Source organism: Taudactylus pleione, unplaced genomic scaffold, assembly GCF_031769625.1.
Source record: "Taudactylus pleione unplaced genomic scaffold, aTauple2 ptg000060l, whole genome shotgun sequence".
Classification (NCBI taxonomy): Eukaryota; Metazoa; Chordata; class Amphibia; order Anura; family Myobatrachidae; genus Taudactylus; species Taudactylus pleione.
Window position 1 is genome coordinate 150068 of NW_028284462.1, and position 134665 is coordinate 284732.

General features: G+C 48.9%; 1 protein-coding gene across 1 annotated transcript; it reads right to left on the reverse strand.

The window, feature by feature from the left end:
• Positions 1-54833: 54833 nt before the first annotated feature.
• On the reverse strand, positions 54834-117195 carry LOC148535141 (cholecystokinin receptor-like). Its single transcript, XM_088464491.1, has 4 exons — positions 116916-117195; positions 114589-114853; positions 61707-61834; positions 54834-56302 (listed from the first exon to the last, which is right to left on the reverse strand). Exons 1-4 carry the CDS (start codon positions 117193-117195, stop codon positions 55779-55781), a joined length of 1197 nt encoding a protein of 398 aa, XP_088320617.1. The 3' UTR covers positions 54834-55778.
• Between the last annotated feature and the right edge of the window lie 17470 nt (positions 117196-134665).

A 134665-nucleotide genomic window follows, 5' to 3' on the forward strand; every position in this document is an offset into this window, starting at 1 on the left:
CTGTGCGAATGTCTGCTAACACCGCAGGAGCCGGGAGATGTACTGAGACATAACGGTCCTCGTGGTCTGCGCTGTGCGAATGTCTGCTAACACCGCAGGAGCCGGGAGATGTACTGAGACATAACGGTCCTCGTGGTCAGCGCTGTGCGAATGTCTGCTAACGCCGCAGGAGCCGAGAGATGTACTGAGATGTAACGGTCCTCGTGGCCTGCGCTGTGCGAATGTCTGCTAATGCCGCAGGAGCCGGGATATGTACTGAGACGTAACGGTCCTCGTGGTCTGCGCTGTGCGAATGTCTGCTAACGCCGCAGGAGCCTGGAGATGTACTGAGATGTAACGATCCTCGTGGTCTGCGCTGTGCTATTGTCTGCTAACACCGCAGTAGCCGGGAGATGTACTGAGACATAATGGTCCTCGTGGTCTGCGCTGTGCGAATGTCTGCTAACACCGCAGGAGCCGGGAGATGTACTGAGACATAACGGTCCTCGTGGTCTGCGCTGTGCGAATGTCTGCTAACACCGCAGGAGCCGGGAGATGTACTGAGACATAACGGTCCTCGTGGTCTGCGCTGTGCGAATGTCTGCTAACGCCGCAGGAGCCGAGAGATGTACTGAGATGTAACGGTCCTCGTGGCCTGCGCTGTGCGAATGTCTGCTAATGCCGCAGGAGCCGGGATATGTACTGAGACGTAACGGTCCTCGTGGTCTGCGCTGTGCGAATGTCTGCTAACGCCGCAGGAGCCTGGAGATGTACTGAGATGTAACGATCCTCGTGGTCTGCGCTGTGCTATTGTCTGCTAACACCGCAGGAGCCGGGAGATGTACTAAGACATAACAGTCCTCGTGGTCTGCGCTGTGCGAATGTCTGCTAACGCCGCAGGAGCCGGGAGATGTACTGAGACGTAACGGTCCTCGTGTTCTGCGCTGTGCGAATGTCTGCTAATGCCGCAGGAGCCGGGATATGTACTTAGACGTAAGGGTCCTCGTGGTCTGCGCTGTGCGAATGTCTGCTAACACCGCAGGAGCCGGGAGATGTACTGAGATGTAACAGTCCTCGTGGTCTGCGCTGTGCGAATGTCTGCTAACGCCGCAGGAGCCGGGAGATGTACTGAGACGTAACGGTCCTTGTGGTCTGCACTATGCGAATGTCTGCTAACGCCGGAGGAGCTGGGAGATGTACTTAGACGTAAGGGTCCTCGTGGTCTGCGTTGTGCGAATGTCTGCTAACGCCGGAGGAGCCGGGAGATGTACTGAGACGTAACGGTCCTTCTGGTCTGCACTATGAGAATGTCTGCTAACGCCGCAGGAGCCGGGAGATGTACTGAGACGTAATGGTCCTCGTGGTCTTCGCTGTGCGAATGTCTGCTAATGCTGCAGGAGCCGGGAGATGTACTGAGACGTAACGGTCCTCGTGTTCTGCGCTGTGCGACTGTCTGCTAATGCCGCAGGAGCCGGGATATGTACTTAGACGTAAGGGTCCTCGTGGTCTGCGCTGTGCGAATGTCTGCTAACACCGCAGGAGCCGGGAGATGTACTGAGATGTAACGGTCCTCGTGGTCTGCGCTGTGCGAATGTCTGCTAACGCCGCAGGAGCCGGGAGATGTACTGAGACGTAACGGTCCTTGTGGTCTGCACTATGCGAATGTCTGCTAACGCCGGAGGAGCTGGGAGATGTACTTAGACGTAAGGGTCCTCGTGGTCTGCGTTGTGCGAATGTCTGCTAACGCCGGAGGAGCTGGGAGATGTACATAGACGTAAGGGTCCTCGTGGTCTGCGCTGTGCGAATGTCTGCTAACACCGCAGGAGCCGGGAGATGTACTGAGACGTAACAGTCCTCGTGGTCTGCGCTGTGCGAATGTCTGCTAACGTCGCAGGAGCCGAGAGATGTACTGAGACGTAACGGTCCTCATGGTCTGCGCTGTGCGAATGTCTGCTAACGCTGCAGGAACCGGGAGATGTACTGAGATGTAATGGTCCTCGTGGTCTGCGCTGTGCGAATGTCTGCTAACGCTGCAGGAGCCGGGAGATGTACTGAGATGTAACGGTCCTCGTGGTCTGCGCTGTGCGAATGTCTGCTAACGCCGCAGGAGCCGGGAGATGTACTGAGACGTAATAGTCCTTCTGGTCTGCACTATGCGAATGTCTGCTAACGCCGCAGGAGCTGGGAGATGTACTGAGACGTAATGGTCCTCGTGGTCTGCGCTGTGTGAATGTCTGCTAACGCCGCAGGAGCCGGGAGATGTACTGAGACGTAATGGTCCTCGTGGTCTGTGCTGTGCGAATGTCTGCTAACGCCGCAGGAGCCGGGAGATGTACTGAGACGTAACGGTCCTCGTGGTCTGCACTGTGCGAATGTCTGCTAACACCGCAGGAGACGGGAGATGTACTGAGACGTAATGGTCCTTGTGGTCTGCACAGTGCGAATGTCTGCTAACGCTGCAGGAGCCGGGAGATGTATTGAGACGTAACAATCCTCGTGGTCTGCACTGTGCGAATGTCTGCTAACGCCGCAGGAGCCGGGAGATGTACTGAGACATAACGGTCCTCGTGGTCTGCACAGTGCGAAAACCTGCTAACGCCGCAGGAGCCGGGAGATGTACTGAGACGTAACGTTCCTCGTGGTCTGCGCTGTGCGAATGTCTGCTAACGCCGCAGGAGCCGGGAGATGTACTGAGACATAATGGTCCTCGTGGTCTGCGCTGTGCGAATGTCTGCTAACGCTGCTGCAGCCGGGAGATGTACTGAGACGTAACAATCCTCGTGGTCTGCGCCGTGCGAATGTCTGCTAACACCGCAGGAGCCGGGAGATGTACTGAGACGTAACGGTCTTCGTGGTCTGCGCTGTGCGAATGTCTGCTAACACCGCAGGAGCCGGGAGATGTACTGAGACGTAACGGTCCTCGTGGTCTGCGCTGTGCGAATATCTGCTAACACCGCAGGAGCCGGGAGATGTACTGAGACGTAATGGTCCTCGTGGTCTGCGTTGTGCATATGTCTGCTAACGCCGCAGGAGCCGGGAGATGTACTGAGAAGTAACGGTCCTCGTGGTCTGCGCTGTGCGAATGTCTGCTAACGCCGCAGGAGCCTGGAGATGTACTGAGATGTAACGGTCCTCGTGGTCTGCGCTGTGCGAATGTCTGCTAACGCTGCAGGAGCCGGGAGATGTACTGAGATGTAACGGTCCTCGTGGTCTGCGCTGTGCGAATGTCTGCTAACGCCGCAGGAGCCGGGAGATGTACTGAGACGTAACGGTCCTTCTGGTCTGCACTATGCGAATGTCTGCTAACACCGCAGGAGCCGGGAGATGTACTGAGACGTAATGGTCCTCGTGGTCTGCGCTGTGCGAATGTCTGCTAACGCCGCAGGAGCCGGGAGATGTACTGAGACGTAACGGTCCTCGTGGTCTGCGCTGTGCGAATGTCTGCTAACACCGCAGGAGCCGGGAGATGTACTGAGACGTAACGGTCCTTGTGGTCTGCACAGTGCGAATGTCTGCTAACGCTGCAGGAGCCGGGAGATGTATTGAGACGTAACAATCCTCGTGGTCTGCACTGTGCGAATGTCTGCTAACGCCGCAGGAGCCGGGAGATGTACTGAGACATAACGGTCCTCGTGGTCTGCACAGTGCGAAAACCTGCTAACGCCGCAGGAGCCGGGAGATGTACTGAGACGTAACGTTCCTCGTGGTCTGCGCTGTGCGAATGTCTGCTAACGCCGCAGGAGCCGGGAGATGTACTGAGACATAATGGTCCTCGTGGTCTGCGCTGTGCGAATGTCTGCTAACGCTGCTGGAGCCGGGAGATGTACTGAGACGTAACAATCCTCGTGGTCTGCGCCGTGCGAATGTCTGCTAACACCGCAGGAGCCGGGAGATGTACTGAGACGTAACGGTCTTCGTGGTCTGCGCTGTGCGAATGTCTGCTAACACCGCAGGAGCCGGGAGATGTACTGAGACGTAACGGTCCTCGTGGTCTGCGCTGTGCGAATGTCTGCTAACACCGCAGGAGCCGGGAGATGTACTGAGACGTAATGGTCCTCGTGGTCTGCGTTGTGCATATGTCTGCTAACGCCGCAGGAGCCAGGAGATGTACTGAGAAGTAACGGTCCTCGTGGTCTGCGCTGTGCGAATGTCTGCTAACGCCGCAGGAGCCTGGAGATGTACTGAGATGTAACGATCCTCGTGGTCTGCGCTGTGCTATTGTCTGCTAACACCGCAGGAGCCGGGAGATGTACTAAGACATAACAGTCCTCGTGGTCTGCGCTGTGCGAATGTCTGCTAACGCCACAGGAGCCGGGAGATGTACTGAGACGTAACGGTCCTCGTGTTCTGCGCTGTGCGAATGTCTGCTAATGCCGCAGGAGCCGGGATATGTACTTAGACGTAAGGGTCCTCGTGGTCTGCGCTGTGCGAATGTCTGCTAACACCGCAGGAGCCGGGAGATGTACTGAGATGTAACAGTCCTCGTGGTCTGCGCTGTGCGAATGTCTGCTAACGCCGCAGGAGCCGGGAGATGTACTGAGACGTAACGGTCCTTGTGGTCTGCACTATGCGAATGTCTGCTAACGCCGGAGGAGCTGGGAGATGTACTTAGACGTAAGGGTCCTCGTGGTCTGCGTTGTGCGAATGTCTGCTAACGCCGGAGGAGCCGGGAGATGTACTGAGACGTAACGGTCCTTCTGATCTGCACTATGAGAATGTCTGCTAACGCCGCAGGAGCCGGGAGATGTACTGAGACGTAATGGTCCTCGTGGTCTTCGCTGTGCGAATGTCTGCTAATGCTGCAGGAGCCGGGAGATGTACTGAGACGTAACGGTCCTCGTGTTCTGCGCTGTGCGACTGTCTGCTAATGCCGCAGGAGCCGGGATATGTACTTAGACGTAAGGGTCCTCGTGGTCTGCGCTGTGCGAATGTCTGCTAACACCGCAGGAGCCGGGAGATGTACTGAGATGTAACGGTCCTCGTGGTCTGCGCTGTGCGAATGTCTGCTAACGCCGCAGGAGCCGGGAGATGTACTGAGACGTAACGGTCCTTGTGGTCTGCACTATGCGAATGTCTGCTAACGCCGGAGGAGCTGGGAGATGTACTTAGACGTAAGGGTCCTCGTAGTCTGCGTTGTGCGAATGTCTGCTAACGCCGGAGGAGCTGGGAGATGTACATAGACGTAAGGGTCCTCGTGGTCTGCGCTGTGCGAATGTCTGCTAACACCGCAGGAGCCGGGAGATGTACTGAGACGTAACAGTCCTCGTGGTCTGCGCTGTGCGAATGTCTGCTAACGTCGCAGGAGCCGAGAGATGTACTGAGACGTAACGGTCCTCATGGTCTGCGCTGTGCGAATGTCTGCTAACGCTGCAGGAACCGGGAGATGTACTGAGATGTAATGGTCCTCGTGGTCTGCGCTGTGCGAATGTCTGCTAACGCTGCAGGAGCCGGGAGATGTACTGAGATGTAACGGTCCTCGTGGTCTGCGCTGTGCGAATGTCTGCTAACGCCGCAGGAGCCGGGAGATGTACTGAGACGTAACGGTCCTTCTGGTCTGCACTATGCGAATGTCTGCTAACGCCGCAGGAGCCGGGAGATGTACTGAGACGTAATGGTCCTCGTGGTCTGCGCTGTGTGAATGTCTGCTAACGCCGCAGGAGCCGGGAGATGTACTGAGACGTAATGGTCCTCGTGGTCTGTGCTGTGCGAATGTCTGCTAACGCCGCAGGAGCCGGGAGATGTACTGAGACGTAACGGTCCTCGTGGTCTGCGCTGTGCGAATGTCTGCTAACACCGCAGGAGCCGGGAGATGTACTGAGACGTAATGGTCCTTGTGGTCTGCACAGTGCGAATGTCTGCTAACGCTGCAGGAGCCGGGAGATGTATTGAGACGTAACAATCCTCGTGGTCTGCACTGTGCGAATGTCTGCTAACGCCGCAGGAGCCGGGAGATGTACTGAGACATAACGGTCCTCGTGGTCTGCACAGTGCGAAAACCTGCTAACGCCGCAGGAGCCGGGAGATGTACTGAGACGTAACGTTCCTCGTGGTCTGCGCTGTGCGAATGTCTGCTAACGCCGCAGGAGCCGGGAGATGTACTGAGACATAATGGTCCTCGTGGTCTGCGCTGTGCGAATGTCTGCTAACGCTGCTGGAGCCGGGAGATGTACTGAGACGTAACAATCCTCGTGGTCTGCACTGTGCGAATGTCTGCTAACACCAAAGGAGCCGGGAGATGTACTGAGACGTAACGGTCCTCGTGGTCTGCGCTGTGCGAATTTCTGCTAACGCCGCAGGAGCCGGGAGATGTACTGAGACGTAATGGTCCTCCTGGTCTGCGCTGTGCGAATGTCTGCTAACGCCGCAGGAGCCGGGAGATGTACTGAGACGTAATGGTCCTCCTGGTCTGCACTGTGCGAATATCTGCTAACGCCGCAGGAGCCGGGAGATGTACTGAGACGTAATGGTCCTCGTGGTCTGCACTGTGCGAATATCTGCTAACGCCGCAGGATCCGGGATATGTACTGAGACGTAATGGTCCTCATGGTCTGCGCTGTGCGAATGTCTGCTAACGCCGCAGGAGACGGGAGATGTACTGAGACGTAACGGTCCTCGTGGTCTGCGCTGTGCGAATGTCTGCTAACGCCGCAGGAGCGGGGAGATGTACTGAGACATAATGGTCCTCGTGGTCTGCGCTCTGCGAATGTCTGCTAACGCCGCAAGAGCTGGGAGATGTACTGAGATGTAACAGTCCTCGTGGTCTGCGCAGTGCGAATGTCTGCTAACGGCGCAGGAGCCGGGAGATGTACTGAGACGTAACGGTCCTCGTGGTCTGCGCTGTGCGAATGTCTGCTAACACCGAAGGAGCCGGGAGATGTATTGAGACGTAACGGTCCTCGTGGTCTGCGCTGTGCGAATGTCTGCTAACGCCGCAGGAGCCGGGAGATGTACTGAGACGTAACCGTCCTCGTGGTCTGCGCTGTGCGAATGTCTGCTAATGCCGCAGGAGCTGGGAGATGTACTGAGATGTAACGGTCCTCGTGGTCTGCGCTGTGCGAATGTCTGCTAACGCCGCAGGAGCCGGGAGATGTACTGAGACGTAATGGTCCTCGTGGTCTGCGCTGTGCGAATGTCTGCTAACGCTGCTGGAGCCGGGAGATGTACTGAGACATAACGGTCCTCGTGGTCTGCGCTGTGCGAATGTCTGCTAACACCGCAGGAGCCGGGAGATGTACTGAGACGTAATGGTCTTCGTGGTCTGCGCTGTGCGAATGTCTGCTAACGCCGCAGGAGCCGGGAGATGTACTGAGACGTAATGGTCCTCGTGGTCTGCGCTGTGCGAATGTCTGCTAACGCTGCTGGAGCCGGGAGATGTACTGAGACATAACGGTCCTCGTGGTCTGCGCTGTGCGAATGTCTGCTAACACCGCAGGAGCCGGGAGATGTACTGAGACGCAATGGTCTTCGTGGTCTGCGCTGTGCGAATGTCTGCTAACGCTGCAGAAGCCGGGATATGTACTGAGAAGTAACGGTCCTCGTGGTCTGCGCTGTGCGAATATCTGCTAACGCTGCAGGAGCCGGGAGATGTACTGAGACGTAACGGTCCTCGTGGTCTGCACTATGCGAATGTCTGCTAACGCCGCAGGAGCCGGGAGATGTACTGAGACATAAAAGTCCTCGTGGTCTGCGCCGTGCGAATGTCTGCTAACGCCGCAGGAGCCGGGAGATGTACTGAGACGTAACGGTCTTCGTGGTCTGCGCTGTGCGAATGTCTGCTAACTCCGCAGGAGCCGGGAGATGTACTGAGATGTAACGGTCCTCGTGGTCTGCGCTATGCGAATGTCTGCTAACGCCGCAGGAGCCGGCATATGTACTGAGACGTAACGGTCCTCGTGGTCTGCGCTGTGCGAATGTCTGCTAACGCCGCAGGAGCCGTGAGATGTACTGAGACGTAACGGTCCACGTGGTCTGCGCTGTGCGAATGTCTGCTAACGCTGCTGGAGCCGGGAGATGTACTGAGACATAACGGTCCTCGTGGTCTGCGCTGTGCGAATGTCTGCTAACACCGCAGGAGCCGGGAGATGTACTGAGACGTAACGGTCTTCGTGGTCTGCGCTGTGCGAATGTCTGCTAACTCCGCAGGAGCCGGGAGATGTACTGAGATGTAACGGTCCTCGTGGTCTGCGCTATGCGAATGTCTGCTAACGCCGCAGGAGCCGGCATATGTACTGAGACGTAACGGTCCTCGTGGTCTGCGCTGTGCGAATGTCTGCTAACGCCGCAGGAGCCGTGAGATGTACTGAGACGTAACGGTCCACGTGGTCTGCGCTGTGCGAATGTCTGCTAACACCGCAGGAGCCGGGAGATGTACTGAGACATAATGGTCCTCGTGGTCTGCGCTCTGCGATTGTCTGCTAGCGCCGCAGGAGCTGGGAGATGTACTGAGACATAACAGTCCCCGTGGTCTGCGCTGTGCGAATGTCTGCTAACACAGCAGGAGCCGAGAGATGTACTGAGACGTAATTGTCCTCGTGGTCTGCGCTGTGCGAATGTCTGCTAACGCCGCAGGAGCCGGGAGATGTACTGAGACATAACATTACTCGTGGTCTGCGCTGTGCGAATGTCTGCTAACGCCGCAGGAGCCGGGAAATGTACTGAGACATAACATTACTCGTGGTCTGCGCTGTGCGAATGTCTGCTAACGCTGCAGGATCCGGGCGATGTACTTAGACGTAACTGTCATCGTGGTCTGCGCTGTGCGAATGTCTGCTAACGCTGCAGGAACCGGGAGATGTACTGAGATGTAATGGTCCTCGTGGTCTGCGCTGTGCGAATGTCTCCTAACGCCACAGGAGCCGGGAAATCTACTGAGATGTAACGTTACTCGTGGTCTGCGCTGTGCGAATGTCTGCTAACGGCACAGGAGCAAGAAATGTACTGAGATGTAACGTTACTCGTGGTCTGCGCTGTGCGAATGTCTGCTAACACCGCAGGAGCCGGGAGATGTACTGAGATGTAATGGTCCTCGTGGTCTCCGCTGTGCGAATGTCTGCAAATGCCGCAGGAGCCGGGAGATGTACTGAGATGTAATGGTCCTCGTGGTCTGCGCTGTGCGAATGTCTGCTAACGCCACAGGAGCAAGAAATGTACTGAGATGTAACGTTACTCGTGGTCTGCGCTGTGCGAATGTCTGCTAACACCGCAGGAGCCGGGAGATGTACTGAGATGTAATGGTCCTCGTGGTCTCCGCTGTGCGAATGTCTGCAAATGCCGCAGGAGCTGGGAGATGTACTGAGATGTAACGTTACTCGTGGTCTGCGCTGTACGAATGTCTGCTAACGCTGCAGGATCCGGGAGATGTACTAAGACGTAACAGTCCTCGTGGTCTGCGCTGTGCGAATGTCTGCTAACGCCGCAGGAGCCGGGAGATGTACTGAGACGTAATGGTCCTCGTGGTCTGCGCTGTGTGAATGTCTGCTAACGCCGCAGGAGCCGGGAGATGTACTGAGACATAACGGTCCTCGTGGTCTGCGCTGTGCGAATGTCTGCTAACGCCGCAGGAGCCGGGAGATGTACTGAGACGTAATGGTCCTCGTGGTCTGCGCTGTGTGAATGTCTGCTAACGCCGCAGGAGCCGGGAGATGTACTGAGACGTAACGGTCCTCGTGGTCTGCGCTGTGCGAATGTCTGCTAACACCGCAGGAGCCGCGAGATGTACTGAGACATAACGGTCCTCGTGGTCTGCGCAGTGCGAATGTCTGCTAACACCGCAGGAACCGCGAGATGTACTGAGAAGTAATTGTCCTCGTGGTCTCCGCTGTGCGAATGTCTGCTAACGCCGCAGGAGCCGGGAGATGTACTGAGACGTAACGGTCCTCATGGTCTGCGCTGTGCGAATGTCTGCTAAAGCCGCAGGAGCCGGGAGATGTACTGAGACGTAACAGTCCTCGTGGTCTGCGCTGTGCGAATGTCTGCTAACGCCGCAGGAGCCGGGAGATGTACTTAGACGTAACAGTCCTCGTGGTCTGCGCTGGGCGAATGTCTGCTAACGCCGCAGGAGCTGGGAGATGTACTGAGATGTAATGGTCCTCGTGGTCTGCGCTGTGCGAATGTCTGCTAACGCCGCAGGAGCTGAGATATGTACTGAGACGTAACGGTCCTCGTGGTCTGCGCTGTGCGAATGTCTGCTAACGCCACAGGAGCTGGGATATGTACTGAGACGTAATGGTCCTTGTCGTCTGCGCTGTGCGAATGTCTGCTAATGCCGCAGGAGCCGGGAGATGTACTTAGACGTAACGGTCCTCGTGGTCTGCGCTGTGCGAATGTCTGCTAACACCGCAGGAGCCGGGAGATGTACTGAGACGTAACAGTCCTCATGGTCTGCGCTGTGCGAATGTCTGATAACACCGCAGGAGGCGGGAGATGTACTGAGACGTAACGGTCCTCCTGGTCTGCGCTGTGCGAATGTCTGCTAACACCGCAGGAGCCGGGAGATGTACTGAGACGTAATGGTCCTCGTGGCCTGCGCTGTGCGAATGTCTGCTAACGCCGCAGGAGCCGGGAGATGTACTGAGACGTAACGGTACTCGTGGTCTGCGCTGTGCGAATGTCTGCTAACGCCGCAGGAGCCGAGAGATGTACTGAGACGTAATTGTCCTCGTGGTCTCCGCTGTGCGAATGTCTGCTAACGCCACAGGAGCCGGGAGATGTACTGAGACGTAACGGTCCTCGTGGTCTGCGCTATGCGAATGTCTGCTAACGCCACAGGAGCCGGGAGATGTACTGAGATGTAACGGTCCTCGTGGTCTGCGCTGTGCGAATGTCTGCTAACACCGCAGGAGCCGGTAGATGTACTGAGACGTAATGGTCCTCGTGGTCTGCGCCGTGCGAATGTCTGCTAACACCGCAGGAGCCGGGAGATGTACTGAGACGTAACGGTCTTCGTGGTCTGCGCTGTGCGAATGTCTGCTAACGCCGCAGGAGCCTGGAAATGTACTGAGATGTAACGTTACTCGTGGTCTGCGCTGTGCGAATGTCTGCTAACGCCGCAGGAGCCGGGAGATGTACTGAGATGTAACGGTCCTCGTGGTCTGCGCTATGCGAATGTCTGCTAACGCCACAGGAGCCGGGAGATGTACTGAGACGTAACGGTCCTCGTGGTCTGCGCTGTGCGAATGTCTGCTAACACCGCAGGAGCCGGGAGATGTACTGAGACGTAATGGTCCTCGTGGTCTGCGCCGTGCGAATGTCTGCTAACACCGCAGGAGACGGGAGATGTACTGAGACGTAACGGTCTTCGTGGTCTGCGCTGTGCGAATGTCTGCTAACACCGCAGGAGCCGGGAGATGTACTAAGACGTAACGGTCCTCGTGGTCTGCGCTGTGCGAATGTCTGCTAACACCGCAGGAGCCGGGAGATGTACTGAGACGTAATGGTCCTCGTGGTCTGCGTTGTGCATATGTCTGCTAACGCCGCAGGAGCCGGGAGATGTACTGAGAAGTAACGGTCCTCGTGGTCTGCGCTGTGCGAATGTCTGCTAACACCGCAGGAGCCGGGAGATGTACTGAGATGTAACGGTCCTCGTGGTCTGCGCTGTGCGAATGTCTGCTAACACCGCAGTAGCCGGGAGATGTACTGAGATGTAACGGTCCTCGTGGTCTGCGTTGTGCGAATGTCTGCTAACACCGCAGTAGCCGGGAGATGTACTGAGATGTAACGGTCCTCGTGGTCTGCGCTGTGCGAATGTCTGCTAACGCCGCAGTAGCCGGGAGATGTACTGAGAAGTAACGGTCCTCGTGGTCTGCGCTGTGCGAATGTCTGCTAACACCGCAGGAGCCGGGAGATGTACTGAGACGTAACGGTTCTTGTGGTCTGCGCTGTGCGAATGTCTGCTAACACCGCAGTAGCCGGGAGATGTACTGAGACATAATGGTCCTCGTGGTCTGCGCTGTGCCAATGTCTGCTAACACCGCAGGAGCCGGGAGATGTACTGAGACATAACGGTCCTCGTGGTCTGCGCTGTGCGAATGTCTGCTAACACCGCAGGAGCCGGGAGATGTACTGAGACATAACGGTCCTCGTGGTCTGCGCTGTGCGAATGTCTGCTAACGCCGCAGGATCCGGGAGATGTACTGAGATGTAACGGTCCTCGTGGCCTGCGCTGTGCGAATGTCTGCTAATGCCGCAGGAGCCGGGATATGTACTGAGACGTAACGGTCCTCGTGGTCTGCGCTGTGCGAATGTCTGCTAACGCCGCAGGAGCCTGGAGATGTACTGAGATGTAACGATCCTCGTGGTCTGCGCTGTGCTATTGTCTGCTAACACCGCAGGAGCCGGGAGATGTACTAAGACATAACAGTCCTCGTGGTCTGCGCTGTGCGAATGTCTGCTAACGCCGCAGGAGCCGGGAGATGTACTGAGACGTAACGGTCCTCGTGTTCTGCGCTGTGCGAATGTCTGCTAATGCCGCAGGAGCCGGGATATGTACTTAGACGTAAGGGTCCTCGTGGTCTGCGCTGTGCGAATGTCTGCTAACACCGCAGGAGCCGGGAGATGTACTGAGATGTAACAGTCCTCGTGGTCTGCGCTGTGCGAATGTCTGCTAACGCCGCAGGAGCCGGGAGATGTACTGAGACGTAACGGTCCTTGTGGTCTGCACTATGCGAATGTCTGCTAACGCCGGAGGAGCTGGGAGGTGTACTTAGACGTAAGGGTCCTCGTGGTCTGCGTTGTGCGAATGTCTGCTAACACCGCAGGAGCCGGGAGATGTACTTAGACGAAAGGGTCCTCGTGGTCTACGTTGTGCGAATGTCTGCTAACGCCGCAGGAGCTGGGAGATGTACTGAGACGTAACGGTCTTTCTGGTCTGCACTATGCGAATGTCTGCTAACGCCGCAGGAGCCGGGAGATGTACTGAGACGTAATGGTCCTCGTGGTCTGCGCTGTGCGAATGTCTGCTAACGCTGCAGGAGTCGGGAGATGTACTGAGACGAAACGGTCCTCGTGGTCTGCGCTGTGCGAATGTCTGCTAACACCACAGGAGCCGGGAGATGTACTGAGACGTAACAGTCCTCGTGGACTGCGCTGTGCGAATGTCTGCTAACGCCGCAGGAGCCGGGAGATGTACTGAGACGTAACGGTCCTTGTGGTCTGCACTATGCGAATGTCTGCTAACGCCGCAGGAGCCGGGATATGTACTTAGACGTAAGGGTCCTCGTGGTCTGCGCTGTGCGAATGTCTGCTAACACCGCAGGAGCCGGGAGATGTACTTAGACGAAAGGGTCCTCGTGGTCTACGTTGTGCGAATGTCTGCTAACGCCGCAGGAGCTGGGAGATGTACTTAGACGTAAGGGTCCTCGTGGTCTGCGCTGTGCGAATGTCTGCTAACACCGCAGGAGCCGAGAGATGTACTGAGACGTAACGGTCCTCGTGGTCTGCGCTGAGCGAATGTCTGCTCACGCCGCAGGAGCCGGGAGATGTACTGCGACGTAACGGTCCTCGTGTTCTGCGCTGTGCGACTGTCTGCTAATGCCGCTGGAGCCGGGATATGTACTTAGACGTAAGGGTCCTCGTGGTCTGCGCTGTGCGAATGTCTGCTAACACCGCAGGAGCCGGGAGATGTACTGAGATGTAACAGTCCTCGTGGTCTGCGCTGTGCGAATGTCTGCTAACGCCGCAGGAGCCGGGAGATGTACTGAGACGTAACGGTCCTTGTGGTCTGCACTATGCGAATGTCTGCTAACGCCGGAGGAGCCGGGAGATGTACATAGACGTAAGGGTCCTCGTGGTCTGCGCTGTGTGAATGTCTGCTAACACCGCAGGAGCCGGGAGATGTACTGAGACGTAACGGTCCTCATGGTCTGCGCTGTGCGAAAGTCTGCTAACGCTGCAGGAACCGGGAGATGTACTGAGACGTAACGGTCCATCTGGTCTGCACTATGCGAATGTCTGCTAACGCCGCAGGAGCCGGGAGATGTACTGAAACGTAATGGTCCTCGTGGTCTGCGCTGTGTGAATGTCTGCTAACGCCGCAGGAGCCGGGAGATGTACTGAGACGTAATGGTCCTCGTGGTCTGTGCTGTGCGAATGTCTGCTAACGCCGCAGGAGCCGGGAGATGTACTGAGACGTAACGGTCCTCGTGGTCTGCGCTGTGCGAATGTCTGCTAACGCCGCAGGAGCCGGGAGATGTACTGAGACATAACGGTCCTCGTGGTCTGCACTGTGCGAAAATCTGCTAACGCCGCAGGAGCCGGGAGATGTACTGAGACGTAACGTTCCTCGTGGTCTGCGCTGTTAGAATGTCTGCTAACGCCGCAGGAGACGGGAGATGTACTGAGACATAATGGTCCTCGTGGTCTGCACTGTACGAATATCTGCTAACGCCGCAGGAGCCGGGAGATGTACTGAGACGTAATGGTCCTCGTGGTCTGCACTGTGCGAATATCTGCTAACGCCGCAGGATCCGGGAGATGTACTGAGACGTAATGGTCCTCATGGTCTGCGCTGTGCGAATGTCTGCTAACGCCGCAGGAGACGGGAGATGTACTGAGACGTAACGGTCCTCGTGGTCTGCGCTGTGCGAATGTCTGCTAACGCCGCAGGAGCGGGGAGATGTACTGAGACATAATGGTCCTCGTGGTCTGCGCTCTGCGAATGTCTGCTAACGCCGCAAGAGCTGGGAGATGTACTGAGATGTAACAGTCCTCGTGGTCTGCGCAGTGCGAATGTCTGCTAACGGCGCAGGAGCCGGGAGATGTACTGAGACGTAACGGTCCTCGTGGTCTGCGCTGTGCGAATGTCTGCTAACACCGAAGGAGCCGGGAGATGTATTGAGACGTAACGGTCCTCGTGGTCTGCGCTGTGCGAATGTCTGCTAACGCCGCAGGAGCCGGGAGATGTACTGAGACGTAACCGTCCTCGTGGTCTGCGCTGTGCGAATGTCTGCTAATGCCGCAGGAGCTGGGAGATGTACTGAGATGTAACGGTCCTCGTGGTCTGCGCTGTGAGATTGTCTGCTAACGCCGCAGGAGCCGGGAGATGTACTGAGACGTAATGGTCCTCGTGGTCTGCGCTGTGCGAATGTCTGCTAACGCTGCTGGAGCCGGGAGATGTACTGAGACATAACGGTCCTCGTGGTCTGCGCTGTGCGAATGTCTGCTAACACCGCAGGAGCCGGGAGATGTACTGAGACGTAATGGTCTTCGTGGTCTGCGCTGTGCGAATGTCTGCTAATGCTGCAGAAGCCGGGATATGTACTGAGAAGTAATGGTCCTCGTGGTCTGCGCTGTGCGAATATCTGCTAACGCTGCAGGAGCCGGGAGATGTACTGAGACGTAACGGTCCTCGTGGTCTGCACTATGCAAATGTCTGCTAACGCCGCAGGAGCCGGGAGATGTACTGAGACATAAAAGTCCTCGTGGTCTGCGCCGTACGAATGTCTGCTAACGCCGCAGGAGCCGGGAGATGTACTGAGACGTAACGGTCTTCGTGGTCTGCGCTGTGCGAATGTCTGCTAACTCCGCAGGAGCCGGGAGATGTACTGAGATGTAACGGTCCTCGTGGTCTGCGCTATGCGAATGTCTGCTAACGCAGCAGGAGCCGGGATGTGTACTGAGATGTAACGGTCCTCGTGGTCTGCGCTGTGCGAATGTCTGCTAACGCCGCAGGAGTCGGGAGATGTACTGAGACGTAACGGTCCACGTGGTCTGCGCTGTGCGAATGTCTGCTAACACCGCAGGAGCCGGGAGATGTACTGAGACATAATGGTCCTCGTGGTCTGCGCTCTGCGATTGTCTGCTAGCGCCGCAGTAGCTGGGAGATGTACTGAGACATAACGGTCCTCGTGGTCTGCGCTGTGCGAATGTCTGCTAACACAGCAGGAGCCGAGAGATGTACTGAGACGTAATTGTCCTCGTGGTCTGCGCTGTGCGAATGTCTGCTAACGCCGCAGGAGCCGGGAGATGTACTGAGACATAACATTACTCGTGGTCTGCGCTGTGCGAATGTCTGCTAACGCCGCAGGAGCCGGGAAATGTACTGAGACATAACATTACTCGTGGTCTGCGCTGTGCGAATGTCTGCTAACGCTGCAGGATCCGGGCGATGTACTTAGACGTAACTGTCATCGTGGTCTGCGCTGTGCGAATGTCTGCTAACGCTGCAGGAACCGGGAGATGTACTGAGATGTAATGGTCCTCGTGGTCTGCGCTGTGCGAATGTCTGCTAACGCCACAGGAGCCGGGAAATGTACTGAGATGTAACGTTACTCGTGGTCTGCGCTGTGCGAATGTCTGCTAACGCCACAGGAGCAAGAAATGTACTGAGATGTAACGTTACTCGTGGTCTGCGCTGTGCGAATGTCTGCTAACACCGCAGGAGCCGGGAGATGTACTGAGATGTAATGGTCCTCGTTGTCTCCGCTGTGTGAATGTCTGCAAATGTCGCAGGAGCCGGGAGATGTACTGAGATGTAATGGTCCTCGTGGTCTGCGCTGTGCGAATGTCTGCTAATGCCGCAGGAGCTGGGAGATGTACTGAGATGTAACGTTACTCGTGGTCTGCGCTGTACGAATGTCTGCTAACGCTGCAGGATCCGGGAGATGTACTAAGACGTAACAGTCCTCGTGGTCTGCGCTGTGCGAATGTCTGCTAACGCCGCAGGAGCCGGGAGATGTACTGAGACGTAATGGTCCTCGTGGTCTGCGCTGTGTGAATGTCTGCTAACGCCGCAGGAGCCGGGAGATGTACTGAGACATAACGGTCCTCGTGGTCTGCGCTGTGCGAATGTCTGCTAACGCCGCAGGAGCCGGGAGATGTACTGAGACGTAATGGTCCTCGTGGTCTGCGCTGTGTGAATGTCTGCTAACGCCGCAGGAGCCGGGAGATGTACTGAGACGTAACGGTCCTCGTGGTCTGCGCTGTGCGAATGTCTGCTAACACCGCAGGAGCAGCGAGATGTACTGAGACATAACGGTCCTCGTGGTCTGCGCAGTGCGAATGTCTGCTAACACCGCAGGAGCCACGAGATGTACTGAGATGTAACGGTCCTCGTGGTCTGCGCTATGCGAATGTCTGCTAACGCCACAGGAGCCGGGAGATGTACTGAGACGTAACGGTCCTCGTGGTCTGCGCTGTGCGAATGTCTGCTAACACCGCAGGAGCCGGGAGATGTACTGAGACGTAATGGTCCTCGTGGTCTGCGCCGTGCGAATGTCTGCTAACACCGCAGGAGCCGGGAGATGTACTGAGACGTAACGGTCTTCGTGGTCTGCGCTGTGCGAATGTCTGCTAACACCGCAGGAGCCGGGAGATGTACTGAGACGTAACGGTCCTCATGGTCTGCGCTGTGCGAATGTCTGCTAACACCGCAGGAGCCGGGAGATGTACTGAGACGTAATGGTCCTCGTGGTCTGCGTTGTGCATATGTCTGCTAACGCCGCAGGAGCCGGGAGATGTACTGAGAAGTAACGGTCCTCGTGGTCTGCGCTGTGCGAATGTCTGCTAACACCGCAGGAGCCGGGAGATGTACTGAGATGTAACGGTCCTCGTGGTCTGCGCTGTGCGAATGTCTGCTAACACCGCAGTAGCCGGGAGATGTACTGAGATGTAACGGTCCTCGTGGTCTGCGTTGTGCGAATGTCTGCTAACACCGCAGTAGCCGGGAGATGTACTGAGATGTAACGGTCCTCGTGGTCTGCGCTGTGCGAATGTCTGCTAACGCCGCAGTAGCCGGGAGATGTACTGAGAAGTAACGGTCCTCGTGGTCTGCGCTGTGCGAATGTCTGCTAACACCGCAGGAGCCGGGAGATGTACTGAGACGTAACGGTTCTTGTGGTCTGCGCTGTGCGAATGTCTGCTAACACCGCAGTAGCCGGGAGATGTACTGAGACATAATGGTCCTCGTGGTCTGCGCTGTGCCAATGTCTGCTAACACCGCAGGAGCCGGGAGATGTACTGAGACATAACGGTCCTCGTGGTCTGCGCTGTGCGAATGTCTGCTAACACCGCAGGAGCCGGGAGATGTACTGAGACATAACGGTCCTCGTGGTCTGCGCTGTGCGAATGTCTGCTAACGCCTCAGGAGCCGGGAGATGTACTGAGATGAAACGGTCCTCGTGGCCTGCGCTGTGCGAATGTCTGCTAATGCCGCAGGAGCCGGGATATGTACTGAGACGTAACGGTCCTCGTGGTCTGCGCTGTGCGAATGTCTGCTAACGCCGCAGGAGCCTGGAGATGTACTGAGATGTAACGATCCTCGTGGTCTGCGCTGTGCTATTGTCCGCTAACACCGCAGGAGCCGGGAGATGTACTAAGACATAACAGTCCTCGTGGTCTGCGCTGTGCGAATGTCTGCTAACGCCGCAGGAGCCGGGAGATGTACTGAGACGTAACGGTCCTCGTGTTCTGCGCTTTTCGAATGTCTGCTAATGCCGCAGGAGCCGGGATATGTACTTAGACGTAAGGGTCCTCGTGGTCTGCGCTGTGCGAATGTCTGCTAACACCGCAGGAGCCGGGAGATGTACTGAGATGTAACAGTCCTCGTGGTCTGCGCTGTGCGAATGTCTGCTAACACCGCAGGAGCCGGGAGATGTACTGAGACGTAACGGTCCTTGTGGTCTGCACTATGCGAATGTCTGCTAACGCCGGAGGAGCTGGGAGATGTACTTAGACGTAAGGGTCCTCGTGGTCTGCGTTGTGCGAATGTCTGCTAACGCCGGAGGAGCTGGAAGATGTACATAGACGTAAGGGTCCTCGTGGTCTGCGCTGTGCGAATGTCTGCTAACACCGCAGGAGCCGGGAGATGTACTGAGACGTAATGGTCCTCGTGGTCTGCGCTGTGCGAATGTCTGCTAACACCGCAGGAGCCGGGAGATGTACTGAGACGTAACGGTCTTCGTGGTCTGCGCTGTGCGAATGTCTGCTAACACCGCAGGAGCCGGGAGATGTACTGAGACGTAACGGTCCTCGTGGTCTGCGCTGTGCGAATGTCTGCTAACACCGCAGGAGCCGGGAGATGTACTGAGACGTAATGGTCCTCGTGGTCTGCGTTGTGCATATGTCTGCTAACGCCGCAGGAGCCGGGAGATGTACTGAGAAGTAAGGGTCCTCGTGGTCTGCGCTGTGCGAATGTCTGCTAACACCGCAGGAGCCGGGAGATGTACTGAGATGTAACGGTCCTCGTGGTCTGCGCTGTGCGAATGTCTGCTAACACCGCAGTAGCCGGGAGATGTACTGAGATGTAACGGTCCTCGTGGTCTGCGTTGTGCGAATGTCTGCTAACACCGCAGTAGCCGGGAGATGTACTGAGATGTAACGGTCCTCGTGGTCTGCGCTGTGCGAATGTCTGCTAACACCGCAGGAGCCGGGAGATGTACTGAGACGTAACGGTTCTTGTGGTCTGCGCTGTGCGAATGTCTGCTAACACCGCAGTAGCCGGGAGATGTACTGAGACATAATGGTCCTCGTGGTCTGCGCTGTGCCAATGTCTGCTAACACCGCAGGAGCCGGGAGATGTACTGAGACATAACGGTCCTCGTGGTCTGCGCTGTGCGAATGTCTGCTAACACCGCAGGAGCCGGGAGATGTACTGAGACATAACGGTCCTCGTGGTCTGCGCTGTGCGAATGTCTGCTAACGCCTCAGGAGCCGGGAGATGTACTGAGATGTAACGGTCCTCGTGGCCTGCGCTGTGCGAATGTCTGCTAATGCCGCAGGAGCCGGGATATGTACTGAGATGTAACGGTCCTCGTGGTCTGCGCTGTGCGAATGTCTGCTAACGCCGCAGGAGCCTGGAGATGTACTGAGATGTAACGATCCTCGTGGTCTGCGCTGTGCTATTGTCCGCTAACACCGCAGGAGCCGGGAGATGTACTAAGACATAACAGTCCTCGTGGTCTGCGCTGTGCGAATGTCTGCTAACGCCGCAGGAGCCGGGAGATGTACTGAGACGTAACGGTCCTCGTGTTCTGCGCTGTGCGAATGTCTGCTAATGCCGCAGGAGCCGGGATATGTACTTAGACGTAAGGGTCCTCGTGGTCTGCGCTGTGCGAATGTCTGCTAACACCGCAGGAGCCGGGAGATGTACTGAGATGTAACAGTCCTCGTGGTCTGCGCTGTGCGAATGTCTGCTAACGCCGCAGGAGCCGGGAGATGTACTGAGACGTAACGGTCCTTGTGGTCTGCACTATGCGAATGTCTGCTAACGCCGGAGGAGCTGGGAGATGTACTTAGACGTAAGGGTCCTCGTGGTCTGCGTTGTGCGAATGTCTGCTAACGCCGGAGGAGCTGGAAGATGTACATAGACGTAAGGGTCCTCGTGGTCTGCGCTGTGCGAATGTCTGCTAACACCGCAGGAGCCGGGAGATGTACTGAGACGTAACGGTCCTTCTGGTCTGCACTATGCGAATGTCTGCTAACGCCGCAGGAGCCGGGAGATGTACTGAGACGTAATGGTCCTCGTGGTCTGCGCTGTGCGAATGTCTGCTAACGCTGCAGGAGTCGGGAGATGTACTGAGACGAAACGGTCCTCGTGGTCTGCGCTGTGCGAATGTCTGCTAACGCCGCAGGAGCCGGGAGATGTACTGAGACGTAACGGTCCTTGTGGTCTGCACTATGCGAATGTCTGCTAACGCCGCAGGAGCCGGGATATGTACTTAGACGTAAGGGTCCTCGTGGTCTGCGCTGTGCGAATGTCTGCTAACACCGCAGGAGCCGGGAGATGTACTTAGACGAAAGGGTCCTCGTGGTCTACGTTGTGCGAATGTCTGCTAACGCCGCAGGAGCTGGGAGATGTACTTAGACGTAAGGGTCCTCGTGGTCTGCGCTGTGCGAATGTCTGCTAACACCGCAGGAGCCGAGAGATGTACTGAGACGTAACGGTCCTCGTGGTCTGCGCTGAGCGAATGTCTGCTCACGCCGCAGGAGCCGGGAGATGTACTGAGACGTAACGGTCCTCATGTTCTGCGCTGTGCGACTGTCTGCTAATGCCGCTGGAGCCGGGATATGTACTTAGACGTAAGGGTCCTCGTGGTCTGCGCTGTGCGAATGTCTGCTAACACAGCAGGAGCCGGGAGATGTACTGAGATGTAACAGTCCTCGTGGTCTGCGCTGTGCGAATGTCTGCTAACGCCGCAGGAGCCGGGAGATGTACTGAGACGTAACGGTCCTTGTGGTCTGCACTATGCGAATGTCTGCTAACGCCGGAGGAGCCGGGAGATGTACATAGACGTAAGGGTCCTCGTGGTCTGCGCTGTGCGAATGTCTGCTAACACCGCAGGAGCCGGGAGATGTACTGAGACGTAACAGTCCTCGTGGTCTGCGCTGTGCGAATGTCTGCTAACGTCGCAGGAGCCGAGAGATGTACTGAGACGTAACGGTCCTCATGGTCTGCGCTGTGCGAATGTCTGCTAACGCTGCAGGAACCGGGAGATGTACTGAGACGTAACGGTCCATCTGGTCTGCACTATGCGAATGTCTGCTAACGCCGCAGGAGCCGGGAGATGTACTGAAACGTAATGGTCCTCGTGGTCTGCACTGTGCGAATGTCTGCTAACGCCGCAGGAGCCGGGAGATGTACTGAGACATAACGGTCCTCGTGGTCTGCACTGTGCGAAAATCTGCTAACGCCGCAGGAGCCGGGAGATGTACTGAGACGTAACGTTCCTCGTGGTCTGCGCTGTGCGAATGTCTGCTAACGCCGCAGGAGCCGGGAGATGTACTGAGACATAATGGTCCTCGTGGTCTGCGCTGTGCGAATGTCTGCTAACGCTGCTGGAGCCGGGAGATGTACTGAGACGTAACAATCCTCGTGGTCTGCACTGTGCGAATGTCTGCTAACACCGCAGGAGACGGGAGATGTACTGAGACGTAACGGTCCTCGTGGTCTGCGCTGTGCGAATTTCTGCTAACGCCGCAGGAGCCGGGAGATGTATTGAGACGTAATGGTCCTCCTGGTCTGCGCTGTGCGAATGTCTGCTAACGCCGCAGGAGCCGGGAGATGTACTGAGACGTAATGGTCCTCGTGGTCTGCACTGTGCGAATATCTGCTAACGCCGCAGGAGCCGGGAGATGTACTGAGACGTAATGGTCCTCGTGGTCTGCACTGTGCGAATATCTGCTAACGCCGCAGGATCCGGGAGATGTACTGAGACGTAATGGTCCTCATGGTCTGCGCTGTGCGAATGTCTGCTAACGCCGCAGGAGACGGGAGATGTACTGAGACGTAACGGTCCTCGTGGTCTGCGCTGTGCGAATGTCTGCTAACGCCGCAGGAGCGGGGAGATGTACTGAGACATAATGGTCCTCGTGGTCTGCGCTCTGCGAATGTCTGCTAACGCCGCAAGAGCTGGGAGATGTACTGAGATGTAACAGTCCTCGTGGTCTGCGCAGTGCGAATGTCTGCTAACGGCGCAGGAGCCGGGAGATGTACTGAGACGTAACGGTCCTCGTGGTCTGCGCTGTGCGAATGTCTGCTAACACCGAAGGAGCCGGGAGATGTATTGAGACGTAACGGTCCTCGTGGTCTGCGCTGTGCGAATGTCTGCTAACGCCGCAGGAGCCGGGAGATGTACTGAGACGTAACCGTCCTCGTGGTCTGCGCTGTGCGAATGTCTGCTAATGCCGCAGGAGCTGGGAGATGTACTGAGATGTAACGGTCCTCGTGGTCTGCGCTGTGAGATTGTCTGCTAACGCCGCAGGAGCCGGGAGATGTACTGAGACGTAATGGTCCTCGTGGTCTGCGCTGTGCGAATGTCTGCTAACGCTGCTGGAGCCGGGAGATGTACTGAGACATAACGGTCCTCGTGGTCTGCGCTGTGCGAATGTCTGCTAACACCGCAGGAGCCGGGAGATGTACTGAGACGTAATGGTCTTCGTGGTCTGCGCTGTGCGAATGTCTGCTAATGCTGCAGAAGCCGGGATATGTACTGAGAAGTAATGGTCCTCGTGGTCTGCGCTGTGCGAATATCTGCTAACGCTGCAGGAGCCGGGAGATGTACTGAGACGTAACGGTCCTCGTGGTCTGCACTATGCGAATGTCTGCTAACGCCGCAGGAGCCGGGAGATGTACTGAGACATAAAAGTCCTCGTGGTCTGCGCCGTGCGAATGTCTGCTAACGCCGCAGGAGCCGGGAGATGTACTGAGACGTAACCGTCCTCGTGGTCTGCGCTGTGCGAATGTCTGCTAATGCCGCAGGAGCTGGGAGATGTACTGAGATGTAACGGTCTTCGTGGTCTGCGCTGTGCGAATGTCTGCTAACTCCGCAGGAGCCGGGAGATGTACTGAGATGTAACGGTCCTCGTGGTCTGCGCTATGCGAATGTCTGCTAACGCCGCAGGAGCCGGGATATGTACTGAGACGTAACGGTCCTCGTGGTCTGCGCTGTGCGAATGTCTGCTAACGCCGCAGGAGCCGGGAGATGTACTGAGACGTAACGGTCCACGTGGTCTGCGCTGTGCGAATGTCTGCTAACACCGCAGGAGCCGGGAGATGTACTGAGACATAATGGTCCTCGTGGTCTGCGCTCTGCGATTGTCTGCTAGCGCCGCAGGAGCTGGGAGATGTACTGAGACATAACGGTCCTCGTGGTCTGCGCTGTGCGAATGTCTGCTAACACAGCAGGAGCCGAGAGATGTACTGAGACGTAATTGTCCTCGTGGTCTGCGCTGTGCGAATGTCTGCTAACGCCGCAGGAGCCGGGAGATGTACTGAGACATAACATTACTCGTGGTCTGCGCTGTGCGAATGTCTGCTAACGCTGCAGGATCCGGGCGATGTACTTAGACGTAACTGTCATCGTGGTCTGCGCTGTGCGAATGTCTGCTAACGCTGCAGGAACCGGGAGATGTACTGAGATGTAATGGTCCTTGTGGTCTGCGCTGTGCGAATGTCTGCTAACGCCACAGGAGCCGGGAAATGTACTGAGATGTAACGTTACCCGTGGTCTGCGCTGTGCGAATGTCTGCTAACGACACAGGAGCAAGAAATGTACTGAGATGTAACGTTACTCGTGGTCTGCGCTGTGCGAATGTCTGCTAACACCGCAGGAGCCAGGAGATGTACTGAGATGTAATGGTCCTCGTGGTCTCCGCTGTGCGAATGTCTGCAAATGCCGCAGGAGCCGGGAGATGTACTGAGATGTAATGGTCCTCGTGGTCTGCGCTGTGCGAATGTCTGCTAATGCCGCAGGAGCTGGGAGATGTACTGAGATGTAACGTTACTCGTGGTCTGCGCTGTACGAATGTCTGCTAACGCTGCAGGATCCGGGAGATGTACTAAGACGTAACAGTCCTCGTGGTCTGCGCTGTGCGAATGTCTGCTAACGCCGCAGGAGCCGGGAGATGTACTGAGACGTAATGGTCCTCGTGGTCTGCGCTGTGTGAATGTCTGCTAACGCCGCAGGAGCCGGGAGATGTACTGAGACATAACGGTCCTCGTGGTCTGCGCTGTGCGAATGTCTGCTAACGCCGCAGGAGCCGGGAGATGTACTGAGACGTAATGGTCCTCGTGGTCTGCGCTGTGTGAATGTCTGCTAACGCCGCAGGAGCCGGGAGATGTACTGAGGCGTAACGGTCCTCGTGGTCTGCGCTGTGCGAATGTCTGCTAACACCGCAGGAGCCGCGAGATGTACTGAGACATAACGGTCCTCGTGGTCTGCGCAGTGCGAATGTCTGCTAACACCGCAGGAGCCGCGAGATGTACTGAGAAGTAATTGTCCTCGTGGTCTCCGCTGTGCGAATGTCTGCTAACGCCGCAGGAGCCGGGAGATGTACTGAGACGTAACGGTCCTCATGGTCTGCGCTGTGCGAATGTCTGCTAACGCCGCAGGAGCCGGGAGATGTACTGAGACGTAACAGTCCTCGTGGTCTGCGCTGTGCGAATGTCTGCTAACGCTGCAGGAGCCGGGAGATGTACTTAGACGTAACAGTCCTCGTGGTCTGCGCTGTGCGAATGTCTGCTAACGCCGCAGGAGCTGAGATATGTACTGAGACGTAACGGTCCTCGTTGTCTGCGCTGTGCGAATGTCTGCTAACGCCACAGGAGCTGGGATATGTACTGAGACGTAATGGTCCTTGTCGTCTGCGCTGTGCGAATGTCTGCTAACGCCGCAGGAGCCGGGAGATGTACTTAGACGTAACGGTCCTCGTGGTCTGCGCTGTGCGAATGTCTGCTAACACCGCAGGAGCCGGGAGATGTACTGAGATGTAACAGTCCTCATGGTCTGCGCTGTGCGAATGTCTGCTAACGCCGCAGGAGCCGGGAGATGTACTTAGACGTAACAGTCCTCGTGGTCTGCGCTGTGCGAATGTCTGCTAACGCCGCAGGAGCTGAGATATGTACTGAGACGTAACGGTCCTCGTGGTCTGCGCTGTGCGAATGTCTGCTAACGCCACAGGAGCTGGGATATGTACTGAGACTTAATGGTCCTTGTCGTCTGCGCTGTGCGAATGTCTGCTAACGCCGCAGGAGCCGGGAGATGTACTTAGACGTAACGGTCCTCGTGGTCTGCGCTGTGCGAATGTCTGCTAACACCGCAGGAGCCGGGAGATGTACTGAGATGTAACAGTCCTCATGGTCTGCGCTGTGCGAATGTCTGATAACACCGCAGGAGGCGGGAGATGTACTGAGACGTAATGGTCCTCGAGGCCTGCGCTGTGCGAATGTCTGCTAACGCCGCAGGAGCCGGGAGATGTACTGAGACGTAACGGTACTCGTGGTCTGCGCTGTGCGAATGTCTGCTAACGCCGCAGGAGCCGAGAGATGTACTGAGACGTAATTGTCCTCGTGGTCTCCGCTGTGCGAATGTCTGCTAACGCCACAGGAGCCGGGAGATGTACTGAGACGTAACGGTCCTTGTGGTCTGCGCTATGCGAATGTCTGCTAACGCCACAGGAGCCGAGAGATGTACTGAGATATAACGGTCCTCGTGGTCTGCGCTGTCCGAATTTCTGCTAACACCGCAGGAGCCGGGAGATGTACTGAGACGTAACGGTCTTCGTGGTCTGCGCTGTGCGAATGTCTGCTAACGCCGCAGGAGCCGGGAAATGTACTGAGATGTAACGTTACTCGTGGTCTGCGCTGTGCAAATGTCTGCTAACGCCGCAGGAGCCGGGAGATATACTGAGATGTAACGGTCCTCGTGGTCTGCGCTGTGCGAATGTCTGCTAACACCGCAGGAGCCGGGAGATGTACTGAGACGTAATGGTCCTCGTGGTCTGCGCCGTGCGAATGTCTGCTAACACCGCAGGAGCTGGGAGATGTACTGAGACGTAACGGTCTTCGTGGTCTGCGCTGTGCGAATGTCTGCTAACACCGCAGGAGCCGGGAGATGTACTGAGACGTAACGGTCCTCGTGGTCTGCGCTGTGCGAATGTCTGCTAACGCTGCAGGATCCGGGAGATGTACTTAGACGTAACAGTCATCGTGGTCTGCGCTGTGCGAATGTCTGCTAACGCCGCAGGAGCCGGGAGATGTACTGAGACATAAAGGTCCTCGTGGTCTGCGCTATGCGAATGTCTCCTAACGCCACAGGAGCCGGGAGATGTACTGAGACATAAAGGTCCTCGTGGTCTGCGCTATGCGAATGTCTGCTAACGCCACAGGAGCCGGGAGATGTACTGAGATGTAACGGTCCTCGTGGTCTGCGCTATGCGAATGTCTGCTAACGCCACAGGAGCCGGGAGATGTACTGAGACGTAACGGTCCTCGTGGTCTGCGCTGTACGAATGTCTGCTAACACCGCAGGAGCCGGGAGATGTACTGAGACATAATGGTCCTCGTGGTCTGCGCCGTGCGAATGTCTGCTAACACCGCAGGAGCCGGGAGATGTACTGAGACGTAACGGTCCTCCTGGTCTGCGCTGTGCGAATGTCTGCTAACACCGCAGGAGCCGGGAGATGTACTGAGACGTAATGGTCCTCGTGGCCTGCGCTGTGCGAATGTCTGCTAACGCCGCAGGAGCCGGGAGATATACTGAGACGTAACGGTACTCGTGGTCTGCGCTGTGCGAATGTCTACTAACGCCGCAGGAGCCGAGAGATGTACTGAGACGTAATTGTCCTCGTGGTCTCCGCTGTGCGAATGTCTGCTAACGCCACAGGAGCCGGGAGATGTACTGAGACGTAACGGTCCTCGTGGTCTGCGCTATGCGAATGTCTGCTAACGCCACAGGAGCCGGGAGATGTACTGAGATATAACGGTCCTCGTGGTCTGCGCTGTCCGAATTTCTGCTAACACCGCAGGAGTCGGGAGATGTACTGAGACGTAATGGTCCTCGTGGTCTGCGCCGTGCGAATGTCTGCTAACACCGCAGGAGCCGGGAGATGTACTGAGACGTAATGGTCTTCGTGGTCTGCGCTGTGCGAATGTCTGCTAACGCCGCAGGAGCCGGGAAATGTACTGAGATGTAACGTTACTCGTGGTCTGCGCTGTGCAAATGTCTGCTAACGCCGCAGGAGCCGGGAGATGTACTGAGATGTAACGGTCCTCGTGGTCTGCGCTGTGCGAATGTCTGCTAACACCGCAGGAGCCGGGAGATGTACTGAGACGTAATGGTCCTCGTGGTCTGCGCCGTGCGAATGTCTGCTAACACCGCAGGAGCCGGGAGATGTACTGAGACGTAACGGTCCTCGTGGTCTGCGCTGTGCGAATGTCTGCTAACGCCGCAGGAGCCGGGAGATGTACTGAGACGTAACAGTCATCGTGGTCTGCGCTGTGCGAATGTCTGCTAACGCCACAGGAGCCGGGAGATGTACTGAGACATAACGGTCCTCATGGTCAGCGCTGTGCGAATGTCTGCTAACACTGCAGGAGCCGGGAGATGTACTGAGATGTAACGGTCCTCGTGGTCTGCGCTGTGCGAATGTCTGCTAACGCTGCAGGATCCGGGAGATGTACTTAGACGTAACAGTCATCGTGGTCTGCGCTGTGCGAATGTCTGCTAACGCCGCAGGAGCCGGGAGATGTACTGAGACATAAAGGTCCTCGTGGTCTGCGCTATGCGAATGTCTCCTAACGCCACAGGAGCCGGGAGATGTACTGAGACATAAAGGTCCTCGTGGTCTGCGCTATGCGAATGTCTGCTAACGCCACAGGAGCCGGGAGATGTACTGAGATGTAACGGTCCTCGTGGTCTGCGCTATGCGAATGTCTGCTAACGCCACAGGAGCCGGGAGATGTACTGAGACGTAACGGTCCTCGTGGTCTGCGCTGTACGAATGTCTGCTAACACCGCAGGAGCCGGGAGATGTACTGAGACGTAATGGTCCTCGTGGTCTGCGCCGTGCGAATGTCTGCTAACACCGCAGGAGCCGGGAGATGTACTGAGACGTAACGGTCTTCGTGGTCTGCGCTGTGCGAATGTCTGCTAACACCGCAGGAGCCGGGAGATGTACTGAGACGTAACGGTCCTCGTGGTCTGCGCTGTGCGAATGTCTGCTAACGCCGCAGGAGCCGGGAGATGTACTGAGACGTAACAGTCATCGTGGTCTGCGCTGTGCGAATGCCTGCTAACGCCACAGGAGCCGGGAGATGTACTGAGACATAACGGTCCTCATGGTCAGCACTGTGCGAAAGTCTGCTAACACTGCAGGAGCCGGGAGATGTACTGAGATGTAATGGTCCTCGTGGTCTGCGCTGTGCGAATGTCTGCTAACGCCGCAGGAGCCGGGAGATGTACTGAGACATAAAGGTCCTCGTGGTCTGCGCTATGCGAATGTCTGCTAACGCCGCAGGAGCCGGGAGATGTACTGAGATGTAATGGTCCTCATGGTCTGCGCTGTGCGAATGTCTGCTAACGCCGCAGGAGCCGGGAGATGTACTGAGACGTAACGGTCCTCGTGGTCTGCGCTGTGCGAATGTCTGCTAACGCCGCAGGAGCCGGGAAATGTACTGAAACGTAACGGTCCTCGTGGTCTGCGCTGTGCGAATGTCTGCTAACGCCACAGGAGCCGGGAAATGTACTGAGATGTAACGTTACTCGTGGTCTGTGCTGTGCGAATGTCTGCTAACACCACAGGAGCCGGGAGATGTACTGAGACGTAACAGTCATCGTGGTCTGCGCTGTGCGAATGTCTGCTAACGCTGCAGGAGCTGGGAGATGTACTGAGACGTAACGGTCCTCGTGGTCTGCGCTGTGCGAATGTCTGCTAACACCACAGGAGCCGGGAGATGTACTGAGACGTAATGGTCCTCGTGGTCTGCGCCGTGCGAATGTCTGCTAACACCGCAGGAGCCGGGAGATGTACTGAGACGTAACGGTCTTCGTGGTCTGCGCTGTGCGAATGTCTGCTAACACCGCAGGAGCCGGGAGATGTACTGAGACGTAACGGTCCTCGTGGTCTGCGCTGTGCGAATGTCTGCTAACGCCGCAGGAGCCGGGAGATGTACTGAGACGTAACAGTCATCGTGGTCTGCGCTGTGCGAATGCCTGCTAACGCCACAGGAGCCGGGAGATGTACTGAGACATAACGGTCCTCATGGTCAGCGCTGTGCGAAAGTCTGCTAACACTGCAGGAGCCGGGAGATGTACTGAGATGTAATGGTCCTCGTGGTCTGCGCTGTGCGAATGTCTGCTAACGCCGCAGGAGCCGGGAGATGTACTGAGACATAAAGGTCCTCGTGGTCTGCGCTATGCGAATGTCTGCTAACGCCGCAGGAGCCGGGAGATGTACTGAGATGTAATGGTCCTCATGGTCTGCGCTGTGCGAATGTCTGCTAACGCCGCAGGAGCCGGGAGATGTACTGAGACATAACATTACTCGTGGTCTGCGCTGTGCGAATGTCTGCTAACGCTGCAGGATCCGGGCGATGTACTTAGACGTAACTGTCATCGTGGTCTGCGCTGTGCGAATGTCTGCTAACGCTGCAGGAACCGGGAGATGTACTGAGATGTAATGGTCCTTGTGGTCTGCGCTGTGCGAATGTCTGCTAACGCCACAGGAGCCGGGAAATGTACTGAGATGTAACGTTACCCGTGGTCTGCGCTGTGCGAATGTCTGCTAACGACACAGGAGCAAGAAATGTACTGAGATGTAACGTTACTCGTGGTCTGCGCTGTGCGAATGTCTGCTAACACCGCAGGAGCCAGGAGATGTACTGAGATGTAATGGTCCTCGTGGTCTCCGCTGTGCGAATGTCTGCAAATGCCGCAGGAGCCGGGAGATGTACTGAGATGTAATGGTCCTCGTGGTCTGCGCTGTGCGAATGTCTGCTAATGCCGCAGGAGCTGGGAGATGTACTGAGATGTAACGTTACTCGTGGTCTGCGCTGTACGAATGTCTGCTAACGCTGCAGGATCCGGGAGATGTACTAAGACGTAACAGTCCTCGTGGTCTGCGCTGTGCGAATGTCTGCTAACGCCGCAGGAGCCGGGAGATGTACTGAGACGTAATGGTCCTCGTGGTCTGCGCTGTGTGAATGTCTGCTAACGCCGCAGGAACCGGGAGATGTACTGAGACATAACGGTCCTCGTGGTCTGCGCTGTGCGAATGTCTGCTAACGCCGCAGGAGCCGGGAGATGTACTGAGACGTAATGGTCCTCGTGGTCTGCGCTGTGTGAATGTCTGCTAACGCCGCAGGAGCCGGGAGATGTACTGAGGCGTAACGGTCCTCGTGGTCTGCGCTGTGCGAATGTCTGCTAACACCGCAGGAGCCGCGAGATGTACTGAGACATAACGGTCCTCGTGGTCTGCGCAGTGCGAATGTCTGCTAACACCGCAGGAGCCGCGAGATGTACTGAGAAGTAATTGTCCTCGTGGTCTCCGCTGTGCGAATGTCTGCTAACGCCGCAGGAGCCGGGAGATGTACTGAGACGTAACGGTCCTCATGGTCTGCGCTGTGCGAATGTCTGCTAACGCCGCAGGAGCCGGGAGATGTACTGAGACGTAACAGTCCTCGTGGTCTGCGCTGTGCGAATGTCTGCTAACGCTGCAGGAGCCGGGAGATGTACTTAGACGTAACAGTCCTCGTGGTCTGCGCTGTGCGAATGTCTGCTAACGCCGCAGGAGCTGAGATATGTACTGAGACGTAACGGTCCTCGTTGTCTGCGCTGTGCGAATGTCTGCTAACGCCACAGGAGCTGGGATATGTACTGAGACGTAATGGTCCTTGTCGTCTGCGCTGTGCGAATGTCTGCTAACGCCGCAGGAGCCGGGAGATGTACTTAGACGTAACGGTCCTCGTGGTCTGCGCTGTGCGAATGTCTGCTAACACCGCAGGAGCCGGGAGATGTACTGAGATGTAACAGTCCTCATGGTCTGCGCTGTGCGAATGTCTGCTAACGCCGCAGGAGCCGGGAGATGTACTTAGACGTAACAGTCCTCGTGGTCTGCGCTGTGCGAATGTCTGCTAACGCCGCAGGAGCTGAGATATGTACTGAGACGTAACGGTCCTCGTGGTCTGCGCTGTGCGAATGTCTGCTAACGCCACAGGAGCTGGGATATGTACTGAGACGTAATGGTCCTTGTCGTCTGCGCTGTGCGAATGTCTGCTAACGCCGCAGGAGCCGGGAGATGTACTTAGACGTAACGGTCCTCGTGGTCTGCGCTGTGCGAATGTCTGCTAACACCGCAGGAGCCGGGAGATGTACTGAGATGTAACAGTCCTCATGGTCTGCGCTGTGCGAATGTCTGATAACACCGCAGGAGGCGGGAGATGTACTGAGACGTAATGGTCCTCGAGGCCTGCGCTGTGCGAATGTCTGCTAACGCCGCAGGAGCCGGGAGATGTACTGAGACGTAACGGTACTCGTGGTCTGCGCTGTGCGAATGTCTGCTAACGCCGCAGGAGCCGAGAGATGTACTGAGACGTAATTGTCCTCGTGGTCTCCGCTGTGCGAATGTCTGCTAACGCCACAGGAGCCGGGAGATGTACTGAGACGTAACGGTCCTTGTGGTCTGCGCTATGCGAATGTCTGCTAACGCCACAGGAGCCGAGAGATGTACTGAGATATAACGGTCCTCGTGGTCTGCGCTGTCCGAATTTCTGCTAACACCGCAGGAGCCGGGAGATGTACTGAGACGTAATGGTCCTCGTGGTCTGCGCCGTGCGAATGTCTGCTAACACCGCAGGAGCCGGGAGATGTACTGAGACGTAACGGTCTTCGTGGTCTGCGCTGTGCGAATGTCTGCTAACGCCGCAGGAGCCGGGAAATGTACTGAGATGTAACGTTACTCGTGGTCTGCGCTGTGCAAATGTCTGCTAACGCCGCAGGAGCCGGGAGATATACTGAGATGTAACGGTCCTCGTGGTCTGCGCTGTGCGAATGTCTGCTAACACCGCAGGAGCCGGGAGATGTACTGAGACGTAATGGTCCTCGTGGTCTGCGCCGTGCGAATGTCTGCTAACACCGCAGGAGCTGGGAGATGTACTGAGACGTAACGGTCTTCGTGGTCTGCGCTGTGCGAATGTCTGCTAACACCGCAGGAGCCGGGAGATGTACTGAGACGTAACGGTCCTCGTGGTCTGCGCTGTGCGAATGTCTGCTAACGCTGCAGGATCCGGGAGATGTACTTAGACGTAACAGTCATCGTGGTCTGCGCTGTGCGAATGTCTGCTAACGCCGCAGGAGCCGGGAGATGTACTGAGACATAAAGGTCCTCGTGGTCTGCGCTATGCGAATGTCTCCTAACGCCACAGGAGCCGGGAGATGTACTGAGACATAAAGGTCCTCGTGGTCTGCGCTATGCGAATGTCTGCTAACGCCACAGGAGCCGGGAGATGTACTGAGATGTAACGGTCCTCGTGGTCTGCGCTATGCGAATGTCTGCTAACGCCACAGGAGCCGGGAGATGTACTGAGACGTAACGGTCCTCGTGGTCTGCGCTGTACGAATGTCTGCTAACACCGCAGGAGCCGGGAGATGTACTGAGACATAATGGTCCTCGTGGTCTGCGCCGTGCGAATGTCTGCTAACACCGCAGGAGCCGGGAGATGTACTGAGACGTAACGGTCCTCCTGGTCTGCGCTGTGCGAATGTCTGCTAACACCGCAGGAGCCGGGAGATGTACTGAGACGTAATGGTCCTCGTGGCCTGCGCTGTGCGAATGTCTGCTAACGCCGCAGGAGCCGGGAGATATACTGAGACGTAACGGTACTCGTGGTCTGCGCTGTGCGAATGTCTGCTAACGCCGCAGGAGCCGAGAGATGTACTGAGATGTAATTGTCCTCGTGGTCTCCGCTGTGCGAATGTCTGCTAACGCCACAGGAGCCGGGAGATGTACTGAGACGTAACGGTCCTCGTGGTCTGCGCTATGCGAATGTCTGCTAACGCCACAGGAGCCGGGAGATGTACTGAGATATAACGGTCCTCGTGGTCTGCGCTGTCCGAATTTCTGCTAACACCGCAGGAGCCGGGAGATGTACTGAGACGTAATGGTCCTCGTGGTCTGCGCCGTGCGAATGTCTGCTAACACCGCAGGAGCCGGGAGATGTACTGAGACGTAATGGTCTTCGTGGTCTGCGCTGTGCGAATGTCTGCTAACGCCGCAGGAGCCGGGAAATGTACTGAGATGTAACGTTACTCGTGGTCTGCGCTGTGCAAATGTCTGCTAACGCCGCAGGAGCCGGGAGATGTACTGAGATGTAACGGTCCTCGTGGTCTGCGCTGTGCGAATGTCTGCTAACACCGCAGGAGCCGGGAGATGTACTGAGACGTAATGGTCCTCGTGGTCTGCGCCGTGCGAATGTCTGCTAACACCGCAGGAGCCGGGAGATGTACTGAGACGTAACGGTCTTCGTGGTCTGCGCTGTGCGAATGTCTGCTAACACCGCAGGAGCCGGGAGATGTACTGAGACGTAACGGTCCTCGTGGTCTGCGCTGTGCGAATGTCTGCTAACGCCGCAGGAGCCGGGAGATGTACTGAGACGTAACAGTCATCGTGGTCTGCGCTGTGCGAATGTCTGCTAACGCCACAGGAGCCGGGAGATGTACTGAGACATAACGGTCCTCATGGTCAGCGCTGTGCGAATGTCTGCTAACACTGCAGGAGCCGGGAGATGTACTGAGATGTAACGGTCCTCGTGGTCTGCGCTGTGCGAATGTCTGCTAACGCTGCAGGATCCGGGAGATGTACTTAGACGTAACAGTCATCGTGGTTTGCGCTGTGCGAATGTCTGCTAACGCCGCAGGAGCCGGGAGATGTACTGAGACATAAAGGTCCTCGTGGTCTGCGCTATGCGAATGTCTCCTAACGCCACAGGAGCCGGGAGATGTACTGAGACATAAAGGTCCTCGTGGTCTGCGCTATGCGAATGTCTGCTAACGCCACAGGAGCCGGGAGATGTACTGAGATGTAACGGTCCTCGTGGTCTGCGCTATGCGAATGTCTGCTAACGCCACAGGAGCCGGGAGATGTACTGAGACGTAACGGTCCTCGTGGTCTGCGCTGTACGAATGTCTGCTAACACCGCAGGAGCCGGGAGATGTACTGAGACGTAATGGTCCTCGTGGTCTGCGCCGTGCGAATGTCTGCTAACACCACAGGAGCCGGGAGATGTACTGAGACGTAACGGTCTTCGTGGTCTGCGCTGTGCGAATGTCTGCTAACACCGCAGGAGCCGGGAGATGTACTGAGACGTAACGGTCCTCGTGGTCTGCGCTGTGCGAATGTCTGCTAACGCCGCAGGAGCCGGGAGATGTACTGAGACGTAACAGTCATCGTGGTCTGCGCTGTGCGAATGCCTGCTAACGCCACAGGAGCCGGGAGATGTACTGAGACATAACGGTCCTCATGGTCAGCGCTGTGCGAAAGTCTGCTAACACTGCAGGAGCCGGGAGATGTACTGAGATGTAATGGTCCTCGTGGTCTGCGCTGTGCGAATGTCTGCTAACGCCGCAGGAGCCGGGAGATGTACTGAGACATAAAGGTCCTCGTGGTCTGCGCTATGCGAATGTCTGCTAACGCCGCAGGAGCCGGGAGATGTACTGAGATGTAATGGTCCTCATGGTCTGCGCTGTGTGAATGTCTGCTAACGCCGCAGGAGCCGGGAGATGTACTGAGACGTAACGGTCCTCGTGGTCTGCGCTGTGCGAATGTCTGCTAACGCCGCAGGAGCCGGGAAATGTACTGAAACGTAACGGTCCTCGTGGTCTGCGCTGTGCGAATGTCTGCTAACGCCACAGGAGCCGGGAAATGTACTGAGATGTAACGTTACTCGTGGTCTGTGCTGTGCGAATGTCTGCTAACACCACAGGAGCCGGGAGATGTACTGAGACGTAACAGTCATCGTGGTCTGCGCTGTGCGAATGTCTGCTAACGCTGCAGGAGCTGGGAGATGTACTGAGACGTAACGGTCCTCGTGGTCTGCGCTGTGCGAATGTCTGCTAACACCACAGGAGCCGGGAGATGTACTGAGACGTAATGGTCCTCGTGGTCTGCGCCGTGCGAATGTCTGCTAACACCGCAGGAGCCGGGAGATGTACTGAGACGTAACGGTCTTCGTGGTCTGCGCTGTGCGAATGTCTGCTAACACCGCAGGAGCCGGGAGATGTACTGAGACGTAACGGTCCTCGTGGTCTGCGCTGTGCGAATGTCTGCTAACGCCGCAGGAGCCGGGAGATGTACTGAGACGTAACAGTCATCGTGGTCTGCGCTGTGCGAATGCCTGCTAACGCCACAGGAGCCGGGAGATGTACTGAGACATAACGGTCCTCATGGTCAGCGCTGTGCGAAAGTCTGCTAACACTGCAGGAGCCGGGAGATGTACTGAGATGTAATGGTCCTCGTGGTCTGCGCTGTGCGAATGTCTGCTAACGCCGCAGGAGCCGGGAGATGTACTGAGACATAAAGGTCCTCGTGGTCTGCGCTATGCGAATGTCTGCTAACGCCGCAGGAGCCGGGAGATGTACTGAGATGTAATGGTCCTCATGGTCTGCGCTGTGCGAATGTCTGCTAACGCCGCAGGAGCCGGGAGATGTACTGAGACGTAACGGTCCTCGTGGTCTGCGCTGTGCGAATGTCTGCTAACGCCGCAGGAGCCGGGAAATGTACTGAAACGTAACGGTCCTCGTGGTCTGCGCTGTGCGAATGTCTGCTAACGCCACAGGAGCCGGGAAATGTACTGAGATGTAACGTTACTCGTGGTCTGTGCTGTGCGAATGTCTGCTAACACCACAGGAGCCGGGAGATGTACTGAGACGTAACAGTCATCGTGGTCTGCGCTGTGCGAATGTCTGCTAACGCTGCAGGAGCTGGGAGATGTACTGAGACGTAACGGTCCTCATGGTCTGCGCTGTGCGAAAGTCTGCTAACGCCGCAGGAGCTGGGAGATGTACTGAGACGTAACGGTCCTCGTGGTCTGCGCTGTGCGAATGTCTGCTAACACCACAGGAGCCGGGAGATGTACTGAGACGTAACGGTTCTCGTGGTCTGTGCTGTGCGAATGTCTGCTAACGCCACAGGAGCCGGGAGATGTACTGAGACGTAACGGTCCTCGTGGTCTGCGCTGTGCGAATGTCTGCTAACGCCGCAGGAGCCGGGAGATGTACTGAGACGTAACGGTCCTCGTGGTCTGCGCTGTGCGAATGTCTGCTAGCGCCGCAGGAGCCGGGAGATGTACTGAGACATAATGGTCCTCGTGGTCTGCGCTGTGCGAATGTCTGCTACCACCGCTGGAGCCGGGAGATGTACTGAGACGTAACGGTTCTCGTGGTCTGTGCTGTGCGAATGTCTGCTAACGCCGCAGGAGCCGGGAGATGTACTGAGACGTAACGGTCCTCGTGGTCTGCGCTGTGCGACTGTGACGCCTGCACAGTTTTCTGATAATCACTCTGTAACATGGGAAGAGCGCTCATCTCTGAATCAGGCCCTAAATGCGGATATTTGTCCGTATGTAGAGTCGGCTGCACCGACACCGTCCATCAGCTCCTGGAAGTAGCAGTCAGCATTAACCGTCAGCGTAGCCTACTGTACACGCCAACAGCCCATTGCCATCGTATTACACCTCTTCAGCTGCCGGCAATGATGAGACTAATAAGGGCCTGATTTAGACGTTGCTTTGTGTACAACTCTGACGGTGGGGGGACTGCGCATGCGCAGAATGGGTCCTGCATTGTCACACGCGGTGCCCCCTAAGCATACTTACCATCTCTCCTGGGACTGCCAGGAGCCTCCCGAAAATCGGGTGCAGCTCCCAGCACTCCGCAAGAGTAGACAAGTCTCCCAGAATAGCTGTACCCCCATGCCTCTCCCAACGCCCGGGAGCTGGACGTCTATGATGCAATCACGCCGGCACACCACCGCACCGTCCACAGGCCCCCTCACACTTCTGCTGCAGCGACCGGAGGCGGCTGCCTGAATGTTGGTAAGAATGCTTCTAGGCTGCAGCCATGTGGTAGCGAGGACTTGGTGGCGCTGGGCAGCATTCCTGAATACGTGGCATGTTGCTGAGGACAGGGTCTGTGTCTTCCCATGCAGATTTCCTGGCCCTGGCAATGGGAGTTTCCTCTGAAAGCTCAGACTCACTCAGATGGTCGCTGGGTGCACCATGGTGATACAACGCAACATACTCGGACGCAGCAGCGGATCACAGAAGCCGGCAGGAGGCGCCTATTTACACAAGACGCCTCCTGTGGAATTAGCGTACGTTAGCTCGGCCGCTGCGTCCACAGCGATGGTAACAGCGTACAAATCTGAATCAGGCCGTGAGTTCTGTATCGCCTGTACCCGCTCATAGAGGCCTACACCCAGCTACAAAGCGCACATGCAACTATCACCCCCAAACATGACAATGTCTGACTTATTCAGCAGCAGAATGTGGCTGTAACCTCGCACGCTGATTATTGGGCTTCTCCCTCGGTGCTGGGTGAGCTAATATCCCCAGCACAGACATCCAGCGTGTGTAACAGGAGCCCCTCTCACAAGGTCACAGCACACGGGATACAGCCAGACACTGCGACGTGGGCGGTATAGAGGCGCGGGGGCCCTCAGAGTAGGCAGCAGGTCGCAGGGTTTAATCTGTGCGCTGACTGAAGAACAAGGACAACCTGGGGCAGCGACAAGGTCTCCTCAGCCTGATATGGATTCATCTGGACAGATACAGAACAGGAACACAATGTCACTATTATACCTGCTCAGCCTCTGCCGGTTACCGGGAACACAATGTCAGTATTATACCTGCTCAGCCTCTGCCGGTTACCGGGAACACAATGTCACTATTATACCTGCTCAGCCTCTGCCGGTTACCGGGAACACAATGTCAGTATTATACCTGCTCAGCCTCTGCCGGTTACCGGGAACACAATGTCAGTATTATACCTGCTCAGCCTCTGCCGGTTACCGGGAACACAATGTCAGTGATATACCTGCTCAGCCTCTGCCAGTTACCGGGAACACAATGTCAGTATTATACCTGCTCATCCCTCTGCCGGTACCGGGAACACAATGTCAGTATTATACCTGCTCAGCCTCTGCCAGTTACCGGGAACACAATGTCAGTATTATACCTGCTCAGCCTCTGCCGGTTACCGGGAACACAATGTCAGTTTTATACCTGCTGAGCGTCTGCCAGTTACCGGGAACACAATGTCAGTATTATACCTGCTCAGCCTCTGCCGGTTACCGGGAGCACAATGTCAGTTTTATACCTGCTGAGCGTCTGCCGGTTACCGGGAACACAATGTCAGTATTATACCTGCTCAGCCTCTGCCGGTTACCGGGAACACAATGTCAGTATTATACCTGCTCAGCCTCTGCCGGTTACCGGGAACACAATGTCAGTGTTATACCTGCTCAGCCTCTGCCGGTTACCGGGAACACAATGTCAGTATTATACCTGCTCAGCCTCTGCCGGTTACTGGGAACACAGTGTCAGTATTATACCTGCTCATCCCTCTGCCTGTTACTGGGAACACAATGTCAGTATTATACCTGCTCAGCCTCTGCCGGTTACCGGGAACACAATGTCAGTATTATACCTGCTCAGCCTCTGCCGGTTACCGGGAACACAATGTCAGTATTATACCTGCTCAGCCTCTGCCGGTTACCGGGAACACAATGTCAGTTTTATACCTGCTCAGCCTCTGCCAGTTACCGGGAGCACAATGTCAGTTTTATACCTGCTCAGCCTCTGCAAGTTACCGGGAGCACAATGTCAGTTTTATACCTGCTGAGCGTCTGCCGGTTACCGGGAACACAATGTCAGTATTATACCTGCTCAGCCTCTGCCGGTTACCGGGAACACAATGTCAGTATTATACCTGCTCAGCCTCTGCCGGTTACTGGGAACACAGTGTCAGTATTATACCTGCTCATCCCTCTGCCTGTTACTGGGAACACAATGTCAGTATTATACCTGCTCAGCCTCTGCCGGTTACCGGGAACACAATGTCAGTATTATACCTGCTCAGCCTCTGCCGGTTACCGGGAACACAATGTCAGTATTATACCTGCTCAGCCTCTGCCGGTTACCGGGAACACAATGTCAGTTTTATACCTGCTCAGCCTCTGCCAGTTACCGGGAGCACAATGTCAGTTTTATACCTGCTCAGCCTCTGCAAGTTACCGGGAGCACAATGTCAGTTTTATACCTGCTGAGCGTCTGCCGGTTACCGGGAACACAATGTCAGTATTATACCTGCTCAGCCTCTGCCGGTTACCGGGAACACAATGTCAGTATTATACCTGCTCAGCCTCTGCCGGTTACCGGGAACACAATGTCAGTATTATACCTGCTCAGCCTCTGCCTGTTACTGGGAACACAATGTCAGTATTATACCTGCTCAGCCTCTGCCGGTTACTGGGAACACAATGTCAGTATTATACCTGCTCATCCCTCTGCCTGTTACTGGGAACACAATGTCAGTATTATACCTGCTCAGCCTCTGCCGGGTACCGGGGACACAATGTCAGTATTATACCTGCTCAGCCTCTGCCTGTTACCGGGAACACAATGTCAGTATTATACCTGCTCAGCCTCTGCCGGTTACCGGGAACACAATGTCAGTATTATACCTGCTCAGCCTCTGCCGGTTACCGGGAACACAATGTCAGTGTTATACCTGCTCAGCCTCTGCCGGTTACCGGGAACACAATGTCAGTATTATACCTGCTCTGCCGGTTACCGGGAACACAATGTCAGTATTATACCTGCTCAGCCTCTGCCGGTTACCGGGAACACAATGTAAGTATTATACCTGCTCATCCCTCTGCCGGTTACCGGGAACACAATGTCAGTATTATACCTGCTCATCCCTCTGCTGGTTACCGGGAACACAATGTCAGTATTATACCTGCTCATCCCTCTGCCGGTACCGGGAACACAATGTCAGTTTTATACCTGCTCATCCCTCTGCCGGTACCGGGAACACAATGTCAGTATTATACCTGCTCAGCCTCTGCCGGTTACCGGGAACACAATGTCAGTTTTATACCTGCTCATCCTTCTGCCGGTACCGGGAACACAATGTCAGTATTATACCTGCTCAGCCTCTGCCGGTTACCGGGAACACAATGTCAGTATTATACCTGCTCATCCCTCTGCCGGTTACCGGGAACACAATGTCAGTATTATACCTGCTCATCCCTCTGCCGGTCCCGGGAACACAATGTCAGTATTATACCTGCTCATCCCTCTGCCGGTACCGGGAACACAATGTCAGTATTACACCTGCTCAGCCTCTGCCGGTTACCGGGAACACAATGTCAGTATTATACCTGCTCATCCCTCTGCCGGTTACCGGGAACACAATGTCAGTATTATACCTGCTCAGCCTCTGCCGGTTACCGGGAACACAATGTCAGTATTATACCTGCTCAGCCTCTGCCGGTACCGGGAACACAATGTCAGTATTATACCTGCTCAGCCTCTGCCGGTTACCGGGAACACAATGTCAGTATTATACCTGCTCATCCCTCTGCCTGTTACCGGGAACACAATGTCAGTATTATACCTGCTCATCCCTCTGCTGGTTACCGGGAACACAATGTCAGTATTATACCTGCTCATCCCTCTGCCGGTTACCGGGAACACAATGTCAGTATTATACCGACTCATCCCTCTGCCGGTTACCGGGAACACAATGTCAGTATTATACCTGCTCATCCCTCTGCCGGTACCGGGAACACAATGTCAGTATTATACCTGCTCATCCCTCTGCCGGTACCGGGAACACAATGTCAGTATTATACCTGCTCATCCCTCTGCCGGTACCGGGAACACAATGTCAGTATTATACCTGCTCAGCCTCTGCCGGTTACCGGGAACACAATGTCAGTATTATACCTGCTCAGCCTCTGCCGGTTACCGGGAACACAATGTCAGTGTTATACCTGCTCATCCCTCTGCTGGTTACCGGGAACACAATGTCAGTATTATACCTGCTCATCCCTCTGCCGGTACCGGGAACACAATGTCAGTATTATACCTGCTAATCCCTCTGCCGGTACCGGGAACACAATGTCAGTATTATACCTGCTAATCCCTCTGCCGGTTACCGGGAACACAATGTCAGTATTATACCTGCTCATCCCTCTGCCGGTTACCGGGAACACAATGTCAGTATTATACCTGCTCATCCCTCTGCCGGTTACCGGGAACACAATGTCAGTATTATACCTGCTCATCCCTCTGCCGGTTACCGGGAACACAATGTCAGTATTACACCTGCTCATCCCTCTGCCGGTCCCGGGAACACAATGTCAGTATTAGACCGTCTCAGCCTCTGCCGCTACCGGGAACACAATGTCAGTATTAGACCTGCTCAGCCTCTGCCGGTACCGGGAACACAATGTCAGTATTAGACCTGCTCAGCCTCTGCCGGTAACAGGAACACAATGTCAGTATTATACCTGCTCATCCCTCTGCCGGTACCGGGAACACAATGTCAGTATTATACCTGCTCATCCCTCTGCCGGTACCGGGAACACAATGTCAGTATTACACCTGCTCAGCCTCTGCCGGTTACCGGGAACACAATGTCAGTATTATACCTGCTCATCCCTCTGCCGGTTACCGGGAACACAATGTCAGTATTACACCTGCTCAGCCTCTGCCGGTTACCGGGAACACAATGTCAGTATTAGACCTGCTCAGCCTCTGCCGGTTACCGGGAACACAATGTCAGTATTACACCTGCTCAGCCTCTGTCGGTTACCGGAAACACAATGTCAGTATTATACCTGCTCATCCCTCTGCTGGTTACCGGGAACACAATGTCAGTATTATACCTGCTCATCCCTCTGCCGGTTACCGGGAACACAATGTCAGTATTATACCGACTCATCCCTCTGCCGGTTACCGGGAACACAATGTCAGTATTATACCTGCTCATCCCTCTGCCGGTACCGGGAACACAATGTCAGTATTATACCTGCTCATCCCTCTGCCGGTACCGGGAACACAATGTCAGTATTATACCTGCTCATCCCTCTGCCGGTACCGGGAACACAATGTCAGTATTATACCTGCTCAGCCTCTGCCGGTTACCGGGAACACAATGTCAGTATTATACCTGCTCAGCCTCTGCCGGTTACCGGGAACACAATGTCAGTGTTATACCTGCTCATCCCTCTGCTGGTTACCGGGAACACAATGTCAGTATTATACCTGCTCATCCCTCTGCCGGTACCGGGAACACAATGTCAGTATTATACCTGCTAATCCCTCTGCCGGTACCGAGAACACAATGTCAGTATTATACCTGCTAATCCCTCTGCCGGTTACCGGGAACACAATGTCAGTATTATACCTGCTCATCCCTCTGCCGGTTACCGGGAACACAATGTCAGTATTATACCTGCTCATCCCTCTGCCGGTTACCGGGAACACAATGTCAGTATTATACCTGCTCATCCCTCTGCCGGTTACCGGGAACACAATGTCAGTATTACACCTGCTCATCCCTCTGCCGGTCCCGGGAACACAATGTCAGTATTAGACCGGCTCAGCCTCTGCCGCTGCCGGGAACACAATGTCAGTATTAGACCTGCTCAGCCTCTGCCGGTACCGGGAACACAATGTCAGTATTAGACCTGCTCAGCCTCTGCCGGTAACAGGAACACAATGTCAGTATTATACCTGCTCATCCCTCTGCCGGTACCGGGAACACAATGTCAGTATTATACCTGCTCATCCCTCTGCCGGTACCGGGAACACAATGTCAGTATTACACCTGCTCAGCCTCTGCCGGTTACCGGGAACACAATGTCAGTATTATACCTGCTCATCCCTCTGCCGGTTACCGGGAACACAATGTCAGTATTACACCTGCTCAGCCTCTGCCGGTTACCGGGAACACAATGTCAGTATTAGACCTGCTCAGCCTCTGCCGGTTACCGGGAACACAATGTCAGTATTACACCTGCTCAGCCTCTGTCGGTTACCGGAAACACAATGTCAGTATTATACCTGCTCATCCCTCTGCCGGTACCGGGAACACAATGTCAGTATTATACCTGCTCAGCCTCTGCCGGTTACCGGGAACACAATGTCAGTATTACACCTGTTCAGCCTCTGCCGATTACCGGGAACACAATGTCAGTGTTATACCTGCTCATCCCTCTGCTGGTTACCGGGAACACAATGTCAGTATTATACCTGCTCATCCCTCTGCCGGTACCGGGAACACAATGTCAGTATTATACCTGCTCAACCCTCTGCCGGTACCGGGAACACAATGTCAGTATTATACCTGCTCAGCCTCTGCCGGTTACCGGGAACACAATGTCAGTATTATACCTGCTCATCCCTCTGCCGCTTACCGGGAACACAATGTCAGTATTATACCTGCTCATCCCTCTGCCGGTACCGGGAACACAATGTCAGTATTATACCTGCTCATCCCTCTGCCGGTACCGGGAACACAATGTCAGTATTATACCTGCTCAGCCTCTGCCGGTTACTGGGAACACAATGTCAGTATTATACCTGCTCATCCCTCTGCCGGTTACCGGGAACACAATGTCAGTATTATACCTGCACATCCCTCTGCCGGTTACCGGGAACACAATGTCAGTATTATACCTGCTCATCCCTCTGTCGGTTACCGGGAACACAATGTCAGTATTACACCTGCTCAGCCTCTGCCGGTCCCGGGAACACAATGTCAGTATTAGACCTGCTCAGCCTCTGCCGGTTACCGGGAACACAATGTCAGTGTTATACCTGCTCATCCCTCTGCTGGTTACCGGGAACACAATGTCAGTATTATACCTGCTCATCCCTCTGCCGGTACCGGGAACACAATGTCAGTATTATACCTGCTCATCCCTCTGCCGGTACCGGGAACACAATGTCAGTATTATACCTGCTCAGCCTCTGCCGGTTACCGGGAACACAATGTCAGTATTATACCTGCTCATCCCTCTGCCGGTTACCGGGAACACAATGTCAGTGTTATACCTGCTCAGCCTCTGCCGGTTACCGGGATCACAATGTCAGTATTATACCTGCTCATCCCTCTGCCGGTTACCGGGAACACAATGTCAGTATTACACCTGCTCAGCCTCTGCCGGTTACTGGGAACACAATGTCAGTGTTATACCTGCTCAGCCTCTGCCGGTTACCGGGATCACAATGTCAGTATGATACCTGCTCATCCCTCTGCCGGTTACTGGGAACACAATGTCAGTATTATACCTGCTCAGCCTCTGCCGGTTACCGGGAACACAATGTCAGTATTATACCTGCTCAGCCTCTGCCGGTTACCGGGAACACAATGTCAGTATTATTCCTGCTCAGCCTCTGCCGGTTACCGGGAACACAATGTCAGTATTATACCTGCTCAGCCTCTGCCGGTTACCGGGAACACAATGTCAGTATTATACCTGCTCATCCCTCTGCCGGTTACCGGGAATACAATGTCAGTATTATGCCTGCTCAGCCTCTGCCGGTTACCGGGAACACAATGTCAGTATTACACTTGCTCAGCCTCTGCCGGTTCCCGGGAACACAATGTCAGTATTATACCTGCTCAGCCTCTGCCGGTTACCGGGAACACAATGTCAGTATTATACCTGCTCAGCCTCTGCCGGATACCGGGAACACAATGTCAGTATTATACCTGCTCAGCCTCTGCCGGTTACCGGGAACACAATGTCAGTATTATACCTGCTCAGCCTCTGCCGGTTACCGGGAACACAATGTCAGTATTATACCTGCTCAGCCTCTGCCCGTTACCGGGAACACAATGTCAGTATTATACCAGCTCAGCCTCTGCCGGTTACTGGGAACACAATGTCAGTATTATACCTGCTCAGCCTCTACCGGTTACCGGGAAAACAATGTCAGTGTTATACCTGCTCAGCCTCTGCCGGTTACCGGGAACACAATGTCAGTATTATGCCTGCTCAGCCTCTGCCGGTTACCGGGAACACAATGTCAGTATTATACCTGCTCATCCCTCTGCCGGTTACTGGGAACACAATGTCAGTATTATACCTGCTCAGCCTCTGCCGGTTACTGGGAACACAATGTCAGTATTATACCTGCTCAGCCTCTGCCGGTTACCGGGAACACAATGTCAGTATTATACCTGCTCATCCCTCTGCCGGTTACCGGGAACACAATGTCAGTATTATACCTGCTCAGCCTCTGCCGGGTACCGGGAACACAATGTCAGTATTATACCTGCTCAGCCTCTGCCGGTTACCGGGAACACAATGTCAGTATTATATCTGCTCAGCCTCTGCCGGTTACTGGGAACACAATGTCAGTATTATACCTGCTCAGCCTCTGCCGGTTACCGGGAACACAATATCAGTATTATACCTGCTCAGCCTCTACCGGTTACTGGGAACACAATGTCAGTATTATACCTGCTCAGCCTCTGCCGGTTACCGGGAACACAATGTCAGTATTACACTTGCTCAGCCTCTGCCGGTTCCCGGGAACACAATGTCAGTATTATACCTGCTCAGCCTCTGCCGGTTACCGGGAACACAATGTCAGTATTATACCTGCTCAGCCTCTGCCGGATACCGGGAACACAATGTCAGTATTATACCTGCTCAGCCTCTGCCGGTTACCGGGAACACAATGTCAGTATTATACCTGCTCAGCCTCTGCCGGTTACTGGGAACACAATGTCAGTATTATACCTGCTCAGCCTCTGCCCGTTACCGGGAACACAATGTCAGTATTATACCAGCTCAGCCTCTGCCGGTTACTGGGAACACAATGTCAGTATTATACCTGCTCAGCCTCTACCGGTTACCGGGAAAACAATGTCAGTGTTATACCTGCTCAGCCTCTGCCGGTTACCGGGAACACAATGTCAGTATTATGCCTGCTCAGCCTCTGCCGGTTACCGGGAACACAATGTCAGTATTATACCTGCTCATCCCTCTGCCGGTTACTGGGAACACAATGTCAGTATTATACCTGCTCAGCCTCTGACGGTTACTGGGAACACAATGTCAGTATTATACCTGCTCAGCCTCTGCCGGTTACCGGGAACACAATGTCAGTATTATTCCTGCTCAGCCTCTGCCGGTTACCGGGAACACAATGTCAGTATTATACCTGCTCATCCCTCTGCCGGTTACCGGGAACACAATGTCAGTATTATACCTGCTCAGCCTCTGCCGGGTACCGGGAACCCAATGTCAGTATTATACCTGCTCAGCCTCTGCCGGTTACCGGGAACACAATGTCAGTATTATACCTGCTCAGCCTCTGCCGGTTACTGGGAACACAATGTCAGTATTATACCTGCTCAGCCTCTGCCGGTTACCGGGAACACAATATCAGTATTATACCTGCTCAGCCTCTACCGGTTACTGGGAACACAATGTCAGTATTATACCTGCTCAGCCTCTGCCGGTTACCGGGAACACAATGTCAGTGTTATACCTGCTCAGCCTTTGCCGGTTACCGGGAACACAATGTCAGTATTATACCTGCTCAGCCTCTGCCGGTTACCGGGAACACAATGTCAGTATTATACCTGCTCAGCCTCTGCCGGTTACCGGGGACACAATGTCAGTATTATACATGCTGAGCGTCTGCCAGTTACCGGTAACACAATGTCAGTATTATACCTGCTCAGCCTCTGACGGTTACCGGGAACACAATGTCAGTATTATTCCTGCTCAGCCTCTGCCGGTTACCGGGAACACAATGTCAGTATTATACCTGCTCAGCCTCTACCGGTTACTGGGAACACAATGTCAGTATTATACCTGCTCAGCCTCTGCCGGTTAACGGGAACACAATGTCACTATTATACCTGCTGAGCGTCTGCCGGTTACCGGGAACACAATGTCAGTATTATACCAGCTCAGCCTCTGCCGGTTACCGGGAACACAATGTCAGTATTTTACCAGCTCAGCCTCTGCCGGTTACTGGGAACACAATGTCAGTATTATACCTGCTCAGCCTCTACCGGTTACCGGGAAAACAATGTCAGTGTTATACCTGCTCAGCCTCTGCCGGTTACCGGGAACACAATGTCACTATTATACCTGCTGAGCGTCTGCCGGTTACCGGGAACACAATGTCAGTATTATACCAGCTCAGCCTCTGCCCGTTACCGGGAACACAATGTCAGTATTATACCAGCTCAGCCTCTGCCGGTACCGGGAACACAATGTCAGTATTATACCTGCTCAGCCTCTGCCGGTTACCGGGAACACAATGTCAGTATTATACCAGCTCAGCCTCTGCCGGTTACTGGGAACACAATGTCAGTATTATACCTGCTCATCCCTCTGCCGGTTACTGGGAACACAATGTCAGTATTATACCAGCTCAGCCTCTGCCCGTTACCGGGAACACAATGTCAGTATTATACCTGCTCAGCCTCTGCCGGTTACTGGGAACACAATGTCAGTATTATACCAGCTCAGCCTCTGCCGGTTACCGGGAACACAATGTCAGTATTATACCTGCTCAGCCTCTACCGGTTACCGGGAAAACAATGTCAGTGTTATACCTGCTCAGCCTCTGCCGGTTACCGGGAACACAATGTCACTATTATACCTGCTGAGCGTCTGCCGGTTACCGGGAACACAATGTCAGTATTATACCAGCTCAGCCTCTGCCCGTTACCGGGAAAACAAAGTCAGTGTTATACCTGCTCAGCCTCTGCCGGTTACCGGGAACACAATGTCAGTATTATACCAGCTCAGCCTCTGCCGGTTACTGGGAACACAATATCAGTATTATACCTGCTCAGCCTCTACCGGTTACCGGGAAAACAATGTCAGTGTTATACCTGCTCAGCCTCTGCCGGTTACCGGGAACACAATGTCAGTATTATGCCTGCTCAGCCTCTGCCGGTTACCGGGAACACAATGTCAGTATTATACCTGCTCATCCCTCTGCCGGTTACCGGGAAAACAATGTCAGTGTTATACCTGCTCAGCCTCTGCCGGTTACCGGGAACACAATGTCACTATTATACCTGCTCAGCCTCTGCCGGTTACCGGGAACACAATGTCAGTATTATACCTGCTCAGCCTCTGCCGGTTACTGGGAACACAATGTCAGTATTATACCTGCTCAGCCTCTGCCGGTTACCGGGAACACAATGTCAGTATTATACCTGCTCATCCCTCTGCCGGTTACCGGGAACACAATGTCAGTATTATACCTGCTCAGCCTCTGCCGGTTACCGGGAACACAATGTCAGTATTATACCTGCTCAGCCTCTGCCGGTTACTGGGAACACAATGTCAGTATTATACCTGCTCAGCCTCTGCCGGGTACCGGGAACACAATGTCAGTATTATACCTGCTCAGCCTCTGCCGGTTACCGGGAACACAATGTCAGTATTATACCTGCTCAGCCTCTACCGGTTACCGGGAGCACAATGTCAGTATTATACCTGCTCAGCCTCTGCCGGTTACCGGGAACACAATATCAGTATTATACCTGCTCAGCCTCTACCGGTTACTGGGAACACAATGTCAGTATTATACCTGCTCAGCCTCTGCCGGTTACCGGGAACACAATGTCAGTGTTATACCTGCTCAGCCTTTGCCGGTTACCGGGAACACAATGTCAGTATTATACCTGCTCAGCCTCTGCCGGTTACCGGGAACACAATGTCAGTATTATACCTGCTCAGCCTCTGCCGGTTACCGGGGACACAATGTCAGTATTATACATGCTGAGCGTCTGCCAGTTACCGGTAACACAATGTCAGTATTATACCTGCTCAGCCTCTGACGGTTACCGGGAAAACAATGTCAGTATTATTCCTGCTCAGCCTCTGCCGGTTACCGGGAACACAATGTCAGTATTATACCTGCTCAGCCTCTATCGGTTACTGGGAACACAATGTCAGTATTATACCTGCTCAGCCTCTGCCGGTTAACGGGAACACAATGTCACTATTATACCTGCTGAGCGTCTGCCGGTTACCGGGAACACAATGTCAGTATTATACCAGCTCAGCCTCTGCCCGTTACCGGGAGCACAATGTCAGTATTTTACCAGCTCAGCCTCTGCCGGTTACTGGGAACACAATGTCAGTATTATACCTGCTCAGCCTCTGCCGGGTACCGGGAACACAATGTCAGTATTTTACCAGCTCAGCCTCTGCCGGTTACTGGGAACACAATGTCAGTATTATACCTGCTCAGCCTCTGCCGGTTACAAGGAACACAATGTCACTATTATACCTGCTGAGCGTCTGCCGGTTACCGGGAACACAATGTCAGTATTATACCAGCTCAGCCTCTGCCCGTTACCGGGAACACAATGTCAGTATTATACCAGCTCAGCCTCTGCCGGTTAACGGGAACACAATGTCAGTATTATACCTGCTCAGCCTCTACCGGTTACCGGGAAAACAATGTCAGTGTTATACCTGCTCAGCCTCTGCCGGTTACCGGGAACACAATGTCACTATTATACCTGCTGAGCGTCTGCCGGTTACCGGGAACACAATGTCAGTATTATACCTGCTCAGCCTCTGCCGGTACCGGGAACACAATGTCAGTATTATACCAGCTCAGCCTCTGCCGGTTACTGGGAACACAATGTCAGTATTATACCTGCTCAGCCTCTACCGGTTACCGGGAAAACAATGTCAGTGTTATACCTGCTCAGCCTCTGCCGGTTACCGGGAACACAATGTCAGTATTATACCAGCTCAGCCTCTGCCGGTTACTGGGAACACAATGTCAGTATTATACCTGCTCAGCCTCTACCGGTTACCGGGAAAACAATGTCAGTGTTATACCTGCTCAGCCTCTGCCGGTTACCGGGAACACAATGTCAGTATTATACCTGCTCAGCCTCTGCCGGTTACGGGGAACACAATGTCAGTATTATACCTGCTCAGCCTCTACCAGTTACCGGGAAAACAATGTCAGTGTTACACCTGCTCAGCCTCTGCCGGGTACCGGGAACACAATGTCAGTATTATACCTGCTCAGCCTCTGTCGGGTACCGGGAACACAATGTCAGTATTATACCTGCTCAGCCTCTGCCGGGTACCGGGAACACAATGTCAGTATTATACCTGCTCAGCCTCTGCCGGTTACTGGGAACACAATGTCAGTATTAGACCAGCTCAGCCTCTGCCGGTTACTGGGAACACAATGTCAGTATTATACCTGCTCAGCCTCTGCCGGTTACCGGGAACACAATGTCAGTGTTATACCTGCTCAGCCTCTGCCGGTTTCTGGGAACACAATGTCAGTATTATACCTGCTCATCCCTCTGCCGGTTACCGGGAACACAATGTCAGTGTTATACCTGCTCAGCCTCTACCGGTTACCGGGAACACAATATCAGTATTATACCTGCTCAGCCTCTACCGGTTTCTGGGAACACAATGTCAGTATTATTCCTGCTCATCCCTCTGCTGGTTACCGGGAACACAATGTCAGTATTATACCTGCTCATCCCTCTGCCGGTTACCGGGAACACAATGTCAGTATTATACCTGCTCAGCCTCTGCCGGTTACCGGGAACACAATGTCAGTATTATACCTGCTCAGCCTCTGCCGGTTACCGGGAACACAATGTCAGTGTTATACCTGCTCAGCCTCTGCCGGTTACCGGGAACACAATGTCAGTATTATACCTGCTCAGCCTCTGCCGGTTACCGGGAACACAATGTCAGTGTTATACCTGCTCAGCCTCTGCCGGTTACCGGGAACACAATGTCAGTATTATACCTGCTCAGCCTCTGCCGGTTACCGGGGACACAATGTCAGTATTATACCTGCTCAGCCTCTGCCGGTTACTGGGAACACAATGTCAGTATTATACCTGCTCAGCCTCTGCCAGTTACCGGGTACACAATGTCAGTGTTATACCTGCTCAGCCTCTGCCGGTTTCTGGGAACACAATGTCAGTATTATACCTGCTCATCCCTCTGCCGGTTACCGGGAACACAATGTCAGTGTTATACCTGCTCAGCCTCTACCGGTTACCGGGAACACAATATCAGTATTATACCTGCTCAGCCTCTACCGGTTTCTGGGAACACAATGTCAGTATTATTCCTGCTCATCCCTCTGCTGGTTACCGGGAACACAATGTCAGTATTATACCTGCTCATCCCTCTGCCGGTTACCGGGAACACAATGTCAGTATTATACCTGCTCAGCCTCTGCCGGTTACCGGGAACACAATGTCAGTATTATACCTGCTCAGCCTCTGCCGGTTACCGGGAACACAATGTCAGTGTTATACCTGCTCAGCCTCTGCCGGTTACCGGGAACACAATGTCAGTATTATACCTGCTCAGCCTCTGCCGGTTACCGGGAACACAATGTCAGTGTTATACCTGCTCAGCCTCTGCCGGTTACCGGGAACACAATGTCAGTATTATACCTGCTCAGCCTCTGCCGGTTACCGGGGACACAATGTCAGTATTATACCTGCTCAGCCTCTGCCGGTTACTGGGAACACAATGTCAGTATTATACCTGCTCAGCCTCTGCCAGTTACCGGGTACACAATGTCAGTATTATACCTGCTCAGCCTCTACCGGTTACTGGGAACACAATGTCAGTATTATACCTGCTCAGCCTCTGCCGGTTACCGGGAAAACAATGTCAGTGTTATACCTGGAGAGGTTTCGGCAGTTGGATTTAAAGGGGAAATTACATTAATTACAAAACCAGGCGTGTTGATGATTTAATAGTACTGCCCCTTTAAATCCAGTGGCCGAAACAGCCAGGGGCACAGCGGCTTTATATAGAGCTGAATGGTAACCTCCCCCCATGGTCTGTTATAGGAGTCTGCTCCAGTATGAGGGGAGCAGTTCAGAGACTTCAGTGCCACAGGCTCTAATGGTCACCAGGAGAGGAGCTACGCTAAGTTATCTAACCCCAGAGAAAGCAGAGAAAAGACTATGTAAGCAAGTCACCAGCATGGTGGCACAGAGGCCAGCATTGCCTATCTTTGTGGAGTTTGCATGTTCTCCCCATGTTTGCCTGGGTTTCGCTTGGGTGCTCTCTAGGGGGCAGATGTACTAAAGCCCTGGAAAGTGATCAATTGGAGAGTGATAAAGTACCAACCAATCAGCTCCTGTCATCTTTCAAACACAGCCTGTAACAAGACAGTTAGGAGCTGAGTGGCTGGTAGTTTACACTTTCCAGAGCTTAATACATCTCCCCCTAGATATAACCCTAGGTATAATCCTAGATATAACCCTAAGTATATAACCCTAGATATAACCCTAGATATAACCCTAGATATAATCCTAGATATAACCCTAGATATAATCCCAGATATAACCCTAGATATAATCCCAGATATAACCCTAGATATAACCCTAGATATAACCCTAGATATAATCCCAGATATAACCCTAGATATAACCCTAGGTATAACCCTAGGTATAACACTAGATATAACCCTAGATATAACCCTAGGTATAACCCTAGATATAACCCTAGATATAACCCTAGATATAACCCTAGGTATAACCCTAGATATAACCCTAGATATAACCCTAGGTATAACCCTAGGTATAACCCTAGATATAACCCTAGATATAACCCTAGATATAACCCTAGGTATAACCCTAGATATAACCCTAGATATAACCCTAGGTATAATCCTAGATATAACCCTAGATATAACCCTAGATATACAGTAACCCTAGATATAACCCTAGATATAATGGGGGTTATTCATGAAAGTTTGGACAGAGATAAAGTGGAGAGAAACAGCCTGTGACATGGCAGTTAGGAGCTGATTGACTGGTACTTTATCTTCGTTCACTTTATCTCCACCCAAGGCTTAGTAAATTGAGTACCAACCAATCAACTCCTAACTGTAATTTTTCAAACACAGGGCGGGATGTGCTAAGCATCGCTTCCGCAATGCGATACATCCCCCGACTTCGCGTACATACTGCGGTTAATTACCGCGATATGTACAAAGGATTTTGCAAAGCACAGCTCTCCTGATAAGCGCCATCCTTTACGATGCTGCCGGGCAGAGGGACTTCCGGATTGAATACCCAGAAGGCCTGCTGCGCATGCGCAGAAGGACGCGGGCCCTGGAGGCTCATGGGAGGGATCCGATCGGATCCCTCCCAGCCCCGAGCGTCGCCATAAGAAGCCTATAGGCTTCTACTGGGTAACGCCACCTGAAGGTGGCGTTACCTAGGGAGGCAAAGCAGCAGAATGCATCGCACTCTGCTGCTTAGTACATCCCGCCCACAGCCTGTACAGTTAGGAGCAGATTGGTTGGTACTTTATCTGACAATTTTATCTTTCATAAATGCTCCTCAATGTGGTCAGCACAACGCGCCGTAATATGTAGGTGCTGCGCAACATGTAAGCGATATTAATAACAAATCAGCAGTATGTAACCCCACAACCTTCCCCCATCAGGTCACTGCTCTATACCGGAAATGTTTGGACGCTGGGCTACGTGGTGACTAAGCCCCGCCCACTCCTACATGGCTGACCTGTGGTCACTCATGGAGTTAATGGTCACTGCCCCTAACAAGACCCAGGTTCAGTACAGTCCCCTCCTGGCATACTCTGTGCTGCTGTTTACAGTTTAATAATCAGGTTACAGCCTCAACCTCTGCAAAACTGGTTAGAAATTGAAGAGCCGAAGATGAAGAACACCCGACATTTCCAGTCCAGGAATCAAAGCAAAGGGGAGTGGCTACATGAAGATGTGGGCTTGGCCTATTCCTCGTGGGTGTGTCTAGTTCTCATTAAGGGGTCTAATCATCATGTTAATTAATCGGGGGCTGGGCGGTCCCTGATAATTAATCATCCAACTCACTACGGGTAACAGCAGTGGATACAAATTCTGTTGTGGAGACAGCGGATCGGAAAACCATCTGTCCCCCACGACCCCCCTCACTGCTACCTCTGTAATAGGGAAACTTAGCACCGCTGAGTCTGAGGATGGCGAATGCTCCCGCTGGCAAGCGCCGAAAATATAGTATTATCGAAGCTTGATAAATGTAGGTCCCCATACTGGTGTATGGGGACAGTGGGCCAGATGGGGGTTGAAATCAGGAGATACTGTATCTGTGATATCTCCTGTGTTACCTATATGATCCTTCATCTCATCTGGTTCTGTAGAAATGATGTGATAATAAATAGACCCCTAAGTGCCAGAAAACTCTGGAAATATTCAAAGTTCATTCTCTCTAATATTAACCTTATACTGTAGCAATAACCAAGTAAATAATTATCCAGAATCATCTCTTGCTGTGTAATTCATTTCCATGAGCAAACTTTTTCTCTGCTGTGAGAAGCATTAGACTGTAAGCTCTGCAGGTCACCAGCACACACATCTAGATAGCTGGAAGTAAGAAGCACAGGCAGATTATAAGAGACCGCTCTGCAGATAGTGAGAGACCATAAAGAGTGAAGACATTTCTAGAGCTAAGCAGTCATGTATGTGAGGCCTCCTGCCCAGGACTCTGATATCAGGGGGATATTGTTAGTATAAAATATGAGCGTATTCAATGATAAATAATTCATTACGGCTAGTGAAATATTTATTGCTGAAGTTAGCGGGGAATAAGGAACAGCCCAGAACGCAGGTCTTATGATGCAGGCGCTCGGTGAACCAAACGCTTACCAACAAAACAGGACAAAGAGCCAACAATCCAAACACAAAACTGTATATACAACATCTAATAATAATACACAACTTATATACAAATGACAGCAGCACATGGACTCCAATTAGTCAGCGACTAGTTCCAGGCACGCCTGTCAGAATTGCACTGGTCGCCGGCATTTTACATCCTGTTGGATTGATCAAAAGTAAACAGTAAAAAGACGCAACAAAAAGATCGGAACGTGCAATAACAGGGGCAAAGTGCAGTTCAGTCAAGACACAGCTTTGTTTGTTCTATGGAAAGGGGTTTCATTGCCCTGATCTATCTATGGAACAGATCCCTACTTTTCCCAGGACAGTCCTGGTTTTTGCCTGTCTCTCAAAAAAAAAAAATCCACAATTTTTTTTACTTTCACATAATTCAAACTCCTTAAAGTTCTCCATAAATGTTGGGACTGCATTTGGCACTGAAGGAGGAGAGGGTGACGTTACATTACAGGGAAAGTGTTGGGCCACATCCGCCTTCAACGTCTATGGCTGTGTCTCCAGTTTCTAGATTACATTATGCTACATGGCGACATTGAGAGGCGATGGAGAAAGTGATGGATCCTTAGTGACTGTCGAGGACTGTGTGATGTCCCAGCAGGAACATAATGAGCATGTCACAGGGAGGGATATCACAGCTGCTCTGTAAGGCTTTCAGGGAACTCAAAATTAGGGGGCATTTTCCATGGTCCTGAAAGCAGATCCGTGTGCCCTAAACGTCAGTTATTCAGGTTACTTTGTGTGACGACATAAACCTGCTCATTGTCCCTGGAGTCTCCGTCCTGAGAGCAGGACCTCTTCATGATCAGAGTAACCCTCAGGGGGGACCTAAGCTGCTGACAGTAGTATAGCTGAATTTGGAGAGGGATGCTCCAGTGGCGCCTATATCCTCCTCAGGCTCGCGGAAACGCCGGCAAGGCTTGATGCAGACGGCAAAGGTTCCCAGGAAGGCTTTGCGGAAACGCTTGTTCATGAAGCAGTAGATAATGGGGTTGACGCAAGCAGACGTGTAAGACAGCAGGTGGATAAAGGAAATGGGGGCTCCTGATAACATGAAGGCGGACTGCTCATCGAAGGCTTTCCAGGTGTTGGCGACATAAATGGGCATCCAGCAGATGAAGAACATGGCCACGATGATGATGAGCATGCGGATGACGCGTTTCTTGGCCATGAGCTTGGTCTCTGAGTTGTTGATGCGTGCGCGGTCGATCTTGGTGCAGGCGCCGGGGGTCAGAGTAGACATCTCCATGGTGTTACGCCGTTTGTTGACTTGGATATAGCAGCCGTCGCCCTCGTCGCAGTTGGCGGAAGATGTCGCTGCGGTCACTCCGTTCCTATGAGCTGCAGGGGGCGAAGGAAGAAGGATGTTATTACTCGTCCAATTTACTTCTCATGCCGACAACGAGGTTATTATTACTGTCAGAGAGAGACCAGAGGATGGGGAGAGGCAGAAGGGGCAGCAGCCCTGGGTGCAGGATTCCTGGGAGACACAGATACAGCACCGAGGACGTACAATGCCTCCTGCTGCTCTGTAACCTGCTACAGACTGAGACCATGGGGGAGACACATATACAGCACCGAGGATGTCGTACAATGCCTCCTGCTACTGTGTAACCTGCTACAGACCGAGACCATGGGGGAGACACAAATACAGCACCGAGGATGTCGTACAATGCCTCCTGCTGCTCTGTAACCTGCTACAGACCGAGACCATGGGGGAGACACAGATACAGCACCGAGGACGTCGTACAATGCCTCCTGCTGCTCTGTAACCTGCTACAGACTGAGACCATGGGGGAGACACAGATACAGCACCGAGGACGTCGTACAATGCCTCCTGCTGCTCTGTAACCTGCTACAGACCGAGACCATGGGGGAGACACAAATACAGCACCGAGGACGTACAATGCCTCCTGCTACTCTGTAACCTGCTACAGACCGAGACCATGGGGGAGACACAAATACAGCACCGAGGACGTACAATGCCTCCTGCTGCTCTGTAATCTGCTACAGACCGAGACCATGGGGGAGACACAAATACAGCACCGAGTATGTCGTACAATGCCTCCTGCTGCTCCGTACCTGCTACAGACCGAGACCATGGGGGAGACACAGATACAGCACTGAGGACGTCGTACAATGCCTCCTGCTGCTCTGTAACCTGCTACAGACTGAGACCATGGGGGAGACACAGATACAGCACCGAGGACGTCGTACAATGCCTCCTGCTGCTCTGTAACATGCTACAGACCGAGACCATGGGGGAGACACAAATACAGCACCGAGGACGTACAATGCCTCCTGCTACTCTGTAACCTGCTACAGACCGAGACCATGGGGGAGACACAAATACAGCACCGAGGACGTACAATGCCTCCTGCTGCTCTGTAATCTGCTACAGACCGAGACCATGGGGGAGACACAAATACAGCACCGAGGACGTCGTACAATGCCTCCTGCTGCTCTGTAATCTGCTACAGACGGAGACCATGGGGGAGACACAAATACAGCACCGAGGACGTCGTACAATGCCTCCTGCTGCTCTGTAATCTGCTACAGACCGAGACCATGGGGGAGACACAAATACAGCACCGAGGACGTCGTACAATGCCTCCTGCTGCTCCGTAACCTGCTACAGACCGAGACCATGGGGGAGACACAAATACAGCACCGAGGACGTACAATGCCTCCTGCTGCTCTGTAACCTGCTACAGACTGAGACCATGGGGGAGACACAAATACAGCACCGAGGATGTCGTACAATGCCTCCTGCTGCTCTGTAACCTGCTACAGACCGAGACTATGGGGGAGACACAAATACAGCACCGAGGACGTACAATGCCTCCTGCTGCTCTGTAACCTGCTACAGACTGAGACCATGGGGGAGACACAAATACAGCACCGAGGACGTCGTACAATGCCTCCTGCTGCTCTGTAATCTGCTACAGACTGAGACCATGGGGTAGACACAGATACAGCACCGAGGACGTCGTACAATGCCTCCTGCTGCTCCGTAACCTGCTACAGACCGAGACCATGGGGGAGACACAAATACAGCACCGAGGACGTCGTACAATGCCTCCTGCTGCTCTGTAACCTGCTACAGACTGAGACCATGGGGGAGACACAAATACAGCACCGAGGATGTTGTACAATGCCTCCTGCTGCTCTGTAACCTGCTACACACCGAGACCATGGGGGAGACACAAATACAGCACCGAGGACGTACAATGCCTCCTGCTGCTCTGTAACCTGCTACAGACTGAGACCATGGGGAAGACACAAATACAGCACCGAGGACGTCGTACAATGCCTCCTGCTGCTCTGTAACCTGCTACAGACCGAGACCATGGGGGAGACACAAATACAGCACCGAGGACGTCGTACAATGCCTCCTGCTGCTCTGTAACCTGCTACAGACCAAGACCATGGGGGAGACACAAATACAGCACCGAGGACGTACAATGCCTCCTGCTGCTCTGTAACCTGCCACAGACTGAGACCATGGGGGAGACACAAATACAGCACCGAGGACATCGTACAATGCCTCCTGCTGCTCTGTAGTCTGCTACAGACTGAGACCATGGGGGAGACACAAATACAGCACCGAGGACGTACAATGCCTCCTGCTGCTCTGTAACCTGCTACAGACTGAGACCATGGGGGAGACACAAATACAGCACCGAGGACGTCGTACAATGCCTCCTGCTGCTCTGTAACCTGCTACAGACCGAGACCATGGGGGAGACACAAATACAGCACCGAGGATGTACAATGCCTCCTGCTGCTCTGTAATCTGCTACAGACTGAGACCATGGGGGAGACACAAATACAGCACCGAGGACGTACAATGCCTCCTGCTGCTCTGTAATCTGCTACAGACCGAGACCATGGGGGAGACGCAAATACAGCACCGAGGACATCGTACAATGCCTCCTGCTGCTCTGTAGTCTGCTACAGACTGAGACCATGGGGGAGACACAAATACAGCACCGAGGACGTACAATGCCTCCTGCTGCTCTGTAACCTGCTACAGACTGAGACCATGGGGGAGACACAAATACAGCACCGAGGACGTCGTACAATGCCTCCTGCTGCTCTGTAACCTGCTACAGACCGAGACCATGGGGGAGACACAAATACAGCACCGAGGATGTACAATGCCTCCTGCTGCTCTGTAATCTGCTACAGACTGAGACCATGGGGGAGACACAAATACAGCACCGAGGACGTACAATGCCTCCTGCTGCTCTGTAATCTGCTACAGACCGAGACCATGGGGGAGACACAAATACAGCACCGAGGACGTACAATGCCTCCTGCTGCTCTGTAACCTGCTACAGACCGAGACCATGGGGGAGACACAAATACAGCACCGAGGACGTCGTACAATGCCTCCTGCTGCTCTGTAACCTGCTACAGACCGAGACCATGGGGGAGACACAAATACAGCACCGAGGACGTCGTACAATGCCTCCTGCTGCTCTGTAACCTGCTACAGACCGAGACCATGGGGGAGACACAAATACAGCACCGAGGATGTACAATGCCTCCTGCTGCTCTGTAATCTGCTACAGACTGAGACCATGGGGGAGACACAAATACAGCACCGAGGACGTACAATGCCTCCTGCTGCTCTGTAATCTGCTACAGACTGAGACCATGGGGGAGACACAAATACAGCACCGAGGACGTACAATGCCTCCTGCTGCTCTGTAACCTGCTACAGACCGAGACCATGGGGGAGACACAAATACAGCACCGAGGACGTCGTACAATGCCTCCTGCTGCTCTGTAACCTGCTACAGACCGAGACTATGGGGGAGACACAACTCACACATACTGTATATATACGGGTGGGGTATGGGATTGCAGCGCTCAGCATCCTGGCAGGCAGAATCCTAAAGCCGGCATCCCGATAGGGTCAGGATACCGACACGTGTCGGTCAGTATCCTAACCTTACCCCGACCCCTTCCTCCCCGCACCCTATACCTAATCCTCATCCTTAGTGCCTGACTCCCCCACACATACACACACACCTCAATAATGTATATATATATATATATATATATAGCGTGGCAAAGAGCAGCGGCACTCAGAGACTTCCAAAAAGACTATATATACTGTACACATGTATTATATATTTCACATACTTGAGATGAGACTACAGTGAGTGAATCCTTATCCTGTTATTAATGTGCTTTCCCTAGTAAATTACAGATATACAGATATTTTGTTGCGTTTCTACATGTCCGATATCCGACTTATCCTCCATTTGGCCAAGAGCCGGAGTAAGAAACGTTCCATCAGGAGGGGAGCAGCCAGGGCTTTATCAGATAGGTAAATCAGGTTCATGCCTAGCACGAGGAGCCAGCATAGGGATCGTTCTATATTACATTATTATTATTTACCTTTTTATTTATCTGGGTCTTTACCAACAAAGAATAAAGGTGCCGGATATAGCACATTGGGTGCACACTTATATTATATTATATATTGTATATACATCACAATCTGTGTGGCCTCGTTAGTCACTGATGTGTATTCTGTATTCATATCTGTTGTACATGCAGCTATCACTAGCCATGTCACAGAGGAGGCAGGAGGCGGAGGTCACAGAGGAGGCAGGAGGCAGAGGTCACAGAGGAGGCAGGGGGAGGATGTCACAGAGGAGGCAGGAGGTGGAGGTCACAGAGGAGGCAGGAGGCGGAGGTCACAGAGGAGGCAGGAGGAGGAGGTCACAGAGGAGGCAGGGGGAGGAGGTCACAGAGGAGGCAGGAGAAGGTCACATAGGAGGCAGGAGGAGGATGTCACAGAGGAGGCAGGAGGAGGTCACAGAGGAGGCAGGGGGAGGAGGTCACAGAGGAGGCAGGAGAAGGTCACATAGGAGGCAGGAGGAGGATGTCACAGAGGAGGCAGGAGGAGGAGGTCACAGAGGAGGCAGGAGGAGGATGTCACAGAGGAGGCAGGAGGAGGAGGTTACAGAGGAGGCACGAGGAGGATGTCACAGAGGAGGCAGGAGGAGGAGGTCACAGAGGAGGCAGGAGGAGCAGGTCACAGAGGAGGCAGGAGGAGGATGTCACAGAGGAGGCAGGAGGAGGAGGTCACAGAGGAGGCAGGAGGAGGAGGTCACAGAGGAGGCAGGAGGAGGAGGTCACAGAGGAGTCAGGGGGAGGAGGTCACAGAGGAGGCAGGAGGAGGAGGTCACAGAGGAGGCAGGAGGAGGAGGCCACAGAGGAACCAGGAAGAGGAGGTCACAGAGGAGGCAGGGGGAGGATGTCACAGAGGAGGCAAGAGGAGGATGTCACAGAGGAGGCAGGAGGATGTCACAGAGGAGGCAGTAGGAGGAGGTCACAGAGGAGGCAGTAGGAGGAGGTCACAGAGGAGGCAGGAGGAGGAGGTCACAGAGGAAGCAGGAGGAGGAGGTCACAGAGGAGGCAGGAGGAGGAGGTCACAGAGGAGGCAGAGGGAGGAGGTCACAGAGGAGGCAGAGGGAGGAGGTCACAGAGGAGGCAGGGGGAGGAAGTCACAGAGGAGGCATCCAAGCTTCTTGTGTCATGTGCCGTGTGACTGGGGTTGCAATATTAGTCTAGAATAATACATCATTAAAAGGGGCCTGAAGAAACAAACTAAGGAAAGATTGTAAAAAAACAATAATCTTCTCACAGTAGCCACAGATTTATGTAAAAAAAAAAGAGAAAGACATCTTATTAGTAATCTGTAGTGTTACAGTAACCGAAATACCTTTTGCTTCTTTGTTTAAGTCCATCTCAAACTGAATCCCCCTGTACAGCTCATGGGAGATGAGTCCATAGGCCACAATCATCACCACCCCAGGGATGAAGAAGAGCATGGTGAGGAGGATGACGTACCTGGGCGCAGAAGACAAGATGGGCATGTTACACAGAGGTGCATCTATCACCAGGAGCCTCACATAAATACTCTGTGAAGCTGTTATCACTGCAGTGTCCCCATTGGCTGAAAAAGCTATAGATTCACACGCCTTGATAACAGAAAACAAAATGTACAAATAGGTTGTGGTGAGGTCACACAAATGCATACAACGCTGCATACTGTCTGATATCCACGTTCAGTCCCATGTACACAATCCTGCACCATCCCCAAACGCTGCATACTGTCTGATATCCACGTTCTGTCCCATGTACACAATCCAGCACCATCCCCAAACGCTGCATACTGTCTGATATCAACGTTCTGTCCCATGTGCACAATCCAGCACCATCCCCAAACGCTGCATACTGTCTGATATCAACGTTCTGTCCCATGTACACAGTTCTGCACCATCCCCAAACGCTGCATACTGTCTGATATCCACGTTCTGTCCCATGTACACAATCCTGCATCATCCCCAAACACTGCATACTGTCTGATATCCACGTTCTATCCCATGTACACAGTCCTGCACCATCCCCAAACGCTGCATACTGTCTGATATCCACGTTCTGTCCCATGTACACAATCCTGCATCATCCCCAAACGCTGCATACTGTCTGATATCCACGTTCTATCCCATGTACACAATCCAGCACCATCCCCAAACGCTGCATACTGTCTGATATCCACGTTCTGTCCCATGTACACAATCCTGCACCATCCCCAAACGCTGCATACTGTCTGATATCCACGTTCAGTCCCATGTACACAATCTAGCACCATCCCCAAACGCTGCATACTGTCTGATATCCACGTTCTGTCCCATGTACACAATCCTGCATCATCCCCAAACGCTGCATACTGTCTGATATCCACGTTCTGTCCCATGTACACAATCCTGCATCATCCCCAAATGCTGCATACTGTCTGATATCCACGTTCTGTCCCATGTACACAATCCTGCATCACCCCCAAACGCTGCATACTGTCTGATATCCATGTTCTGTCCCATGTGCACAATCCTGCACCATCCCCAAACACTGCATACTGTCTGATATCCACGTTCTGTCCCATATACACAATCCAGCACCATCCCCAAACGCTGCATACTGTCTGATATCCACGTTCTGTCCCATATACACAATCCAGCGCCATCCCCAAACGCTGCATACTGTCTGATATCCACGTTCTGTCCCATGTACACAACCCTGCACCATCCCCAAACGCTGCATACTGTCTGATATCCACGTTCAGTCCCATGTACACAGTCCTGCACCATCCCCAAACGCTGCATACTGTCTGATATCCACGTTCTGTCCCATGTACACAATCCTGCACCATCCCCAAACACTGCATACTGTCTGATATCCACGTTCTGTCCCATGTACACAATCCAGCATCATCCCCAAACGCTGCATACTGTCTGATATCCACGTTCTGTCCCATGTACACAATCCAGCATCATCCCCAAACGCTGCATACTGTCTGATATCCACGTTCTGTCCCATGTACACAATCCTGCATCATCCCCAAACGCTGCATACTGTCTGATATCCACGTTCAGTCCCATGTACACAATCCTGCATCATCCCCAAACGCTGCATACTGTCTGATATCCACGTTCTGTCCCATGTACACAATCCAGCACCATCCCCAAACCCTGCATACTGTCTGATATCCACGTTCTGTCCCATGTACACAATCCAGCACCATCCCCAAACGCTGCATACTGTCTGAAATCCACGTTCTGTCCCATGTACACAATCCAGCACCATCCCCAAACGCTGCATACTGTCTGATATCCACGTTCTGTCCCATGTACACAATCCTGCACCATCCCCAAACGCTGCATACTGTCTGATATCCACGTTCTGTCCCATGTACACAATCCAGCACCATCCCCAAACCCTGCATACTGTCTGATATCCACGTTCTGTCCCATGTACACAATCCAGCACCATCCCCAAACGCTGCATACTGTCTGATATCCACGTTCTGTCCCATGTACACAATCCAGCACCATCCCCAAACGCTGCATACTGTCTGATATCCACGTTCAGGTCTCGATTCAGACCTGCTCGTTCGAAGCGTTCGCACGCAGTGAAAATATGCAAATCCACGATCGCACGGCAAAGCAATAGCGCACCCACTATGTCTTGACCTGCGATCGCGGTGTGTATGTGGACGCCCACCAACCTGTCTTAAGACGCCCACTTTCCCACGTCATCTCCAGGACATGCATGCAACCATCGGTAACATCGAGTACCATCGAAAGCGAACGCAGCACTTGTGGTTGACTATACTCTACCGCAAGCACTGCGAGTGATTCAGTGTGTAAAACAACCAAGTGATGTGTACTATGACGCTGAGTCTTAATTATGCACGCCTCTGAAATAGCGTTAAGACGCTCATGCACGCTTGCGTTCGCACCACCACTCCCCCGTTACCATCGACCAACCCATCACTACCCATAAACGGCTTGACTTGTCACTCATTCTAGCGAGCTGTCTATGCGCAGATAACTAATGCTTCCCGATTGTATGGAGTAGTTCGTGCAATGCGATGCATACCATGCGCAGATTGCAAACATCGGCAAAGCTGCATTCGAACGTATACTAGCGAGCGGGTCTGAATTGAGCCCTCAGTCCCATGCACACAGTCCTGAATCAGCCCCAAATACTGCATAATGTCTGATATTCCGTACACAACCTCCCCGACACCCACCCAACAACCTCCCCGACACCCACCCAACAACCTCCCCGACACCCACCCAACAACCTCCCCGACACCCACACAACAAGCTCCCCGACTTCCACACAACAAGCTCCCCGACACCCATCCAACAACCTCCCCAACACCCAGCCAACAAGCTCCCCGACACCCACCCAACAACCTCCCCGAGACCCACCCAACAACCTCCCCGACACCCAGCCAACAACCTCCCCGACACCCAGCCAACAACCTCCCCGACACCCACCCAACAACCTCCCCGACACCCACCCAACAACCTCCCCGACACCCAGCCAACAAGCTCCCCGACACCCACCCAACAACCTCCCCGAGACCCACCCAACAACCTCCCCGACACCCACCCAACAACCTCCCCGACACCCACCCAACAACCTCCCCGAGACCCACCCAACAACCTCCCCGACACCCACCCAACAACCTCCCCGACACCCACCCAACAACCTCCCCGACACCCACCCAACAAGCTCCCCGACTTCCACCCAACAAGCTCCCCGACACCCACCCAACAAGCTCCCCGAGACCCACCCAACAACCTCCCCGACACCCAGCCAACAACCTCCCCGACACCCAGCCAACCTCCCCGACACCCAGCCAACAACCTCCCCGACACCCAGCCAACAAGCTCCCCGACACCCACCCAACAACCTCCCCGAGACCCACCCAACAACCTCCCCGACACCCACCCAACAAGCTCCCCGACTTCCACACAACAAGCTCCGCAACACCGACCCCACAAGCTCCGCGACACCCACCCCACACGCTGGACGACACCCACCCCACAAGCTCCCCGACACCCACCCAACAAGCTCCCTGACACCCAACCAACAAGCACCCTAACCACCCAACAAGCTCCGCGACACCCACCCCACACGCTCCGCGACACCCACCCCACAAGCTCCCCGACACCCACCCAACAAGCTCCCTGACACCCAACCAACAAGCACCCTGACAACCACCCAACAAGCTCCCCGACACTCACACAACAAGCTACCCGACACCCACAAAACAAGCTCCCGGACACCCACACAACCACCTCTTTAAAGGTAAAAAGACACTGGGCGCCCGCATTGTGTGGTGCAACTTGTAGCGCATGGAGGATAGATGTGTTTGGCATATCTGTATTCACAGAGAAGGTGCTTCCAAATTTAGTATTTGCTAAAACTAATATATTTTATGTTTGGACTTACCTAGGCAAACCGTACATACATATAACAATTATAGGCAAACCGTACATACAGTATAACAATTATAGGCAAACCGCACATACAGTATAACAATTATAGGCAAACCATACATACATACAGTATAACAATTATAGGCAAACCGTACATACAGTATAACAATTATAGGCAAACCATACATACAGTATAACAATTATAGGCAAACCGCACATACAGTATAACAATTAGAGGCAAACCGTACATACAGTATAACAAATATAGGCAAACCATACATACATACAGTATAACAATTATAGGCAAACCATACATACAGTATAACAATTATAGGCAAACCGCACATACAGTATGACAATTATAGGCAAACCGTACATACATATAACAATTATAGGCAAACCGCACATACAGTATAACTATTATATGCAAACCATACATACAGTATAACAATTATAGGCAAACCGCACATACAGTATAACAATTATAGGCAACCGTACATACAGTGTAACAATCATAGGCAAACCGTACATACAGTATAACAGGCAAACCGTACATACAGTATAACAATTATAGACAAACCGTACATACAGTATAACATTTACAGGCATACAGTATAACAGGCAAACCGTACATACAGTATAACAATTATAGGCAAACCGTACATATAATATTTATAGGCAAACCGTACATACTGTACAGTATAACAATTATAGGCAAATCATACATACAGTATAACAATTATAGGCAAACAGTACATACATATACCAATTATAGACAAAACGAACATACAGTATAACAATTATAGGGAAACCGTACATACAGTATAATAATTATAGGCAAACTGTACATACAGTATAACAATTATAGGCATACAGTATAAGAGGCAAACCGGACATACATATAACAATTATAGACAAAATGAACATACAGTATAACAATTAGGGGTGTGCACCGGCCACTTTTCGTGTTTTGTGTTTTGGTTTTGGATCTGGATCTTTCTTCGTGTTTTGGATCTGGATTGGTTTTGCCAAAACCACCCTTCCGTGTTTTGGGTTCTGGGTTTTGTGTTTTGGATCTGTATTTTTTTTTAAAAAAGCATAAAAACAGCTAAAATCACAGAATTTGTAGGTTTTTCTGCTCCTATGCTATTATTAACCTCAATAACCTTAATTTCCACTCATTTCCAGTCTATTCTGAACACCTCACACCTCACAATAGTGTTTTTATGTCCAAAAGGTTGCACCGAGGTAGCTGTATGACTATGCTAAGCGACACGAGTGGGCGGCACAAACACGTGACCCATCTAGGCGTGACACTGCAGTGGCAGACAGGATGGCAGTTAGAAAAACTAGGCCCCAAACTGTACATAATGCAAAGAAAAAAAAGAGGTGCAAGATGGAATTGTCCTTGGGCCCTCCCACCCACCCTTATGTTGTATAAACAGGACATGCACACTTTAACAAACCAATCATTTCAGCGCCAGGGTCTGCCACACGACTGTGGCTGAAATGATTGGTTCGTTTGGGCCCCCACAAAACAAGCTGGCAATTAATCTGTCCCTGCACAAACTGGCTCTACGGAGGCAAGATGTCATCCTCATCCTCCTCATCCACCGATTCCTCACCCTCTTCAGTGTGTACATCCTCATCCTCACAAAGTATTAACTCGTCCCCACTTGAATCCACCACCACAGGTCCCTCTGTACGTTCTGGAGGCTGGTCTCCCTGGAAGAGCTGATAATTCATTTTGATGAACATCATCTTCTCCACATTCTGTGGAAGCAACCTCCTACGCCTTTCGCTGACAAGGTTCCCGGCTGCACTAAACACTCTTTCGGAGTACACACTGGAGGGGGGGCAACTCAGGTAAAATAGAGCCAGTTTGTACAGGGGCCTCCAAATTGCCTCTTTTCCTGCCAGTACAGGTATGGACTGTCTGACATGCCTACTTGGATGCTGTCACCGATGTAATCCTCCACCATTCTGTCAATGGTGACAGTATCATATGCAGTGACAGTAGACATGTCAGAAATTGTTGCCAGGTCCTTCAGTCCGGACCAGATGTCCAAACTTGGTCCTGCCTACCCTGCATCACCGCCAGCGGGTTGCTTAGGATACCTAAGTTTTTTCCTGGCAGCCCCAGTTGCGGGAGAAAATGAAGAAGGAGCTGTTGACGTGTCACGTTCCGCTTCAGCTGACAGTGTGTTCACCAGCAGGTCTTTGCACCTCTGCAGGCTTGTGTCGGCGGGAAAGAGAGACACCACATAGGCTTTAAACCTAGGATCGAGCACGGTGGCCAAAATGTAGTGGTCTGATTTCAACAGATTGACCACCCTGGAATCCTGGCAAAGCGAATGAAGGGCTTCATCCACAAGTCCCACATGCCGAGCGGAATCGCTCTGTCTTAGCTCCTCCTTCACTTTCTCCAGCTGCTTCTGCAAAAGCCTGATGAGGGGAATGACCTGACTCAAGCTGGCAGTGTCTGAACTGACTTCACGTGTGGCAAGTTCGAAGGGCTGGAGAACCTTGCACAACACGGAAATCATTCTCCACTGCGCTTGAGTCAGGTGCATACCCCCTCCTTTGCCTATGTCATAGGTGGATGTATAGGCTTGTATGGCCTTTTGCTGCTCCTCCATCCTCTGAAGCATATAGAGGGTTGAGTTCCACCGCGTCACAACCTCTTGCTTCAGGTGATGGCGGGGCAGGTTCAAGAGTGTTTGCTGGCGCTCTAGTCTTCGGCACGCAGTCGCTGAATGGCGAAAGTGGCCAGAAATTTTTCGGGCCACCCAAAGCGTCTCCTGCACGCCCCTGTCGCTTTTCAGAAAATTCTGCACCACCAAGTTTATTGTGTGAGGAAAACATGGGACGTGCTGGAATTTGCCCAGATGTAATGCCCGCACAATATTGGTGGCATTGTCAGATATCACAAATCCCCAGGAGAGTCTAAGTGGGGTAAGCCACTGGGCGATGATTTCCCTCAGTTTCTCTAAGAGGTTGTCGGCGGTGTGCCTCTTACTGAAACCGGTGATACACAGCGTAGCCTGCTTTGGAACGAGCTGGCGTTTCTGAGATGCTGCTACTGGTGACGCTGCTGCTGTTGCTGCGTAAGGTGATACATCTACCCAGTGGGCTGTCACAGTCATATAGTCCTTAGTATGCCCTGTTCCACTTGTCCACATGTCCGTGGTTAAGTGGACATTGTGTACAACGGCATTTTTCAGGACACTGAGGACACTTTTTCTGACGTTTCTGTACAGTCTCGGTATCACCTGCCTAGTGAAGTGGAATCTAGACGGGATTTGGAACCGGGGACACACTACCTCCATCAATTGTCTAAATCCCACTGCACTAATGGCGGATACCGGACGCACGTCTAACACCAACATAGCAGTCAAGGCCTCAGTTATACGTTTTGCTTCAGGATGACTGCTGTCGTACTTCATCCTCCTCGCTAAGGACTGTTGGAGGGTCAATTGTTTAGTAAAAGTAGTGGTGTTCCTACTTCCTCTCTGGGATGATGAACGACTCCCAGCAGCAGCAGCAACAGCAGCAGCAGCAGCAGTAGGCGTAGCAATGCAGGATCCTCCGGAGGAATCCCGGATAGGAGAGTCAGTCATGCCAGTGACATGGCCTGCAGGACTACTTCCGATCCTGACTAAGGAGGAAATTGATGAGGAGGGAGTTGACGGTGTGGTTTGCAGGCGCTTGGATACAACAGGACAACGGGATTTAGGTGTCCCTGGACTGCTTACGGTCTTAGCCAAAGTTTCTGAACTTGACAGTAACTTTTTATGAACGCGCTGCAGGTGCCGTATAAGGGAGGATGTTCCTAGGTGGTTGACATCCCTACCCCTACTTATTTCACCTTTACATATGGTACATATGGCAAGACAGTTGTTGTCCGGATTTGGATAGAAATATTGCCAGACCAAAGAGGTGGAATGTTTGGTCTTCTGCCCAGGCATGACCGTGATGGGCTTTTTCATCCCACGGACAACAACTGTCTCCCCCGAAGCCTGATTTAAACAAACCACATCACCATCAGAATCCTCCTCGCCAACTTCCTCCTCAGCGCCAGCTACACCAGTATCCTCATCCTGTTGTACTTCAACAGTGACATCTTCAATTTGCATATCAGCAAGTGGACTGTGGGTGCTCCTTTCAGCACTTGCAGGGGGCGTGCAAATGGTGGAAAGAGCCACCTCTTCCCGTCCAGTGCTGGGAAGGTCAGGCATCGCAACCACCACCACACTTGGACTCTCCTTGGGGATTTGTGATATCTTCTTAGAAAGCACAGTTCTTCGCTGTGCTTTTGCCAGCTTAACTCTTTTGATTTTTTTAGTGGGAGGAGGGCTTCCATCGTCATGTGAAGCTGAACCACTAGTCATGAACATACTAGGGATCGACCTTAGCCGTTCCTTGCCACTCTGTGTCGTAAATGGCATATTGGCAAGTTTACGTTTCTCTTCAGCTGATTTAAATGTTTTTTTCAAGGTCATTTTCCTGAACTTTGTCATTTGGGATTGTATGTGCCCTCTATTATGACATTGGGCATCGGCCTTGGCAGACGACGTTGATGGCATGTTATCGTCTATGTCATGACTAGTGGCAGCAGCTTCAGCACTAGGAGGAAGTGGTTCTTGATCTTTCTCTATTTTATTTTTATCGGAGAAAGTTTGGTCCTCCATTTATGTTATATCGATTTGATATATACGTGCGGCTAAACACAGAAAATATTTTTTTATTTTTGCTGGAGAGTAGTGCACTTTGTGGGTTACACCAGCCTTTAAGAAATGAGCCAGCCGGCTCTTTACTTATGGAACACAGGCGCACGATTGGCGCTGCTCCTTTGTTGATGCACGTGCAGCCACAGTGCACACAAGTCACAAACACAGAAAATAATTTTTTTTTGGTTTGGACTGGAGTGTACTTTGGGGGTTACAGCACCCTTTAACGGTCAAGCCAGCTGGCCCTTTACTTATGACACAGGCGCACGCTTGGCACTACTTTGTTGATGCACGTGCGGCTACTGCGCACACAATTCACAAACACAGAAAATAATTTTTTTTTTGGTTTGGACTGGAGTGTACTTTGGGGGTTACAGCACCCTTTAACGGTCAAGCCAGCCGGCCCTTTACTTATGACACAGGCGCACGCTTGGCACTACTTTGTTGATGCACGTGCGGCTACTGCGCACACAATTCACAAACACAGAAAATAATATTTTTTTGGTTTGGACTGGAGTGTACTTTGGGGGTTACAGCACCCTTTAACGGTCAAGCCAGCCGGCCCTTTACTTATGACACAGGCGCATGCTTGGCAATACTTTGTTGATGCACGTGCGGCTACTGCGCACACAATTCACAAACACAGAAAATATATAATTTTTTTAGCACTTGGGGGGAGCACCCCTGATGGACAGAGCACCCCCTGGACAACACTACAGCACCCCTTTAGGACTGGGACACTGCACAGGACTTTGGAGTGGACACAGCCCCTATGGAGAACTGACTGCACAACACAGTCCAGCCAGCCCCTATGGACTTTGAAGTAGTGGACACAGCCCCTATTAACAACAGCAGCACAGCACAACACAGCCAGCCCCTATGGACTTTGAAGTAGTGGACAACAGCAGCACTACACTACACTACACTACACCGCCCTAACTCCCACCATTCCCTCTTCACTGTCCACAGCCGAGTGAGAAAATGGCGCCGACGCGGGTACCTTATATAGGATCCAAAACCCGCGAGACTCGGAAGGCGGGATGATGACGTTTTGCCTCGATTTCAGATCCGAGTCAGGCGGGAAAAGTCGAGCCTGACTCGGATCGGACTCGGATCGGGGGGCTCGGGGGGGTTCGGATTTCAGAATTCCGAACCCGCTCACCCCTAATAACAATTATAGGCAAACCATACATATAGTATAACAATTATAGGCAAACAGTACATACATATAACAATTATAGGCATACCTGCCTACTTTCTGGCTGCTCCTTCCGGGAGGAAGCAGCCAGATCGGCAGGACAAAAGGGGGGGGGGGGTGTCCGTGACAAGGGGGAGTGGCCGGGCTGGTGACAAACACTTACGGGCCGGGTGGGGGCGGAGCCACGTGATCGCGTCAGTTCGGCCCCGCCCCCGCTACACAATGCTGGTAATATCGGCATTGTAAAGCAGGGGTCGGGGCCAAAATAACGCGATTCGCGTCACCAGCCCCTTTTACTGCGGGGGTTGCAGGGGTTATTGTGGGGGGGGATAGGAGGGGAGGGCAGCAGCCGCGAGGATTGCCTGTCTTCCCGGGAGGTCGGAAGCGCCACCCGATTTTCGGGAGGCTCCCGACCAAGTTGGTAGGGTAGGCAAGTATGATTATAGGCAAACCGTACATACAGTATAACAATTATAGGCATACTGTACATACAATATTTATAGGCATACCATACATACAGTATAACAATTAGAGGCAAACCATATATACAGTATAACAATTAGAGGCAAACCGTACATACAATATTTATAGGCAAACCGTACATACAGTATAACAATTATAGGCAAACCGTACATACATATAACAATTATAAGCAAACCATACATACAGTATAACAATTATAGGCAAACCGTACATACATATAACAATTATAGACAAAACGAACATACAGAATAACAATTATAGGCAAACCATACATACAGTATAACAAATATAGGCAAACCGTACATACAATGTAACAATTATAGGCAAACCATACATACAGTATAACAATTATAGGCAAACCGTACATACATTATAATAGGCAAACCATACATACAGTATAACAATTATAGGCAAACCGAACATACATATAACAATTATAGGCAAACCATACATACAGTATAAAAATTATAGGCAAACCATACATACAGTATAACAATTATAGGCAAACCGTACATACATATAACAATTATAGGCAAACCATACATACAGTATAACAATTATACGGAAACCGTACATACAGTATAATAATTATAGGCAAACCGTACATACAGTATAACAATTACAGGCATACCGTACATACAGTATAATAATTATAGGCAAACCGTACATGCAGTATAACAATTACAGGCATACCGTACATACAGTATAACAATTATAGGCAAACCGTACATACATATAACAATTACAGTCAAACCATACATACAGTATAACAATTATAGGCAAACAATACATATAGTATAACAATTATAGGCATACAGTATAACAGGCAAACCGTACATACATATAACAATTACAGTCAAACCATACATACAGTATAACAATCATATGCAAACCGTACATACAGTATAACAATTATAGGCAAACCGTACATACATATAACAATTATAGGCATACAGTTTAACAGGTAAACTGTACATACATATAACAATTATAGGCATACAGTTTAACAGGCAAACCGTACATACATATAACAATTATAGGCATACAGTTTAACAGGTAAACTGTACATACATATAACAATCATAGGCAAACCGTACATACAGTATAACAATTATAGGCAAACCATACATACAGTATAACAATTATAGGCAAACCGCACATATAACAATTATAGGCAAACCGTACATACAGTATAAAAGTTATAGGCAAACCATACATACAGTATAACAATCATAGCAAACCGTACATACATATAACAATTATAGGCAATCCGTACATACATATAACAATTATAGGCAAACCCTACATACAGTATAACAATCATAGGCATACCGTACATACATATAACAATTATAGGCAAACCGTACATACAGTATAACAATTATAGGCAAACCATACATACAGTATAACAATTATAGGCAAACCGTACATACAATATAACAATCGTAGGCAAACCGTACATACAGTATAACAATTATAGGCAAACCATACATACAGTATAACAGGCAAACTGTACATACATATAACAATTATAGGCAAACCGTACATACAATATTTATAGGCAAACCATACATACATTATAACAATTATAGGCAAACCGTACATACATATAACAATTATAGGCAAACCGTACATACAATATTTATAGGCAAACCGTACATACATTATAACAATTATAGGCAAACCGTACATACATATAACAATTATAAGCAAACCATACATATAGTATAACAATTATAGGCAAACCATACATACAGTATAACAATCATATGCAAACCGTACATACAGTATAAGAATTATACGCAAACCATACATACAGTATAACAATTATAGGCAAACCATACATACAGTATAACAAATATAGGCAAACCGTACATACAATATAACAATTATAGGCAAACCATACATACAGTATAACAATTATAGGCAAACCGTACATACAGTACAACAATTATAGGCAAACCATACATACAGTATAACAATTGTAGGCAACCCGTACATACAGTATAACAATTATAGGCAAACCATACATACAGTATAACAATTATAGGCAAACCGTACATACAGTATAACAATTTTAGGCAAACCGTACATACAGTATAACAATTATAGGCAAACCGTACATACAGTATAACAATTATAGGCAAACCGTACATACAGTATAACAATTTTAGGCAAACCGTACATACAGTATAACAATTATAGGCAAACCATACATACAGTATATCAATTTTAGGCAAACCGTACATACAGTATAACAATTATAGGCAAACCATACATACAGTATAACAATTATAGTCAAACCATACATACAGTATAACAATCATAGGCAAACCGTACATACATATAACAATTATACGGAAACCATACATACAGTATAACAATTATACGGAAACCATACATACAGTAAAACAATTAAAGGCAAACCGTACATACAGTATAACAATTATAGGCAAACTAGTACATACATACAACAATTATAAGCAAACCATACATACAGTATAACAATTATAGGCAAACCGTACATACATATAACAATTATAGGCAAACCATACATACAGTATAACAATTATAGGCAAACCATACATACAATGTAACAATTATAGGCATACAGTATAACAGGCAAACCGTACATACATATAACAATTATAGTCAAACCATACATATAGTATAACAATTATAGGCAAACCATACATACAGTATAACAATCATAGGCAAACCATACATACAGTATAACAATTATACGGAAACCGTACATACAGTATAATAATTATAGGCAAACCGTACATACAGTATAACAATTACAGGCATACAGTATAACAGGCAAACCGTACATACATAACAATTATAGGCAAACCATACATACAGTATAACAATCATAGGCAAACCATACAGTATAACAATTATACGGAAACCGTACATACAATATAACAATTATAGGCAAACCGTACATACATATAACAATCATAGGCAAACCGTACATATAACAATTATAGGCAAACCATACATACAGTATAACAATCATAGCAAACCGTACATACATATAACAATTATAGTCAAACCGTACATACATATAACAATTATAGGCAAACCATACATACATATAACAATTATAGGCATACAGTTTAACAGGTAAACTGTACATACATATAACAATCATAGGCAAACCGTACATATAACAATTATAGGCAAACCATACATACAGTATAACAATCATAGGCAAACTGTACATACAGTATAACAATCATAGGCAAACCGTACATACATATAACAATTATAGGCATACAGTTTAACAGGTAAACTGTACATACATATAACAATCATAGGCAAACCGTACATATAACAATTATAGGCAAACCATACATACAGTATAACAATCATAGGCAAACTGTACATACAGTATAACAATCATAGGCAAACTGTACATACAGTATAACAATCATAGGCAAACCGTACATACAGTATAAAAATCATAGGCAAACCGTACATACATATAACAATTATAGGCAAACCGTACATACAATGCAACAATTATAGGCAAACCATGTATACAGTATAACAATTGTAGGCAAACCGTACATACAGTATAACTGGCAAACCGTACATACAATATTTATAGACAAACCATACATACAGTATAACAATTATAGGCAAACCGTACATACAATATAACAATTAGAGGCAAACCGTACACACAGTATAACAATTATAGGCAAACCATACATACAGTATAACAATTACAGGCAAACCGTACATACCATATTTATAGGCAAACCATACATACAGTATAACAATTATAGGCAAACCGTACATACAGTATAACAATTATAGGCAAACCGTACATACATATAACAACTATAGGCAAAACGAACATACAGTATAACAATTATAGGCAATCCATACATATAGTATAACAGGCTAACTGTACATACACTATTTATAGGCAAACCATACATACAGTATAACAATTATAGGCAAACCGCACATAACAATTATAGGCAAACCGTACATACAGTATACCAATTATAGGCAAACCGTACATACAGTATACCAATTATAGGCAAACCGTACATACAGTATAACAATCATAGGCAAACCGTACATACAGTATAACAATCATAGCAAACCGTACATACATATAACAATTATAGGCAAACCATACATACAGTATAACAATTATAGGCAAACCGTACATACGTATAACAATTATAGGCAAACCGTACATACGTATAACAATTATAGGCAAACCATGCATACAGTATAACAATTACAGGCAAACCGTATATACAGTATAACAATTATAGGCAAACCGTATATACAGTATAACAATTATAGGCAAACCGTATATACAGTATAACAATTATAGGCAAACCGTACATACAGTATAACAATTACAGGCAAACCGTATATACAATATAACAATTATAGGCAAACCATACATACAGTATAACAATCATAGGCAAACCGTACATACATATAACAATTATAGGCAAACCATACATACAGTATAACAATCATAGGCAAACCGCACATACAGTATAACAATTACAGGCAAACCGTATATACAGTATAACAATTATAGGCAAACCATACATACAGTATAACAATTATAGGCAAACCGTACATACAGTATAACAATTATAGGCAAACCGTAAATACAGTATAACAACTATAGGCAAACCGTACATACAGTATAACAATTATAGGCAAACCGTACATACATATAACAATTATAGGCAAACCATACATACAGTATAACAATCATAGGCAAACCGTACATACAGTATAACAATTACAGGCAAACCGTATATACAGTATAACAATTACAGGCAAACCGTACATACAGTATAACAATTATAGGCAAACCGTAAATACAGTATAACAACTATAGGCAAACCGTACATACAGTATAACAATTATAGGCAAACCGTACATACATATAACAATTATAGGCAAACCGTACATACATATAACAATTATAGGCAAAGTGAAATATCAGGACTAAATATGAATCAGAATCGGCAGGTCAGGAGTCCAATCTCACTGTTGCCAATTAAAATACAAAAACATTAGACACAGTGAAAGGCAGAAATGTGTGCGGGGGGTGTGACAATAAGGGATGTAACATCAATAAAAACAATATTTAAAAACAGCCAATTTAACCTGAATATAATATTTAGGTGGGATTACACTCTTCTGTAGCTCCTTAGAGTCCGTATATTATTAATGAACAGGATTATAACGAATCCGATAACAGGTCCGCTAGGTACACATCACGCATATATTTGAGGAGGGGGTTTAAGTCCCTTTTCAATTGAGTAGATGGATTGATCTGCTCTATTGATTGATGTTGTGCATACAGTAAATTCCTAAATATTTATAACACACGTGCATACATGAGTCCCTCCATGGCAAATCCACCTTACAGACAATAGTATAGAGGAGCATGTAAAAGAATAGTAGGCATGAAATATTTATACGTGGTATAATCAGCACATGATTATAATATATAGCACAGCTGCAGATTTAGGAATACTAAAAAAATATATATATATATACACGATATATGGATGTACTGTGTATGTGTGTATTGTGTATATGTGTATTGTGTATGTGTGTATAAGATCCCTGACATCCATACAATAAGCTCCCTGACACTGACACAATAAGCTCCCCCACATCCATTCAATAAGCTCCCCCACATCCATACAATAAGCTCCCTGACACTGACACAATAATCTCCACCACATCCATACAATAAGCTCCCTGACACTGACACAAAAAGCTCCCCCACATCCATACAATAAGCTCCTCCACATCCATACAATAAGCTCCCTGACACTGACACAATAAGCTCCACCACATCCATACAATAAGCTCCCTGACACTGACACAATAAGCACCCCCATATCCATACAATAAGCTCCCTGACACAATAAGCTCCCCCACATCCATACAATAAGCTCCCCCACATCCATACAATAAGCTCCATGACACAGACACAATAAGCTCCCCCACATCCATACAATAAGCTCCCTGACACTGACACAATAAGCACCCCCACATCCATACAATAAGCTCCCTGACACTGACACAATAAGCTCCCCCACATCCATACAATAAGCTCCCTGACACTGACACAATAAGCTCCCCCACATCCATACAATAAGCTCCCTGACACAATAATCTCCCCCACATTAATACAATAAGCTCCCTGACACTGACACAATAAGCTCCCCCACATCCATACAATAAGCTCCCTGACACTGACACAATAAGCTCCCCCATATCTATACAATAAGCTCCCCCATATCTGACACAATAAGCTCCCTCATACATATACAATAAGCTCCCTGTCAGTGACACAATAAGCTATCCCACATCCATACAATAAGCTCCTCCACATCCATACAATAAGCTCCCGGACACTGACACAATAAGCTATCCCACATCCATACAATAAGCTCCCTGACACAATAAGCTCCCCCACATCCATACAATAAGCTACATGACACCGACACAATAATATCCCCCACATCCATAGAAAAAGCTCCCCCACATCCATACAATAAGCTCCCTGACACTGACACAATAAGCTCCCCCACATCCATGCAATAAGCTCCCTCACACTGACACAATAAGCTCCCCCACATCCATACAATAAGCTCCCTGACACTGACACAATAAGCTCCCCCATATCTATACAATAAGCTCCCCCATATCTGACACAATAAACTCTCTCATATATATACAATAAGCTCCCTGTCAGTGACACAATAAGCTTCCCCACATCCATACAATAAGCTCCCTGACACTGACACAATAAGCTCCCCCACATCTATACAATAAGCTCCCCCATATCTGACACAATAAGCTCCCCCTTATCTCACACAATAAGCTCCCCAATATCTATACAATAAGATCCCCCATATCTGACACAATAAGCTCCCTCATATATATACAATAAGCTCACTGTCAGTGACACAATAAGCTCCCACACATCCATACAATAAGCTCCCTGACACTGACACAATAATCTCCCACACATCCATACAATAAGCTCCCTCACATCCATACAATAAGCTCCCCCACATCCGTACAATAAGCTCCCTGACACTGACACAATAAGCTCCCCCACATCCATACAATAAGCTCCCCCACATCCATACAATACGCTCCCCCACATCCATACAATAAACTCCTTGACTCTGACACAATAAGCTCCCCCACATCCATACAATAAGCTCCCTGACACTGACACAATAATCTCCCACACATCCATACAATACGCTCCCCCACATCCCTACAATAAACTCCTTGACACTGACACAATAAGCTCCCCCACATCCATACAATAAGCTCCCTGACACTGACACAATAAGCTCCCACACATCCATACAATAAGCTCCCCCATATCTGACACAATAAGCTCCCTGTCAGTGACACTGACACAATAAGCTCCCCCATATCTATACAATAAACTCCCTGACACTGACACAATAAGCTCCCCCACATCCGTACAATAAGCTCCCTGACACTGACACAATAAGCTCCCCCACATCCGTACAATAAGCTCCCTGACACTGACACAATAAGCTCCCCCACATCCATACAATAAGCTCCCTGACACTGACACAATAAGCTCCCCCATATCTATACAATAAGCTCCCCCATATCTGACACAATAAGCTCCCCCACATCCATACAATAAGCTCCCTGACACTGACACAATAAGCTCCCCCATATCTATACAATAAGCTCCCCCATATCTGACACAATAAGCTCCCCCACATCCACACAATAAGCTCCCTCATATATATACAATAAGCTCCCTGTCAGTGACACAATAAGCTCCCCCACATCCATACAATAAGCTCCCTGACACTGACACAATAAGCTCCCTCATATATATACAATAAGCTCCCTGTCAGTGACACAATAAGCTCCCCCACATCCATACAATAAGCTCCCTGACACTGACGCAATAAGCTTCCCCACATCCATACAATAAGCTCCCTGACACAATAAGCTCCCCCACATTCATACAATAAGCTCCCTCACATCCATACAATAAGCTCCCTGACACGGACACAATAAGCTCCCACACATCTATACAATAAGCTCCCTGACACTGACACAATAAGCTCCCCCACATCCATACAATAAGCTCCCTGACACTGACACAATAAGCTCCCCCATATCTATACAATAAGCTCCCCCACATCCATGCAATAAGCTCCCTGACACTGACACAATAAGCTCCCCCACATCCATACAATAAGCTCCCTGACACTGACACAATAAGCTCCCCCACATCCATACAATAAGCTCCCTGACACTGACACAATAATCTCCCCCACATCCATACAATAAGCTCCCTGACACAATAAGCTCCCCCACATCCACACAATAAGCTCCCCCACATCCATACAATAAGCTCCATGACACAGACACAATAAGCTCCCTCACATCCATACAATAAGCTACCTGACGCTAACACAATAAGCTCCCCCACATCCATACAATAAGCTCCCTGACACTGACACAATAAGCTTCCCCACATCCATACAATAAGCTCCCTGACACTGACACAATAAGCTCCCCCACATCCATACAATAAGCTCCCTGACACTGACACAATAAGATCCCCCACATCCATACAATAAGCTCCCTGACACGGACACAATAAGCTCCCCCACATCCATACAATAAGCTCCCTAACACTGACACAATATGCTCACCCACATCCAGACAATAAGCTCCCCCACATCCATACAATAAGCTCCCTAACACTGACACAATAAGCTCCCCCATATCTGACACAATAAGCTCCCCCACATCCATACAATAAGCTCCCTGGCACAATAAGCTCCCCCACATCCATACAATAAGCTCCCCCATATCTATACAATAAGCTCCCTGACACAGACACAATAAGCTCCCCCACATCCATACAATAAGCTCCCTGACACTGACACAATAAGCTCCACCATATCTGACACAATAAGCTCCCCCACATCCATACAATAAGCTCACTGACACTGACACAATAAGCTCCCCCACATCCATACAATAAGCTCCCTGACACTGACACAATAATCTCCCCCACATCCATATAATAAGCTCCCTGACACTGACACAATAAGCTCCCCAATATCTATACAATAAGATACCTGACACCGACATAATAATCTCCCCCACATCCATACAATAAGCTCCCTGACACTGACACAATAAGCTCCCCCACATCCATACAATAAGCTCCCTGACACTGACACAATAAGCTCCCACACATCCATACAATAAGCTCCCTGACACTGACACAATAAGCTCCCCCACATCTATACACTAAGCTCCTCTACATCGATACAATAAGCTCCCTGACACTGACACTATAAGCTCCCCGATATCTATACAATAAGCTCCCCCATATCTGACACAATAAGCTCAGTGACACTGACACAATAAGCTCCCTCATATATATACAATAAGCTCCCTGTCAGTGACACAATAAGCTCCCCCACATCCATACAATAAGCTCCCTGACACTGACACAATAAGCTCCCACATATCTATACAATAAGCTCCCCCATATCTGACACAATAAGCTCCCCCACATCCATACAATACGCTCCCCCACATCCATACAATAAACTCCTTGACTCTGACACAATAAGCTCCCCCACATCCATACAATAAGCTCCCTGACACTGACACAATAATCTCCCACACATCCATACAATACGCTCCCCCACATCCCTACAATAAACTCCTTGACACTGACACAATAAGCTCCCCCACATCCATACAATAAGCTCCCTGACACTGACACAATAAGCTCCCACACATCCATACAATAAGCTCCCTGACACTGACACAATAAGCTCCCCCATATCTATACAATAAACTCCCTGACACTGACACAATAAGCTCCCCCACATCCGTACAATAAGCTCCCTGACACTGACACAATAAGCTCCCCCACATCCGTACAATAAGCTCCCTGACACTGACACAATAAGCTCCCCCACATCCATACAATAAGCTCCCTGACACTGACACAATAAGCTCCCCCATATCTATACAATAAGCTCCCCCATATCTGACACAATAAGCTCCCCCACATCCATACAATAAGCTCCCTGACACTGACACAATAAGCTCCCCCATATCTATACAATAAGCTCCCCCATATCTGACACAATAAGCTCCCCCACATCCACACAATAAGCTCCCTCATATATATACAATAAGCTCCCTGTCAGTGACACAATAAGCTCCCCCACATCCATACAATAAGCTCCCTGACACTGACACAATAAGCTCCCTCATATATATACAATAAGCTCCCTGTCAGTGACACAATAAGCTCCCCCACATCCATACAATAAGCTCCCTGACACTGACGCAATAAGCTTCCCCACATCCATACAATAAGCTCCCTGACACAATAAGCTCCCCCACATTCATACAATAAGCTCCCTCACATCCATACAATAAGCTCCCTGACACGGACACAATAAGCTCCCACACATCTATACAATAAGCTCCCTGACACTGACACAATAAGCTCCCCCACATCCATACAATAAGCTCCCTGACACTGACACAATAAGCTCCCCCATATCTATACAATAAGCTCCCCCACATCCATGCAATAAGCTCCCTGACACTGACACAATAAGCTCCCCCACATCCATACAATAAGCTCCCTGACACTGACACAATAAGCTCCCCCACATCCATACAATAAGCTCCCTGACACTGACACAATAATCTCCCCCACATCCATACAATAAGCTCCCTGACACAATAAGCTCCCCCACATCCATACAATAAGCTCCCTGACACAATAAGCTCCCCCACATCCATACAATAAGCTCCCCCACATCCATACAATAAGCTCCCTCATATATATACAATAAGCTCCCTGTCAGTGACACAATAAGCTTCCCCACATCCATACAATAAACTCCCTGACACTGACACAATAAGCTTCCCCACATCCATACAATAAGCTCCCCCATATCTATACAATAAGCTCCCCCATATCTGACACAATAAGCTCCCCCATATCTGACACAATAAGCTCCCCCATATCTGACACAATAAGCTCCCCCATATCTATACAATAAGCTCCCCCATTTCTGACACAATAAGCTCCCTCATATATATACAATAAGCTCCCTGTCAGTGACACAATAAGCTTCCCCACATCCATACAATAAGCTCCCTGACACTGACACAATAAGCTCCCCCATATCTATACAATAAGCTCCCCCATATCTATACAATAAGCTCCCCCATATCTGACACAATAAGCTCCCCCATATCTGACACAATAAGCTCCCCCATATCTATACAATAAGCTCCCCCATATCTGACACAATAAGCTCCCCCATATATATACAATAAGCTCCCCCATATTTGACACAATAAGCTCCCCCACATCCATACAATTAGCTCCCTGACACTGACACAATAATCTCCCACACATCCATACAATAATCTCCCACACATACATACAATAAGCTCCCTCACATCCATACAATAAGCTCCCTGACACGGACACAATAAGCTCCCACACATCTATACAATAAGCTCCCTGACACTGACACAATAAGCTCCCCCACATCCATACAATAAGCTCCCTGACACTGACACAATAAGCTCCCTGACACTGACACAATAACTCCCCCACATCCGTACAATAAGCTCCCCCACATCCATACAATAAGCTCCCTGACACAGACACAATAAGCTCCCCCACATCCATACAATAAGCTCCCCCACATCCATACAATACGCTCCCTGACACTGACACAATAATCTCCCCCACATCCATACAATAAGCTCCCCCATATCTGACACAATAAACTCCCCCACATTCATACAATAAGCTCCCTGACACTGACACAATAAGCTCCCCCACATCCATACAATAAGCTCCCTGACACTGACACAATAAGCTCCCCGACATCCATACAATAAGCTCCCTGACACTGACACAATAATCTCCCCCACATTCATACAATAAGCTCCCTGACACTGACACAATAAGCTCCCCCACATCCATACAATAAGCTCTCTGACACTGACACAATAATCTCCCCCACATCCATACAATAAGCTCCCTGACACAATAAGCTCCCCCACATCCATACAATAAGCTCCCTAACACTGACACAATAATGTCCCCCACATCCATATAATAAGCTCCCTGACACTGACACAATAAGCTCCCCCACATCCATACAATAAGCTCCCCCACATCCATACAATAAGCTCCCTGACACTGACACAATAATCTCCCACACATCCATACAATAAGCTCCCTGACACTGAAACAATAAGCTCCCCCATATCTATACAATAAGCTCCCCCATATCTATACAATAAGCTCCCCCATATCTGACACAATAAGCTCCCCCATATCTGACACAATAAGCACCCCCATATCTATACAATAAGCTCCCCCATATCTGACACAATAAGCTCCCTCATATATATACAATAAGCTCACTGTCAGTGACACAATAAGCTCCCAAACATCCATACAATAAGCTCCCTGACACTGACACAATAAGCTCCCCCATATCTGACACAATAAGCTCCCTCATATATATACAATAAGCTCCCTGTCAGTGACACAATAAGCTTCCCCACATCCATACAATAAGCTCCCTGACACTGACACAATAAGGTCCCCCATATCTATACAATAAGCTCCCCCATATCTATACAATAAGCTCCCCCATATCTGACACAATAAGCTCCCCCATATCTGACACAATAAGCTCCCCCATATCTATACAATAAGCTCCCCCATATCTGACACAATAAGCTCCCTCATATATATACAATAAGCTCACTGTCAGTGACACAATAAGCTTCCCCCCATCCATACAATAAGCTCCCTGACACTGACACAATAAGCTCCCCCATATCTATACAATAAGCTCCCCCATATCTGACACAATAAGCTCCCTCATATATATACAATAAGCTCCCTGTCAGTGACACAATACGCTCCCCCACATCCATACAATAAGCTCCCTGACACTGACACAATAATCTCCCACACATCCATACAATAAGCTCCCTCACATCCATACAATAAGCTCCCTGACACTGACACAATAAGCTTCCCCACATCCATACAATAAGCTCCCTGACACTGACACAATAAGCTCCCCCACATCCATACAATAAGCTCCCTGACACTGACACAATAAGCTCCCCCACATCTGTACAATAAGCTCCCTGACACTGACACAATAAGCTCCCTCATATATATACAATAAGCTCCCTGACACTGACACAATAATCTCCCACACATCCATACAATAAACTCCCTGACACTGACACAATAATCTCCCACACATCCATACAATAAACTCCCTGACACTGACACAATAAGCTCCCCCATATCTGACACAATAAGCTCCCTGACACTGACACAATAAGCTCCCCCATATCTGACACAATAAGCTCCCTGACACTGACACAATAAGCTCCCCCACATCCATACAATAAGCTCCCTGACACTGACACAATAAGCTCCCACACATCCATACAATAAGCTCCCTGACACTGACACAATAAGCTCCCCCACATCTGTACAATAAGCTCCCTAACACTGACACAATAAGCTCCCCCACATCCATACAATAAGCTCCCTGACACTGACACAATAAGCTCCCCCATATCTATACAATAAGCTCCCCCATATCTGACACAATAAGCTCCCACACATCCATACAATAAGCTCCCTGACACTGACACAATAAGCTCCCCCACATCCGTACAATAAGCTCCCTGACACTGACACAATAAGCTCCCACACATCCATACAATAAGCTCCCTGACACAGACACAATAAGCTCCCCCACATCCATACAATAAGCTCCCTGACACTGACACAATAAGCTCCCCCATATCTACACAATAAGCTCCCCCATATCTGACACAATAAGCTCCCCCACATCCACACAATAAGCTCACTGACACTGACACAATAAGCTCCCTCATATATATACAATAAGCTCCCTGTCAGTGACACAATAAGCTTCCCCCCATCCATACAATAAGCTCTGTGACACTGACACAATAAGCTCCCACACATCGATACAATAAGCTTCCTGACACTGACACAATAAGCTCCCCCATATCTGACACAATAAGCTCCCTGACACTGACACAATAAGCTCCCACACATCCATACAATAAGCTCCTCCACATCCACACAATAAGCTCCCTGACACTGACACAATAAGCTCCCCCACATCCATACAATAAGCTCCTCCACATCCATACAATAAGCTCCCTGACACTGACACAATAAGCTCCCCCATATCTGACACAATAAGCTCCCTGACACTGACACAATAAGCTTCCCCACATCCACACAATAAGCTCCCTCACACTGACACAATAATCTCCCACACATCCATACAATAAGCTCCCTGACACTGACACAATAAGCTCCCCCACATCCATACAATAAGCTCCCTGACACTGACACAATAAGCTCCCCCACATCCATACAATAAGCTCCCTGACACTGACACAATAAGCTCCCCCACATCCATACAATACGCTCCCTGACACTGACACAATAATCTCCCCCACATCCATACAATAAGCTCCCCCATATCTGACACAATAAACTCCCCCACATTCATACAATAAGCTCCCTGACACTGACACAATAAGCTCCCCCATATCTATACAATAAGCTCGCCCATGTCTGACACAATAAGCTCCCTCATATATATACAATAAGCTCCCTGTCAGTGACACAATAAGCTCCCCCACATCCATACAATAAGCTCCCTGACACTGACACAATAATCTCCCACACATCCATACAATAAGCTCCCTGACACTGACACAATAAGCTCCCCCACATCTGTACAATAAGCTCCCTAACACTGACACAATAAGCTCCCCCACATCCATACAATAAGCTCCCTGACACTGACACAATAAGCTCCCCCACATCCATACAATAAGCTCCCTGACACTGACACAATAAGCTCCCCCATATCTATACAATAAGCTCCCCCATATCTGACACAATAAGCTCCCACACATCCATACAATAAGCTCCCTGACACTGACACAATAAGCTCCCCCACATCCGTACAATAAGCTCCCTAACACTGACACAATAAGCTCCCCCACATCCATACAATAAGCTCCCTGACACAGACACAATAAGCTCCCCCACATCCATACAATAAGCTCCCTGACACTGACACAATAAGCTCCCCCATATCTATACAATAAGCTCCCCCATATCTGACACAATAAGCTCCCTCACATCCACACAATAAGCTCACTGACACTGACACAATAAGCTCCCTCATATATATACAATAAGCTCCCTGTCAGTGACACAATAAGCTTCCCCCCATCCATACAATAAGCTCCGTGACACTGACACAATAAGCTCCCACACATCCATACAATAAGCTCCCTGACACTGACACAATAAGCTCCCCCATATCTGACACAATAAGCTCCCTGACACTGACACAATAAGCTCCCACACATCCATACAATAAGCTCCTCCACATCCACACAATAAGCTCCCTGACACTGACACAATAAGCTCCCCCACATCCATACAATAAGCTCCTCCACATCCATACAATAAGCTCCCTGACACCGACACAATAAGCTCCCCCATATCTGACACAATAAGCTCCCTGACACTGACACAATAAGCTCCCCCACATCCATACTATAAGCTCCTCCACATCCATACAATAAGCTCCCTGACACTGACACAATAAGCTCCCCCATATCTGACACAATAAGCTCCCTGACACTGACACAATAAGCTCCCCCATATCTGACACAATAAGCTCCCTGACACTGACACAATAAGCTCCCCCACATCCATACAATAAGCTCCTCCACATCCATACAATAAGCTCCCTGACACTGACACAATAAGCTCCCCCATATCTGACACAATAAGCTCCCTGACACTGACACAATAAGCTCCCCCATATCTGACACAATAAGCTCCCTGACACTGACACAATAAGCTCCCCCACATCCATACAATAAGCTCCTCCACATCCATACAATAAGCTCCCTGACACTGACACAATAAGCTCCCCCACATCCATACAATAAGCTCCTCCACATCCATACAATAAGCTCCCTGACACTGACACAATAAGCTCCCCCATATCTGACACAATATGCTCCCTGACACTGACACAATAAGCTTCCCCACATCCATACAATAAGCTCCCTGACACTGACACAATAATCTCCCACACATCCATACAATAATCTCCCTGACACTGACACAATAAGCTCCCACACATCCATACAATAAGCTCCCTGACACTGACACAATAAGCTCCCCCACATCTGTACAATAAGCTCCCTAACACTGACACAATAAGCTCCCCCACATCCATACAATAAGCTCCCTGACACTGACACAATAAGCTCCCCCACATCCATACAATAAGCTCCCTGACACTGACACAATAAGCTCCCCCATATCTATACAATAAGCTCCCCCATATCTGACACAATAAGTTCCCACACATCCATACAATAAGCTCCCTGACACAGACACAATAAGCTCCCCCACATCCGTACAATAAGCTCCCTAACACTGACACAATAAGCTCCCCCACATCCATACAATAAGCTCCCTGACACAGACACAATAAGCTCCCCCACATCCATACAATAAGCTCCCTGACACTGACACAATAAGCTCCCCCATATCTATACAATAAGCTCCCCCATATCTGACACAATAAGCTCCCCCACATCCACACAATAAGCTCACTGACACTGACACAATAAGCTCCCTCATATATATACAATAAGCTCCCTGTCAGTGACACAATAAGCTTCCCCCCATCCATACAATAAGCTCCGTGACACTGACACAATAAGCTCCCCCACATCCATACAATAAGCTCCGTGACACTGACACAATAAGCTTCCCCCCATCCATACAATAAGCTCCCTGACACTGACACAATAAGCTTCCCCCCATCCATACAATAAGCTCCCTGACACTGACACAATAAGCTCCCCCATATCTGACACAATAAGCTCCCCCACATCCACACAATAAGCTCACTGACACTGACACAATAAGCTCCCTCATATATATACAATAAGCTCCCTGTCAGTGACACAATAAGCTCCCCCCCATCCATACAATAAGCTCCGTGACACTGACACAATAAGCTCCCCCACATCCATACAATAAGCTCCGTGACACTGACACAATAAGCTTCCCCCCATCCATACAATAAGCTCCCTCACACTGACACAATAATCTCCCACACATCCATACAATAAGCTCCCTAACACTGACACAATAAGCTCCCCCACATCCATACAATAAGCTCCCTGACACTGACACAATAAGCTCCCCCACATCCATACAATAAGCTCCCTGACACTGACACAATAAGCTCCCCCATATCTATACAATAAGCTCCCCCATATCTGACACAATAAGCTCCCACACATCCATACAATAAGCTCCCTGACACTGACACAATAAGCTCCCCCACATCCGTACAATAAGCTCCCTAACACTGACACAATAAGCTCCCCCACATCCATACAATAAGCTCCCTGACACAGACACAATAAGCTCCCCCACATCCATACAATAAGCTCCCTGACACTGACACAATAAGCTCCCCCATATCTATACAATAAGCTCCCCCATATCTGACACAATAAGCTCCCCCACATCCACACAATAAGCTCACTGACACTGACACAATAAGCTCCCTCATATATATACAATAAGCTCCCTGTCAGTGACACAATAAGCTTCCCCCCATCCATACAATAAGCTCCGTGACACTGACACAATAAGCTTCCCCCCATCCATACAATAAGCTCCCTGACACTGACACAATAAGCTTCCCCCCATCCATACAATAAGCTCCCTGACACTGACACAATAAGCTCCCCCATATCTGACACAATAAGCTCCCCCACATCCACACAATAAGCTCACTGACACTGACACAATAAGCTCCCTCATATATATACAATAAGCTCCCTGTCAGTGACACAATAAGCTTCCCCCCATCCATACAATAAGCTCCGTGACACTGACACAATAAGCTCCCCCACATCCATACAATAAGCTCCGTGACACTGACACAATAAGCTTCCCCCCATCCATACAATAAGCTCCCTGACACTGACACAATAAGCTCCCCCATATCTGACACAATAAGCTCCCCCACATCCATACAATAAGCTCACTGACACTGACACAATAAGCTCCCTCATATATATACAATAAGCTCCCTGTCAGTGACACAATAAGCTCCCCCACATCCATACAATAAGCTCCGTGACACTGACACAATAAGCTCCCCCACATCCATACAATAAGCTCCCTGACACTGACACAATAAGCTCCCCCATATCTGACACAATAAGCTCCCCCATATCTGACACAATAAGCTCCCCCACATCCATACAATAAGCTCCGTGACACTGACACAATAAGCTTCCCCCCATCCATACAATAAGCTCCCTGACACTGACACAATAAGCTTCCCCCCATCCATACAATAAGCTCCCTGACACTGACACAATAAGCTCCCCCATATCTGACACAATAAGCTCCCCCACATCCACACAATAAGCTCACTGACACTGACACAATAAGCTCCCTCATATATATACAATAAGCTCCCTGTCAGTGACACAATAAGCTTCCCCCCATCCATACAATAAGCTCCCTGACACTGACACAATAAGCTCCCCCACATCCATACAATAAGCTCCGTGACACTGACACAATAAGCTTCCCCCCATCCATACAATAAGCTCACTGACACTGACACAATAAGTTCCCCCATATCTGACACAATAAGCTCCCCCACATCCACACAATAAGCTCACTGACACTGACACAATAAGCTCCCTCATATATATACAATAAGCTCCCTGTCAGTGACACAATAAGCTCCCCCACATCCATACAATAAGCTCCGTGACACTGACACAATAAGCTCCCCCACATCCATACAATAAGCTCCGTGACACTGACACAATAAGCTCCCCCACATCCATACAATAAGCTCCCTGACACTGACACAATAAGCTCCCCCATATCTGACACAATAAGCTCCCCCATATCTGACACAATAAGCTCCCCCACATCCACACAATAAGCTCACTGACACTGACACAATAAGCTCCCTCATATATACAATAAGCTCCCTGTCAGTGACACAATAAGCTTCCCCCCATCCATACAATAAGCTCCGTGACACTGACACAATAAGCTCCCCCACATCCATACAATAAGCTCCGTGACACTGACACAATAAGCTTCCCCCCATCCATACAATAAGCTCCCTGACACTGACACAATAAGCTCCCCCATATCTGACACAATAAGCTCCCCCACATCCACACAATAAGCTCACTGACACTGACACAATAAGCTCCCTCATATATATACAATAAGCTCCCTGTCAGTGACACAATAAGCTCCCCCACATCCATACAATAAGCTCCGTGACACTGACACAATAAGCTCCCCCACATCCATACAATAAGCTCCGTGACACTGACACAATAAGCTCCCCCACATCCATACAATAAGCTCCCTGACACTGACACAATAAGCTCCCCCATATCTGACACAATAAGCTCCCCCACATCCATACAATAAGCTCCCTGACACTGACACAATAAGCTCCCCCATATCTGACACAATAAGCTCCCCCATATCTGACACAATAAGCTCCCCCACATCCACACAATAAGCTCACTGACACTGACACAATAAGCTCCCTCATATATATACAATAAGCTCCCTGTCAGTGACACAATAAGCTTCCCCCCATCCATACAATAAGCTCCGTGACACTGACACAATAAGCTCCCCCACATCCATACAATAAGCTCCGTGACACTGACACAATAAGCTTCCCCCCATCCATACAATAAGCTCCCTGACACTGACACAATAAGCTCCCCCATATCTGACACAATAAGCTCCCTGACACTGACACAATAAGCTCCCCCACATCCACACAATAAGCTCACTGACACTGACACAATAAGCTCCCTCATATATATACAATAAGCTCCCTGTCAGTGACACAATAAGCTCCCCCACATCCATACAATAAGCTCCGTGACACTGACACAATAAGCTCCCCCACATCCATACAATAAGCTCCGTGACACTGACACAATAAGCTCCCCCACATCCATACAATAAGCTCCCTGACACTGACACAATAAGCTCCCCCATATCTGACACAATAAGCTCCCCCACATCCACACAATAAGCTCACTGACACTGACACAATAAGCTCCCTCATATATATACAATAAGCTCCCTGTCAGTGACACAATAAGCTCCCCCACATCCATACAATAAGCTCCGTGACACTGACACAATAAGCTCCCCCACATCCATACAATAAGCTCCGTGACACTGACACAATAATCTCCCACACATCCATACAATAAGCTCCGTGACACTGACACAATAATCTCCCACACATCCATACAATAAGCTCACTGACACTGACACAATAAGCTCCCTCATATATATACAATAAGCTCCCTGTCAGTGACACAATAAGCTCCCCCACATCCATACAATAAGCTCCGTGACACTGACACAATAAGCTCCCCCACATCCATACAATAAGCTCCGTGACACTGACACAATAATCTCCCACACATCCATACAATAAGCTCCGTGACACTGACACAATAATCTACCCCACATCCATACAATAAGCTCCCTGTCACTGACACAATAAGCTCCCCCATATCTGACACAATAAGCTCCCCCACATCCACACAATAAGCTCACTGACACTGACACAATAAGCTCCCTCATATATATACAATAAGCTCCCTGTCAGTGACACAATAAGCTCCCCCACATCCATACAATAAGCTCCGTGACACTGACACAATAAGCTCCCCCACATCCATACAATAAGCTCCGTGACACTGACACAATAAGCTCCCCCACATCCATACAATAAGCTCCCTGACACTGACACAATAAGCTCCCCCATATCTGACACAATAAGCTCCCCCACATCCACACAATAAGCTCCCTGACACTGACACAATAAGCTCCCTCATATATATACAATAAGCTCCCTGTCAGTGACACAATAAGCTCCCCCACATCCATACAATAAGCTCCGTGACACTGACACAATAAGCTCCCCCACATCCATACAATAAGCTCCGTGACACTGACACAATAATCTCCCCCACATCCATACAATAAGCTCCCTGTCACTGACACAATAAGCTCTCTGAGTGTGACATCCAACATCCATTTGATCCTAAAAGTAACACAACAGCAGTACTGTCACCTATATAGGGACAATTAGCAGCTACCATGTAGGCTATGGGGACGGTAGTGTGCTCCTTCTGCTGGACTTCTTCTCTCCCCTATCATTTCTATCTCCTGTCCTGAACAAGCTACTTCCCTGTACAATTCCTCCCTTACTTCTGCTCTTGATTCTGTTGCTCCAGCAATAACTACTCACCCTGGCAGATCCACACCACAACCCTGGCATTCCAAATGCACCAGATACCTACAAAAGTGTTCAAGAATTGCAGAGCGTCAGTGGAGAAAGTCACGCTCTAAGGCTGACTTCCTCCATTTCAAATTTATTCTCTCTTCCTACAGTGCTGCCCTGTCTCTCTCCAAACAAACATATTTCAAGAACCTCATCTACTCCCAGTCCTCAAACCCCCGTCGTCTCTTTGCAACTTTCAACTCCCTACTCTGCCCTTCCCCTCCTCGCATTCCCTCCTTGCTCTCTGCCCTCGACTTTGCCACCTACTTTAAATCTAAAATTGACTCCATACGTGAATACATCATATCCCATCAGACCCTCAGCATTCCTCCCCTTCCTTGCCCTTACCACCCCTCCCCTTCTGTCTCACCAACTCTGACATCCTTCTCCCCTGCTTCTGGAGAGGAAGTCATGGCCCTCATCCGGTCCTCCCCTCCTTCCACCTCCCCTCTTGAACCTATCCCTTCCCGTCTCCTCTCCCACCTGTCTCCTTCTGCCTGTTCCCATCTGGCTCACCTACTTAATCTCTCCCTATCATCTGGAACTGTTCCTTCTGCATTCAAACATGCTCTTGTCTCCCCCATTCTTAAAAAACCTACCCTTGATCCTAACATACTTTCCAACTATCGACCCATCTCTCTTCTCCCTTTTGGTTCCAAACTCCTTGAGCGTATTGTCTACAACCGCCTTACCACCTTCCTTTCCTCCCACTCCCTCCTTGACTCATTTCAATCTGGCTTCCGATCTCTCCACTACACTGAAACTGCCCTCACAAAAGTCAGCAACAACCTCCTTGCCACCAAATCCAAGGGCCACTACTCTCTGCTCATTCTCCTTGATCTCTCTGCTGCATTTGACACTGTAGACCACCCTCTCCTTCTGCAAATCCTTTACTCTCTCGGTTTACGTGGCACTGCCCTCTCCTGGCTGTCCTCCTACCTCTCTGATCGTTCCTTCTCTGTGTCCTCTCATGACTCCTCTTCCCCTCCACTTCCACCAACAGTAGGAGTTCCCAAGGTTCTGTTCTTGGACCTCTCCTTTTCTCCCTATATACATCCTCTTTAGGTGAACTCATTAACTCCTTTGACCTCCAATATCATCTCTATGCAGATGATACTCAAATTTACCTTTCCACCCCTGAGCTCTCCCCCTCGCTCCTTACCCATATCTCCAACTGTCTCTCTGCTGTCTCTTCGTGGCTGTCCCAGCGCTTCTTAAACTTAACATGTCTAAGACTGAGCTGATCATCTTCCCACCCTCTTCCACTACATCACTTCCCACAATTTCATTATCTATTGATGGCACAACTATCTCCTCTAGCCCCAAAGTGCGCTGTCTTGGAGTTATCCTAGACTCCTCCCTCTCTGTTAAACAGCACATTCAGCACTTCTCGCAGTCCTGCCGTTATCACCTAAAAAATATCTCCAGGATTAGACCCTTCCTCACCCAGGATGCCACTAAAACCCTCATCCACTCACTGGTCATATCCAGATTGGACTACTGTAACCTTCTCCTAGCTGGCCTCCCAGTCTCTCACCTCTCTCCACTACAATCGGTTCTCAATGCTGCTGCTCGGCTCATCTTCTTCTCCAGACGTTCTACATCTGATTCCCCTCTCCTTCAAGCCCTACACTGGCTCCCCTTCTCCTTCAGATGCCAATTCTAGGTTCTTACATTCGCCTACAAAGCCCTCACCAAATCCTCTCCCGCATACATTTCTGACCTTCTCTGCCCGTCCACTTTGCTCAACTAATGCACGCCGCCTCTCTTTCCAACTGATTACTTCCTCCCACTCCCGCATCCGAGATTTTGCCCGTGCTGCTCCCTACCTTTAGAATGCTCTCCCTCTCCCTATCAGACTCTCCACCTCTCTACAAATCTTCAAACGGGCTCTCAAGACCCACTACTTCATCAAGGCCTTTCAGCTCTCATCCTAAGCCACCTCATGTTCTTTCCTTCCTATCTTCCCCTTCTGTGTCACGCCTGTCTGTCTGCCCCTCCACTGAGAAAGTAAGCTCTCACGAGCAGGGACCTCTTCCCTCATGTGCTTCTCTTTACATTTTCTTCCACTCTCTACTCCCCATTAGGGCACCTAACACGGGACCGCCAATTCCCGGCAGCTTATTGTGAGTGCTTTAATCACTATTTCAGCAATGTATATAAGTTGTGTCCTTGTCCTGCACTGTAATGTACTGTAAGTTACATGTTTCTTGTTCGCCTATTAGTTATATGTACGATGTAAGGCGCTGCGGAACACTTGTGGCGCCATATAAATAAAGGATAATAATAATAATAGAGACAATTAGCTGCTACCATGTAGGCTATGGGGACAGTAGTGTGCTCCTTCTATAGCCGGTTATCTGCTGCCAATGTAACTATAGAGACAATTAGCAGCTACCATGTAAGCTATGTGGACGGTAGTGTGCTCCTTCTTATACACCAGTTACCTGCTGCCAATGTAACTATAGGGACAATTAGCTGCTACCATGTAGGCTATGGGGACGGTAGTGTGCTCCTTCTATAGCCGGTTATCTGCTGCCAATGTAACTATAGGCACAATTAGCAGATACCATGTAGGCTATGGGGACGGTAGTGTGCTCCTTCTATAGCCGGTTATCTACTGCCAATGTAACTATAGAGACAATTAGCAGCTACCATGTAGGCTGAGGGGACGGTAGTGTGCTCCTTCTTATACACTGGTTATCTGCTGCCAATGTAACTATAGGGACAATTAGCAGATACCATTTAGGCTATGGGGACGGTAGTGTGCTCCTTCTATAGCCGGTTATCTGCTGCCAATGTAACTATAGAGACAATTAGCAGATACCATGTAGGCTATGGGGACGGTAGTGTGCTCCTTCTATTGCCGGTTATCTGCTGCCAATGTAACTATAGAGACAATTAGCTGCTACCATGTAGGCTATGGGGACAGTAGTGTGCTCATTCTTATAGACCAGTTACCTGCTGCCAATGTAACTATAGGGACAATTAGCTGCTACCATGTAGGCTGAGGGGACGGTAGTGTGCTCCTTCTTATACACTGGTTATCTGCTGCCAATGTAACTATAGGGACAATTAGCAGATACCATGTAGGCTATGGGGACGGTAGTGTGCTCCTTCTATAGCCGGTTAATTGCTGCCAATGTAACTATAGAGACAATTAGCTACTACCATGTAGTCTCGGGGATGGTAGTGTGCTCCTTCTATAGCCAGTTATCTGCTGCCAATGTAACTATAGAGACAATTAGCTACCACCATGTAGTCTCGGGGATGGTAGTGTGCTCCTTCTATAGCCGGTTATCTGCTGCCAATGTAACTATAGGCACGATTAGCTGCTACCATGTAGGCTGTGGGGACGGTAGTGTGCTCCTTCTATAGCCGGTTATCTGCTGCCAATGTAACTATAGCACAATTAGCTGCTACCATGTAGGCTATGGGGACAGTAGTGTGCTCCTTCTATAGCCGGTTATCTGCTGCCAATGTAACTATAGGGACAATTAGCAGCTACCATGTAGGCTATGGGGACGGTAGTGTGCTCCTTCTATAGCCGGTTATCTGCTGCCAATGTAACTATAGGGACAATTAGCTGCTACCATGTAGGCTATGGGGACAGTAGTGTGCTCCTTCTATAGCCGGTTATCTGCTGCCAATGTAACTATAGAGACAATTAGCAGCTACCATGTAGGCTATGGGGACGGTAGTGTGCTCCTTCTTATACACTGGTTATCTGCTGCCAATGTAACTATAGGGACAATTATCTGCTACCATGTAGGCTATGGGGACGGTAGTGTGCTTCTTCTATAGCCACTATAGCCGGTTATCTGCTGCCAATGTAACTATAGGGACAATTAGCTGCTACCATGTAGGCTATGGGGACAGTAGTGTGCTCCTTCTATAGCCGGTTATCTGCTGCCAATGTAACTATAGGGACAATTATCTGCTACCATGTAGGCTATGGGGACGGTAGTGTGCTCCTTCTATAGCCGGTTATCTGCTGCCAATGTAACTATAGAGACAATTAGCTGCTACCATGTAGGCTATGGGGACAGTAGTGTGCTCCTTCTATAGCCGGTTATCTGCTGCCAATGTAACTATAGGGACAATTAGCTGCTACCATGTAGGCTATGGGGACGGTAGTGTGCTCCTTCTTATACACTGGTTATCTGCTGCCAATGTAACTATAGGGACAATTAGCTGCTACCATGTAGGCTATGGGGACGGTAGTGTGCTCCTTCTATAGCCGGTTATCTGCTGCCAATGTAACTATAGGGACAATTAGCTGCTACCATGTAGGCTCAGGGGGACGGTAGTGTGCTCCTTCTATAGCCGGTTATCTGCTGCCAATGTAACTATAGAGACAATTAGCAGCTACCATGTATGCTGAGGGGACGGTAGTGTGCTCCTTCTATGGCCGGTTATCTGCTGCCAATGTAACTATAGGGACAATTAGCTGCTACCATGTAGGCTATGGGGACGGTAGTGTGCTCCTTCTATAGCCGGTTATCTGCTGCCAATGTAACTATAGGCACAATTATCTGCTACCATGTAGGCTATGGGGACGATAGTGTGCTCCTTCTATAGCCAGTTATCTGCTGCCAATGTAACTATAGAGACAATTAGCTGCTACCATGTAGGCTATGGGGACGGTAGTGTGCTCCTTCTATACCCGGTTATCTGCTGCCAATGTAACTATAGGGACAATTAGCTGCTACCATGTAGACTATGGGGACGGTAGTGTGCTCCTTCTATAGCCGGTTATCTGCTGCCAATGTAACTATAGAGACAATTAGCAGATACCATGTAGGCTGAGGGGACGGTAGTGTGCTCCTTCTAATACACCGGTTATCTGCTGCCAATGTAACTATAGGGACAATTAGCAGCTACCATGTAGGCTATGGGGACGGTAGTGTGCTCCAACTATAGCCGGTTATCTGCTGCCAATGTAACTATAAGGACAATTAGCAGATACCATGTAGGTTATGGGGACGGTAGTGTGCTCCTTCTATAGCCGGTTATCTGCTGCCAATGTAACTATAGGGACAATTAGCAGATACCATGTAGGCTATGGGGACAGTAGTGTACTCCTTCTATACCCGGTTATCTGCTGCCAATGTAACTATAGAGACAATTAGCAGATACCATGTAGGCTGAGGGGACGGTAGTGTGCTCCTTCTATAGCCGGTTATCTGCTGCCAATGTAACTATAGGGACAATTAGCAGCTACCATGTAGGCTGAGGGGACGGTAGTGTGCTCCTTCTATAGCCGGTTATCTGCTGCCAATGTAACTATAGGCACAATTAGCTGCTACCATGTAGGCTATCGGGACGGTAGTGTGCTCCTTCTATACCCGGTTATCTGCTGCCAATGTAACTATAGGGACAATTAGCAGTTACCATGTAGGCTATGGGGACGGTAGTGTGCTCCTTCTATAGCCGGTTATCTGCTGCCAATGTAACTATAGAGACAATTAGCAGCTACCATGTAGACTATGGGGACGGTAGTGTGCTCCTTCTATAGCCGGTTATCTGCTGCCAATGTAACTATAGAGACAATTAGCAGCTACCATGTAGGCTATGGGGATGGTAGTGTGCTCTTCTATAGCCGGTTATCTGCTGCCAATGTAACTATAGGGACAATTAGCTGCTACCATGTAGGCTATGGGGACAGTAGTGTGCTCCTTCTATAGCCGGTTATCTGCTGCCAATGTAACTATAGGCACAATTAGCAGATACCATGTAGGCTATGGGGACGTTAGTGTGCTCCTTCTATAGGCGGTTATCTGCTGCCAATGTAACTATAGAGACAATTAGCTGCTACCATGTAGGCTGAGGGGACGGTAGTGTGCTCCTTCTTATTCACTGGTTATCTGCTGCCAATGTAACTATAGGGACAATTAGCTGCTACCATGTAGACTATGGGGACGGTAGTGTGCTCCTTCTATAGCCGGTTATCTGCTGCCAATGTAACTATAGAGACAATTAGCAGATACCATGTAGGCTGAGGGGACGGTAGTGTGCTCCTTCTAATACACCGGTTATCTGCTGCCAATGTAACTATAGGGACAATTAGCAGCTACCATGTAGGCTATGGGGACGGTAGTGTGCTCCAACTATAGCCGTTTATCTGCTGCCAATGTAACTATAAGGACAATTAGCAGATACCATGTAGGTTATGGGGACGGTAGTGTGCTCCTTCTATAGCCGGTTATCTGCTGCCAATGTAACTATAGGGACAATTAGCAGATACCATGTAGGCTATGGGGACAGTAGTGTACTCCTTCTATAGCCGGTTATCTGCTGCCAATGTAACTATAGAGACAATTAGCAGATACCATGTAGGCTGAGGGGACGGTAGTGTGCTCCTTCTATAGCCGGTTATCTGCTGCCAATGTAACTATAGGGACAATTAGCAGCTACCATGTAGGCTGAGGGGACGGTAGTGTGCTCCTTCTATAGCCGGTTATCTGCTGCCAATGTAACTATAGGCACAATTAGCTGCTACCATGTAGGCTATCGGGACGGTAGTGTGCTCCTTCTATACCCGGTTATCTGCTGCCAATGTAACTATAGGGACAATTAGCAGTTACCATGTAGGCTATGGGGACGGTAGTGTGCTCCTTCTATAGCCGGTTATCTGCTGCCAATGTAACTAAAGAGACAATTAGCAGCTACCATGTAGACTATGGGGACGGTAGTGTGCTCCTTCTATAGCCGGTTATCTGCTGCCAATGTAACTATAGGCACAATTAGCAGATACCATGTAGGCTATGGGGACGGTAGTGTGCTCCTTCTATAGCCGGTTATCTGCTGCCAATGTAACTATAGAGACAATTAGCTGCTACCATGTAGGCTATGGGGACGGTAGTGTGCTCCTTCTTATACACTGGTTATCTGCTGCCAATGTAACTATAGGGACAATTAGCAGATACCATTTAGGCTATGGGGACGGTAGTGTGCTCCTTCTATAGCCGGTTATCTGCTGCCAATGTAACTATAGAGACAATTAGCAGATACCATGTAGGCTATGGGGACGGTAGTGTGCTCCTTCTATAGCCGGTTATCTGCTGCCAATGTAACTATAGAGACAATTAGCAGCTACCATGTAGGCTATGGGGACAGTAGTGTGCTCCTTCTATAGCCGGTTATCTACTGCCAATGTAACTATAGAGACAATTAGCAGCTACCATGTAGGCTGAGGGGACGGTAGTGTGCTCCTTCTTATTCACTGGTTATCTGCTGCCAATGTAACTATAGGGACAATTAGCAGCTACCATGTAGGCTATGGGGACGGTAGTGTGCTCCAACTATAGCCGTTTATCTGCTGCCAATGTAACTATAAGGACAATTAGCAGATACCATGTAGGTTATGGGGACGGTAGTGTGCTCCTTCTATAGCCGGTTATCTGCTGCCAATGTAACTATAGGGACAATTAGCTGCTACCATGTAGACTATGGGGACGGTAGTGTGCTCCTTCTATAGCCGGTTATCTGCTGCCAATGTAACTATAGAGACAATTAGCAGATACCATGTAGGCTGAGGGGACGGTAGTGTGCTCCTTCTAATACACCGGTTATCTGCTGCCAATGTAACTATAGGGACAATTAGCAGCTACCATGTAGGCTATGGGGACGGTAGTGTGCTCCAACTATAGCCGTTTATCTGCTGCCAATGTAACTATAAGGACAATTAGCAGATACCATGTAGGTTATGGGGACGGTAGTGTGCTCCTTCTATAGCCGGTTATCTGCTGCCAATGTAACTATAGGGACAATTAGCAGATACCATGTAGGCTATGGGGACAGTAGTGTACTCCTTCTATAGCCGGTTATCTGCTGCCAATGTAACTATAGAGACAATTAGCAGATACCATGTAGGCTGAGGGGACGGTAGTGTGCTCCTTCTATAGCCGGTTATCTGCTGCCAATGTAACTATAGGGACAATTAGCAGCTACCATGTAGGCTGAGGGGACGGTAGTGTGCTCCTTCTATAGCCGGTTATCTGCTGCCAATGTAACTATAGGCACAATTAGCTGCTACCATGTAGGCTATCGGGACGGTAGTGTGCTCCTTCTATACCCGGTTATCTGCTGCCAATGTAACTATAGGGACAATTAGCAGTTACCATGTAGGCTATGGGGACGGTAGTGTGCTCCTTCTATAGCCGGTTATCTGCTGCCAATGTAACTATAGAGACAATTAGCAGCTACCATGTAGACTATGGGGACGGTAGTGTGCTCCTTCTATAGCCGGTTATCTGCTGCCAATGTAACTATAGGCACAATTAGCAGATACCATGTAGGCTATGGGGACGGTAGTGTGCTCCTTCTATAGCCGGTTATCTGCTGCCAATGTAACTATAGAGACAATTAGCTGCTACCATGTAGGCAATGGGGACGGTAGTGTGCTCCTTCTTATACACTGGTTATCTGCTGCCAATGTAACTATAGGGACAATTAGCAGATACCATTTAGGCTATGGGGACGGTAGTGTGCTCCTTCTATAGCCGGTTATCTGCTGCCAATGTAACTATAGAGACAATTAGCAGATACCATGTAGGCTATGGGGACGGTAGTGTGCTCCTTCTATAGCCGGTTATCTGCTGCCAATGTAACTATAGAGACAATTAGCAGCTACCATGTAGGCTATGGGGACAGTAGTGTGCTCCTTCTATAGCCGGTTATCTACTGCCAATGTAACTATAGAGACAATTAGCAGCTACCATGTAGGCTGAGGGGACGGTAGTGTGCTCCTTCTTATACACTGGTTATCTGCTGCCAATGTAACTATAGGGACAATTAGCTGCTACCATGTAGGCTATGGGGATGGTAGTGTGCTCCTTCTATAGCCGGTTAATTGCTGCCAATGTAACTATAGAGACAATTAGCTACCACCATGTAGTCTCGGGGATGGTAGTGTGCTCCTTTTATAGCCAGTTATCTGCTGCCAATGTAACTATAGAGACAATTAGCTACCACCATGTAGGCTGTGGGGACGGTAGTGTGCTCCTTCTATAGCCGGTTATCTGCTGCCAATGTAACTATAGAGACAATTAGCAGCTACCATGTAGGCTATGGGGACGGTAGTGTGCTCCTTCTATAGCCGGTTATCTGCTGCCAATGTAACTATAGAGACAATTAGCTACCACCATGTAGGCTGTGGGGACGGTAGTGTGCTCCTTCTATAGCCGGTTATCTGCTGCCAATGTAACTATAGAGACAATTAGCAGCTACCATGTAGGCTATGGGGACGGTAGTGTGCTCCTTCTATAGCCGGTTATCTGCTGCCAATGTAACTATAGGCACAATTAGCTGCTACCATGTAGGCTATGGGGACAGTAGTGTGCTCCTTCTATAGCCGGTTATCTGCTGCCAATGTAACTATAGAGACAATTAGCTGCTACCATGTAGGCTATGGGGACAGTAGTGTGCTCCTTCTATAGCCGGTTATCTGCTGCCAATGTAACTATAGGGACAATTAGCTGCTACCATGTAGGCTATGGGGACAGTAGTGTGCTCCTTCTATAGCCGGTTATCTGCTGCCAATGTAACTATAGAGACAATTAGCAGCTACCATGTAGGCTATGGGGACGGTAGTGTGCTCCTTCTTATACACTGGTTATCTGCTGCCAATGTAACTATAGGGACAATTATCTGCTACCATGTAGGCTATGGGGACGATAGTGTGCTCCTTCTATAGCCGGTTATCTGCTGCCAATGTAACTATAGAGACAATTAACAGATACCATGTAGGCTGAGGGGACGGTAGTGTGCTCCTTCTAATACACCGGTTATCTGCTGCCAATGTAACTATAGGGACAATTAGCAGCTACCATGTAGGCTATGGGGACGGTAGTGTGCTCCAACTATAGCCGGTTATCTGCTGCCAATGTAACTATAAGGACAATTAGCAGATACCATGTAGGCTATCGGGACGGTAGTGTGCTCCTTCAATAGCCGGTTATCTGCTGCCAATGTAACTATAGGGACAATTAGCAGATACCATGTAAGCTATGGGGACAGTAGTGTACTCCTTCTATAGCCGGTTATCTGCTGCCAATGTAACTATAGAGACAATTAGCAGATACCATGTAGGCTGAGGGGACGGTAGTGTGCTCCTTCTATAGCCAGTTATCTGCTGCCAATGTAACTATAGGGACAATTAGCAGCTACCATGTAGGCTGAGGGGACGGTAGTGTGCTCCTTCTATAGCCGGTTATCTGCTGCCAATGTATCTATAGGCACAATTAGCTGCTACCATATAGGCTATCGGGACGGTAGTGTGCTCCTTCTATACCCGGTTATCTGCTGCCAATGTAACTATATGCACAATTGGCAGTTACCATGTAGGCTATGGGGACGGTAGTGTGCTCCTTCTATAGCCGGTTATCTGCTGCCAATGTAACTATAGAGACAATTAGCAGCTACCATGTAGACTATGGGGACGTTAGTGTGCTCCTTCTATAGCCGGTTATCTGCTGCCAATGTAACTATAGAGACAATTAGCAGATACCATGTAGGCTGAGGGGACGGTAGTGTGCTCCTTCTGATACACCGGTTATCTGCTGCCAATGTAACTATAGAGACAATTAGCAGATACCATGTAGGTTATGGGGACGGTAGTGTGCTCCTTCTATAGCCGGTTATCTGCTGCCAATGTAACTATAGAGACAATTAGCAGATACCATGTAGGTTATGGGGACGGTAGTGTGCTCCTTCTATAGCCGGTTATCTGCTGCCAATGTAACTATAGAGACAATTAGCAGATACCATGTAGGCTGAGGGGACGGTAGTGTGCTCCTTCTATAGCCAGTTATCTGCTGCCAATGTAACTATAGGGACAATTAGCAGATACCATGTAGGCTATGGGGACGGTAGTGTCCTCCTTCTATTGCCGGTTATCTGCTGCCAATGTAACTATAGAGACAATTAGCTGCTACCATGTAGGCTATGGGGACAGTAGTGTGCTCATTCTTATAGACCAGTTACCTGCTGCCAATGTAACTATAGGGACAATTAGCTGCTACCATGTAGGCTGAGGGGACGGTAGTGTGCTCCTTCTTATACACTGGTTATCTGCTGCCAATGTAACTATAGGGACAATTAGCAGATACCATGTAGGCTATGGGGACGGTAGTGTGCTCCTTCTATAGCCGGGTAATTGCTGCCAATGTAACTATAGAGACAAATAGCTACCACCATGTAGTCTCGGGGATGGTAGTGTGCTCCTTCTATAGCCAGTTATCTGCTGCCAATGTAACTATAGAGACAATTAGCTACCACCATGTAGGCTGTGGGGACGGTAGTGTGCTCCTTCTATAGCCGGTTATCTGCTGCCAATGTAACTATAGAGACAATTAGCTGCTACCATGTAGGCTATGGGGACGGTAGTGTGCTCCTTCTATAGCCGGTTATCTGCTGCCAATGTAACTATAGAGACAATTAGCTGCTACCATGTAGGCTATGGGGACAGTAGTGTGCTCCTTCTATAGCCGGTTATCTGCTGCCAATGTAACTATAGGCACAATTAGCTGCTACCATGTAGGCTATGGGGACGGTAGTGTGCTCCTTCTATAGCCGGTTATCTGCTGCCAATGTAACTATAGAGACAATTAGCTGCTACCATGTAGGCTATGGGGACAGTAGTGTGCTCCTTCTATAGCCGGTTATCTGCTGCCAATGTAACTATAGGCACAATTATCTGCTACCATGTAAGCTATGGGGACAGTAGTGTGCTCCTTCTATAGCCGGTTATCTGCTGCCAATGTAACTATAGGGACAATTAGCAGCTACCATGTAGGCTATGGGGACGGTAGTGTGCTCCTTCTATAGGCGGTTATCTGCTGCCAATGTAACTATAGAGACAATTAGCAGCTACCATGTAGGCTATGGGGACGGTAGTGTGCTCCTTCTTATACACTGGTTATCTGCTGCCAATGTAACTATAGGGACAATTAGCTGCTACCATGTAGGCTATGGGGACAGTAGTGTGCTCCTTCCATAGCCGGTTATCTGCTGCCAATGTAACTATAAGGACAATTATCTGCTACCATGTAGGCTATGGGGACGGTAGTGTGCTCCTTCTATAGCCGGTTATCTGCTGCCAATGTAACTATAGAGACAATTAGCAGATACCATGTAGGCTGAGAGGACGGTAGTGTGCTCCTTCTAATACACCGGTTATCTGCTGCCAATGTAACTATAGGGACAATTAGCAGCTACCATGTAGGCTATGGGGACGGTAGTGTGCTCCAACTATAGCCGGTTATCTGCTGCCAATGTAACTATAAGGACAATTAGCAGATACCATGTAGGCTATCGGGACGGTAGTGTGCTCCTTCTATAGCCGGTTATCTGCTGCCAATGTAACTATAGGGACAATTAGCAGATACCATGTAAGCTATGGGGACAGTAGTGTACTCCTTCTATAGCCGGTTATCTGCTGCCAATGTAACTATAGAGACAATTAGCAGATACCATGTAGGCTGAGGGGACGGTAGAGTGCTCATTCTATAGCCGGTTATCTGCTGCCAATGTAACTATAGAGACAATTAGCAGATACCATGTAGGCTATGTGGACGGTAGTGTGCTCCTTCTATAGCCAGTTATCTGCTGCCAATGTAACTATAGGGACAATTAGCAGCTACCATGTAGGCTGAGGGGACGGTAGTGTGCTCCTTCTATAGCCGGTTATCTGCTGCCAATGTATCTATAGGCACAATTAGCTGCTACCATGTAGGCTATCGGGACGGTAGTGTGCTCCTTCTATACCCGGTTATCTGCTGCCAATGTAACTATAGGGACAATTAGCAGTTACCATGTAGGCTATGGGGACGGTAGTGTGCTCCTTCTATAGCCGGTTATCTGCTGCCAATGTAACTATAGAGACAATTAGCAGCTACCATGTAGACTATGGGGACGGTAGTGTGCTCCTTCTATAGCCGGTTATCTGCTGCCAATGTAACTATATGCACAATTAGCAGATACCATGTAGGCTATGGGGACGGTAGTGTGCTCCTTCTAATACACCGGTTATCTGCTGCCAATGTAACTATAGAGACAATTAGCTGCTACCATGTAGGCTATGGGGACGTTAGTGTGCTCCTTCTATAGCCGGTTATCTGCTGCCAATGTAACTATAGAGACAATTAGCAGATACCATGTAGGCTGAGGGGACGGTAGTGTGCTCCTTCTAATACACCGGTTATCTGCTGCCAATGTAACTATAGAGACAATTAGCAGATACCATGTAGGTTATGGGGACGGTAGTGTGCTCCTTCTATAGCCGGTTATCTGCTGCCAATGTAACTATAGAGACAATTAGCAGATACCATGTAGGCTGAGGGGACGGTAGTGTGCTCCTTCTATAGCCAGTTATCTGCTGCCAATGTAACTATAGGGACAATTAGCAGCTACCATGTAGGCTATGGGGACGTTAGTGTGCTCCTTCTATAGCCGGTTATCTGCTGCCAATGTAACTATAGAGACAATTAGCAGCTACCATGTAGGCTATGGGGACGTTAGTGTGCTCCTTCTATAGCCGGTTATCTGCTGCCAATGTAACTATAGGCACAATTAGCAGATACCATGTAGGCTATGGGGACGGTAGTGTGCTCCTTCTATAGCCGGTTATCTGCTGCCAATGTAACTATAGAGACAATTAGCTGCTACCATGTATGCTATGGGGACGTTAGTGTGCTCCTTCTATAGCCGGTTATCTGCTGCCAATGTAACTATAGAGACAATTAGCAGATACCATGTAGGCTATGGGGACGGTAGTGTGCTCCTTCTATAGCCGGTTATCTGCTGCCAATGTAACTGTAGAGACAATTAGCTGCTACCATGTAGGCTGAGGGGACGGTAGTGTGCTCCTTCTAATACACCGGTTATCTGCTGCCAATGTAACTATAGGGACAATTAGCAGCTACCATGTAGGCTATGGGGACGGTAGTGTGCTCCAACTATAGCCGGTTATCTGCTGCCAATGTAACTATAAGGACAATTAGCAGATACCATGTAGGTTATGGGGACGGTAGTGTGCTCCTTCTATAGCCAGTTATCTGCTGCCAATGTAACTATAGAGACAATTAGCAGCTACCATGTAGACTATGGGGACGGTAGTGTGCTCCTTCTATAGCCGGTTATCTGCTGCCAATGTAACTATAGGCACAATTAGCAGATACCATGTAGGCTATGGGGACGGTAGTGTGCTCCTTCTATAGCCGGTTATCTGCTGCCAATGTAACTATAGAGACAATTAGCTGCTACCATGTAGGCTATGGGGACGTTAGTGTGCTCCTTCTAATACACCGGTTATCTGCTGCCAATGTAACTATAGAGACAATTAGCTGCTACCATGTAGGCTATGGGGACGTTAGTGTGCTCCTTCTATAGCCGGTTATCTGCTGCCAATGTAACTATAGAGACAATTAGCAGATACCATGTAGGCTGAGGGGACGGTAGTGTGCTCCTTCTAATACACCGGTTATCTGCTGCCAATGTAACTATAGGGACAATTAGCAGCTACCATGTAGGCTATGGGGACGGTAGTGTGCTCCAACTATAGCCGGTTATCTGCTGCCAATGTAACTATAAGGACAATTAGCAGATACCATGTAGGTTATGGGGACGGTAGTGTGCTCCTTCTTATACACTGGTTATCTGCTGCCAATGTAACTATAGGGACAATTAGCAGATACCATGTAGGCTGTGGGGACGTTAGTGTGCTCCTTCTATAGCCGGTTATCTGCTGCCAATGTAACTATAGAGACAATTAGCAGATACCATGTAGGCTGAGGGGACGGTAGTGTGCTCCTTCTATAGCCGGTTATCTGCTGCCAATGTAACTATAGGGACAATTAGCAGCTACCATGTAGGCTATGGGGACGGTAGTGTGCTCCTTCTATAGCCAGTTATCTGCTGCCAATGTAACTATAGGGACAATTAGCAGCTACCATGTAGGCTGAGGGGACGGTAGTGTGCTCCTTCTATAGCCGGTTATCTGCTGCCAATGTAACTATAGGGACAATTAGCAGATACCATGTAGGCTATGGGGACGGTAGTGTGCTCCTTCTATAGCCGGTTATCTGCTGCCAATGTAACTATAGAGACAATTAGCAGATACCATGTAGGCTGAGGGGACGGTAGTGTGCTCCTTCTATAGCCGGTTATCTGCTGCCAATGTAACTTTAGAGACAATTAGCAGATACCATGTAGGCTGAGGGGACGGTAGTGTTCTCCTTCTTATACAATGGCACATTGCAGAGCAGTAATATGCATTTTATACCAATTATTATATTCACCTTTGTAGAGCATTGCCATACTGTAAATAGTCTGCTCTCTGACACATATACAGCAGGGAACCTCACACTTTTATATCCCTGGGCAGACAAGAATGATATTTTACTGGACTTGCTTTGCCCAAACCTCTGCATTTCATTATGACATCTTTCCCCAAGGACGTTGCAGAAGACAGACAGCGCTGCCCAGGACAGACTGACTAGTGTGCTGCCTACTCTGCGGGTCACACCATCCCTAGGGCCAACGGATTGGTGGGCGTTAGGTTTCCATTATTAAATAGTACATGCCCCTAGTCCTCCTTTATATCTTTTTGTAATAATGTATTACAGGACCTGTAATGATAGCAGCGGGACCCTTCCAGGGAATGGGGGAAATGTCTGTAGACAGAGGAAGCAGCAACATGTAAATAAAAGACATTGATGTACAATACAGAGAAGAGAACAGGTAATAATGAGAGAAATGCCAGACAATCCCTAGGCCGAGAACGGAGAGGGAAATATCTTATTAATGTCTTTATATCGCCAGCATATTCGGTTGTCCTTATATCTTATACATAATGTAATATTATGCTGATAATATGATTATTTATTCTGGCAGACAGGACATAGATGTACAGTGATACAACATTATAATATATACAGTCAGGTCCATAAATATTGGGACATTGACAGAATTTTCAGATTTTGGCCTCTATTCACCACCACAATGGCTTTGAAATGAAACAAACAAGATGTGATTTACCTGCAGACTTTCAGATTTAATTTGAGGGTAATTACATCCAAATCAGGTGAACGGTGTAGGAATTACAACGGTTTCTATATGTGCCTCCCACTTTTTAAGGGGCCCAAAGTAATGGGACTATTAACTCAAAAGCTATTTCATGGACAGGTGTGGGCTATTCCCTCATTATTTCATTATCAATTAAGCAGGTAAAAGGTCTGGAGTTGATTCTAGGTGTGACATTTGCATTTGGAATCAGTTGCTGTCGACTCTCAATATGAGATCCAAAGAGCTGTCACTATCAGTGAAGCAAGCCATCATTAGGCTGAAAAATCAAAACAAACCCATCAGAGAGATAGCAAAAACATTAGGTGTGGCCAAATCAACTGTTTGGAACATTCTTAAAAAGAAAGAACGCACCAGAGAGCTCAGCAACACCAAAAGATCTGGAAGACCACGGAAAACAACTGTGGTGGATGACAAAATAATTATTTCCCTGGTGAAGAAAAACCCCTTCACAACAGTTGGCCAAATCAAGAACACTCTCCAGGAGGTAGATGTACATGTGTCAAAGTCAACAATCAAGAGAAGACTTCACAAGAGTGAATATAGAGGGTTCACCACAAGATGTAAACCATTGGTGAGCCACAAAAACTGGAAGACCAGATTAGAGTTTGCCAAACAACATCTAAAAAAGCCATTACAGTTCTGGAACAACATCCTATTGACAAATGAGACAAAGATCAACTTGTACCAGAGTGATGGGAAGAGAAGAGAAGGAAAGGAACTGCTCATGATCCAAAACATACCACCTCATCAGTGAAGCATGGTGGTGGTAGTGACATGGCGTGGGCATGTATGGCTGCCAATGGAACTGGTTCCCTTGTATTTATTGATGATGTGACTGCTGACAAAAGCAGCAGAATGAATTCTGAAGTGTTTTGGGCAATATTATATGCTCATATTCAGTCAAATGCTTCAGAACTCATTGGACAGCGCTTCACAGTGCAGATGGACAATGACCCGAAGCATACTGCAAAAGCAACCAAAGAGTTTTTAAAGGCTAAAAAGTGGAATGTTATGCAATGGCCAAGTCAATCCCCTGACCTGAATCCGATTGAGCATGCATTTCACTTGATGAAGACAAAACTGAAGGGAAAATGCCCCAAGAACAAGCAGGAACTGAAGACATTTGCAGTAGAGGCCTGGCAGAGCATCACCAGGGATGAAATCCAGCGTCTGGTGATGTCTATGCGTTCCAGACTTCAGGCTGTAATTGCCTGCAAAGGATTTGCAACAAAGTATTAAAAAGTGAAAGTTAGATTTAGGATTGTTTAGTTTGTCCCATTACTTTTGGCCCCTTAAAAAGTGGGAGGCACATATAGAAACCGTTGTAATTCCAACACCGTTCACCTGATTTGGATGTAATTACCCTCAAATTAAATCTGAAAGTCTGCAGGTAAAGCACATCTTGTTTATTTCATTTCAAAGCCATTGTGGTGGTGAATAGAGGCCAAAATATGAAAATTCTGGCAATGGGCCTGATTCAGAGCCGTTCGCTATTTGCGGTCGTTCGTTCAAAAACAAGGGGTGGCTATTCAAATGATCCGTTCGCAAATTGCAGTCTGTTCACACCTCTAAGTCTGAATGAGCGAGCAAAACATCCGCTCGTTTATTTGATAAAAGCGCCCCCTGGCCGCTCGCACCATACGTCATGTCCGCTATTTATTAGATTAATCGAGTACATCGTACAGCGTACGAACTGCTCGCTATTCTTGTGGTTGGTTTTTTCAACCGCTATTTTGCGAGCAGTTCTGAGTTAAAAAAAAAACAAGTGACGTGGTCAATGACGCTGCTGTATTAATTATGCACTCCCTTAAAACGCCCGTTTTGACCTTTAAGCACGCCTGCGTTCGAATTCCACTCCCCGTTTTCAAACACCTTCCCCTGTTACCACCCACATACGCCTCATTCTGTCACTCAAAATAGCAGGCACTCGCTTTATAGCGTACAAACGATTTTCGGCCGCACTGACTGGTTCACGCATGCGTACTAAAAACCGTACGCATGCGCAGATGTGCGAACATCGCTCGGAACGAGCGTACGGCCGCTAGCGAGCGGCTCTGAATGAGGGCCAATGTCCCAATATTTATGGACCTGACTGTATATTATATATATACATACACACAGCAGGTAAAATAAGTATTTGACACATCCACATGTTTCTCAGTAAATATATATGTAATGGGGATATTGTAATGATATTTTCTCCAAATGTAAACAACAACCCATGTAATCCACACATGCAAAGAGATCAAACCACATAGATGTCCATACATTAAGTTATGTGTAATAATGTGAAATAACACAGGGAAAAAGTATTGAACACGCTTACTGAAATTTATTGAATACTTTGTACAAAAGCCTTTGTTGGTAATGACAGCTATAAGACGCCTCCTGTATGGAGAAACTAGTCGCACGCATTGCTCAGGTGGGATTTTGGCCCAATCTTCCACACAAACAAACAGTCTTCAAATCTTATAGGTTCCGTGGCCTCTTCTATCAACTCTGGGCCTGATTCAGACCCGGTCGCAAGCGCTGAGCGCTCGCAACTGGGTCGATGGTGGCCCAGTGCGCATGACGGAGCCGGCTCCGTCGTGCGCATGTGTGAGACCCGGATAGCAACGGGCACTCCACCGCTCCGGGTCTCGTAACAAAGGGGGCGTGCTGTCGATGTTGAGTGACAGCACACCCCCTTTGGTGGGCGGGCCGGGGGAGTGGCTGCCCAAACGAATGCGTTCCCATGTGAACGCCTACCGTTTGGGGCCGGCCCCACCGACATCACTAGTGATGTCAGTGGGAGAGATTTCGGCTCTGTTTGAGCCGAAATCTCTCTGGGGCTTGCGGCAACGAGACGCTACCACAAGGGTCTCGTCGCAAGCCCGATGGTCGTGATGGTCTTGACCATCGCGACCGTTTTCCTGGCCACCTACAGCTATGCGAGCGGCCAGGTGGCCGTTCTAAAAAAAAAATAACCCGGCCCTGGTTCAGAGCGAGCGCTATGTCAGAGGGTCCGGCTCTGAATCAGGGCCTCTGATCTTTAGTTCTTACCATAGATTTTCAATTGGATTCAAGTCAGGTGAATGGCTGTGATTGGCTGTGATTGGCTGGGCCGTTCTAGCAGCTTTATCTTCTTTCTCTGATACCAGGTGAGAGTGTCCTTGGCTGTGTGTTTGGGATAATTGTCTTGCTGTAATGTCCGCCCTCATTTCATCTTCAGCATCCTGGTAGATGGCAGCAGATTTTTATCAAGAACGTCTTGGTACATTTTTTCATTCATTCTTCCTTCGAATAACATGAAGTATGCCAGCACCATATGCTGAAAACCAGCCCCACACCATGATGTTCCCACCTCCAAACTGCACTGTTGGTATGGTATTTTGGGGTGATGTGCAGTGCCATTTCTCCTCCAAACATGGTGTGTATTATGGCATCCATAGAGTTCAATTGTGGTCTCATCTGACCAGACTATATTCTCCCAGTATTTCACAGGCTTGTCCAAATGTTGTGCAGCAAACTTTAAACGAGCTTCAACATGGAGGAGGGGGGTGGCGCCGGACCCGGGGCCCCTCTGGAAGCCCGGGCCCGGGTAAACTGTACCAGCCTTCCCCCCCCTCTCGGCACCCCTGAGTGTGCATACGGGCCATGGCGGTTGAGAGCATTACTTACGGTTTTCTTTGAAACAATTGTACCTGCTAATTCCAGGTCTTTCTGAAGCTCTCCACAAGTGGTCCTTGGCTCTTGGACAACTGATAATTCTTTTCACTCCTTTGTCAGAAATCTTGCGAGGAGCACCTCGCCGGTTTATGGTGAAATTATGTTCTTTCCACTTCCGGATTATGGCCCCAACAGTACTCACTGGAACATTCTGAAGTTTAGAAATCCTTCTGTAACCAATGCCATCAGTATGTTTTGCAACACTAAGGTTGTGAAGGTCTTGAGAGAGCTCTTTGCTTTTACCCATCATGAGATGTTTCTTGTGTGACACCTTGGTAATGAGACACCTTTTTATAAGCTATCAGTTGGGACTGAACCAGTTTATATTAATTATCACTGACACGGGACAGGATTGCTTTCTAATTACTGATAGATGTCAGCTGGTGTCTTGGATTTCCATGCCTTTTTGCACTTCCCTTTCTTCATGTGTTCAATACTTTTTCCCTGTGTCATTTCACATTATTACACATAACTTAATTTATGGACATCTATGGTTTGATTTCTTTGAATATGTGGATTGCATGGGTTGTTGCTGACATTTGGTGAAAATTCATTACAATAGCCCCAATTACACATATATTTACTGAGAAAAATGTTGATGTGTTCAATACTTATTTTACCCGCTGTATATATGCTAAATCTGAGGGCCCACATTCAGAACCTCTCATCCTGCGCAGGATAAAGGGAACGCCAGCTGAGCGCGGTGGGGAATTTGCTGCACTTTGTCAGCAATAACAGCTGGATTTACATGACTTATAGGGAAGAGAGTATCCGTCACCGAGGGGACTAGCTCATAAAGCTGGACCTGTCCTCCAACCCCGAGAACGTACATCGGGGAAGATAATACCCCGTCTCAGCTTCTTCCTGTCTGTTTGCTATTAATGAAATAAATAATGATGGTGTCTGTTTATGGAGACTAAGTATGGAGAGATGGTGTGGCTGAAGGAGGGAGACTGAGTATGGCTCCAGCTAGTCACATACAGATAGACAATAGAGAGCATCTCACCATGCCTGCTGGACCTGGTCATTGGGCAACTGCAGCCGGCACTGGTAGCCCTGTCTGTTTCTTGCTTTTATGATGAACATCACCAATTTGTTGTAGACCAGGTATGGGATCATTATAACAATGGACAAGATCCAGGTGGCAGCGATGACCTTGTAGGCATGGGACCGGGTTTGCCAGACACGAGATTTCAAGGGATTGCAGATGGCGCTGTAGCGTTCAATGGCAATGGCCACCAGGTTGAAGGTGGAGACACTGACGGAGATACCTGTAAAGAGATGACGAGTGATTGGGGCTCAAAGCAACAATCCTGTGATGAACCGTAGGAGCGTTTCTTAACATAAATCGTGGTGGCAGACTACAAGAAAAAAATAACATCTCTTCTAAGGTTGCAATCAATGATTTATAAGCCTGCACAGTGTCAGGTAACTCACATGGTACATAATGTAGTGAGCAGCGTGGCTTGGGAAAATCGCTCTGAGCTCTATCTCGTGTGACATCCTCACCTTCATTCTCCCTTTCTGCCATCATATGACATGCTGTGATGTGTGTGTCATTTAGGGGTCTGGTCTGCAGCAATGAAGCATGACAATGAGGTCTATTCGTTATGTTAATTATCGGGGGGACCCCAATAATGAAATTACTAACTCATCGCAAGTTAATTACCGGAGCAATTCATCATTCGGAGACAGCTGATACGAAAATCTTTTCACTGCTCCTTTTGGGAGCTTAGTGCCGCTGGAGTCGACTGAGCAGTGCTAGTGTGCCTGCGTGTACTAGGGTTCATAAGGGCGCACAGAGACCCCGGCATCCGGTGGAAGGAGCCGGACAGGGGCGGAGGGATACGAAAGGATCCCTCTTCACAACCCGGGACTACATCCCATAGTGAAGAAGCAGGGTGAGCGCCGAGTGCGGGAGCAAACGCCATCTGATAATGGCGAATGCTCCCGCAGCCAAGCCCTGAAAATATTGTATTTACGGAGCTTGATGAATTTCTGTCCCCATACTAGTGTATGGGGACAGCGGGCCACATCGCAAGTGAAAGGTAAGTGGGTGAAATCTGTGATCTCTCCTGCATTATATTTTTGATGAATGGCCCCAAAACTTAATTTCTCCAAAAGCAGATGACAATGGGCCTGATTCAGACCCACTCGCGAGCGGCTGTCCGCTCGCAAGTGGGTCGATGTTATGGACTGAGCATGCGCACGACGGAGGGAGCTCCGTCGTGCGCATGCGCCAGACGCGACGAGCGAAGGAAAGTCCTTCGCTCGTTGTGTCCGATCAAAGGGGGCGTGCTGTCAATGTTGATTGACAGCACGCCCCCTTTGGTGGGCGTGCCGGGGGCGTGCCTCCCTGACGGGGGCGTTCCCACGGGAACGCCTCCCGTCAGAAGCCGGCCCACTGACATCACTAGTGATGTCAGTGGGAGTGATTTTGGCTCTGATAGAGCCAAAATCACTCCGGAGCTTGCGGTTGAAAACCTCAACCGCAGGCTCCGGCTCGCAAATTCCATGGTCGCGATGGTCTCGACCATCGCGACCATCACAATGCACGCTCGTATAGCCTGTGGGTGGTGACCCACAGCTATACGAGCGTCCAGGAGGACGCTCCATAAAAATGGAGGCCGGCCCTCATTCAGAGCGTGCGCTCTGCTCAGAGCGTACGGCTCTGAATGAGGGCCAATGTTCTTTTTCACCAGCTTTTGTAGAAATTAAGTGATTATGACCAGACCCCAATGTGTCTAATGTGAAGTCTGGATTCTTCATGGAGTTACTGTCTATAAATGGCCTGTTAGGGACAGATAGTGGCATTTATATAAAAAAACTGAATTATGGTCTATCCCCAAAACATACCCATATTTTTGGAGGATACCCGCAATTATTAAGTATCATCTGGATGTATCTGCTGTCACCCCCCCATCTTTGATCGCAAAAAGCATCCCCCATGGGTTTTAAAGGGGGCTATTAAATTGCAGAATTACCAACCTTAGGACGTGAAGCATTCCCGGAGCTTGGTCCCGGTATCCAACTCCATCTATGGGGCTACAGATCGCAACATTTTATGGGAGAGGGATCCATAGGATGCCCCCAGAGCAATCGCTGCTCGCACATGCAAAGTCTTATGAGGGCACATACACAGTACACTAGCACGTCTGGGTCTCACTGCTAACACTTTACTTTTACACTATCGGGGCTGCAGTCCCTGCATGTGAATACCAGCTCATTTCTCATTGCTGTGATATATGGCGATATGAAATGATAATTATCGTGACAAGGTCTCGAGCACTAATAAACACGCCCCACAGAGCCGGGGAATAGAGAGACCCTCACCCATAAAGTAAGCAGCAGTCTTGCAGATAACCTCTCCGAAGATGAAGTTCTCCATAATGTTGGGGATGAGGGTGAAGGGCATGCAGAAGAGAGACAGCATGATGTCGCTGACGGCCAGGGAGAGCAGGAAGGAGTTGGTGATGGTCCGGAGGCGTTTGTTCATCACCAGCACGATGATGATGAGAATGTTGCCGAAGACACTCAGAAGGAAGATGATGCAGTAGAGGAGGATCCTCACCCAGTTAAAGTCTGAAATGAGAAGATGTCCCGTCAGCGCCATAAGCCAGACAATACCCTCATCTCTATTACTCTCTTCTGGACATCAGTATCAAACCAACCAGTGGTTGGTTTGATACTGATGGTCCAGACCCTCTCTGGTCCTACCACCACCCCCACGTCATTCTGCCACCGGCAGGTGCACAGGTGCTGTACCCCATCATCATCATCTGCTGTAGAGGAATTACTATGAGTTACACCACCTATGCCATGTGCACCGGCTTCCAGAAATGTCCCCTAATATTATTGTGGTTTGAAGACTGAAATCTATAAATCTTTTAATACGTGAAATAGATCCAGCAGAAATAAATAATCATGATCTATACATCCATTATATAAAGATTGGTTTCATGGCTCATTAGCAATGGGCAGAAAAAATGTCATCCCAATCTGTCTGCGCAGGCGCTGTAAGACGTGTAACTGTGCCCCAGATCACCGCTGCACCAAGACACGCGCTCCGCTGGGAACTAGTACGAGGAGGGGAAAGTGCTCAGAGAATTCAAAGCTTTAAAGACCAGTGATTAGGAGATAAAATGGAGAATAAATACCTGGCACAAAGAGCCGCATCTACGGAGGACATAACACGGCGTACAAAGTATCCCGATAGGGACAAACTGCACAATGGATAGGATTCCATCACCCCCTCACCAGAAACACAAAAACATGCAAGCATGCACATACAGACAAATTCAAACACTCAGAGACACACAAATACAAACTCTCAGAAACACACACACACAAATACAAACTCTCAGAAACACACACACACACACAAATACAAACTCTCAGAAACACACACACACAAATACAAACTCTCAGAAACACACACACACACACAAATACAAACTCTCAGAAAAACACACACACACAAATACAAATACTCAGAAACACACATGCACAAATACAAACACACACACAAAGTATCCCGATAGGGACAAACTGGACTGATAACAAAGGGTGTGGATAAAAAGATAGACAATGTCTAGATAGACACCAGGGGCCAAGTGTAATAGGGTGAGAGATTACAAAATGTGACAGATTAGCTCGGCCAATGTAATAGAGTCCAAGAACATGGAAACTCGCCCCAATGTAATAGAGTCACAGAACATGGAAACTCGCCCCAACGTAATAGAGACAGAGAACATGGAAACTCACCCAATGCAATAGAGACAGAGAACATGGCAACTCGCCCAATGTAATAGAGACAGAGAACATGGAAACTCGCCCAATGTAATAGAGACAGAGAACATGGAAACTCACCCAATGTAATAGTCAGAGAACATGGAAACTCGCCCAATGTAATAGAGTCAGAGAACATGGAAACTCCCCCAATGTAATACAGTCACAGAACATGGAAACTCCCCCAATGTAATAGAGACCGAGAACATGGAAAAACTCACCCAATGTAATAGAGACAGAGAACATGGAAACACCCCCAATGTAATAGAGACAGAGAACATGGAAACTCCCCTAATGTAATAGAGACCGAGAACATGGAAACTCGCCCAATGTAATAGAGACAGAGAACATGGAAACTCCCCCAATGTAATAGAGACAGAGAACATGGAAACTCCCCCAATGTAATAGAGTCAGAGAACATGGAAACTCCCCCAATGTAATAGAGACAGAGAACATGGAAACACCCCCAATGTAATAGTCAGAGAACATGGAAACTCCCCCAATGTAATAGAGACAGAGAACATGGAAACTCACCCAATGTAATAGAGACAGAGAACATGGAAACTCCCCCAATGTAATAGAGACAGAGAACATGGAAACTCGCCCAATGTAATAAAGACAGAGAACATGGAAACTCGCCCAATGTAATAGAGTCAGAGAACATGGAAACTCGCCCATTGTAATAGAGACAGAGAACATGGAAACTCACCCAATGTAATAGTCAGAGAACATGGAAACTCACCCAATGTAATAGAGTCAGAGAACATGGAAACTCACCCAATGTAATAGAGACAGAGAACATGGAAACTCACCCAATGTAATAGAGACAGAGAACATGGAAACTCGCCCAATGTAATAGAGACAGAGAACATGGAAACTCGCCCAATGTAATAGAGTCAGAGAACATGGAAACTCCCCCAATGTAATAGAGTCTGAAAACATGGAAACTCGCAAGTTTTTAGACTCAAAATACTCTCACGATTTAAACGCTCATCCAGATGTTTCCCAATTTGACGATAAAACTTCACCAATGTGAAGGTTACTGCTAAACTCTCACATATTCTAATCTCTCACCTTATTACATTTGACTCCAGATGTTAGACAGTCAATAGATGGACTGGGACAAAAGGTCGACACACTAAAGGTCGATGTGTAAGAAGGTCGACAGGTACAAATGGTCGCTATGGTCAAAAGGTCGACATAAAAATGGTTGACGTGTGATTTTTATTTTTAACCCTTATGTTCACCCTAACCCTCCCCATGGTGCCTAACCCTAACCGTTGGGGTAGGTGCCTGACCATAACCCTCCCTCCTGGTGCCTAACCCTAAACGTTGGGGTAGGTCCCTGACTCTTACCCTCCCTTCTAGTGCCTAACCCTGTCTGGGTAAGTGCCTAACCCTAAAAAGAAAAAAAAAAAATGTGCCGACAATTTTGTGCCAACCATTTTTTTGTGTTGACCTTCTTACATGTCGACCTTTTGACCCTGTTGACCTTCTTACACGTCGACCTTTAGTGTGTCAACCTTTTGACTGTCTAACATCTGGTGTCTTGTCGACCATTTGACTGTCTATCTATAGTCAGGCACCCGATAACAAACCTCCATCACCCCCACACCAGAAGACAATAAAAAAAACATACACATACACACAAATACAAACACTCAGAAACACACACGCACAAATACAAAATAGTCAGAAACGCATACACCCACATATACAAACACTCAAAAACACGCACAAATAAAACATGCAGAAACACACAAATACAAATACTCAGAAACACACACGTACACATACACTCAGAAATATACACACACAAATACAAACACTCAGAAAATTTGAGTTATGGTAGACTCACCTAGATAACTCATTATCTTCTACGTCCATAGGGTCTACAGGGATACCATGGGGAATATTATAGGACTTCAGTTAACAAGCCTCAAGGCAGGAGAAGTAAAGAGGAGAAGGAAGAGCAATCATACACCAGAAACACTCTTACACAAAATGAAGGAAACTGTGCCCGAAAGGAAAATTTACCCATGCAGCCAGATGCATCAGGGTGGGTGCCCTGTGGACCCTATGGACCTTGAAGAAAAGGAGTTATCTAGGTAAGTCTACCATAACTCTAATTTTCTTCTTCAGGGTTCATAGGGATCCACAGAGATCCCATGGGGATGAACTAAAACTGTTCCCCCAGGGTGGGGGACGCTCCTGAGCCGAAAGGAGAACTTGTCACCCAAATAAAGTATCCTGAGAGGCAAAAGTATGAAAGGCATAAAACCTAAGAAAAGTGTGGACAGAAGACCATGTGGCTGCCTTGGACAATTGTTCAGCAGAGGCACTACGACTAAATGCCCACGATGGCCCTACAGACAGAGTAGAATGTGCTGTCACCGTGCTTGGGACAGGGAGTACGCCTGAGAGATAGTCATGCATAGCCATCTCGTCAGAGTCTACTTGTTAGCTGGCCATCCTCGTTTGTGAAAACTATATAATACAAAAAGAGCATCTGATTTTCTAACCGAGTTTGTACGCTCCACATAGATACAGAGAGCACAAACTACATCCCGGGAGGCTTCACCTACAGAAAGATCTGGAGTCTGAAAAGGTGGAACTACAATTTCTTCATTCACATGAAAATGGGACACAACCTTAGGAAGGTAACCCTCCTTTGTATGAAGAACAGCTCTATCCTGGTGAAAAATAAAAAATGGAGAGCGACAAGACAGCGCTGTCAAATCAAGGACTCTGCGAGCAGAAGAGATAGCGAGGAGAGTGTCTTCGCTATCAACCACTTCAAATCTACATTTTTTTTGGTTGTTTTTGTTAAACATCTTTTTTATCGTATTCAGAAAATAGAGAGTTACGCAAATCTAAAAAATGTTACAACGAATGTATATCTTGTATCATAAGAGACATAAATTCAATAAAATATATCCATATTACAAAATATTGAATACCTGAATTTTCTTTTCTTTTTTTTATGGGGAAGGGGAGAGAGAGGGAGTCTAAACTGTATCCACAGAGAAAAAACAAATACAACAACTATATTAAAGAGTACCAATAGACTCGGGGTTAATAAAATAAACAGAATGAAAATAAAATTAAATAAAGAAAAGAAAATGAGTAGAAATAAAAAAGAAAATTAGATAAAATCGAGAAGAAACCGTCTTACAATCTTCAGAGACTTACAATAATTATATATTCAATTAGCTATTCCCCAGAAAGGAAAAGACCTATAATGTGGTAACAACATACCCCAATTCGAACAGTTAATATATTCGTCTCAGCAAAGACTAGGTGGTGTTTTCAAAAATTTTCATGATATTGTCAGATAGTGTAGTAGGTAAAAAGTCTAAGTACATTTCCCATTTTGCAAAAAAGATCTTCACTCCCTTTTCAATATCAAAAAGGGCAGTACGCCTATCAAAGTGAATTATGTTCAACAATTCAAACTTCAGCATTTCTAAAGAAGGGACCTTTTTCAATAGCTAATGCTGTAAAATCATTTTTTTTGCTAGGGTTATAACAGTCGTTAATAATGGCAGAAATTGCCAAATGTTATGGATAAGGTGCTAGAAGATGAGGAGCATTTTGGACAACTTAGGGTCTGAATTGGTGATTCTGCTCCAATGCGCTTGGCAATGATAGGCTCTGTTAAGAAATTTAATATGATTTTCTTGGAGTTTAGCTGACTTCAGCCACTTTAGGATTGATGGGAGCTGTTTCATAACTCGGTCAGAGAATGTAAAATCAGGAAACTCCTGAGACCAAGAGAACCATAATTTATGCCACAATTTATTGGTATCTTGTGTCAGCAAGTCATTGTACAAAAACATAGTTTAAATTTATGGGTAGAAGCTAGTGTAAGAATTGAATAAATAGGAGCTAGTGAGTCACAGTGCAAGAGCAAGTCATATGAGCCAAAATTGACTTCACTTTGCATATAGTGCCCGATTTGTAAATAAATCTACAGGTTTAAATGGGGAGCTTATAGTCCCTTAAGAACCCAAGATAAATCCCATGGTGCTACCGGTGGAACAAAAGGAGGCTGAACTCGCAGAACTCCGTGGAAAATTCTAACATTTGGTAATGAGGCAATCTTCCTCTGAAACCAGACTGACAGTGCAGAAACCTGCACTCTCAAAGTAGTCAGGCGTTGACCATGGTCTAAACAAGCCTGGAGAAAAGCCAGTCCCCTGGAAATCCTAAACACATTAGGATCATACTTTCTGTGGGAACACCATTGACCAAAAGAATGCCAAGCCTTGTAATAGATGCGGGCAGAGGCAGGTTTTCATGCCCTAAACACTGTTTGAATTACAGAAGTGGAAAAACATTTTGCTCTTAGGATGGAAGATTCAAGAGGCACACCATCAAAGCCAGACGAGGTAAGTCCGGATGCTGGCAGGAGCCCTGCATTAGCAGATCCTGCCATAGAGAAAGAGGATATAGACTGTCTATTGACAGATTCTGTATGTCGGTGAACCAATGACGTCTGGGCCAAGCCGGAGCCACCGTCTGTTCCGTCTTCCTGCTTGAATTTCCTGAGAACTCTTGGGAGGAGGTAGATCGGAGGAAAGCGATATTCCAGCTTTACGTCCCATTTTACTGCCAATACATCCATGAAGGTTGCTGAAGGGTCTCTGCACCTGGCCCCATACCTGGGGACCTTGTGGTTGTGATGTGACACCATGAGATCTATTTCTGGTAGACCCCATTTGTTTACCAGGAGCTGAAACACTCCCGAATGGAGAGACCACTCTCCGGCGTGTATGTCCTGGCGACTTAGGAAGTCTGCTTGCCAATTGAGTACTCCTGGTATGAATATTGCTGAGATGGCCGGAAGATGATATTCCCTCCGAACAATTGCCAAAATAATTGATCGGAGAGTTTCCATAGGAAACTTGGGCACATGGATAAACCTGTTGACGGTTTTAGATTTAGTATAGGGTGATAAGTCCCATTTGGTTTCTGAGCCAGAAATAGATTGGAATAATAACCCCTTCCTTGTTGTGACACAAGAACCGGGACTATTACCCCCGCCTGCAGCAGGGAGTGAATGGCTTCCTGAAGGGCCAAAGCTTTTACCGCATCTGAGGGGAGATCTATGCAAAAAAAACTTCTGGGGAGGATGCCTCCTGAAAGTGAGTGCATACCCCTGAGAGAGCACTTCTCGGACCCAGGCAACTGTTGTTGTTTGATGCCAATAATCCGCAAACTGAAGAAGTCGGCCTCCCATCCTGGGATCCCCCAGGAGGAGGCCCGTCCCATCAGGCAGAGGGTTTGTTATCTGGCTTAGAAGCTGGACGTCTTGCCGGGCCAGACCTCTTAGTTTGTCGTCTTGATATTTTGCGAAAACTAGACGTCTTACAGGAAGGCTGGTCCCTTGCTGGTCCCTGAGAACGGAAGGACCGAAAAGAAACCCGTCTAGACTTTATAGTCGCCGTAGATCGGGAACAAAAAGGAGGAGATTCCGCACAGAACCAGATAGAGAGAAATATTGATTTATAAACCAATCACCCTACATCTCTGTAATATCATATCTAGTGGTGTTGGTGGTGCTCCCAAAGTCTACAGTTTAACATAGAACAACATACAAGAAAAAGAAAGGCTATTTGCTGGGGCACACTTGGATGACCATTCATATAGAAAAATATTAAAATGTAACCTGTATTATAAATCCATAACAATGAGGAGGTAGGAGGAAGAACCAGTCAGTGCACAGACCGGACTCCACACCCCTGGAACACTGGTGTCGTTTACTAGCTGACGGACCACTGTGTCTGTTCAGCGCTCGAAGCTTTAAGCATCTTCCAGGCTGTTTATACTCTGTCTTTACCTCGAAGGCCCCTATATTAGATTAATGGCTAATTATATGTACTTGGGACAATAGGTTACCAGCATTGATATGTTGGATCTCCTGTGTGCTGTGACTGGTGATTTCCTCTGCTATTGAGTTTACATCTTGTGACTATGGGCCTGATTCAGAGCCGGACGCTATTTGCGGACGCTCGTTCAGAAAAAGGGGCTGGCTATTTAAATTAAGCGCTCGCTCTTTGCGGTCTGTTGACGTCTCTATGTCTGAACGAGCGAACGAAACATGCGCTCACTATTTTGGAAAAAACGCCCCCTGGCCGCTTGCATCATACGTCATCTCCGCTATTTATTAGATTAATCGAGTACATCGAAAGGCGTCTGAACTGCTCGCAGTGCTTGTGGTAGCATTTTCCTACCGCAATCATGCGAGCAGTTCAGGCTAAAAGACAACCAAGTGACGTGGTCGATGACGCTGCTTTGTTAATTATGCACACCCTTAAAACGCCCGTTTTGACCGTTTGGCACGCCTGCGTTCGGATCTCCACTCCCCGTTTTCAAGCACCTTCCCCTGTTACCACCCACAAACGCCTCATTCTGTCACTCAAATTAGCAGGCATTCGCTATTTTGCGAGCACACGATTTTCGACTGCACTGACTGGTTCGCGCATGCGTACTACAACCCATACACATGCGCAGATGTGCGAACATCGCTCGGAGCAAACGAGCGGCCGCTTACGAGCGGCTCTGAATCAGGCCCTATATGCGCTATAGGGATATATTAACAGAGATAACACAGTTTGCCAATTTATTTGCCTGATGAATAAAGCAGGTTATGATATCACTCTAGGCTAATTGATAAGTGATGGACTTTGTGATATATACGATACCTAGACCACTTGGCATCCGGTCATTAGGTCTACATTGCAGATAGACAATGGAAGATAGACAGGCAATACAATATCTAGACAGGGACTGAAGGTCGACTGGGTCTGAATGTCGACAGGTTCTGAAGGTCGACTAGTATCAAGGTCGACAGGCAGTAGGTCAACAGGGACTGAAGGTCGACAGGCAATAGGTCGACAGGGACTGAAGGTCAGGGTAAGGCAACCACAAGTGCCGATGGTGCTCGATGTACCAATGTTTTAATACACTTCCTGGAGATGACGTGCGCGAGTGGGCGTCTCTACATATGCTAATGGGTGTCTGCATACAAAGAGCGATCACTCGCACAGCCAAAGTGGGCATGCTTATGCCTTGGCGAGCGATCGCTTCCCATGCCGTCACTTTGACAAATTTGCATACGCTGGATGCGAGCGAGCGGCTCTGAATCAGGTCCATGGTGTAGTAATTACACAACCAATCTGTGGGACCAAGAAAAAACCATCAATCTACAAATATAAGATAATATGATATCTACTCCTAGTGTGATCAGTGGGATGGAGATTTTGTGTAATATTCTCGCTACATAAATTTGGGTGTTTGATGCAAACACCTGTATGCTATTTTAAAATCTTAAGCTGCATATACACACACAACGATTTAGTAAATGAACGATTTTAGTAAACGACTTTCGTTCATTTTTTCAAGGGAAAAAATGACTGAAAATCGTTTACTAAAATCATTCATTGCATAATGTAATGAACGATTTTTTTTTTTAACTACAAACGATTTTTGCATATTCCCTTACTGAAAATCGTTGAGTTGGTCAGTCTGACTGAACTACAAACGTGAATGCGCATGAACGATAATCGTTCATCGTTTTAACTCAAAAAGTGAACAATTTTTTCAACGATTGAACAATAAACGATATCGTTAACGATAATCGCTCAAAAAATCGTTGTGTGTGTATGTTGAATGTTCAACATTTGTTGGATCATTTGGACACATTTTGTATGGATACCTCCTAATTTTTATGGATATATAATACAGGTTACATTTTAATGTTTTTCTATATGAATGGTCATCCAAGTGTGCCCCAGCCAATAGTCTTTCTTTTTCTGGTTTGTTGTCCTAGTCGCTGTAGATGGGAGACCTGCTGACTTTGAAGACGCCAGAGTAGCTATTATTTTATCCAACTCTGCGACAAAAAGTACTTTTCCATAGAAAGGTAAAATTCCAGCGTCTACAGCAGCTCCTCCTAGATAGGAAGCCGCTTCCCGTGTATGGGAGATATACATCATCCATTCTCTGGTAGCATCTGGTATGGAGCCCTCCAATGCCCCCATCCATCTTCAACAGCTTTAGCTACCCAGGCTCCAGCCATAGTTTGATCCAGGTGATGAAAAGATTGTTTGAAGACAGGCTTCAATCTTTTTATCCGTGGAATCTTTCAGGGAAGATGCTGACGGAATAGGCAATGTAGCATTTCTGATTAAAAGCATTGCATGAGCATCCACAGTCAGAGGTACCTGCCGCTTAGTACATACAGAAGCCGCTGAAACAGCCTGCGAGTGCCGTCCCCTCCTGCGGGCCACAGTGTAATGCGGGTGTGGAGAACGGCGGTGCAGCGGTCACCGCCGGTGAATGGATGGCAGGCGCATGCGCCTGGTATCCATTCACTGTGACCGCAACCGCTTGGGGGCTGCCCGGCATGTCCGTAAGTGCCGGGCACTCCCCCAAGGGTGATGAAAAGGGGACGCGTCATAAAGACACACCCCTTTTCTTTTCCTTGGCCATGCCCCCTTTTAGGGCGCGTACACGCAGAAGTGCACTTTCTCTAGGTCCGGCGCCAGACCTAGAGTGAACACTATTATTCACAAAAAAACGTCTGTCAGGGTTACCCCATGCCTCATCCCTATGCTCAGTGAGCTGATCAGATACAGGAAACTCCGTTTTTGGACACCTTTCGGTGGCGATTAAACATTGGGGCCTTCTTACTACTGTATGAGCTGGTTCATCATCCTGAATGTCTAGGATTGATTTAACTGCCTTCACCAAAGAAGGAACCATCCACTGTGGACGGAGCTAGATCCTGGAGAGGAACCCTGCGCATCATCCTGTGATAATGAGTCTGAATCCATATGTTGGGCAGACTGATAAAATGATAACTTGCACTTAGGCGCCTTAGTAACTACCGGTCTGCTATCAGCATTAGATGGAGCCATACTCTGACTAAATGGCCATCAACATCCTTCCAGGAAGTATGCATAGAAGGTGCAAACATGGCATGTTGTGTACACCCCATCCAAGGAGGCATCGTGGGAGCAGCCGTACGATCCACAAACTGCTCCATTACCTGGGACAAAGAGGAAACCCAAGATGGCTCTTGTCCAGGGACAGGTAAACTGGACTGATGAGGTGGCTCTTTATAACAGACAACACACAAACCATCCTTTACGTCCTGAGGGGACAAATAGGCCATACATGATTTACATGAAACCGGCGGTTCAAATCCCGAGAGCGGAAGCACGGCAGGGGTGAAAATCCAGAAGCTACAAAAGGTAAGTATCACTAACCTTCTTTTATCTCCTAACCCTAACCTCCCCACCAAGTGCCTAAACCTAACCCCCCCTTCCCCGCTGCCTAAACCCAAGTCTCCCGGGGGGGGTGCCTAACCCTAACCCCCCCCCCCCGGTGGCTGCCCAACCCTAACCCCCTTCCCCTAGCCTAACCCTAAACTCCCAGGGGGGAGCCTAACCCTAAGACCCCCTGGGAGCCCCTAACGTAACCCTCCCCCCTACGCGGCTGTCCACGCCCGGCTTGCCTTCGATCAGTAAGCCGGGTGTCGGGCTCCTGGCATAGGGATTTTGATGCCTGTCATTAGTACCCTGCCGGGATTAGACAGTCTGGAAACAGCCGGCGGTAGGGATTTTGTCCCTCGGCTTCCCGACTGATTCCCCTCCCCGTCCTGTATTCCTTTATATTTTGACATGTTCAATATAACGGCAATAGTTGCAATGTTATGTGACATCTTTCACACAATCTTAATGTATGTGAAAAACCTCCACCCCAAGAGGATGGAGAGAAAACAGTGATAGTTATACTGACAGACAGACATAACAGACAGAGTCAATACAGCAGCTAGCAAACAGTCACATACACTGCATAATGTGATATAATTACTCACATACACTGCATATGTAATATAATTACTCACATACACTGCATATGTAATATAATTACTCACATACACTGCATATGTAATATAATTACCCACATACACTGCATATGTAATATAATTACTCACATACACTGCATATGTAATATAATTACTCACATACACTGCATATGTAATATAATTACTCACATACACTGCATATGTAATATAATTAGTCACATACACTGCATATGTAATATAATTAGTCACATACACTGCATATGTAATATAATTACAGTCACATACACTGCATATGTAATATAATTACTCACATACATTGCATATGTAATATAATTACCCACATACACTGCATATGTAATATAATTACTCACATACACTGCATATGTAATATAATTACTCACATACACTGCATATGTAATATAATTACTCACATACACTGCATATGTAATATAATTACTCACATACACTGCATATGTAATATAATTAGTCACATACACTGCATATGTAATATAATTAGTCACATACACTGCATATGTAATATAATTAGTCACATACACTGCATATGTAATATAATTAGTCACATACACTGCGCATGTAATATAATTACAATCACATACACTGCACATGTAATATAATTGCAGTCACATACACTGCACATGTAATATAATTACAGTCACATACACTGCATATGTAATATAATTACAGTCACATACACTGCATATTTAATGCAATTAGTCACATACACTGCACATGTAATATAATTACAGTCACATACACTGCACATGTAATATAATTACAGTCACATACACTGCATATGTAATATAACTAGACACATACACTGCATATGTAATATAATTACAGTCACATACACTGCTTATGTAATATAACTAGTCACAAACTACACATGTAATATAATTACAGTCACATACACTGCACATGTAATATAATTACAGTCACATATACTGCATATGTAATATAATTACAGTCACATACAATGCACATGTAATATAATTAGTCACATACACTGCCCATGTAATATAAAATTGCAATCACATACACTGCACATGTAATATAATTGCAGTCACATACACTGCACATGTAATATAATTACAGTCACATACACTGCATATGTAATATAATTACAGTCACATACACTGCATATTTAATATAATTAGTCACATACACTGCACATGTAATATAATTACAGTCACATACACTGCATATGTAATATAACTAGACACATACACTGCATATGTAATATAATTACAGTCACATACACTGCTTATGTAATATAATTAGTCACATACACTGCATATGTAATATAATTACAGTCACAAACACTGCATATGTAATATAATTGGTCACATACACTGCATATGTAGTATAATTACAGTCACATACACTGCACACGTAATATAATTACAGTCACATAAACTGCACATGTAATATAATTACAGTCACATAAACTGCATATGTAATATAATTAGTCACATACACTGCATATATAATATAATTACAGTCACATACACTGCATATGTAATATAATTAGTCACATTCATTGAATATGTAATATAATTACAGCCACATACACTGCATATGTAATATAATTGCAGTCACATACAATGCATATGTAATATAATTACAGTCACATTCAATGCACATGTAATATAATTACATTCACATACAATGCACATGTAATATAATTACAGTCACATACAAAGCACATGTAATATAATTACAGTCACATACACTGCGTATGTAATATAATTAAAGTCACATACAATGCATATGTAATATAATTACAGTCACATACACTGCTTATGTAATATAACTAGTCACATACACTACATATGTAATATAATTACAGTCACATACACTGCATATGTAATATAACTAGTCACATACACTATATATGTAATATAATTACAGTCACATACACTGCATATGTAATAATTACAGTTACATACACTGCATATGTAATATAATTTGTCACATACACTGCATATGTAATATAATTACAGTCACATACACTGCATATGTAATATAATTACAGTCACATTCACTGCATATGTAATATAATTAGTCACATACACTGCATATGTAATATATTTACAGTCACATTCACTGCATATGTAATATAATTAGTCACATACACTGCATATGTAATATAATTACAGTCACATACACTGCACATGTAATAATTACAGTCACATACACTGCATATGTAATATAATTACAGTCACATGCACTGCATATGTAATATAACTAGTCACATACACTGCATATGTAATATAATTACAGTCACATACACTGCTTATGTAATATAATTGCAGTCACATACACTGCATATGTAATATAATAACAGTCACATACACTGCATATGTAATATAAGTGCAGTCACATACACTGCATATGTAATATAATAACAGTCACATACACTGCATATGTAATATAATTGCAGTCACATACACTGCATATGTAATAATTAGTCACATACACTGCATATGTAATATAATTACAGTCACATACACTGCATATGTAATATAATTACAGTCACATACACTGCATATGTAATATAACTCGTCACATACACTATATATGTAATATAATTACAGTCACATACACTGCATATGTAATAATTAGTCACATACACTGCATATGTAATATAATTACAGTCACATACACTGCATATGTAATATAATTAATTACATACACTGCATATGTAATATAATTCCAGCCACATACACTGCATATGTAATATAATTACAGTCACATACACTGCATATGTAATATAATTACAGCCACATACACTGCATATGTAATATAATTACAGCCACATACACTGCATATGTAATATAATTACAGCCACATACACTGCATATGTAATATAATTACAATCGGCTCTAAATCAACTACTCAAACACAAAGGAATGGATACGATATAGAGCACTGTATACCTTAACCAAGGGAGAGGTATACAGGGAGACTGACCCAAACCCAACTGATACCAACAGCTACAGGGCACACTGAGCGTGGACCGCGAGTGCCTCATATACACGTGGAGGGTAGGTAGAGTAACCCAGATGCGCAGAAACCTTTGTAGGGACTGCATCTGGGTCGGTGGAGGAGCTGCCGCAGGAGCGCCTACCTCCCCTAAGCTGCGTTACCTGGCCGTGTACACTGGCCTCGAGGCTGCAGAAGTGTCTGCTGCCGGTCCCTGGCGTCAGACGATATGGCCCCGGTGGTGTAGTGAGGACGCGGACATTCCGGGCCCTGACTGTAGCGGCTTCTGGTGTGTCTCTAACACCAAATGCAAGGACTGCCATGTGCGATTCCCCGTAAACAAGGACTCGCCTTACCTAACATCTCTGTGCGTCTTGTTGCAGTCCGAGTCGCAGCATTGCGGCTAGCAAGCTCAGCCGCGACCCACCAAAATCACCAACCCAGTTACTGATGTTGCGGCCCGGCGGAGGCAGATGGAGTCGCAGTATATGCGTTCTAATTCAGACGCTTAGTACTGCCAACCCAAACATAAAAATAAAATAAGTCATAAAATAAAAGCTTAGAGCTGCCTGAGCAGTCCCCTGTTACAAAGGTGCGTCTTATTCCTGCCACACACCAAATGAACAACTGTATTCCTATGGCTAGGGGAGGTGTATATATGGAGGAGGACCCGAGGCATCCTGGGAGCTGAAGCTTTAACTGTTTGGTGTCTGGTCTCCACCCATAATATTCCCCATGGTATCCTTGTGGATCCCTATGGACCCTCAAGAAGAAAGACAGAAATACAAACACTCAGAAAGACAAATACAAAAACTAAGAAAGACACAAATACAAACACTAAGAAGGACACAAATACTGTACAAACACTCAGAAAGACACACATAAATAATAGGGCTCTATAACATAATGTACAGATGGGATTTTCCTGCTGTCACTTCTGTGGTTCTGTGTAAATCTATGAGGGAAATAGATGAAGTTAGGAGACTGTATCTGATGGTTTAGCGGAGAATGAACTTGCTGCCCCGCTGAGCCGCCTGTGTTCTCAACAGCGCACGGCTGTATTGCCGTAAGCACCAGAAGCAAAATGTGGAGGAATGGGAAGCAATCGGGAAGCCGACTGCCTATATACCGGCAGCCGGCTTCCCGACTGTCTTATCCCGGCATGGGTGAAATGCCGGGCGTCTAGATCTAGACGCCCGCATTTCCCCGACGCCGGGAGACCGGCACCCGGCATCACGATCGTAGTGATGCCGGGCGCCGCGAGCGGACAGCCGCGGGGGGGAGGGTTAGGTTTAGGGCTCCCGGGGGGGGACATAGGGTTAGGCACCCCCCCGGGAGGGTTAGGCTAGGGGGAGGGAGGGTTAGGGTTAGGCACCCCCAGGGGGGACTTAGGGTTAGGCACCCCCCCCCGGGGCACTTATGTTTAGGTAGAGGGGAAGGTGGTGGTTAAGGTTAGGCACTTAGAGGGGGGATTAGGGTTAGGCACTTAGGGGGGGGAAGTTAGGGTTAGGCACCCCTAAGGAGGGTTAGGGGGGTTAGGTTAGTGGATACTTACCTATCCATGATCGGGATTTCCAGCGCTGTCGGGCTTCCGCTGTGTCGCACTCTGCTCCTGTCGGGCTGCCGCTGATGGGAATCGAACCGCAGGCCATGCGGCCGGCGGTATATCATACCCATTCCGGAGGAATAAATCAGAGATATTTGCAGAACACAAGGTGCCAGAGTCCTGCGATGCCTCAGAGACTAACGGAGGGGTAATTCCATCACTGCATCCTCTTCCTGAGTACAGACACCTGTTATTATCATTTATATACAGTCAGGTGCATTAATATTGGGACATTGACTGAATTTTCATATTTTGTCCTCTAGTCACCACCACAATGGCTGTGAAATGAAACAAACAAGATGTGATTTACCTGCAGACTTTCAGATTTAATTTGAGGGTAATTACATCCAAATCAGGTGAACGGTGTAGAAATTACAACGGTTTCTATATGTGCCTCCCACTTTTTATGGGGCCAAAAGTAATGGGACAAACTAAACAATCCTAAATCTATCTTTCACTTTTTAATACTTTGTTGCAAATCCTTTGCAGGCAATTACAGCCTGAAGTCTGGAACGCATAGACATCACCAGACGCTGGATTTCATCCCTGGTGATGCTCTGCCAGGCCCCTACTGCAAATGTCTTCAGTTCCTGCTTGTTCTTGGGGCATTTTCCCTTCAGTTTTGTCTTCATCAAGTGAAATGCATGCTCAATCAGATTCAGGTCAGGGGATTGACTTGGCCATTGCATAACATTCCACTTTTTAGCCTTAAAAAACTCTCTGGTTGCTTTTGCAGTATGCTTCGGGTCATTATCCATCTGCACTGTGAAGCGCTGTCCAATGAGTTCTGAAGCATTTGACTGAATATGAGCATATAATATTGCCCGAAACACTTCAGAATTCATTCTGCTGCTTCTGTCAGCAGTCACATCATCAATAAATACAAAGGAACCAGTTCCATTGGCAGCCATACATGCCCACGCTATTACACTACCACCACCATGCTTCACCGATGAGGTGGTATGTTTTGGATCAGTTCCTTTCCTTCTCCATACTCTTCTCTTCCCATCACTCTGGTAAAAGTTGATCTTTGTCTCATCTGTCCATAGAATGTTGTTCCAGAACTGTAATGGCTTTTTTAGATGTTGTTTGGCAAACTCTAATCTGGTCTTCCTGTTTTTGTGGCTCACCAATGGTTTACATCTTGTGGGGAACCCTCTATATTCACTCTTGTGAAGTCTTCTCTTGATTGTTGACTTTGACACATATACACCTACCTCCTGGAGAGTGTTCTTGATTGGCCAAGTGTTGTGAAGGGGTTTTTCTTCACCAGGGAAATAATTCTTCTGTCATCCACCACAGTTGTTTTCCGTGGTCTTCCGGGTCTTTTGGTGTTGCTGAGCTCTCCGGTGCGTTCTTTCTTTTTAAGAATGTTCCAAACAGTTGATTTGGCCACACCTAATGTTTTTGCTATCTCTCTGATGGGTTTGTTTTGATTTTTCAGCCTAATGATGGCTTGCTTCACTGATAGTGACAGCTCTTTGGATCTCATATTGAGAGTCGACAGCAACTGATTCCAAATGCAAATGTCACACCTAGAATCAACTCAACCTTTTACCTGCTTAATTGATAATGAAATAATGAGGGAATAGCCCACACCTGTCCATGAAATAGCTTTTGAGTTGATAGTGCCATTACTTTTGGCCCCCTAAAAAGTGGGAGGCACATATAGAAACCGTTGTAATTCCAACACCGTTCACCTGATTTGGATGTAATTACCCTCAAATTAAATCTGAAAGTCTGCAGGTAAAGCACATCTTGTTTGTTTCATTTCAAAGCCATTGTGGTGGTGAATAGAGGCCAAAATAT

Coding starts and splice junctions, on each gene's coding strand:
- LOC148535141 (XM_088464491.1), bottom strand. CDS start 117,195: ATGGCGCTGACGGGACATCTTCTCATTTCAGACTTTAACTGGGTGAGG. Junction 61,835..114,588: donor GACCAGGTCCAGCAGGCATG/GTGAGATGCTCT, acceptor TTCTGCGCCCAG/GTACGTCATCCTCCTCACCA. Junction 56,303..61,706: donor CTTAAACAAAGAAGCAAAAG/GTATTTCGGTTA, acceptor CGCCCCCTGCAG/CTCATAGGAACGGAGTGACC.